At 43.2% G+C, this 144179-nt stretch overlaps 3 protein-coding genes and 1 pseudogene across 20 annotated transcripts in view; 2 read left to right on the top strand and 2 right to left on the bottom strand.

Moving 5' to 3' along the window:
- Nucleotides 1-16899: 16899 nt before the first annotated feature.
- On the bottom strand, nucleotides 16900-21534 carry LOC115107035 (E3 ubiquitin-protein ligase Hakai-like; annotated as a pseudogene).
- A 6472-nt stretch (nucleotides 21535-28006) lies between these two features.
- Nucleotides 28007-45644, top strand: LOC115107033 (serine/threonine-protein phosphatase 6 regulatory subunit 2-like). Of its 8 annotated transcripts, none has more exons than XM_029630382.2 (23): nucleotides 28007-28317; nucleotides 31782-31945; nucleotides 33528-33782; nucleotides 38581-38767; nucleotides 38856-38993; nucleotides 39129-39194; nucleotides 39306-39532; nucleotides 39853-39979; nucleotides 40279-40431; nucleotides 40630-40872; nucleotides 41442-41506; nucleotides 41643-41758; nucleotides 41886-41971; nucleotides 42115-42195; nucleotides 42272-42369; nucleotides 42524-42581; nucleotides 42677-42804; nucleotides 42927-43111; nucleotides 43227-43371; nucleotides 43571-43653; nucleotides 43783-43975; nucleotides 44362-44481; nucleotides 44809-45644. In XM_029630382.2, the coding sequence occupies exons 3-23, from the start codon at nucleotides 33556-33558 to the stop codon at nucleotides 44858-44860; spliced, it is 2778 nt and encodes a 925-aa protein (XP_029486242.1). In that variant the 5' UTR covers nucleotides 28007-28317; nucleotides 31782-31945; nucleotides 33528-33555; the 3' UTR covers nucleotides 44861-45644. The 8 variants fall into 8 exon arrangements, with proteins under 8 accessions (XP_029486242.1, XP_029486241.1, XP_029486240.1 ...); XM_029630381.2 differs by having other exon boundaries at nucleotides 43777-43975; XM_065008263.1 differs by having other exon boundaries at nucleotides 28008-28317; nucleotides 42927-43084; nucleotides 43798-43975.
- A 1115-nt stretch (nucleotides 45645-46759) lies between these two features.
- LOC115107031 (myotubularin-related protein 5-like) lies at nucleotides 46760-119620 on the bottom strand. Of its 10 annotated transcripts, none has more exons than XM_029630365.2 (44): nucleotides 119402-119620; nucleotides 88911-88996; nucleotides 86864-87001; nucleotides 86411-86536; nucleotides 86074-86184; nucleotides 85347-85433; nucleotides 82844-82873; nucleotides 81311-81416; nucleotides 77030-77162; nucleotides 76717-76840; nucleotides 75577-75690; nucleotides 72893-72970; nucleotides 72515-72628; nucleotides 72140-72268; nucleotides 71949-72047; nucleotides 69406-69616; nucleotides 68809-68921; nucleotides 68478-68627; nucleotides 68126-68194; nucleotides 67842-68000; nucleotides 67369-67661; nucleotides 66907-67079; nucleotides 66573-66646; nucleotides 64267-64459; nucleotides 64054-64181; nucleotides 63673-63848; nucleotides 62169-62305; nucleotides 61748-61955; nucleotides 61184-61380; nucleotides 59336-59473; nucleotides 57851-57946; nucleotides 57432-57506; nucleotides 55834-56006; nucleotides 55528-55704; nucleotides 55241-55342; nucleotides 54885-55070; nucleotides 51282-51408; nucleotides 50928-51058; nucleotides 50440-50682; nucleotides 50225-50332; nucleotides 49806-50011; nucleotides 49621-49708; nucleotides 49425-49556; nucleotides 46760-49262 (listed from the first exon to the last, which is right to left on the bottom strand). In XM_029630365.2, exons 1-44 carry the CDS (start codon nucleotides 119454-119456, stop codon nucleotides 49164-49166), a joined length of 5892 nt encoding a protein of 1963 aa, XP_029486225.1. In that variant the 5' UTR covers nucleotides 119457-119620; the 3' UTR covers nucleotides 46760-49163. The 10 variants fall into 10 exon arrangements, with proteins under 10 accessions (XP_029486225.1, XP_029486226.1, XP_029486227.1 ...); XM_029630366.2 differs by having other exon boundaries at nucleotides 67381-67661; XM_029630367.2 differs by having other exon boundaries at nucleotides 76732-76840.
- A 13026-nt stretch (nucleotides 119621-132646) lies between these two features.
- Nucleotides 132647-144179, top strand: part of LOC115107030 (protein ADM2-like) — a 17619-nt gene continuing 6086 nt past the window's right edge. The window contains exons 1-2 of one of the 2 annotated variants that reach the window (XM_029630364.2): nucleotides 132647-132730; nucleotides 133057-133309. In XM_029630364.2, coding sequence (XP_029486224.1) covers nucleotides 133212-133309 — 98 coding nt within the window. In that variant the 5' untranslated portion in view covers nucleotides 132647-132730; nucleotides 133057-133211. The other variant, XM_065008261.1, reaches the window with a different exon arrangement.

The raw sequence follows: 144179 nt of genomic DNA, 5'->3' as shown, positions 1-144179 counted from the left end.
TTTCATTCATTCAGATCTAGGATGTGTTATTTTAGTGTTCCCTTTATTTTTTTGAGCAGTGTATATCACATCCTATAAGAGGAAGTGATGGAGACAGTGACAGTAGATCTCAGACTGTCTTCGGACATAAATTCAGTCCATATTATGTGCGTTATCAGGTCATTCATTTGGAGATGAAGACTGCTGGACATTTTTATTGAGCACATTAGTCATATGGATATTCCCCTCAGTTAAACAACCTTGGAGTTTAAGGACAGTTTGTTCGGGGACATTTCATGTAACTGGCAGCAGGAGTTGTAATTCCAAAGAAATGGAATTGAAGAAGTGAAACTGGATCAATTGTAGTCTACTATTTTTTTTATTCCTAAAGTAAATGGAATATAAGGATCTGATAAACCTAAAAGAGAAAAGTGGCTACTATAGGTAGTTTACATCCAATCCTACAGGAAATGGATGATTTGAAGTGTGTGTTCCTAGAGTCATTGGAATATCATTCCAGTGTTTATCAATAACGTACAGCAACATTTGCAACAAAGTGTAAGCTGTTTGTAAATTCTATCACACAGTACTGTAGTACAGCGTCCATAGCCAAACTTAATTTAGCCAACAAAAATGTCTCAATAGAATGAAACAAAACACATTTAGCATATTTAAAGAACTGGTTTAGATTCATAAATAGGCTACATTAATACTAACAATAAAATACAATAATGATTAAAAACCATAATTAAAACAATTTTGGACTGACCAATGTAGATATTTTCAAATACAAGCAACTTAAAAGTGACCTATCACAACATTTCCATTTGAAATCTTTTGGACTTCAGAGCAACCTTGAGGGTATCATATTTGAGTCAGAAAAGGATGTTCATATGATAGGTAAGATATACAAAACCTTGAAGAGAGCATATCCAACTGACAATCTCAGTTGTCAGTTGTCAGCTAGAAGGCCTGTATCGCCACAGCTGCCGAACCTGCTGCTGGTAAACGCCCTTCACTCCTCAGTTGAAGTCGGAAGTTTACATTCACCTTAGCCAAATATATTTAAACTCAGTTTTTCACAATTCCTGACATTTAATCCTCGTAAAAAATTCCCTGTTTTAGGTGAGTTAGGATCACCACTTTATTTTGAGAATGTGAAATGTCAGAATAATAGCTGTCACGACTTCGGTTCGCCGGCCTACTACCCATCACCGATCTATGTTTCCTTTTCCGTTTGTTTTGTCTTTGGTTCATTCACACCTGGTTCTCATTTGCTTTCAATTCTGTGCGTATATTTACCCGTGTTTCCCCGCTTAGGTTTGTGCGGGATTATTTTTCTTGTTGCTTGTGGAGGCATTCCTCAGTGTATTTCTCGTGTGGTTATTATAGTAAGGTGCGTTGTGTTTTTGCGCCTTACGGGAGTACAGTTAGTTCCCTTTGCCATGGGCGTTGTTTTTGGGTATTGTACTGTACCGTGTTTTTGGACATGCCCTGATTAAACTATACGCTTCACTGACATCTCTGCTCTCCTGCGTTTGACTCCTCACCTACCTTCAGTGCATAAATGCAACAATAGTAGAGAATGATTTATTTCAGCTTTCATTTCTTTCATCACATTCCCAATGTGTCAGAAGTTTACATACACTCAATTAGTATTTGGTAGCATTGCCTTTAAATTGTCAAACGTTTCGCCTTCCACAAGCTTCCCACAATAAATTGGGTGAATTTTGGCCCATTCCTCCTGGCAGAGCTGGTGTAACCGAGTCAGGATTGTAGGCCTCCTTGCTCGCACACACTTTTTCAGTTCTGCCCACAAATTTTCTATAGGATTGAGGTCAGGGCTTTGTGATGGCCACTCAAATACCTTGACTTTGTTGTCCTTAAGCCATTTTGTCACAACTTTGAAAATATGCTTGGGGTCATTGTCCATTTGGAAGACCCATTTACGACCAAGCTTTAACTTCCTGACTGATGTCTTGAGATGTTGCTTCAATATATCCACATAATTTTCTACCTCATGATGCTATCTATTTTGTGAAGTGCACCAGTCCCTCCTGCAGCAAAGCACCCCCACAAGATGATGCTGCCACCCCGTGCTTCACGGTTGGGATGGTGTTCTTCGGCTTGCAAGCCTCCCCCTTTTTCCTCCTAACATAACGATGGTCATTATGGCCAAACTGTTCTATTTTTGTTTCATGAGACCAGAGGACATTTCTCCAAAAAGTACGATCTTTGTCCCCATGTGCAGTTGCAAACCATAGTCTGGCTTTTTTATGGCGGTTTTGGAGCAGTGGCTTCTTCCTAGCTGAGCGGCCTTTCAGGCTATGTCGATATAGGACTTGTTTTACTGTGGATATAGATACTTTTGTATCTGTTTCCTCCAGCATCTTCACAAGGTCCATTGCTGTTGTTCTGGGATTGATTTGCACTTTTCGCACCAAAGTAAATTAATCTCTAGGAGTCTCCTTCCTGAGCGATACGACGGCTGTGTGGTCCCATTGTGTTTATACTTGCGTACTATTGTTTGTACAGATGAATGTGGTACCTTCAGGCGTTTGGAAATTGCTTCCAAGGATGAACCAGACTTGTGGAGGTCTACAATTGTTTTTCTGAGGTCTAGGCTTATTTCTTTTGATTTTCCCATGATGTCAAGCAAAGAGGCAGTGAGTTGGAAGGTAAGGCCTTGAAATACAATGCAATCTAAGTGTCATATTATCTATCACATGATCTCAGTATATAAACAGCTTTTCTGAAAGGCCACAGAGTCTGCAACACCCCTAAGCAAGGGGCACCACCAAGCAAGTTGCACCATGAAGACCAAGGAGCTCTCCAGACAGTTCAGGGACAAAGTTGTGGAGAAGTACAGATTGGGGTTGGCTTCTAAAAAATATCAGAAACTTTGAACATCCCACAGACCACCATTAATTCTATTATTAAAAAATTGAAAGAATATGGCACCACAACAAACCTGACAAGAGAGGGCCGTCCACCAAAACTCACGGACCAGGCAAGGAGGGCATTAATCAGAGAGGCAACAGAGACCAAAGATAACCCTGAAGGAGCTGCAAAGCTCCACAGCGGAGACTGGAGTATCTGTCCATGTTACCACTTTAATAAGCCGTACACTCCACAGATCTGGGCTTTACGGAAGAGAGGCAAGCAAAAAGTCATTGCTTGAAGAAAAAAATAAGCAAACACGTTTGGTGTTCGCCAATGGGCATGTGGAAGACTCCCCAAACATATGGGGAAGGTACTCTGGTCAGATGAGACAAAAGGTGAGCTTTTTGTCCATCAAGGAAAACGCTGTGTCTGGCGCAAACCCAACACCTCTCATCACCCTGAGAACACCATTTGTTTTTCATCGGCAGGGACTGGGAAACTGGTCAGAATTGAAGGAATGATGGAAGGCACTAAATACAGGGAAATTCTAGAGGGAAACCTGTTTCAGTCTTCCAAAGATTTGAGACTGGGACGGAGGTTCACCTTCCAGCAGGACAATGGCCCTAAACATATTGCTAAAGCAATACTTGAGTGGTTTAAGGGGAAACATTTCAATGTCTTGGAAAGGCCTAGTCAAAGCCCAGACCTCAATCCAATTGAGAATCTGTGGTATGACTTAAAGATTGCTGTACACCAGCGGAACTCATCCAACTTGAAGGAGCTGGAGCAGTTTTGCTAGATGTGCCAAGCTTATAGAGACATACCCCAAGAGACTTGCAGCTGTAATTGCTGAAATAGGTGGCTCTACAAAGCATTGACTTTGGGGGGGGGTAAACAGTTATGCATGCTCAAGTTTTCATTTTTTTTGTCTTATTTTTTTGTTTGTTTCACAATAAAAAATGTGTTGCATCTTCAAATTGGTAGGCATTTTGTGTAAATCAAATGAAACAAACCCATCAAAAATCTATTTTAATTCCAGGTTGCAAGGGGGGAAAAAATGGGAAAATGCCAAGGGGTGAATACATTCGCAAGCCACTGTACCTTCATATTTACTGTCACAACCGGCCGGGGGAGTGGGCTGCGTTTCTGCCTTACTCCCTCCGTCACTCCTTCACTAACCTCACACCATTTCAGTGTGTTCTAGGGTATCAGCCGGCCCTGGCACCCAGGCACCAGAGTCAGATCGAGGCTCCTGCAGTGGACGATTGGTTCCCACGTCTTGAGGAGGTATGGAACACAGCGCACACCCATCTCCAGTCCGTCGTCCTCCGGCAGAAGGCGCAGGCCGATCGTCACCTAAGTGTGGCCCCAGTCTTTCACCCCGGTGACAGTGTCTGGTTTTCCATGAAAGACCTGCCCTGACGGAAGCTGAGCCATTCAAAGTCCTGAGGAGACTCAATGAAATGACGTACAGATTACAGCGCCCCGTCAATTACCTTATCTCACTCTCATTTCATGTACAGTGCCTTGCGAAAGTATTTGGCCCCCTTGAACTTTGCGACCTTTTGCCACATTTCAGGCTTCAAACATAAAGATATAAAACTGTATTTTTTTGTGAAGAATCAACAACAAATGGGACACAATCATGAAGTGGAACAACATTTATTGGATATTTCAAACTTTTTTAACAAATCAAACTGAAAAATTGGGCGTGCAAAATTATTCAGCCCCTTTACTTTCAGTGCAGCAAACTCTCTCCAGAAGTTCAGTGAGGATCTCTGAATGATCCAATGTTGACCTAAATGACTAATGATGATAAATACAATACACCTGTGTGTAATCAAGTCTCTGTATAAATGCACCTGCACTGTGATAGTCTCAGAGGTCCGTTAAAAGCGCAGAGAGCATCATGAAGAACAAGGAACACACCAGGCAGGTCCGAGATACTGCTGTGAAGAAGTTTAAAGCCGGATTTGGATACAAAAAGATTTCCCAAGCTTTAAACATCCCAAGGAGCACTGTGCAAGCGATAATATTGAAATGGAAGGAGTATCAGACCACTGCAAATCTACCAAGACCTGGCCGTCCCTCTAAACTTTCAGCTCATACAAGGAGAAGACTGATCAGAGATGCAGCCAAGAGGCCCATGATCACTCTGGATGAACTTCAGAGATCTACAGCTGAGGTGGGAGACATAGGACAACAATCAGTCGTATATTGCACAAATCTGGCCTTTATGGAAGAGTGGCAAGAAGAAAGCCATTTCTTAAAGATATCCATAAAAAGTGTTGTTTAAAGTTTGCCACAAGCCACCTGGGAGACACACCAAACATGTGGAAGAAGGTGCTCTGGTCAGATGAAACCAAAATTGAACTTTTTGGCAACAATGCAAAACGTTATGTTTGGCGTAAAAGCAACACAGCTCATCACCCTGAACACACCATCCCCACTGTCAAACATGGTGGTGGCAGCATCATGGTTTGGGCCTGCTTTTCTTCAGCAGGGACAGGGAAGATGGTTAAAATTGATGGGAAGATGGATGGAGCCAAATACAGGACCATTCTGGAAGAAAACCTGATGGAGTCTGCAAAAGACCTGAGACTGGGACGGTGATTTGTCTTCCAACAAGACAATGATCCAAAACATAAAGCAAAATCTACAATGGAATGGTTCAAAAATAAACATATCCAGGTGTTAGAATGGCCAAGTCAAAGTCCAGACCTGAATCCAATCGAGAATCTGTGGAAAGAACTGAAAACTGCTGTTCACAAATGCTCTCCATCCAACCTCACTGAGCTCGAGCTGTTTTGCAAGGAGGAATGGGAAAAAATGTCAGTCTCTCGATGTGCAAAACTGATAGAGACATACCCCAAGCGACTTACAGCTGTAATCGCAGCAAAAGGTGGCGCTACAAAGTATTAACTTAAGGGGGCTGAATAATGTTGCACGCCCAATTTTTCAGTTTTTGATTTGTTAAAAAAGTTTGAAATATCCAATAAATGTCGTTCCACTTCATGATTGTGTCCCACTTGTTGTTGATTCTTCACAAAAAAATACAGTTTTATATATTTATGTTTGAAGCCTGAAATGTGGCAAAAGGTCGCAAAGTTCAAGGGGGCCGAATACTTTCGCAAGGCACTGTATCTCTCTTCTGGCCGGTGGCAGCTGGTCCTACTACTCCTCTCTACACTTGTGACACCATGCTTTCAGGGAACGCTGTAAAGTCAAAAACGTATGGGTGAGGCTAGAAAGTTGGCTGTCAGAAATATTCCCATGTAAATTTACCTTTAATCAGTCTGTCTGCATATTTCAAGACATGGCATATGGGGGTTGTGAGATACACAAACGTCTGGACGATTCTCCTCTCATCACTCATCTTGAAAAAACGTATACAAAAAACCTGGAAATCAATCAATCCAATTTACAAAATGGAAAAAATGTAATGTAATGTAACGATGTGTGCTGAGTCAAAACTATGAAATAACACATATGGAATCATGTAGTAACCAAGAAAAGTGTTAAAAAAATTAAAATATATTTTAGATTATTCAAAGTAGCCATCTATGCCTTGTTGACAGCTTTGCACAATCTGCAGAGCTGGGAAGGTTGTATCCCCATATATACACTGCTCAAAAAAATAAAGGGAACGCTAAAATAACACATCCTAGATCTGAATGAATGAAATATTCTTATTAAATACTTTTTTCTTTACATAGTTGAATGTGCTGACAACAAAATCACACAAAAATTATCAATGGAAATCAAATGTGTGACGTAGAAGTCCGTCACTGGCCGCGGGCAGCATTTGGTTCTTTAACGCACACACATATTCATCACTCCTCCCTGCGCCATTATACCATAAGTTAACAATGTGGGTCGACACACAAATTAACTTCTGTCTTGGTGCATGCATTTCACACTTGTCAATGTTCATATTTGAGAGATACAATAATTATTATACTTATCAATGTTGTGGATGAGCGCATTGTTTGTTTGTTCTGTTCCTCTCTCTCCATCTCTGTAGCTTCCGGGTATGCTGGAAAAGGACCCGAGCTAAGGGAATTGGGTTGGCTTTATAGTGCCTGTCCCAAATGGCTCATTAATGCATATGGGCATATTGAAAGATATTGTCAGTAGTGATGTAATGTTGTAAATGTTATGTTGTGATATTGTTTAAAACCGTGTTGCAATGTATATCCTTTAGTATGTTTAGTTCATGGAATATGTAGGTTTGTATTGTTAATTTATTAATTAATTAGGGTTAATTGTTCTGAGGGGAGGGACTAGCCCTACAAAAGGAGCCTCTCTTTCAGTTATGGAGAGAGGCATTTTGGATTGAGCTGTGGATGGGGCAGCATTGTTTTTAAGCTGTCCCATAAGGTAGACGTTGATGGCAGTACTGTTGTTTTTTGTTCCGGAATCACTAAATAAACACCTTTGCACAGAATAACTTTTGCGGCTCCGCCATCTTTTTATTTTGATAGAGGTTAGGTTATCCAGTTTAGCCTTCTGGCCTACTCTACGTGACAAAATGTATTAACCCATGGAGGTCTGGATTTGGAGTCACTCAAAATTAAAGTGGAAAACCACACTACAGGCCGATCCAACTTTGATGTAATGTCCTTAAAACAAGTCAAAATGAGGCTCAGTAGTGTGTGTGGCCTCCACGTGCCTGTATGACCTCCCTACAACGCCTGGGCATGCTCCTGATGAGGTGGCGGATGGTCTCCTGAGGGATCTCCTCCCAGACGTGGACTAAAGCATCCGCCAACTCCTGGACAGTCTGTGGTGTAACGTGGCGTTGGTGGATGGAGCGAGACATGATGTCCCAGATGTGCTCAATTGGATTCAGGTCTGGGGAACGGGCGGGCCAGTCCATAGCATCAATGCCTTCCTCTTGCAGGAACTGCTGACACACTCCAGCCACATGAGGTCTAGCATTGCCTTGCATTAGGAGGAACCCAGGGCCAACCGCAACAGCATATGGTCTCACAAGGGGTCTGAGGATCTCATCTCGGTACCTAATGGCAGTCAGGCTACCTCTGGCGAGCACATGGAGGGCTGTGCGGCCCCCCAAAGAAATGCCACCCCACACAATGACTGACCCACCGCCAAACCGGTCATGCTGGAGGATGTTGCAGGCAGCAGAACGTTCTCCACGGCGTCTCCAGACTCTGTCACGTCTATCACGTGCTCAGTGTGAACCTGCTTTCATCTGTGAAGAGCACAGGGCGCCAGTGGCGAATTTGCCAATCTTGGTGTTCTCTGGCAAATGCCAAACGTCCTGCACGGTGTTGGGCTGTAAGCACAACCCCCACCTGTGGACGTCGGGACCTCCTACCACCCTCATTGAGTCTGTTTCTGACCGTTTGAGCAGACACATGCACATTTGTGGCCTGCTGGAGGTCATTTTGCAGGGCTCTGGCAGTGCTCCTCCTGCTCCTCCTTGCACAAAGGAGGAGGTAGCGGTCCTGCTGCTGGGTTGTTGCCCTCCTGCGGTCTCCTCCACGTCTCCTGATGTACTGGCCTGTCTCCTGGTAGCGCCTCCATGATCTGGACTCTATGTTGACAGACACAGCAAACCTTCTTGCCACAGCTCGCATTGATGTGCCATCCTGGATGAGCTGCACTACCTGAGCCACTTGTGTGGGTTGTAGACTCCGTCTCATGCTACCACTAGAGTGAAAGCACCGCCAGCATTCAAGAGTGACCAAAACATCAGCCAGGAAGCATAGGAACTGAGAAGTGGTCTGTGGTCACCACCTGCAAAATCACTCCTTTATTGGGGGTGTCTTGCTAACTGCCTATAATTTCAACCTGTTGTCTATTCCATTTGCACAACAGCATGTGGAATTTATTGTCAATCAGTGTTGCTTCCTGAGTGGACAGTTTGACTTCACAGAAGTGTGATTGACTTGGAGTTAAGTGTTCCCTTTTTTTCTTCTTTTTTTTGAGCAGTGTATATAAACTCAGCAAAAAAAGAAACTGTCAACTGCGTTTATTTTTTAGCAAACTTAACATGTGTAAATATTTGTATGAACATAACAAGATTCAACAAATGAGACATAAACTGAACAAGTTCCACAGACATGTGACTAACAGAAATGGAATAATGTGTCCCTGAACAAAGGGGGGGGTCAAAATCAAAAGTAACAGTCAGTATCTGGTGTGGCCACCAGCTGCATTAAGTGCTGCAGTGCATCTCCTCATGGACTGCACCAGATTTGCCAGTTCTTGCTGTGAGATGTTACCCCACGCTTTCACTAAGGCACCTGCAAGTTCCCGGACATTTCTGGGGGTAATGGCCCTAGCCCTCACCCTCCGATCCAACAGGTCCCAGATGTGCTCAATGGGATTGAGATCCGGGCTCTTCGCTGGCCATGGCAGAACACTGACATTCCTGTCTTGCAGGAAATCACGCACAGAATGAGCAGTATGGCTGGTGGCATTGTCATGCTGGAGGGTCATGTCAGGATCAGCCTGCAGGAAGGGTACCACATGAGGGAGGAGGATGTCTTCCCTGTAACGCACAGTGTTGAGATTGCCTGCAATGACAACAAGCTCAGTCCGATGATTCTGTGGCACAACGCCCCAGACCATGACGGACCCTCCACCTCCAAATCGATCCCACTCCTGAGTACAGGCCTAGGTGGAGCACTCATTCCTTCGACGATAAACGCGAATCCGACCATCACCTCGGTGAGACAAAACCGTGACTCGTCAGTGGAGCACTTTTTGCTGGACTGAGAGCTTGTTGGCTTGTTGTAAGGCAGATCCTCACCAGACATCACCGGCAACAACGTCGCCTATGGGCACGAACCCACCGTCGCTTGACTGTCTGGTCAAGCGACGGTGGGTTCGTGCCCATAGGCGAAGTTGTTGCCGGTGATGTCTGGTGAGGATCTGCCTTACAACAAGCCAACAAGCTCTCAGTCCAGCCTCTCTCAGCCTATTGCGGACAGTCTGAGCACTGATGGAGAGATTGTGCATTCCTGGTGTAACTCGGGCAGTTGCTGCAATCCTGTACCTGTCCCGCAGGTGGGATGCTCGGATGTACCAATCCTGTGCAGGTGTTGTTACATGTGGTCTGCCACTGCGAGGACGATCAGCTGTCCGTTATGTCACCCTGTAGCGCTGTCATAGGCATCTCACAGTACGGACATTGCAATTTATTGCTCTGGTCACATCTGCAGTCCTCATGCTTCCTTGCAGCATGCCTGAGGCACGTTCCCTTAGATGAGCAGGGACCCTGGGCATCTTTCTTTTGGTGTTTTTCAGAGTCAGTAGAAAGGCCTCTTTAGTGTCCTAAGTTTTCATAACTGTGACCTTAATTACCTGTAAGCTGTGACCTTAATTGCCTGTAAGCATAACTGCGACCGTACTTCTGTAAGCTGTTAGTGTCTTAACGACCGTTCCACAGGTGCATGTTCATTAATTGTTTATGGTTCATTGAACAAGCATGGGAAACAGTTTTTAAAGTTATTTGGATTTTTACTAATTATCGTTGAAAGACAAGGTCCTGAAAAAGGGACTTTCTTTTTTTGCTGAGTTTATATAACATTCTATTGGTTGCAAGAATTTTGCATAATAATTTAAATTTAAAAAAATTTAAATTTTGAATCCCGCATCGTTTTGTGTATCAGTTCATGTGCCATGGAATCGATAAGTCGAAAATCTCTTCCCAACAATTGTGCAATCTATATGCCACAGCTGTCCATTTTTTGGTCCTTAAATGAAACTGTTATCTATTTTTATTTATCACAATTTTATTTATCCAATTATGGTCTTTAATGCAGTGTCGACAGACAAGTTCCTTATCTCTCCCCATTTTCACTTGCCTCTTCCATTTGTGCGGTAATGCTACAATTGGTTGTAATTTTGGGTAGAGCAGACATTTCAATTTTTGTTAGCTAGCACGAATGAAATAACTCCATCAGTCCTATTTATTATATAATTTTAAAATATTATACTTTAAAAAAAAATGTTATCAAAAGTAATGTTTTTTTATGAGCTGCATGTACTTTGATGATGAGATGAAGATGTCCATGTTCTTCCGCACTTCATTACACCATGCTACTGGAGAAACAGACAGATCATTCATAGGACATGCATACGTTAAGGCAGGAACCTCAAGCATAACGTATTACTTCACAATATGTAGCGTTAATGACACATTAGGGAATTGTGTGTACACAAAGGTCTTTCGGTCACACTATGTTCAGACTCCATTCTTTGCCATTCAGGTGACAGACTGAAGGGTCTGGAAAGGTCAGAGCTCATAGTTTGTTGCCCCGAAGCAATTGAATGTAATTAGAGGCATATAGATAGATCTTAATGGTTAATAATGACAAGTAATAATCAAAGACTAATGTGCTCACGTAGTGAGTAATGATTGGACTGGCTTGTAAACCCAAGATCTCATAAAGGATAGGCTAAATATGCACGACATGCTTGACATGATGATTGATATGATGATGTGCTGATATTGCACTGCTAATACCTGTATACTTGCATTTAGTATGCTTTCTTCAAAACGGAATAAAAATACAAATGCAACATGCAACAATTTCAAATATTTTGCTGAGTTAAATTAATTAATTATCTATGGATTTCACATGACTAGGCAGGGGCGCAGCAATGGGTGAGCCTGGGAGGCCATAGGTCCACCCACTTGGGAGCCAGGCAAACCAACTGGGGAGCCAGGCCCATCCAATCAGACAATCAGAATGAGTTTTTCCCAACGAAAGGGCTTTATTATGGACAGAATTACTCCTCTGTGGATTGCGGTTGTGAAGCCGGTTGGATGTACTGCCAAATTAAACAAAAGGATGTTGATGGCGGCTTATGGTAGAGAAATTAACATTCAATTCTCTAGCAACAGCTCTGGTGGACATTCCTGCAGTCAGCATGCCAATATCTCAGCACCCCCACAGTTGATGTTTTGAAAGATCTGCAAAGTCTGGATCCCTACAAATCAGCTGGGCTAGACAATCTGGACCCTCTCTTTCTAAAAATTATCTGCCCGAAATGGTTGCAACCCCAATTACTAGCGTATTCAACCTCTCTTTCGTATCGTCTGAGATACGACCAGCTCGCTGCCGCGGTCACACTCTAGACCCAAACTGTTATAGACCTACAGTGGGGCAAAAAAAGTATTTAGTCAGCCACAAATTGTGCAAGTTCTCCCACTTAAAAAGATGAGAGAGGCCTGTAATTTTCATCATATGTACACTTCAACTATGACAGACAAAATCACATTGTAGGATTTTTAATGAATTTATTTGCAAATTATGGTGGAACATACGTATTTGGTCAATAACAAAAGTTTATCTCAATACTTTGTTATATACCCTTTGTTGGCAATGACAGAGGTCAAACGTTTTCTGTAAGTCTTCACAACGTTTTCACACACTGTTGCTGGTATTTTGGCCCATTCCTCCATGCAGATCTCCTCTAGATCAGTGATGTTTTGGGGCTGTTGCTGGGCATCACGGACTTTCAACTCCCTCCAAAGATTTTCTATGGGGTTGAGATCTGGAGATTGGCTAGGCCACTCCAGGACCTTGAAATGCTTCTTACGAAGGCACTCCTTCGTTTCCCGGGCGGTGTGTTTGGGATCATTGTCATGCTGAAAGACCCAGCCACGTTTCATCTTCAATGCCCTTGCTGATGGAAGGAGGTTTTCACTCAAAATCTCATGATACATGGCCCCATTCTTTCCTTTACACAGATCAGTCGTCCTGGTCCCTTTGCAGAAAAACAGCTCCAAAGCATAATATTTCCACCCCCATGTAGGTATGGTGTTCTTTGGATGCAACTCAGCATTCTTTGTCGTCCAAACACGACGAGTTGAGTTTTTACCAAAAAGTTATATTTTGGTTTCATCTGACCATATGACATTCTCCCAATCTTCTTCTGGATCATCCAAATGCTCTCTAGCAAACTTCAGAAGGGCCTGGACATGTACTGGCTTAAGCAGGGGGACACGTCTGGCACTGCAGGATTTGAGTCCCTGGCGGCGTAGTGTGTTACTGATGGTAGGCTTTGTTACTTTGGTCCCAGCTCTCTGCAGGTCATTCACTAGGTCCCCCCGTGTAGTTCTAGGATTTTTGCCCACCGTTCTTGTGATTATTTTGACTCCACGGGGTGAGATCTTGCGTGGAGCCCCAGATCGAGGGAGATTATCAGTGGTCTTGTATTTACTAATAATTGCTCCCACAGTTGATTTCTTCAAACAAGCTGCTTACCTATTGCAGATTCAGTCTTCCCAGCCTGGTGCAGGTCTACAATTTTGTTTCTGGTGTCCTTTGACAGCTCTTTGGTCTTGGCCATAGTGGAGTTTGGATTGTGACTGATTTGAGGTTGTCGACAGGTGTCTTTTATACTGATAACAAGTTCAAACAGGTGCCATTAATACAGGTAACGAGTGGAGGACAGAGGAGCCTCTTAAAGAAGAAGTTACAGGTCTGTGAGAGCCAGAAATCTTGCTTGTTTGTAGGTGACCAAATACTTATTTTCCACCATAATTTGGTGGAAAAGTTCATTAAAAATCCTACAATGTGATTTTCTGGATTTTTTTTCTAATTTTGTCTGGCATAGTTGAAGTGTACCTATGATGAAAATGACAGGCCTCTCATCTTTTTAAGTGGGAGAACTTGCACAATTGGTGGCTGACTAAATATTTTTTTGCCCCACTGTATATCCATCCTGCCCTGCCTTTCTAAAATCTTCTAAATCAAAGTTAATAAACAGTTACCATATCGAATCCCATCGTACCAACTACTTATAAAATAGAGTGCAGTGTGTCAAATTGGAGGGCCTGTTGTCTGGACCTTTGGCAGGCTCTATGGGGGTACCACAGGGTTCAATTCTTGGGCTGACTCTTTTCTATGTATATATCAATGATGTCGCTCTTGCTGCTGGTGATTCTCTGATCCACCTCTACGAAGACGACACCATTCTGTAAACATCTGGCCGTTCTTTGGACACTGTGCTAACAAACCTCCAAACGAGCTTCAACGAGATACAACACTCCTTCCATGGCCTCCAACTGCTTTTAAATGCTAGTAAAACTAAGTGCATGCTCTTCAACCGATTGCTGCCCGCACCCTTCCACCCAACTAGCATCACTACTCTGGATATTTCTGACCTAGAATATGTGGACAACTACAAATACCTAGGTGTCTGGTTAGACTGTAAGCATCTCCAATCCAAAATTAAATATAGAATTGGCTCCCTATCGCAACAAAGCCTCCTTTACTCATGCCGCCAGACATACCCTTGTAAAACTGACTATCCTACCGATCCTTGACTTTGGCGATGTCATTTACAAAATCGCCCCCAACACTCTACTCAGTAAACTGGATGTAGTCTATCACAGTGCCATCCGTTTTATCACCAAAGCCCATATACTACCCACCACTGTGACCCGTATGCTCTTGTTGGCTGGCCCTCAATACATGTGCGTCGCCAAAACCACTGGCTCCAGATGATCAAATAAGTCTTTGCTAGGTAAAGCCCCACTTTATCTCAGCTCACTCACTGGTCACCATAGCAACACCCATCCGTAGCACACGCTCCAGCAGGTATATTGCACTGGTCATCCCCAAAGCCAACACTTACTTTGGCCACCTTTCCCTCCAGTTCTCTGCTGCCAATGACTGGAACGAATTGCAAAAATCTATGAAGCTGGAGTGTTGTATCTCCCTCTATAACTTTAAGCATCAGCTGTCAGAGCAGCTTACCGATCACTGTAGCTGTACACAGCCAATCTGTAAATAGCACACCTGACTACCTCATCCCCATATTATTACTTACCCTCTTGCTCTTTTGCACCCCAGTATCTCTACTTGCACATCACTCCAGTATTAATGCTAAATTGTAATTATTTTTGCCTCTATGGCCTATTTATTGATTATCTCCCTACTCTTCTACATTTGCACACACTGTACATAGATCTTTCTATTTTTATTTTATTTTGTGTTATTGACTGTACATTTGTTTATGTGTAACTCTGTGTTGTTGTTTTTGTCGCACTGCTTTGCTTTATCTTGGCCAGGTCGAAGTTGTAAATGAGAACTTGTTCTCAACTGGCCTACCTGGTTAAATAAAACTTGAGACATATGTGGCATTGTGTTGTGTGACAAAACTGCACATTTTGGAGTGGTCTTTTACTGTCCCCAGCACAAGGTACACCTATGTAATGATCGAGCTGTTTCATCAGCTTCTTGATATGCCACACCTGTCAGGTGGATGGATTATCTTCGTAAAGGAGAAATGCTCTCTAACAGGGATTCAAACAAATTTGTGCACAACATTTTTGAGAAATAAGCTTTTATTTCAACTCATTAAACACGCAACCAACACATTACATGTTGCGTCTATATTTTTGTTCAGTGTAAATACCAGACACACGTAGTTTTACTACTCTTGATAAATCCAATCCTGTATAATCAACATGTTTACTCAGTTATAACTTTGATGGCGTTCTCAGTGGAAAGGTACAAATAAATACAATGCACTTCAGGTAGCCTGGTGGTAAGGAGCAGTGACTGTGACTAAAAGGTGACCAGTGACTAAAAGGTTGTAGGATGAATCCCCGAGCTGACAAGGTAAAATCCCTAATTGCTCCAGGGTCGCTGTCAATAATGGCTGATCCCCTGGCTGTGGCCCCACTCTCAGTGGGAGAAGAATAGGCAAAAGATCTATTTCACACCTGTGCAGGTTACCCACTTGTACATACAGTGAAACAGGACTATATAAGCACCCCCTAATTATTAACTTTGAATGAACAAAAGTGTCTGTCTCTGAATGAAGTCATCAGCAGGTGTCCAACATTAATTGGAAGTTCTATCCTCTTGCTGGGGATGAGCTTGATAACAGGGTCTATTCTCCTGCGAACCGAGTCATGGAATTTCGTGAGGGAAGATCTGACAGAGCTCATTATTTTAGCAAAAATAAGGTTCCGAAATGAAATATTGTCCAAGGTCAAGTTTACTTGATGTAAACAAGTATGCTATAATGGTCGACTTGAAACCCAAAACCTGTTACTTTTTTTCATTTAGCAGACACTCTAATCCAGAGCGATTTACAGTAGTGAGTGCATACATTTTCATTTTAGTCCCCCATGGGAATCGAAACCACAACTCTGGTGTTGCAAGCACCATGTTCTACCAACAGAGCCACACTGTTATAGGCTGATTCCAGATGTTTATTAATAATGTGAAGACCAATTAGTGGGAAGTATGAGTTAACATGGGAGAGCATTCCTGTGGAACACTTGACACCTTGTAGAGTCCATGCCCTGACAAATTGAGGCTGTTCTGAAGGCAAGGGGGGGGGGGGTGGAACTCAATATCAGGAAGATGTTCCTAATGTTTTGTACACTCAGTGTATACTTCTGTGTAGCAAAGCCATTTTTTATGGACATACAATAAAGTTGCTTATTTTCAAATAGCCTCAACAATCCCTAGTATCAACAAAGCAAATACTCCACAGCAAAACACTACTAGCTAGATATCATTTTTGTAGCAGAATACTCCCCTGACGCATTTGCTAGGGAGGGTGACAAATAGCACACTGCAACACCCAGGCAGGATAACACAGTTGATAAGTCACAAATGTTAGTAAAATACTTTTTAATAAAGTAATCTTGGGGTTTTGTCCTTGACATAATTACAGTGCCACCCCTCTCAAAATGTATTTTTCTCCCAGCAGCTATCTTCTCTTTTATCACGTTTTGTTCAATCATGTTACATGACCTGGATTTCTACTTTTATTTTAAGCTCTTTCCAGAAAGGAGAAAAAAGCTATTAAGCAATTGTCTGAAGGACGGTGTTGTACCATCTGACATAAAAAGGGGGACAGTTTGATGAAAAAGCTTTAAATAAAAAGGTTAAAATCCAGGTCATGTGATTAACCAAAACACAGAGCTCCCTCCACAAACAATGTCAAATGTTAGATCATACACTGCCCCCTACTGAAATGGATGAAACAGTTTCCACAACTAATAATATTGAAAAATAATGAGATTTAACACTTTGTTAGAAAATATTTATTGAGACGTCATCAAACAAAAATTTTCAAGATACAACAATGTCCATTGGAGACAAATACAGGAGCGATTCAAATGTATCGTTGCTCATTTGACAGTCCAAAAGGTTCATATCAATAAAAGTGAACAGCTACATACATACATACATTCACTATAGACTAGTCTCTTTAAAGTGTTTCCATAGAAACATGACAGTCATACAGAACCCAGAGACTCATGTTCACATTATTCAAACCAGTGGAGAGGAAAAGGGACAAGTCAAACAATGCCTCTGACTTTGTGGGGAGTTGAGAGTTTACTGATAATAAGGGCGGTAGCGGGACTGATCGGGGTGATGGGGTCCAGGCATCTGGCCCTGAGGTGGGGGGCCCTGCATCCTTGGAGGATGAGGCCCTCTAGGGGCAGGCCACATCCCAGGGCTCAGACCCCCTTGCTGGTTAAAAGGGGGACTGAGTGTGCCCTGGTCCTCGGGGAATTGCTGCATGGAGTTAGGGTTGTAGTGGTGGGGAGGGGGCGTTGACTGGAGGACCACCGTGTTGAGGTGGGGGCCTGGAGGAGGGTGGTTCATGTAGGTGGGCATCTGACCCATGATGTGTCCTGGCGGGGGGTAATGGGGGTGCGTTGGACATAGGCGGGGGGAGGGCCGGCCTGGTTGTACACCATGTGGGGTGTCCCAGAGCCCTGGGGCGGGTGCTGCATGGGGTGGTTGATGGGTGGAGGGGGAGGAGGTGGAGGGCCGTAGTGCTGTTGCGGTGGTGCCATCATGTGGTGGGGATGGGACACTACAGGCTGACCAGGGTAGTCCCCAGGATGGTGGTGTGGGGGTGGAGCAGGGCCCGGGCCAGGAGGGAGAGGGTCACGGGAGGAAGAGGTGGAGGAAGAAGTGGAGTCATCCTGGATTGGCACGGTGATGAGGTTGCTGCGTGCGCGTGTAGTTACTGTGGCAATGCGGAAGGTCTCCTGGGAAAGAGGAGGTGCATCATGGGAAGCCGGTAGTGGCTGACCGTAGGGGTCATGACCCCCGTGTTGGAGAGGGGGCGGGAGGTGCCCTTGGGTCTTGGGCAGGTGAGGCGGGGGCACGCGGAAGCGGTCAGGAACCTCTGTGGATGGGGGAAGGTGCAGGGCATCCTGGCGGCTTGCCAAAGCCTTGGCTGCCCTCATGTGGCGGTGGTTGATGTGGGCTTGCAGGTCACGCTGGGAAAGGTAGGTGCGCTTGCAGCCCTTCACAATGCTGCACATGTAGAGGGAGCCCCGCAGACACTGTTCGATGCGCTGGACCGGGTCTGTGCAGCTGAAGAGCTGCATACTAAACACAAAAGGTTGAGTTAGTAAGTGCAGTCAGCAACCACACATACAGAAAGTATATTTTAGATATTTAACTAGGCAAATCAGTTATGAACATTTTTTTTTACAATGACAGCAGCCTGGACTCGAACCAGGGTCTGTAGTGACGCCTCTAGCACTGAGATGCAGTGCCTTACAACGCTGCCCCACTCGGGAGCCCTTGGACAGTTGAATACACTAGTGCAGCGATTCTCAACTGGTGGGACGTTTTCAATGGGTCGCGAGTAGTAATGGGGAAACATTTCCAGCCAATTGTGTAGAAAATAGGTTCATTAAGAAGCTTTGTTCAACAGTGTACACTAGTGGCGCATAATGGTCAAAATAATTTACAACAGCCAAATTGGTATAGATGACATCACACATGCCTTCACACTTTATCTTCTCCCGAAACCAATCAGGTGGTTGTTCGACAAAACGAAGCACCGGACGTCATTGATCATGTGCTTCTGATAATGTGATACAAGCCTCGGCCCACTGTTTCGAAGCAAACTGCTTAGCGATTTTGATGCATGCCCCGGGGCTCCGGTATCAAACATAACGTCACTAGACATGGCTGTGAGTTTTTTTTTTATTACTTAAACAACTACAACCAGTAAGAACATGTGTAGAAATTATAATGAACATTGTACTGCCATCCTGTTAGAAGGTTACAGATTATTTTATTACAATGGTTAAGATGCATTTTCATTGTGTTCCATGGTGTTATTCGCCCCCTAGTGGAGCTTTCTGGTACTTAGAAAGACTACGCAAACAGGAAGTAGAGAATTCGTTCTGCACGCATAGAAGCAGCTAAAAACAATGCTACGGTGCAGGTCTTTCAGTGTAGTTATTTCTTGTCACGCTTCAGCCTTAGAAAATATTTGTTTGTAAGTTCGATTCAAGCATTTAGCTAGTGATGATAATCTTGTTATTGATAGAGTTGCTTACATATCAATGTTGGTTGCATTTACTCACACAAATTGCAGTGCCTTTCATGTATGTCGTTAGCTGTATTACTTTGCTTGTGCGTCATGCAAACTAATTGTAAAGTATACAATACTGTAGTTTTGTTACTGTTTCTAGTGTAATTTGCTTTGTTATTCTACATAGATGGTTGTACATTATTAGATTAATGAAAGGAGTTAGCCAATTACCATATGAGTAACAATTAGCTATATGGTTTGGCATCATGCCAGATGCATGGTACCTTAGCACGTGCTTTGTATTTATGCAACTTCAAATGTATAATGTACAGCTACAGTATATCGGTGTGAATTGAATACTAAAGTATATTCTTTTCTGTATTTTGCAGTTTCACAACATAAACGTTTTCAATATATTAATTCAAGAAAAGTCACCCCTTGGGAGTTTTATTGAGGACTTAGTTGTTAGCTATCTGTCTAGTTTTGCATGGGAACGCAACTCAAGGGCAGAATAAACATACTTAAAAAATATATATATAATTTAATCTCTTTACCATTTTTGTTCAATCAAAGTATTTTTTATATAGCTATTAGCAGAGCTATTTAGCAGATCTGGTTGATGTTGTGGTCTCAAACAAGTGAGCTTATTAACATTCTTCATCAAGAATATGGGATTTAAAAAAAAATATTTGACAATGAAAAGGTGGGAATGTTTTTCTCTTGTCATATAATTGCTCCCTTTACTATCAATATAGCATTCAAAATATTTTTACAGATTGCATTAGGGATATTTTTTGTTTCACAATGCACATATTGACTGAGACAAGCTGGTTTAATTTGGGTCGAGGCAAAACCAGTTGAGAACCCCTGCACTAGTTTGTAGGTTAAAAAAATAAATAATAATGTCAAGAGCTTACCCTGGGCACATCTTGTCTCCCTTCTTCTCGTGGAGCAACGCACACTCATAACAGAATACATGTTTGCATGGAATCTGGTGAGTTAATACAGATAATAACATTATAAGCTGCTGCACTCATACCCTCTAACTATAAAAGAAATAATTAAGAGACACAACACACTATGTAAAACATGCTCGAAGAGACATACCATGCGTCCATAGATCCTTATGGGCAGACCACACTTGTCACAAAAGTGTGCTGGAATGTCATCCTTTTCACCTATCAAATTCAACTGTGGGGAAAAGACCAAGAGGTCTATGACACAGTAATGATGTAGGTGGAATGCATTCCTGCACCCCCCCACAATAGAAATTGAAACACTACCTTAAAGTCCCAAAACATTTGCTGGGGGAACTTCCGTTGACTTGCAAACACATCCCCAGCCTTGGTACCACAGTCGAACCTCTCCTCTTGCTTGAAGCTAAAACTCTCTAGAAACACAGATATGTTGCCTTACAGTAGTCCCATATGAAAGCTTGCTTCTATGACCTAGCAACAGGTTTCCGTATCCCAATCCTAGCCCCTGGAAATTAAAACAACGAGATGAGAAAGCACTTGTGGCTGGCTAACCTTCATCCCCGGCCTGGGGGTTGGAGGGCTGCCTGCCCATGGGTCTTTGTGTCCGGGGAGCAGGTTTGCTCCTGATGGTTGGTTTGGAGATGAGTTTGATGGGGATGCGTCTGCGGACATCAGGGCCCCCAAGACTCCCCGAGCCGTCCGTGCCTTGCAGGTCATTGTCTGTGGGGGAACGATGGGTCATTCAAAATGTCAGTGACCAGAGTCAGTCATCTGCTACCAAGCGAACATTTACATGATACTTCCTACTAGCATTGACACTATAACCACGATAAATAGTTTAGCGAAGCGCTAGTGTTTCATTTTTGCCAACGCTAACATTGTCTGGAGTTTCAGAAGTTGATGGGAGAATGCAAACCTTAGCTAGCACATAGTCTAAGCTACAAACATAACATTATTTATTCTGAATATGTTGTCAAGGTTAGAGTACTGTCCTGACAATTTAAGTTATTAGCTTAGCACTGGAAGATCAACTCCAACCGCCACTTTATTCTAAAAGTATAGCTAGCTACTACTGTAACAACACAGATCTGTGGACGTTAAAGCTAGCAATATATTAGCTCTCTAGCTAGCAGTGGGCTGGCAACGAGAGGTTGCTACAAGGCCGCAATTTTTGTACTTTAAACACTCCACTCATAATACTTGTAAAGTATAATTGAATATGAATACGTTTGAAAATTAAATCTATTTCGCTGTGTATCAAGTTAAATCTACTGATACACAAATAAAACTAAAATACAGCTGAACCTGGAGTCATTTGTCGCTTACCAATTTGGTCCATAATTCACCGCAATGCAGTATGGGAAAGTATAATAAAAGGGGAGGAGTTGAGTTCAACCACTGAGGGGATGTCACCAGCACCAAAGTCACAAACCCCGCCCATATCTACAATTGACCTTTTTAAAATCTTAATCCTAACCCTAACGTCAACCCTAACCACACTGCTAACATTATGCCTAACCTCAAATGAAGACCAAAAAGCATATTTTTGTATTTTTTAAAATTAATTATTTTTTATTAACAACAAATCAATACAGGAAGTACATGTGGAAACACAAGTATATTTAAATAATATACAAAGGACAATTGGGCTAAGGGGAACAATATCACATTGCACAAGGACCTTAAGGGACATACATACACTTATAATTCCAACAGGTTTTTGTTTAGTATAGTAATTAATTGTCTTAAAATACAGTTCAATTTATTTTTGTAAGGTAAGGAATGTGGTGTTTTGTTTGTAAACTTACATTTGTGACTATGAAATTTGGCCAAAAGAATAATGAAATGAATTACATAAAATTGTTTCATCTTATTTCTATCATAGGTAAAGAATCCAAGCAGTACATCTATCCACAATAGTGTGAAATCTTCATAAATGTGTTCAATTATAAATCTACTGATGTCTTGCCACAGATTCCTTACATGAATACATTGCCAAAAAAAGATGCAACACCGTTTCTGGGTGGTCATTACAAAAGGTACAATTTGAGTTGATGTTTTCCTTAAACCTCTTCATATAGTTGTTGGCAGGATAATATTTATGAATAATTTTAAAGGAAACTTCATTAATTTTGTTAACAAGTAGGAATGTGTGTGGCAACATCCAAACTTTTTTCCTACAAATATTATCAATAAATCTGTTCCAATAAGGCATGACATAATGTATAGATACAACATCCTGCTGAAACAAGGTTCGTATTGCTCTGTTGTTGAATGGACCAAAAGATTTAAAAAATCTTTCATACTGATGAGTCAACAGGGTCAATGGAAGGTAGGCTCTGAGGGTCAGGTCTTGACGCGTTCCTGAATAATAAAGAAACACCTGGGGGAATGGCATCTAAAACAATTGCAAAATCTTTAGGTGTTACAGTGACCTTGTAAAGCGATAAGAATTCCTTATAACTAAGAAAAAACATCCTCTGCATTTACCAGTTGGCTCACCCATAGGATATTATTTCGGGAACCAATATTCTAAAAACAAAGAAGCATTTGTATACAATATGTCGCGATTATTCCATATATAATATCTGTGTGGAGAAAAATTATGCTTATAAATTAAGGACCATGACAAGAAAACCTGCTGATGAAAAGCAGACAGTTTCAGTACAACTTTATCACTATTATAATTGCAAACCATCACATTCCGAGTGTAGAATATTACCACCAAAGGTATTTTTCATTGTAGTGACCAGATCCATGGGAAAGCCAAATATCTTTGCCCCACTGTGACCTCCAGAAGTTGGCATCAGCCCGAAATTGAGTGAGATTCTTGAAAAAATCACAAATCTGTTCGAAATTGTTTAGAAACTAAAAAATAAGGCCTTGTGCTTCACATTGTTTCGTAACCCCCTAGCATTAAGATAAACTATAGACAAAGACAAAACAACAAAGATTATAGAACAGTATAAACTGTAGGATGAGTCAAAAACGTATGAGCAGTGAACGTAAGCGACAAGGAACCGAGATCTGCACCATTTAAGTAAATGTAAAGTGAAAATAGCTTATTCCATAACTCTGAGCTAGATGTTATCCGACTTTTGAAATTCAACTTATCAGAAAATTATGTTCAAGACCAAACCAAGGGTTCTCTGTAGTAAGAGAGACTAAAAACCACCCGTAGTGTAATCAGGAACTATTCTGAGAAATAAGATACAAAATAATCATTTAAATAAAAAAAATAAAAAATCATTTTAATCGCCCCTTGCCCTGCAAGTGTAAACTCGTCCGACGTCATAAAACGTCATCAGAAGTGTCCGCTTAATTTGAGTGCTGAGGGGAGAGGGTGTGTCTTTTACGTGTTTGGAATGAGGCCAAACTCATGTGCAGAAATAACGGTCGTCACGCGTCAAATTGTGCATGTTGCCAAATCAAAGGCACTCCTTCAATATTAAGTCATTTTTGACAAAAAATTCAAACGTGTCTGTTTTTGACTTTGTCTAGGTTGTAGTCATAGCATCTTCTGCTCCTAAAGACATTGGCTCAAATGTGGGTTATGCCTTTAGATTTTGAGAAAATTAACAACTAAGGAAGAATTTTTCACTTCTCTCATTGACTTCTCAAACCAACAAACCCCGGTCTGGTCTGCTTTGTCTTCTTATAGCAAGCGTTCACGAAAGTCTCGCGATGTTGTACCTCTAGGTTTAAAAACTCTGTGGTTGAACGCAGCGTATTCTTCTTCATGTGTTTTTTTCCGGCAGACTAGACGCTTCGTTGTGTATTGCTGCTTTTCACAGTTCGGAAAGTGAATTGCACATTTGTTCACAAAAAAGGGATATGGGGAAAAAGGAATTTGCACCACCATCTAACCAGATACTGTATATACTCATTTTTGGTGTCCCGAGTGGTGCAGCAGTCCAAGGCACTGCATCTCAGTTTCAGAGGCTGTCACTACAGTCCCTGGTTCGAATCCAGACTGTATCACATCCGGTCGTGATTGGTAGTCCCATAGGGCGGTATACAATTGGCCCAGCGTCGTCTGGGTTTGGCCGGGGTAGGCCGTCATTGTAAATAAGAATTTGTTCTTAACTGACTTGCCTAGTTAAATAAAAAAATAAAACAAATACTTGGCCTAGACTTGGCGCTCCGGTACCGCTTGCCTTGTGGTAGCAGAGAGAACAGATGTTGGTTTGGGTTTGAACCTCACGCTCTTCTTTCAGCCCCACATTTCATCCCAGCTCAAGGCAGCATCAAACAAATATAATAAAATATACAAATATAACAAAGTAAATTATATATTTATCATACATAATAATTGTGTTGCAAATGAAATGCATTGTGTTTGTGCAGAAAAACGTATGCTTGAACATTGTATTAGATCTGTAGCAATACATGAAAAATAAAAGCTATTCCATGGACAGTGCAGATGATGCATGGTCATTTCTGTGTTCAACTGGTAATTAGTGGTAAATCAATTGATTATCTTTTGATGGAATTAACAAAGACCTCTAGTCCACTCTAGTGAAAAAATGCCTTATCAGAGGAGCAGGCCATGACCATTAGGTCCACTATCCTAGACAGTAATGTCGCAGACAGGAGATGTCATATATACTTGTGATTTATTTACATTAACATGCAGCTCATTGTCAACAATCCACTTAAGCCCCAACCTGGTCCCAATGTATTGAAAACTGTAGCAGACAGACATAAAATTCCCCATGTATGCATCCAGGAGCTGGTGAATAAAAAATGTAAAAATCAACTCTTTATCCCAATCATAATGTAATAATGGAAATGATATTGTTTGATAAATCGACAGTCTCAACGGGGAACAGCAAAGATTTATAGTTTATTCCTCGTCTCTCTCTGAAGTCTTTGCGCCAAGAAAGGTTGACGGACCAAGATTCAAAGGTCAGATTAGGAAGGAAGAGGTGGTGTTTGCTCAGTTTTGTCTAGGACAGTGTACATTGCACTCATCATTACATCTGGTTGGCAAGGATGTAATGCATGGTTTGTGTCTGGAGTGTATGGTCGATGAAAAGGTGGAGCGTGTGTTGTTATATTGTTGTAATTATGTTGAAGAGAGGGAAAGATTGAAGTGTAGAGTCATTGAGGTTGGACAGGTTTGGATGGATTTGGAAGGAATGGGGAAGGGTCTGTTAGAAGTTAGTAGGGCTCTTTTAAATGTTCTTAATAGTACAGTTAGGTAGGTGGATTTATGTTTATCGGTTTGCTTCCTTTATACATGCAGAGCTAATGTAAACTGTGATTGACCACACACTCCAGCACAGTAGGTAGCAGCATCCACCTTAAAGTTTGTGGTTTGGAAGCGGGTGGTTTGAGTAAAAAAAGAAGATCATGATGACAGACCTTTTTATACAGTTTCTTGACTGTGTCCAGCTCGCTAATACTCACAGAAATTCAAGCTAGACTGTCAGGGAGTATACACTAAAGTATATACTAGTATATACTAAAATTACTCAATATACACTGAACAAAAATATAAACGCAACATTTAATTTGTTGGACCCATGTTTCATGAGCTGAAATAAAAGATCCCAGAAATGTTCCATATGTACAAAAAGCAGACAAATGTTCCATATGCACAGGGTTGTCAAATTTTATGCACAAAATGTGTTTACATTCCTGTTAGTGAGCATCTCTCCTTTGCCAAGACAATCCATCCACCTGAGGTGTGGCATATTAAGAAGCTGATTAAACAGCATTAATTACACAGGTGCACCTTGTGCTGGGGACAATAAAAGGCCATTCTGAAATGTTAAGTTTTGTCACACAACACAATGCCACAGATGTCTCAAGTTTTGAGTGAGCATGCAATTGGTATGCTGACTGCAGGAATGTCCACCAGAGCTGTTGCCAGAGAATGTAATGTATCTACCATAAGCTGCCTCAAACTGGTTTTAGAGAATTTGGTAGTATGTCCAACTGGCTTCATAACTACAGACCACCTGTATTGCGTCGTGTGGGCGAGCGGTTTGCTGATGTCAACATTGTGAACAGAGTGCCTCATGGTGGCGGTGGAGTTATGCTATGGGCAGGCATAAGCATGATAATGCACAGCCCCATGTAGCAAGGATCTGTACATAAGCTGAAAATGTCCCAGTTCTTCCATGGCCTGCATACTCACCAGACATGTCACCCATTGAGCATGTTTGTGATGCTCTGGACTGACTGTGTACCACAGGCACAGCGTGTTCCAGTTCCCGCCAATATCCACAACTTCGCACAGCCATTGAAGAACCTTGAATATGTGGACATCTATAAGTACCTAGGTGTCTGGCTAGACTGCAAACTCTCCTTCCAGACTCACATCAAACATCTCCAATCGAAAATCAAATCAAGAGTCGGCTTTCTATTCCGCAACAAAGCCTCCTTCACTCACGCCGCCAAGCTTACCCTAGTAAAACTGACTATCCTACCGATCCTCGACTTTGGCGATGTCATCTACAAAATGGCTTCCAACACTCTACTCAGCAAACTGGATGCAGTCTATCACAGTGCCATCCGTTTTGTCACCAAAGCACCTTATACCACCCACCACTGCGACTTGTATGCTCTAGTCGGCTGGCCCTCGCTACATATTCGTCGCCAGACCCACTGGCTCCAGGTCATCTACAAGTCCATGCTAGGTAAAGCTCCGCCTTATCTCAGTTCACTGGTCACGATGGCAACACCCATCCGTAGCACGCGCTCCAGCAGGTGTATCTCACTGATCATCCCTAAAGCCAACACCTCATTTGGCCGCCTTTCGTTCCAGTACTCTGCTGCCTGTGACTGGAACGAACTGCAAAAATCGCTGAAGTTGGAGACTTTTATCTCCCTCACCAACTTCAAACATCAGCTATCCGAGCAGCTAACCGATCGCTGCAGCTGTACATAGTCTATTGGTAAATAGCCCACCCATTTTCACCTACCTCATTCCCATACTGTTTTTATACTGTTTTTTTAATTTTTAATTTATTTACTTTTCTGCTCTTTTGCACACCAATATCTCTACCTGTACATGACCATCTGATCATTTATCACTCCAGTGTTAATCTGCAAAATTGTATTATTCGCCTACCTCCTCATGCCTTTTGCACACATTGTATATAGACTGCCCATTTTTTTCTACTGTGTTATTGACTTGTTAATTGTTTACTCCATGTGTAACTCTGTGTTGTCTGTTCACACTGCTATGCTTTATCTTGGCCAGGTCGCAGTTGCAAATGAGAACTTGTTCTCAACTAGCCTACCTGGTTAAATAAAGGTGAAATAAAATAAAAATAAAATAAGAAAATTATGGGACCACATTCCACAAGCCATAATCAACAGCCTGATCAACTTTATGCGAAGGAAATGTGTTGCGCTGCATGAGGCAAATGGTGGTCACACCAGATGCTGACTGGTTTTCTAATTCACGCCCCTACCTTTTAAAAAGTTATCTGTGACCAACAGGTGCATATCTCTATTCCCAGTCATGTGAAATCCAATTAATTAATTAAAATAGATTGATTTGCTTATATGAATTGTAACTCAGTAACATCTTTGAAATTGTTGCATGTTGTGTTTATATATTTGATCAGTATACTTTAAAATGACTAAAACAAAATCGAAACTGTGTCGAAATGATAATGGGCCTATTTTATACAGTTTATTGAATGTGTCCTGCTCCCTAATAATCACGGAAATTAAAGATAAACAGGGTGTATCGAAAATTAGAAAAACGGTGGATAGAGGACTATATTTTGCAAATGTAGATGGTGAGGTACAGTAACATAACCAATTGTCAGTGAGGCCCCGGGGCAAAATGATTTTGACACCCAGGCCATAGAAGAAGTCAATGTGCACTCCCCTGCGCGCCTCCGTGAGAATATTCGCCATTTTGTTTCGAAAATATGACCGAGTTTTTCCTGCTTTAGCTTGTAACAGGCTAGCTTTTGAATTTATGTACTGTAGAGGGCATACATAGATATTACGCGTAATAATATTGAATATACAAGGTACACATGTGAGACCTGTCCGTTGCCACGTCGCAAGAGATTAATATCCGTGTCACCAGGTTGACAGATACTTTGCTCATACTGCTCGTCAGCCTGAACCATCAAAACAAATCACATTTGGCTAGCTCGCTAACTAACGTTAGCCATACAGACGAGTGGATTGCAAACTGAACAACACGGTAAGTTTATCGACCAACGTTGGCTAGCTAAAGCTGGTGAGTTATTTGTGCTTGGCGACTTAAAATACCTGGTTAAGCTATCAGTACCTAGTTAACTGAAGAGGGTTAGCTAGCTTTTGCCAATTTAGCCAGCTAAAGTTATGCTAATGTTAACGTTAGCTGATAGTTATCGGACTCGGAGAGACACTAACGCCGACACCCAGCCCTTTAACCACCTGGCGACAAAGTTGAGGATAATTTGCTCAAGTCCTTGTGCTAAAGCTAGCTAAATTGAATGCTAACGATAAGTTAGCTAACTACCTGGATAGCTAGCGGCTCAGGATTCTCTCCGCCTTTGACTGTCGAATCCATCTGGTTTAGCCAATCTACTTTGCTAACTGAATTAGGTTGCTTGCTAATGTGTCCTAACTAACGTTAATACTAGCTGACGTTAGCTGCTGCTGTTCAGACATTCGACGTTAGCAAGACCAAAAAGAGAAGTTCGTTCAAGATCATGTCTTGGTTGCAAGAAATGCTAACTATCTAACATGTTACTTCTTGCATTCGTGAAGATAAACTTGTTGCGGAAAATTCCACACAGTTGTAAAATTATAGTTGTCTAGAAACAAATCGACGGTCTTGGAATTTCTATCCATTGAACAAACAAACTCAACCCCGTTTCCAACTGCAGGTCACGGGTTTGGCACTGGCAGCTTTAGCTTATAAATAATCAATGTCAAATCTCCAAGTAGTGAATAGAAGTAGCCAGCAAGTACTACTGTAGTGACTTGTGAAGTAAACAGAAATGTGAGCTTCCAACACTCAGCAGTTGATGTGCATTTCTTGCCAAGGCCACCAACATATCATTTTACAGAACACATGTCCCTGCATTGTCAGACAAGGAGTGATAGTAGACCCTAAAGGGTTATTCATCTTGCAACTGTTTTTTCAAAGACATTATCGACACGGAAAAGTAGAATTGGTGGAGTGTTGAAGTGAATTAAATAATGTAAAAATGTTTACATGAGAAAATACTACAAATAATATACACTGACAACTGTAGCAATGATACATGTCCATTGGAGAGTGGGGGCAGGATAAGTATACTGCCTGCATCTAAGTAATGGAAACGGGAGAAAAGGCTGTGGCTGAGGTCCTTGATAGGCCTACAGACAAAACAAAATGGTCATGTTTGTAATAAAGCAATTATTCAAAACCAACCACATCTTGAATCCTAGGTATAAGGTGGCAACAAGAAAGAGCATCTTAAATGAGGCTCCCTGTTGCTACTTTTGTTAGCAACTCATGGAGAAGCACACCTGCAGGTGCTTAGCAGTGCAGCCAACTGAGACTGATAAGCGCCTAATTAGGAAATGGGAGAGCCTGGCTATGTCCCAATTATCTTCGATAGCCTCCTTTCCCTATCAACTCTCCTTCATAACCACCGATTGTAGTAGACTTTATAAGTTTCCACCATTTTGCTTTTGCATATCTAATCAGTGGTCACGAAGGTGAGGAAACAAGGAAAGGAAGCCATCTAAGATTTGTGACAGCCTGCCCTCTGTTTGCTCTGTCTATGCTGCGTTCATGTAATATCAGAGTTATCAGAAATTCCTAGTTCCGACTGGGAAGTTTCACTTAAACGACCCTCCAATTTTGAATTACAAGTGGGGGAAACTCTGAGAAAATTGTTGACGTTATTGACAACTACAACCTTTTAAAGAATCTAGATTGACCATATTGTCAATGTTAAGGAAGCTAGAAAACTTGTATTATTACCAACGTTAGCTAGCTTATCAAGCTAACTGAAATCTTGTTGGTTGACGAATTGTTCCGATCAAAAAGCACATGAATGAAACGGTCGTATATCCGACATCACAACTAGGAAATAGGAATGTGAAGAGCGTGTGAACGAACGCTGCATTACTATGCTGCCCCATAAGCCACTTGCTTTGCTTAATGACAGGCTACTGTTGGGTCATAGCATCCAGTTGATTGCTCTTCAACCATTGTTCTTTTCATCATTTACTCTATTAGCCAGTGGACTGTTTTGCTGAGGATGCCCCTGGTGACTTCTATTTTAGATGAGAAGTCAAGTTTGAGCTTTTTCCTGTGTAGCATCCACAGGGGAGCACTCTAGGGGTTATTGTTGCACTAGTGTGCTCTTTGTAAATGTATGCCAGATGGACTCTCCAGCACTTGCAGGATTGTCCAAATAAGAGGAAAGAGTAGGAGACACTTTGATTTTCTTTTTCAGACCCATTGTTGTGTGGGCGGCCAGTCGGTGTAATATTGCACCGGCCAGCACATTTGTCTTTTGTTGACTAAGCAAGTTGGTTTGATTTGGTCCCTTCCAACATATCTGAATAATGGTCTTGATAGGCTAGTTAGTGTGTTTATCATAGCAACCATGGCCAACAGATTTTTCAAACTATTCTAATTTCCTGTCTATAGTTGTGGTTGCCTAGACCTATAGCTAGGTTGTTCAGTGTGAAATGCTGACGTCAAGAACAGTGAAGTAGCTAGAGCTAACCACAACCTTTTCACATTAGTGACGTATGAGTGAGGGTCCAGGAAAGGGTAGTGTGCACTAGATGCATTTACTTTTGCATATTTTTTAAAGCATACAGATAATATTATTAATTGTAGTAGTTAGGCAGCTAACCCTGCTCGTCAGCCCAGTGTTCATACATTAGACTTCAGACAAAGTACTCATGAATTTGACTGTAATTGGTAGCCTGTGCAAGCCTATAATCCATTTCAAAATGCTTATCTAATTTCATAAAGCATTTGGATAGGCCTAACAAGACTCAAAGCATGCATCTGGGATTTTGTTTAAGATTTTCCAGCCAGCATCTCTTAGTTGATGGTGTGCCTGTATTTCTGTGTGAGCCTCTCCATTGTTGGCTTAAATGCCATTCACTACTGTCTTCAAGTAATTAAGTTAGCTGAAGTTCTTTTATTGTTAGTGTTCTTGACGACACAACAATAAGCGTTGCACATTTCACCGTTGTTAGGCTAAGTTGTATTGATATATAACGTTAGACTAGGCCTAGTTCTCTTCTTTTTTTTATAAGCCACAAGGCAAGTCGGGGCAGGCCGTTGGCACATCAGTTCATTGACTCATTCATAACTGAAAGCTAAGAATTCTATAGAAGCACGTTGACTTAGGTTTCGGCTGCCCAAAGCTAAGATTTCTAAAGTCAAACCCCGCTACAGCTTTCTCACTAGCAATCTACTAACTAGAAGGCTAGGTCATGATCTTATAACTAATGGCAGCCAGACAAACGTCTTTCTTGAAAAGCTCTGTTTAGAATCCTCCTTGTGATGTCGAGTAGTCTGAGTAAATCTGATGCAACACATGCATCTTGCTTAAAGATGACTATGCAAATACTGCTGTTGACTAATAATAGATGCCTTTGAGATCTGATGCAAGGTCCTATATGAATTGAATTATAATTTATTGTAACCCCCTTCTCTCTCAGGTTATGGTGAGCCTTTCAGTGTGTTGTGTACTAAGGATGCCTGTGTTCTAAGAGGAGACCCATGCTGATAAATGCCAGGTCTCGCCACGCTCTCTGCCGTCTGCACAAACACAAATGCCTGCCTGAGGGAGATCTGATTAAAGATACCCACATTTCTTCTACTGGTAAGCACATCTGAAATTATATATGTAATGGGTTTGTTGTTCATGTGTGGACAGAGCCAGTGACCATGTTGATGTTTTTAGATGTTCCTGCCTCATTGTTTTCATCCGTTTCTTTGTGTATTTCCCCGGTTACCCTCCCCACCGCATGAACCTCAGCTCTTTTAATCTCCCTTTTCTTCCTCTAAAATAAAAATATATTTTTTGATTTATTTTCATCTCAAAGTGACTCAAAAGCAAAAAACAAACAAACAAGCAAGCAATATCATCATGAGTAGGCTAGCTATAGTTGTCTAGATCAACCAATACATACATCATCATGAGTAGCCTAGCTATAGTTGTCTAGATCAACCAATACATACATCATCATGAGTAGCCTAGCTATAGTTGTCTTGGTCAACCAATACATACATCATCATGAGTAGCCTAGCTATAGTTGTCTTGGTCAACCAATACATACATCATCATGAGTAGCCTAGCTATAGTTGGCTAGGTCAACCAATACATACATCATCATGAGTAGCCTAGCTATAGTTGGCTAGGTCAACCAATACATCACCATGAGTAGCCTAGCTATAGTTGTCTTGGTCAACCAATACATACATCATCATGAGTAGCCTAGCTATAGTTGTCTTGGTCAACCAATACATACATCATCATGAGTAGCCTAGCTATAGTTGGCTAGGTCAACCAATACATCACTGTGAGTAGCCTAGCTATAGTTGGCTAGGTCAACCAATACATCACCGTGAGTAGCCTAGCTATAGTTGGCTAGGTCAAACAATACATCACCATGAGTAGCCTAGCTATAGTTGTCTAGATCAACCAATACATACATCATCATGAGTAGCCTAGCTATAGTTGTCTTGGTCAACCAATACATACATCATCATGAGTAGCCTAGCTATAGTTGTCTTGGTCAACCAATACATACATCATCATGAGTAGCCTAGCTATAGTTGGCTAGGTCAACCAATACATCACCGTGAGTAGCCTAGCTATAGTTGGCTAGGTCAAACAATACATCACCATGAGTAGCCTAGCTATAGTTGGCTAGGTCAACCAATACATACATCATCACGAGTAGCCTAGCAATAGTTGGCTCAGTCAACTAATACATACATCATCATGAGTAGCCTAGCTATAGTTGGCTCGGTCAACCAATACATCACCGTGAGTAGCCTAGCTATAGTTGGCTAGGTCAACCAATACATCACCATGAGTGGCCTAGCAATAGTTGGCTAGGTCAATTAATACATCACCATGAGTAGCCTAGCTTTAGTTGGCTAGGTCAACCAATAGAGGCCAAGTTTTTGAGTGTATGCATTCTTTAAAAATGGAGAGGGACAGTTCATTGCTTGCTCAGAAGAAGGTAGTCAGGGAGATGAAGTGTCTGGTGATGATCTTGTAGAGGGCTACATAACCACCAGAAATATGCAGCAAAACTCGATGTTCAAAAAACGAAACGGCTGATAATTATAATAAAACGAAAACCCTTATATAAAGGAGCTCTCTGCTTAGGCTGCTACTAGGGCGCCATGCCATCATTGTATCCCTCTCTCTCCGACTCTCTCCTTCCTTCTAGGGCTGTGTCCCCTGTCCAAGCAGCCACCATGTTCTGGAAGTTTGACCTGCACACCACGTCCCACATCGACCAGCTGCTGGACCGGGAGGACGTGACGTTGCGGGAGCTCATGGAGGAGGATGATGTCCTGCAGGAGTGCAAGGCCCAGAACCGCCGGCTGCTGCTCTTCCTCTCCCAGGATCACTGCATGACAGAGCTGGTCAACCTCATCACCACAGAGCCCCCTGCTGACCTAGAGGAGAAGAGCCGCTTTAAGTAAGAAAGGGTCACCCGAGGGGGAAGAGGGATGGGCTGAATGTGGCTGCTCAACACACGTGTATACTATGTCATTATTGTAAGAAAATTTGTGCTTCACAAAATATACTTTTAATGAAATATTTAAATACACCCTATGCTTAAGCCATCACGGACTGACCTTTCCTCTAAAGACCAGTTGTGCAAAATGAAAGGGGCTTGTCCGTAACATACTCTGACATGGCCTGGGTTCTATGCTCAGTGGATAAGTACCAACTGCCAAGTTTCAACCTAAGACCAGCATGCATACACTCTATTACATTCTTTGTTTTCCTGTGATTCTCAATGTCTAACACACTGAGATCCCTGTCTAGAGTGAAAGAGCTTGTGGCTGTGGGGTCTTTGCCTTGTCACCGAGAGGTTGGGAGTTCAAATCCAGTTATGTCTGTGGAGTTGGTTGAATGGCAGCTGTGATGATTAGAGGTAAAAGGGGCTGGAGCACCATGGCCACTTGATATTGAAATACAGATTTTGCCTAGAAAAACAAAAGCCTTGTTCACGTTGGCAGTTTGAAGTGACTCAAATCATATTTTATTTTTTTGCATATCTGTTTCGAATCTGTTCTTTTTCTCTTGCAGTGTGAATGTCCATAAAGCACATGGAATCAGATATTTCAAGCCACATTTCAAACCACGGCTACAAATCCGACTCATGGCCATGCAACTTGTCTGAACAGTCAAATCTGATTTATTTACCCTCAAGTGGTTTTTACTGTTATTTGGCATATCTTGTTGCTTGCTAGCTACTCCGCTACCACCTGTTCTTGTCAAAAATATAACTAGCTTGTTAATTGTTTAGAAATGAGTGAATGTGCTAGAAAGCTAGCTAGTTGAGTGCCGTGGCTTGCTACAAAGGACTCATTTTGGAAGTTGTATCATGTTATCTTTGAGGCTTTAAAATTGTTATTTTAAGATTTCTAACATTCAAAGCATCTGGGACACGTCCATGGCCGATGTTGTGATCACCTTAGCTTGCTACATAACTTTGAGTAATAGGACGCACGAGCACCATCACCAATCAATCTACACCACTGTGCACACACCCATCGTTATTAACTAGTGAGCTAATTACTGCTGTCTGAGCACACACAACCGATTTGGTCACTTCTAACGTTTGAACAGTCAGTATTCCAAAACGGATTCCAGCATTAAGGTCTGCAGGGCCCACTTTTTGGGGAAATAATCACTGCTATGAAGGTGGGGGTAGGGGGGGGTTTATCCCATCTGCTCATCACTCCCTTCCAACACCACTGTCCTCCAACCATTTGTGTCAGCACCTCCCCAATAACATGAATAAAACCAGCAAAGTTAGATTTGAACCCATAACCATCAGTGTGGGAGGAAAGGTTCTTACCCCAGAGCCACAACACCTTCACAGTTCATACATGCCTCTGCATATGATTGATATTGAGAATTGTGGAAGCACAAACAAACACAACCAGTTAGCTTGGAACCCACAACCATCAGTTTGAGGCAAGGTTCTTACTCCAGAGCCACTGAGTACTTCACTATATATGCTCTCTTCACACAGTTGAGGTTGAGTAGAACAAACAAGCACAGCAAGCTAGATTCAAACCTTTGACCCAATGCTTGAGGCAATGGTCTTACCTCATACTCTCCCAAAAATACACAGTTCTCTTCAAATATTTGATGTTGAGAATTGTTTAAACAAAAACACAGATTTGAACCCACAAGTTTAGATGTGAGGCCAGGTTGTTACCTCACCCACTGTCTCCTATATGGCAAATATATAAGTTGGGATTAAATAACATTGCGGGTTATATAATAGGCATTGTGGCTTTTAGAGGCAATATCGATTGAGCAGACATATTCAATTATTGCATCTCAGTGCAAGAGGCGTCACTACAGTCTCTGGTTTGAATCCAGGCTGCATCCGGCTATGATTGGGAGTCCCATAGGGCGGCTCACAATTGGCCCAGCGTCATCCAGGTTTGGTTGGGGTAGGCCGTCATTGTAAATAAGAATTTGTTCTCAACTGACTTGCCCAGTTAAATAAAGGCTAAATACACTGCTCAAAAAAATAAAGGGAACACTTAAACAACACAATGTAACTCCAAGTCAATCACACTTCTGTGAAATCAAACTGTCCACTTAGGAAGCAACACTGATTGACAAATTTCACATGCTGTTGTGCAAATGGAATAGACAACAGGTGGAAATTATAGACAATAAGTAAGACACCCAATAAGAGTGGTTCTGCAGGTGGTGACCACAGACCACTTCTCAGTTCCTATGCTTCCTGGCTGATGTTTTGGTCACTTTTGAATGCTGGTGGTGCTTTCACTCTAGTGGTAGCATGAGATGGAGTCTACAACCCACACAAGTGGCTCAGGTAGTGCAGCTAATCCAGGATGGCACATCAATGCGAGCTGTGGCAAGAAGGTTTGCTGTGTCTGTCAGCGTAGTGTCCAGAGCATGGAGGCACTACCAGGAGACAGGCCAGTACATCAGGAGATGTGGAGGAGGCCGTAGGAGGGCAACAACCCAGCAGCAGGACCGCTACCTCCGCCTTTGTGCAAGGAGGAGCAGGAGGAGCACTGCCAGAACCCTGCAAAATGACCTCCAGCAGGCCACAAATGTGCATGTGTCTGCTCAAAGACTCCATGAGGGTGGTATGAGGGCCCGACGTCCACAGGTGGGGGTTGTGCTTACAGCCCAACACCGTGCAGGACGTTTGGCATTTGCCAGAGAACACCAAGATTGGCAAATTCGCCACTGGCGCCCTGTGCTCTTCACAGATGAAAGCAGGTTCACACTGAACACGTGACAGGGTCTGGAGACGCCGTGGAGAACGTTCTGCTGCCTGCAACATCCTCCAGCATGACCGGTTTGGCGGTGGGTCAGTCATGGTGTGGGGTGGCATTTCTTTGGGGGGCCGCACAGCCCTCCATGTGCTCGCCAGAGGTAGCCTGACTGCCATTAGGTACCGAGATGAGATCCTCAGACCCCTTGTGAGACCATATGCTGTTGCGGTTGGCCCTGGGTTCCTCCTAATGCAAGGCAATGCTAGACCTCATGTGGCTGGAGTGGGAAGGCATTGATGCTATGGACTGGCCCGCCCGTTCCCCAGACCTGAATCCAATTGAGCACATCTGGGACATCATGTCTCGCTCCATCTACCAGCGCCACGTTGCACCACAGACTGTCCAGGAGTTGTCGGATGCTTTAGTCCAGGTCTGGGAGGAGATCCCTCAGGAGACCATCCGCCACCTCATCAGGAGCATGCCCAAGCGTTGTAGGGAGGTCATACAGGCACGTGCCACACACACTACTGAGCCTCATTTTGACTTGTTTTAAGGACATTACATCAAAGTTGGCCAAACGTCCTGCGCTGTGTTTGGCTGTAAGCACAACCCCCACCTGTGGACATCTGGCCCTCATACCACCCTCATGGAGTCTGTTTCTGACCGTTTGAGCAGACACATGCACATTTGTGGCCTGCTGGAGGTCATTTTGCAGGGCTCTGGCAGTGCTCCTCCTTGCACAAAGGCGGAGGTAGCGGTCCTGCTGCTGGGTTGTTGCCCTCCTACGGCCTCCTCCACATCTCCTGATGTACTGGCCTGTCTCCTGGTAGCGCCTCCATGCTCTGGACACTACGCTGACAGACACCGCAAACCTTCTTGCCACAGCTCGCATTGATGTCCCATCCTGGATGAGCTGCACTACCTGAGCCACTTGTGTGGGTTGTAGACTCTGTCTCATGTTACCACTAGAGTGAAAGCACCGCCAGCATTCAAAAGTGACCAAAACATCAGCCAGGAAGCATAGGAACTGAGAAGTGGTCTGTGGTCACCACCTGCAGAACCACTCCTTTATTGGGGGTGTCTTACTAATTGCCTATAATTTCTACCTGTTGTCTATTCCATTTGCACAACAGCATGTGAAATTTATTGTCAATCAGTGTTGCTTCCTGAGTGGACAGTGTGATATCACAGAAGTGTGATTGACTTGGAGTTACATTGTGTTGTTTAAGTGTTCCCTTTATTTTTTTGAGCAGTGTATATTTTTTATACTGTGAATGGGATCTCTGCAAAAACGGGAACATTGCCTTTAAAAGCCACAATGCCTATAACTCGTAATTTGATTGAATCCTGAATTTAGTGGGAGCCAAGATATGTTTATGAAGGCTTTTAAGGTTGAAGACTGATAATTTACAGTAGAAACACTGTTTTGAACTCACAATGTCATGAACTGGGAACAGAACTACCAGTGCCATGGTAGATGCCTCTAAATTAGTTCATGTTTTTAGGTTGATCCTTCTAATGTAACAGAAGAGTACAATAGGTGGCGTTGGGTTTGAAACATGCCCAGAGATCCTATTACATTACTATTCTAATTCCTAATTGTATGCATGCCCTCTTGTGGACAACATCTTGCCCGCTAAAGTAGCTGACAAGACACAAAGAACACCAAATAGGCCCTGTTTCCCAAAAGCATCTTAATGCCGGAGTTAGGATAGGATGCTATGGTTCTAACGAAGAACTTAGCCTTAAGATACTTTTGGGAAACTGGGCCCTGGTCATGATTGGGTCTGTTAGCATAGCATACACAATGTGGTCTTCAGTATACTCGGTCAAATAAACATGAATTCAGAATTGATGAGATGAGCATTGTCAGAATATTTCCAAACATCGTAAAAGTTATATTTCAAGAATTAATACAGACTGTACACCTCCCTCCCACACAGCCATTCCTTTGACTGTTTATCCCCCTATCATCCTGTTGTCCCCTCGCTACAGGTTCCCTAACATCGCCTGTGAGCTCTTGACATCAGATGTGTCCCTCATCAACGACAAGTTGGGCGGGGACGAGTCACTCCTGGAGACTCTCTACCACTTCCTGGAGCAGGAACCGCCCCTCAACCCGCTACTAGCCAGCTTCTTCAGCAAGACCATCGGCAACCTCATCGCTAGGAAAACAGAACAGGTAACCACAATGCCCAAGCAGTTATAAAGGTGGATATAGAAAGTGTAAGGACCTACCTGGAGCTCACCAAATGTCTCTCTTGTGCCAGGTAATTTCCTTCCTGAGGAAAAAGGATGGCTTCATCGGCCTGGTGCTGAAACACATCGACGCCTCCGCCATGATGGACCTGCTGCTTCGCCTCATCAGCTGTGTGGAGCCTGCCCCCTTGAGACAGGAGGTCCTCAATGTAAGCTGCCACTGTCTGCCAGCCGTTCCTGTTCTCATAAATGTTGTTCAATTATAAATATAATTTCTTATTGACCTGGATGTCTTGTATTTCTCTCATTCATTCCCTGTCATTATTTTTCTTTCCTTATCTCAGTGGCTGAGCGAAGAGAAGCTTATTCAGAGACTCACAGAGCTCATCCACACAGGCAAAGATGAGGAAGTGAGTCATAGACCTTAAACTGATATTTCAGAATTCTCCTGGACAAGGCACGGCAGTTGATATTAATTATCTGGTCAGAAGTATGAATCCTTTTTTATTTATTTTTTCCAGAGACAATCAAATGCGTCCCAGACGCTTTGTGACATCATCCGCCTTAGTCGAGACCAGGCCAATCAGATGCAGGAGAACGTCGAGGCAGACCCCTTATTGGCTGTTCTAGAGTCACAGGAGAGCGTAGCTGGGCTCCTTAAGACCATGTTTGAGGGGGAGAGGAGTGAGGCCTCCATTGTTAACGGAACTCAAGTGCTACTTACCTTACTGGAGACCAGGAGGTCCGGGTGAGTGGAACAACTGTTCCCTCTCCTCAAATAAACTCTCTCTCCCTCATATCTCTTTCCATTGCCTTGTCCAGAAACAACCTCTAGCCACTTGTGGAGATCTTAAAAGGATATGATAATACATCCACCTTGCCTTCTGATAGGCTGTCTGGATTTATCACCACATTGCTTACACCTGACTAATCCTCTCAGATCTCCCAAATGCTTAAGGCAGGGGTAGGGGCTAGAGGTTGTTTCTGGACAGGGACCATCTCTCCAGCTATTTTAGAATGTGAACATATTTTTCCTTATCCCTCCCTTGTTCTCTCTTTCTGTCCCAGGTTGGAGGGGCTGATGGATCTCTATTCTCAGGGATATGAAAGGTCTTACACTGTCAACAGCAGTATTCTACATGCCATTGAGCCCCATCTAAAGGACTTCCAGCAGCTTCTCCTGAACCCCCCCAAGGTAAGGATATACAGTAAGGCCGTATGGCTGATCAATTTACAGTGGTCTGTGGGTACTAAGAAAGAAAGACTTAGTCATGAAACATACAAATAATACTTTTTGTTAAAATGTTCTTATTTGATTATGTTGGAGGCCAACAGACTGCAGTAGAATTCAAACCATACTTTTATAAATAAGCTGTTCAGGGTGTTTACCTCAGCTCCAACCATTAACACACAATTGAATCAACTTGTTCAACACAGTTCTTCCTGTATACATTGGACTGTTGAGTAATTGAATTGAACATGGTGTGTGTGTAGAAAAGTGCAATACTGACGACCGTTGGCCTTCTGGAGGAGCCGCTGGGGAACGCCCGCCTTCACGTGGCCCGGCTAGTGGCCGCCCTGCTGCAGACCAGCGCCCCCAGTGTCTGTCAGGAGCTCTGCAAGCTCACCACAATGGACCAGCTACTGGTGTGTCTGCACCGCCGGGTTTCATCAACTTGTCATTCTCTTACTCTTTCGCATTCATTCATTTGTTCACGCTCTGGCACTTTCTTTTCTTTTATTCACTTCCTCTCCTTTCTGTTGTTCACACTCACATTCTTGCTCTCTCTTGTTCTGTCACCCACCATCGGTCACCACGGTTCTCTCGTTCTTTGCTCTCCACAGGACCTGTTCTTCAAGTACTCATGGAATAACTTCTTGCACTTCCAAGTGGAGCTGTGTGTGGCGTCCATCCTGAACCACTCTGTCCCAGAGGAGCGGCCCATCCCTGGCCTCCAGAACCACGAGGAAGAGAAGCCCCCAGCAGGTCCAGAGAACCAGGGGGAGGCAGTAGGTGAGGCTGGGGCGCCAGCCAAGGCCAGCGACCCGGTGGAGGAGACCACCCTTCACAACACCCTGGTGGCACATGTAGGTGGCTTGGTAGCTCTGCATTTATCTGTCTATGTGCAGTAATAGTCTAGTGTAAAACATAACATTTAATTTTCTTATGAGCCCTTCCCTACAATGTAAAATCAATCAATGTGCAGAGGTAGAGTCTATGATAAAGGAGGATAAAGTGACTAGGTATCAAGATAGATGAGTCCAAAAAAGAACAGAGTAGCAGCAGCATATAATGTGTGAATGTCATTGAAGTGTGTATATATAGTCTAGAGCAGGGGTGTTCAACTCCCACCATACGAGGTCCAGAGCCTGCTGGTTTTCTGTTCTACCTGATTATTAATTGCACCCAATCAGTTCCCACTTAGAGGGAAACAATGAAAAAGCACAGTGGAACTGGTCCAGAGTTGAGTTTGAGGGGTCTAGTGAGTGTGCGTAGTCAGTGCAGATAGTTTGGGTACCATTAATTGACTATTTAGCAGTCTTATGGCTTGGGGGTAGAAGCCGTCTCGGAGCCTGTTGGTCCGAGAGCGTTATACATTATTATTCTGTTTTTATGTTGTCTCTGAATTGATTTTTTTCTTCTATTTCCTCCCCAGCTCTTCCAGAAGTGTCGGTTGGTACAGAGGATCCTGGATGCCTGGGAGGAGAACGATCAAATACAGTAAGACATGTCAGACACTCAAATCCGGGGAACTGCTTTTAGTATTGTCCAGTATTGTTTCACTGCAATGGTGGTATCTAGCATGATAGTAGTGTCTGTTAGAGGTCATTAACCGGTGTGTGGTTTTGTCTCTCAGGGCGGAGGGCGGTGCTAGGAGAGGTAACATGGGTCACCTGACCAGGATTGCCAACATGGTGGTACAGAACCTAGAGAAAGGACCAGTCCAGTCCCAGATCAGTGACCTCATCAAAGGTATGTGTGTTTTGATGAGCTGCCAGATTACCACTTCTGTATTCATAAAAGAATAGCAAAGAATGTTCCACTGCCGGTTACTGTGCCTGGGTGAGTGCTCAGTTAGAACTGGACTGTGATATTGCAGAGTTGCCAGAGGACTGCAAAGGACGCTGGGAGAGCTTTGTGGATGAGACCCTGAGAGAGACCAACAGGAGAAACACAGTGGAACTGGTATCAACCATTCAGTCACCATCTGTCTCTCTCCAACACACAGACACCCTTTTTTTTCTTGCTCAATCACACAAGCATTCCCTTCTACACATTCTGTCTGTCATTTCCTCACTCTAATTCTCTGTCTGTCCTGTGTGTCCCAGGTGAGCACCCATAACCTGCACTCCTCCAGTGAAGATGATGATATGGAGGGTCCCTTCCCCAACGATCTGTCACTCCAACAGGTAGGAAGCCACAGCACCATGACGACACATTTGTCTGCCCATGAGGAAAGATCATTATTTAATGTTCCCCCCCCAGGCTTTCTCAGACTATCAGATCCAGCAGATGACTGCCAACTTTGTGGATCAGTTTGGGTTCAACGATGAGGAGTTCAGTGAGCATGATGAAAACATCAAGTGAGTTTAGTCATCCGTTCCACTATTCCTTCTCCAATAACCAGAAATCAGCTTTGAAAGAGACTGTACAGCAGTTTGCTATGACAAAGACCTCTGGGGGGGCTAACAGCTGCTGTTTGCATTAAACGCTATTTTGTTTCCTTCCTTTCCTAAGTGCCACATTTGACCGGATTGCAGAAATAAACTTCAATCTAGATGCTGATGATAATAGTGTAAGTTGTTGTTCATTGTACAGCTTCATTGTGTGTGTGTGTGTAGTGAAAGTTAATTGTTTACATGCGTTTCCCTCTCCCTGTGTTGAATACAGGCCAACGCTACTGCCTTTGAGGCCTGCTGTAAAGAGAGGATACGTCAGTTTGACGATGCTGAAGAGGAGGAGGACATTTGGGAGGAGAAGGAGATTAACTATGCAACACAAGTCAAATCCAGAACACGGTTGGTAAAAATTCAAGATCCAAAAACAAAGTAGGGGATGTTATGCCAATGTGCAGCTCTCGCCCTCGATTTCTCTTTTTCTCATCAAACCGCTCTTCTTTCTCTCCGTGTGTGTGTGTCAGGTTTGGGGTGTCCCACACCTCAGAGAGCAGCTCCAGAAGCAGTCTGGAGAACGGGGGTCGGGAGCGGGACCGCGGGTCGGGCTCAGACGAGGACGAGGACTCCAGACAGAGTGCCTCAGATCCAGGCAGCCTGAAGGAGAGCAAGGACAACACTCCCAGTACGCCTGGCAGTCAATCAGCTATTTGTAAACTATGCTTATTACCCATATTTACTCAATCAATTAGACAGTCATCATGAATGGTTTCCACTTTGCGAAAACCATTGTACACTTTTTCCTCTTACCATGTTATCATGTGAAGGTCCAAGCTGGACAGCGAGTTTCGGGGAAGCTGGGGGTAACTCGTCCTCTCCGGGTCCTGCAGGCTGGGATTCCCCAGGGGGGAGTGGAGGAGACAAACAAGAGGCAGGTTGGGCCAACTTCACAGAGTTCCAACCTTTCAGCAGGTGGGAACCAAACACTCTCCATACAATTTTATATACATTTGATGTTAGTGTCTAGAATATTGTAACTTGTCAATTTATCAAACTGTTTTTAGTAAGACCTTTTTTAAATCACCAACATAAGACCTTGTTGTTTACTTCATTGTGTTACATACCAAGTGGTGTGTTCTCTGTACCTGAAGCCTACCTCCTCTCCCTGCAGCCCAGAGGTTGGCCCCAGATGTAGCTCTCCCGTAGGCAGCAGTGACGCAGACAAACAAGTCAAACCGGGTCCGGACAAGAGTGGTGAGTGTGGGATGAAGGGAGGTTTCAGCCACCTGACATTTGGCTTACCCTTGTGGAGACGGTCATTATTGCATTTGAGAACAATAAAACGTTTTACAAGGCTTTCATTACTTAACACACAAGCCAAAGTGATTGTGTGTCCAGGTGCGAGCCCCTCTCCCGGTGGTGAGTGGCCGGTGGGTGAAGGTAGGAAGGCTCCCCTCGTAGCCTCAGATAGCAGCTCCTCCGGGGGCTCCGACAGCGAGGAGGACGACAAGACTGCCGCCGCCGCCGCAACGGAAACCACCAGCTCGGGCGCCAACAAGAAAGCAGAAGTCAAAAGGTTGGTTTAACATGAGGTACAGACTCGTCATACTCACACAGTCAATGCTAAATCATTTTCTGTAGAAGTCCACTCAAGCCTTTAGTACCCATGTAAATAAACATCTATATTTGAAACATAACTACCACATTGAAGTAATTATACACTGGACTTGAACTGAAATGACTGAATCCAGAGTTTGGAAATCCAGGGAGCTTCCCATGAGCTATGATTGTGCTTTACTGAAGAGGAAGAATCACTAGCATTTTAAATATGAGTTCAAGTGGTTAAACTACCAAAATACAGTTCAACTCAAAACACTCTTCACATGTTTATTTTCTATACACACACTTCTGTTGATCACTGACTAACAAGCAAAAAAAACTAACTTTTTCTCTGTGCTACAGTGAGAACCCCATTCCTCTGGAAAAACTGTCCCTCACAGATGCCCCCAAGTCCCCCCCAAAGGCACAGCTTGCAGCAGACACACCGCCAGCCTCGACCCCCACCCATCAGACAGACAACAAGTGGGTGCCAGCTCGTGTGTGTACAAATAATGCATGCTTGCACGTAGAGATCCCAGGCAGATCAGGGCTAAAAATATTCTAGCAACCCGGTTTCCTTTTCCTAACAGCCAGAGCCAAGCCACACATCTGGACGTTGAACAATAGCATTGCTAGTTGCCAGCGTTGTGAGCCTGTAGAAGTATTTACTGTGAACTCTAGCCTGCCAGAGAAGGAGGAGAGGTGGTCTGCAATGTTGGATTATGTTATCACCCTCTCACTTTGTCTTCATCTTCCTCACTTTCTTAAATCGCTTATCTCTATACCCTCTCTTCCCCCCCCACCCTCCAGAGAGGATCCACCCCAGTGCCCAGAGATGCCAGCAGTCAACGGGCCTGTCTGAGGGGGAGACAGTCCTAAACCCCAGACTGGTGTGACAGACTGTGCCATTTCCAGGGAGACCACCCTCTCCCAAATAACCTCACTGCAACCTACAGTGTTTTAATGAATCACGCTGCCATGTTATTGGACCTGGACACTGCCAATCAGCACCAATAATGAGGCGGGACGTGTAAAAGCAACCAATAGGCAGAACAGTGTAGAGGAAATTGTCTTCAAAGCCTTTTCTGATGTTGCTCATAAGTACGTGTGGTTTTAATGTAGCAGTGATCTTTTAAACAACCGAAATCCGAAAGGAGTATAAAGTTTTTCTGAAGGATTTGTTCTCACTCTTTTCACAAACGGTTGGACCTGAGAGGTAAGGAGCGGATAGCACAGGTTAACTTAACAAAATGATGCCTCAACAATAAATACCTTTCTGAAATATTTTTCTCCTTGAGCTTAAAAGGCACTTATGCAGCCATTTTTACTGTACATTATAGGACAATGTTATGTTCTACCCTCAGCTCTGTTGGCTATCTTGTCTGTCTCTCAGATCAAGGTTGTTTACCAAACCTGCTCTTTTTTTTTGTCATGGAAAAACATCTTTATTCTTGTACCTCACTAGTTCTCTGAATGTTTTAAAGTGTCCAAGGAAAAGGAACACAGTTCTATAATCTTCTGCTCATGTGCAATAATGACAATTAGCCATTTTATATAAATCAACTTTTAGTGTTGTCGAAAGGAAGACTCATTCGGTATAGTTATGGGCCAACTAATTTGGATATAAACTAAACTCGAGGTTTTGATTTGTCTTGTGTTATTGCATGTATAACCGGTTCTCCGTTGACCTAGCTCGTGAGCTGAGACCTGATTGTAATTGACATCCCCCCCTTAAAATCAACCAATATTCAAATATCTACATTTTAAAGTAATTTTACAAGCAATCTTGAGATTACCGTGTGTTAATGTTCCTAAACACTTACAGGGCAGGAACTGCCTTTGCACCAGATAGGGGTGAAGGTCAGCGTTGGGTTCTGCTAAATACTTAATCTCTCTAGTGCAGGGGTTCTCCGGGCAGAGCAAAATTCATTAAGTGGTACATCAACCAGTGTATTTAGTCATTTGACACCTAGCAAGTTGTGTGGTTGACCACATGAATAGCAAAGTACTTAAATGGAGATTCACTGATCCAACAATTGGATGGATGACAACCATAGTGCTTTCACCCATCCAATCACCTTCAGGCAGAGAGGAAGGGGAGGATGCATTGGTGTTTCCCTCATTTTGGGACTGTGACCAGAATGGAGGTGTGTCTTGATGCCAAGTTGTTTCAATCTAAATATATAAAAGTGTGAGCGTAGAACAGATTATGCTTTGTGTTACCAAGTTAATGTCTTGGCTTGTGAAAGCATCAGCTTTCCTTACACCCTGTCATCTCCATCACTTTACATTTTGTGAACATCTTTAATAGCATGTTATCTTGCCTTGGTTAAGTTTAGGGTTGAACGGTAGATTCTGACCTGACAGCATTTTCTTCAAAAAAAGTGCATGTTCTTACTTGGCCAGTCTGATTTGTGTCTGTCTCCTGCCAAGTCTAACAGTGGCTTCAGGAAGGCTATATAAAGAGTTCAGAATGGTGTTCCTTGCCCATAGCACTGACCATTAACCACTCCAGGGTGAGGCAGCTCTGGACAACCATCACCTGCATGGAAACATAATTAGATCCGTCATATCTATTTAACCATCACATCCACCTTCATACTGGTGCTGTGTCTAACATAACCAGGGAATGAGGTTGGTTTTACCTGGCTGGTGCTGAACTCATGTAGCTCTAAAATTGAGAGCTTCATAAATCATCAGAGACATTAACAGTTGTTACAATCTTGGACTAAATAAGAACTTGCGACAGAAAAAAAAGGACAAACCCACATTGTTTTTGTTTTAATTCTAAAAAATATATTACATGATTGACAGACCCAGCTCAGAAGGAAACTTCAAATTAGAGAAAAAAAATTTAAACAAATAAATAAGGTTATATTGTACTGATCTGATTGTTGTGGATATAATCTAACCAAATCAGGAGAGATTAGTAGACTGTAGAAAATGGGATGAGCTGGCCTTTAAGTGTGTGTTGAGGTGGGTGGGTGACATGTTAAACACCCCACCTGTGCAGGTAAGCAACTTAATGAGATTCCGTAACTCCATTCCAGAAAACCCACCTTAACTAGGGAGGCTAGTTCTTGCTCATGGAAGGACAATGTAAAAAAAAAAAAAGAAAGACATTGAGGGTTTACTTATACAACACATTTTCCAAAAAGTAGTAGCATTAGTCACGTAAACACAGAAATAAACAAATGGCACATTGGATTCCTAATTTTAAAAATAAGTGGTGCTTTTCTTACCGAGGAGACAAAGTTAAATAAATTACTACCATAAACGTTACATACAAATCTGAGTAGTATATACAAAAGGAGTTAGACACAAATCTACAATTCAAATTTTATGTTCAACATGACAGCAGTATAACCATATTTTACACGGCAATGTGTGTGCGTCTGTTTTCATAACTTGGGGGCTCAAAATGAGGGCTAACCGATACTGCTCTGTAGCATAAAAAAAACTAACAATTGACTTAATTGCAATCTCACAAATTCCAGCTAAACATATTTTCTCTACAAGGCTCTAACAGACATTGACTCCTATGTACAGGCTTAAGAATAGAATGTAACAGGCTCTAGCTAAAAACACTGGTTTAGACAGAAGAGCAGCGGCGAGAAAGTTGGGACTCGCTGAAGTATTTCTGTTCACGTAGATGCAGTTGTTCAGAAGCCAAGCTGTGACTCACAGATCACCAAACAAAGGCTGAGTAGGTGCACAGAGAGTGATATCTTATCCTCGGACACATGCTTTTGAGACTTTCAATGCTATTAATTGGCTGCGTAATTATAGTTGGGGATTTGAATTATTCTAAGTGCCTTGAACACCTAACGCTCCTCTCTGGTTAAGAACTATATTACCGGAAAACAAAATAGGTTGTTTAGAGCACATTCCAATCCAACTGTCTAATACTTGTCACATGTTAAAATCCACTGGCACTTGTATAACTGAAATACCATTTGTCCAACATTAAACCTGACCATAGCAACAGAGGGGGGGGGGGTCGTATCCAGGAAGTCTCATGTTAGTCAGATCCAGTCTCAGCACTGTGCCATGTAGTAAACAGACTAGTCATCCATCCCATAATCCCTCTGCTCTGCCCACAGGCCCCATCCACCTTTTTGTTTTATCATTTTGTGCATAAATTAATCTTCACAAAAATATATCCCTCCTGTTCCTTCAGCATCCCTTAACATTCAACTGTAATAGTGGTTTTTATTTGTTTTTGATAAGAAATATAGAGGGAGAAGTACAGCCCATAGCTTCTTGTGTAAACACTAATATTGTTCTGCAGACAGACTCCCTGTCCGCCATTCTCCTGGTTTGATCACGAGGGCTAATAACAGCATATCAACTGCTCTGGGTGTGATAACTAGGAGGACTGATCTCTCACTGACCCAAAAATGTAACAGATCAGCTGTAAAAAATAGAAATTCTTCATAAACCGTCGAGAGGGCTCCCTTGGTGGTGTGTCTGGGGAATAAGAGACATCTTAGAGGGGATCTGTGAGTGTCCAACTCCTCACGGGTAAGACTCGGCTACATCAGGCAGTGACAGGGAAACGGGAGGCTTCAACGTCAGCTAGCAGGTGACCATGACGACTGTCCTGCATCAGTTGGGGCCAATTCTGTGTTCTGTTAAATAATTCACTTCCTGTTTTCATGGTCAACAGGACATGGCTGGGCTGGATAATTTAGTTCATCATTACTTCCTCCCTGGTGTGTGGAGGAATGGGAGTTGTAGTCTCTGGGGAGATTCTGGCTACATCTGCATGCTGGAACATGCTGGAGGCCTCAGATTACTGAGAAACTGTCCATCTTCAAGCTCACACAACAAACTACATCATGCTTGTTTCATTTTGCATAGACATCCAGCGCAAAGAGTGGTTGTACTACCAAGGTGACAGGCTGCAGCCAGCAACACGGTGAGACAAAAGCGAGTGGTCATTCGGAGACTTCTTACTTTCATTTCGGTTTTCTTAAAATGTTTTATAACAAAAACACTGAAACGTGACATCAGTTCAACGGCGCTCAACTGTGGAAAGGACTCGGTCTCAATCCCGCCTCCTTCTGGAGAGGAACTCCTGTGATTGGCCAGCAGAGATATCCATCGGGTGCCTCTGCATTGCTCATTGGTTCCTGGTTGGATAGTTCCTGTTATGGTGGAGCCTAGGCATCAGAGAGGCAGCTCTGAATACTGTCCATCCACAGCTGTGCGTTGGGGCTGTCCTGCGCACAGAAGTTATACACTCGTTTGGTCGTCTTGAGCTGCCGTAGAAAGAGAACGAGAGAGGTTAAGACTGTTTGACCGTTATGTTACCGTGTAGATTTCCTTTTTACATTTGAGTCATTTAGCAAACACATTCGCTGATCATAACATGTCACAATACACACATAAAAAACATCACCCTGAGGGCTCTGGTAACTCACATCGAAGAAGGCTTTCTCCTCTATGTTTTTGGGCGCTCCCATGGTGGGCGTGCCTGGAATGACGGACTCCACCTCCGCCAGCTCAATCACCCCCTTACACTCCTTGTCCTGCCTGGTCTCATAGTATCTCAGCTAGACAGAGAGAAATCATTATCATCACCATCAGTCCATCATCAGTCCACCTCCTTCCTCTTACCTGATGTTTGGTCTTGTCCAGCACAAACCAGCGGGGTTTCCATGGCTTCAGCAATGCACCTTTCTTAAACAGGATGCCCTCAAAACTCCTGGGAGTCAAAGGTAGAAGGAACCCAGTCAGCCACTTTTGTAACACACTGAGGGGTAATGTGTTGCTGGGGCAGTGATAAGAGTGGGGGTACAGACCTGTTCTCACTCTCCGTGCTCTGGAACTGGCTGTATAAGGTGCTGGTGCTGGGGCGCCCAGCCACAGGGGTGGAGGTGGTGCTGGTCTCACGGTCCATGGCCAGGTTAATGGAGGAGCCCACTCCACTCTCCGGAAGGTACACCCCCTGAGACCGCCGCTGGTGACTCAGATTGGACGACATCAGCAAGGAGCTGTTGAAAGACGGCTGAAAGAGCGAGAGAACGGAGGATGAGCAAGAAAACACGGGGCTAATATATTCAATAAAACACATAGTTGCCACAAGAGGTCAGTAGAACACATTACTATAAATCTACAAGAAGTTATCTTCAAAAAGTCTAAGTGTAAGTTTGTTAGAAGGATGGCATCCTAATAGCCAGTGAAACCCTAGGTTAGCTTCTGGTTGTCAAGCGTTTCTCACCCTGTTCTCCAGCTTGGCCTCGGCCCGTTGGTTGGCCTTGATCTTGTCCCAGGTGTCCTTCCATTTCTCTGGTGGCAGCCCCAACTCTGCCTCCAGACTCTGCAGGTCCTAGGACAGTCAGATTCGTGCATAAGAATTTATACAACAAGTTAGGGTTATACAGGGACTACTGCAGTATACTGATGGTACGTAATGTGTAAGTAATCGCCACTAACCTGCAGCAGTTTGGTGATGGCGTCGGGTACCACTCTGCTGCGGCTGTCGTAGCAGGGCCAGACGATGCGTCGCTGGGACTTGGGGGTGGTGGTGTCTGGTTTGTCAGGTACCTCCTCAGCCAGCCTCTCCTGCCGGCCCCTCTGCACCAGCTCCCAGTCGTAAGACGGGCCCTCAGACAGCGTCTCCTCTGTGTAGAAGTCCCACACCTTCAGGTTGGAGATGAAGCTGTACGGCCGCAACACCTGGGGAAAAGAAAATAGTAAAAACACAGAGGGATTTAGCTAGTAAATGACCACATGGATTTATTTTTGTTACCACAAAAAGTGCATGTAATAACTACAAGATCGTCTAGTACATCTTAAGTCTAAGATCGTAAAACTAAACCTCCACTTGATTAGAAAATTGATCAAATCCACTTTAATTTTCAGTAAACTTCCCCACCAGGGGGCAGTCTAACGCAACCAAGTAGAGTTCCAGGCTCACTCACCTCCTCATCCTCTGGTGAGAACATGTAGTTGAAGAACATAGGTGTTTTCTTGTTGAGCCGGTCGATGTAATCCCACACTGACTTACACACCTGCGGGTTCTTCCTCTCCCCCTTCTCCTCGTACAGAACCCCTTAACACAAACGGAAGGTTCATCAACTCACTGATCACACTCAACTGGCATACAAGTTACACTTAAACACCCAAAAGTGTACAGAAATAACCTACTTATAAGAATTCAGATAGTATCTATGGGGTCTGGAGTTTCTCCTAACCATGTAACCTAAATCTAGAGAAAGGCCATCTGATAAGGGGAAAACTCGAGCCCTTATCTGTAGAACGGAGAAAAGGCTCACCGAGCTCAATGCGTTCGTAGTCCGAGTCGAGCAGGAAGGTTCTGAAGCGGTTGGACACGTAGTGGTAGGCCAGGAACTTCAGGTAGTACTGACTGAACTCAAACTCCATGGGGAACTGCAGGTGGATCTGCAGGGGGGACAGGATTTAAGGTAACACGTCAGTTGCCCTTCCTCTGTTTACTGCTTCCTGATCGTCAAACATTCACGGGCCTTTTCTCAACTGGATTTGCTCAACTCCTGTGTCCTCTTTCACCTCCTTTTGAACTTTTTCTAAGGTAATCGAGGAGAGGCGGCGAGGAGAAGGAAAACGAGCTTAGACTCTCCTCTCCCGCGTCAACAGGCGAATGTGATAAATGACGTGATAAAACAAAATGTAGCTAGTTGTGCAAGAAATTTTATAGATAAAAGTAGCATATTGTTTTTAAACGTGTATATGCTTTTCTCCTACGAAAAAACAAAAGCTGATTCAAATGGGGTGTGGCAGATTTCAAAACTCTTCCACGAAGAACTCCGATAGGATACATACAGTACATTTGGAAAGTATTCATACCCCTTAACTTTTTCCAGATGTTACGTTACAGCCTTATTCTAAAATGTATTAAATTGTTTTTCTCAATCTACCCACTATACCCCATAATGATGAAGTAAAAACTGTTTAGACATTTTTGCAAAAGTATTACACATTTTACACTGAAATACCACATTAAACAAGTATTCAAACCCTTTACTTCATTGAAGCACCTTTGGCAGCGATTACAGCCTCGATTCTTCTTGGCTATGATGCTACAAGCTTGGCACACCTGTATTTGGGAAGTTTCTCCCATTCTTCACTGCTGATCCTCTCAAGCTCTGTCAGGTTGGATGGGGAGCGTTGCTGCACATCTATTTTCAGGTCTCTCCAGAGATGTTCGATCGGGTTCAAGTCTGGGCTCTGCCTGAGCGACTCAAGGACATTCAGAAACTTGTCCCAAAGCCACTCCTGCGTGTCTTGGCTGTGAGTTTTGGGTTGTTGTCCTGTTGGAAGGTGAACCTTCACCACAGTCTGAGGTCCTGAGCGCTCTAGAGCAGGTTTTCAACAAGGATCTCTGTACTATGCTCTGTTCATCTTTCCCTCTATCCTGACTAGTCTCACAGTCCCTGCCACTAAAAACCATCTGCCACCACCATGCTTCACCGTAGGGATGGTGCCAGGTTTCCTCAAAAAAGAGTTCCATCTTGGTTTCATCAGACCAAAGAATCTTGTTTCATGGTCTGAGAGTCTTTAGGTGCCTTTTGGCAAACTCCAAGATGGCTGTCATGTGCCTTTTACTGAGGAGTGGCTTCCATCTGGCTACTCTACCATAAAGGTCTGCTTGGTGGAGTGCTGCAGAAATGGTTGTCCTTCTGGAAGATTCTCCCATCTGAGGAATTCTGGAGCTCTGTCAGAGTGACTATTGGGTTCTTGGTCACCTCCCTGACCAAGGCCCTTCTCCCCCGATTGCTGGGCGGCAAGCTCTAAGCTCCAAGCTCTCCGGGCGGCAAGCTCAAACTTCTTCCATTTAAGAATGACGGAGACCACTGTGTTCTTGGGGTCCTTCAATGCTGCAGACATTTTTTGGTACCTCAGATCTGTGCCTCGACACAATCCTGTCTCAGAACTCCACGGACAATTCTTTCGAACTCATGGCTTGGTTTTTGCTCTGACATGCACTGTTAACTGTGGGACCTTATATAGACAGGTGTATGCCTTTCCAAATCATGTCCAATCAATTGAATTTACCACAGGTGGACTCAAATCAAGTAATATTTTTTTGCCCCCCTCCTTCTCTCAAAATTTGATCTCGTCTCATCACTGCAACTCCCCAATAGGCTCAGGAGAGGCAAAGGTGGAGTCATGCGTCCTCTGAAACCCGGCTAACCGTGCTCCTTAACTTTTTATGGCTGCATTGAGTAGCTTGGATGAAAAGGTGCCCATATCAAACAGCCTGCTCCTCAGTCATTAAATAAAATAATTTTGGGACAATTTTAGTCTAACGTAACAAAATGCGAAAGCACTGGATAACTATCCTCGATGAAAGGTGGCTTTCGAGGAGGGGAGGAAATTCTTCCATTTGCCTACCCTTCAAAATTGACACGCTCCTGGACCACTTAGGACAGACTTTCACCCAAATGAGAAACGGCCAGTCAGCAGACTCTGCACTCTCTCAAACAAATGTTTGGATGAATGGGAAAGGAGGAAGACATGTTAAAACCTTTAAATAATCTGTTCTAGCACATCCATAAAACAGGATGGTCGGACATAGCGTACTCATCTGATTACATTCAGGAAATATTTGATCCAGGTTAATAGTTCTTGGCTGAGCTTTGTAACAGTTATTTAAAGACAGTCTAGGCAGAGAGAGACAAACGAAGAAAAAAACAATCATTTTATTTCACCTAATTTTAACATTGTTATAAAGAGCACATGTTCAACTTAAAATAAAATATTTAAATCCCCATCGAGGTTAACTAAAATTACTATAGTGAATTCATCCAGGGGAAATGGAAGATTGTTGTATGAAACAGGGAGGGTCAACTATGCTTCACCAATAAGTTGTTTAAACATTTCTAGCCCGTCTTTGTATGGTGTTATGCTCAACCCACTCAGTTACCACCAAACAATGTACAAATAGAGTAGAACCAGCCCACCAGCTTTACTCTACCATTTGATTATTAGATGGTTCTTTTGAATGAAAAAAAAGATACATGAATAGTTTCCCCATATTAAAACGAGAGTTCACGTGACAGGGTTGACCTTAAAATGAGGAACGGGGCTTTTTTCCCCTTCCTTCTCCTTAAAATTAATCACATTAAATAATTAATCCTCTTCAGAAATGACTATCAAAGCAACAAAATAACTAGTGTTTTTACAATGTTGTTGTTGGGATTGAGTGGGTTAAAAATCTTCCTACAAGTCAGAGGACACAAAATGTATTCATTTTTCCCCATTCGGTCTATATTCAAGGGCACTTCAATTAATATAATATGATTTTAAAATTCAATATTTGTGTACAATTTCTACAAAACATCAAAGGGACGCAAAAAGCACTCATTATGGGAACGACCCAGATACACTGAGTGTACAAAATATTAAGAACACCTGCTCTGTCCATGAATGACCAGGTGAAAGCTACGATCCCTTATTGGTGTCACCTGTTAAATTGAGGATGTTCTGAGGGCAAAAGGGCGAGCAACTCAATATTAGGAAGGTATTCCTAATGTTTGTACACAATGTATGTCCCTGTATGTGTAATAATAACACTACTGACAGTAACAGGGGGTTAAATAGAGTAAGCCAGTGTGAGGCTGGGATCATAAATACAGACAGGACTATTGAAACCCTCTGCCAGAAACGCATCATACATGCGAGTCCACGTCACTGGCCGGGGAAAATAAGAAAGAAATGCACTGTCACACTCAGGTAAACACACGCACGTTTACTCAGACATGCCTATACAGATAAATAGCAGAATCCAGATGATGTGGGTAAAGTAGCTGATATGTAAACACCCAGTGACACGGTTAGACAAACACACACACACACACACACTTTACTGTCACACCTGCACACTCACACGTACATACCTGGTGCACGCAGTCGAGAAACTGCAGGAATACAGGAGTGAAGCCGCTGCTCTGGCTGGCCAGGGTCTGGGCGCCGCGATGACTGAACCTGTGGCCAAACGACAGCCACTCCTTCTCCACCAGCAGGCGGAAGCCATCGAAGGTCCGGTAGTATGGGTCTGACAGAAGCTGGACCAGAGACACCACCTAGAGACAGAATCGGTGCGACAGTCAGACAGGATGACTGTAATTTATAGGTTACCTAAACAGCGGAGTGAAGAGACAGACCGTTAGCACAGGCAGAGACAGGGTTGAGACCTACATTAGCTGTGAGAGGTGTGTGTAAGCAGTACGTTTATGGAGTACGTGTGTTGTACCTGAGTAGTGACGTCCCAGCCATCCTCCAGGCTGACCATGACTGACGAGCCCGTGTCTAACAATTCTACCACCAGGACAGACACCTGCAGAACTCTGTGGAGCTGGACACACACACGTCATGACAAAACCACTTAAATCATACACACATGAACTTATGCAGTCAGGATAAACATACAAAAACAAAATGCATTCGTAGGTCTCCCTCTTGCACAATACATACACTTTTACAGTTGCACATGCTAACACACACACACACACACACACACTGTATGAATGAGAGCATTACCAGGCACATCCATTCGGACTCCTCCAGGCAGCGGTGGAAGGTCATGCTGGGTTCAGAGGTGGCTGAGCTGGGAACACAGGCCTTAATCAGCTTCTTAAAGCTGTTCTTCACCTGACGCACATCACACACCTCGATGGGCACCACCTCCCACTGCTGGAACGAGTCCTGCTTACCACCCTGATGATATGGGACAAACCGGGGTCAAGGTTCAATGACACCAACACCTCCAAAGACTTGAGATATTTAGTCTTTATCAATATTCAAATCAGTAGACAGTCCAGTGTAGTATTGTGTATTGGCAGTTACCTTGAGCTGTGTCTTGTCTCCGATGATGTAGAGGTAGGCCCTCTGCTGTCTGAGGAAGAGGGCCTCGCTGGGGCCCCCGTTGGGCTGGGGAGACTCCTTACTGGACAGCCTGTTCCCCACTTCTGGGTTGTAGGCACTCAGACGCCCACTACCCCGGATACTGCCCCACTTCCCTAGAGCACACACATACAGGTAGAGGTTTTAGAGGGGGTCATCACACACACACACAGGGAGAGGTTTTAGAGTGAGTCATCACACATACACAGGTATAGGTTTTAGCGGGGGTCATCCCACACACACATACAGGTAGAGGTTTTAGAGGGGGTCATCACACACACACACAGGGAGAGGTTTTAGAGGGGGTCATCACACACACACACAGGGAGAGGTTTTAGAGGGGGTCATCACACACACACACAGGGAGAGGTTTTAGAGTGAGTCATCACACACACACACATACAGGTAGAGGTTTTAGAGGGGGTTAACACACACACAGGGAGAGGTTTTAGAGGGGGTTAACACACACACATACAGGTAGAGGTTTTAGAGGGGGTCATCACACACACACACAGGGAGAGGTTTTAGAGTGAGTCATCACACACACACACATACAGGTAGAGGTTTTAGAGGGGGTTAACACACACACAGGGAGAGGTTTTAGAGGGGTTAACACACACACATACAGGTAGAGGTTTTAGAGGGGGTCATCACACACACACACAGGGAGAGGTTTTAGAGTGAGTCATCACACACACACACACACACACACAGGTATAGGATTTAGCGGGGGTCATCCCACACACACATACAGGTATAGGTTTTAGAAGGGGTCATCACACACACAGGTTATCAGACACATACATGTAGAGGTTTTAGAGGGGGTTATCAGACACATACATGTAGAGGTTTTAGAGGGGGTTATCAGACACATACAGGTAGAGGTTTTAGAGGGGGTTATCACACACATACATGTAGAGGTTTTAGAGGGGGTTATCACATATAGGTAGAGGTTTTAGAGGGGGTTATCACATGCATACAGTGTGCATTCTCAAATCCTCCCTCCAAGTTTGACATTATCAACACACACAAGCCATTTATGCAGTGACACATACAGTCATTGTACTTTATACCACTAGACTAACTGAAAGCCATGCTGATAAAATATAAATAATTGAACTACTATAGTAAGATAGCCTATTTAGCTAAATAGATCAATGTGTGAAAATGATGCTCCAAACCTAACAACACTGGAAAAACACGAGTCATCAGACCAACTCACAGCACACAGTAGTAATCAAACACAGAACAGAAACATGGACAAACAGGACGATCTGCAGCAGTGTGTGTAGAGTCGACGGCCCACTAGAAAAGCATGCAAACAGATGCCTAGAAAGAAGAAGAGAATCTCGCCAACAAAGAGATTGGACAACAAAAGGTTAGTCCTGAGAGAGCGAGAGAGAGAGAGACACACAAGGACATCACAGGGAAAGAGGGACCGACAGGCAGGGGCACCAGCCAACGCAGACAGACTGACTGACGTCACTGTTAAGAGGCCTGATTGGTTAGATTGGGGAGCTAGGGGTCGGTGCATACTGTACCTCCAGGGGGGTTTCTGGCCTTGCCTGAAACTCTGGGCTGAGAGAGGGAGATGACCCTCGCCCTTTGACCCAGAGCTGAGGTCAAATGACACAGAGATGATGCCCGTTAACCAACACCATAGACCATAGGAGATATGGTTTCACACAGCTATACATACACACATGCCCAAATATGGATAAGCTATGGAGAGGAGTTATTATTCAGGTAACATAACCACCATTCCTCTTTGGGTTAAAACACACTCGCATGTCAATTCGTTCCAGTGACTGTTTCTTGGCATGTAATTGTAGGGCAAGCCACAATACAATCCCAAACCAAACCTAGAAATAAGACATTCCTTGCAAAGGAGGTTTCAATTAACTAATTGACGCAAGTAACACAACCACATACAAACACTGTAAAAAAAACACAATCTCACCTCCTCGGCTGAAGGTTCCAGGTACATCCTCCTTGCCTCCCATCACCTGTTTCATCAGAGCTCCGATCTTAGGCTGCCTCAGCTTATCTGACGAGTCTGGAGATAGACACAAGCTAAGAGTCACAAACTCTGGCTTATGAGAGAGTGTGTACGTGTTTCAGGGTTTCCGTTAGGAAAATGTGGCGCTGGACATTTGATCGACAGCATAATTCAACGAACATTTGAGAAATGTACCAGACCTATATAATTTTGATTATGATAAGGCACTTAACAGAACATGCAACTCAAGGATGCAACGGCTCGTGTCCTTCCGAAAATCCGAAGTGCACTTGATGTTAGAATAACAGTCCACATTCACTTTTCCTGAGCTAACAAGACGAATAAGGAACAAGAAAATCACTAGCCTATGTCAATCTACTGTTCGCCATTGTAGAACATTTGACCTATTCTATTTGTCAGCTTGTCGTTCTGTGCGAGAAAGAAATGGCCTATTCCAGACAGACTGGGACAATTGTGGGACGATAGATCCCAAATTCATCCAACCAGTACATCAAAATTAAAAGCAGTGAGGCTCATGCACAAATCAGAATGTTTAGCTTAATGTTGATAAACGATTATTCACATTATAAGCGCAGCAATGCGCACACGGCAGTTATAGGCTACACGCTAATGTTAGTTCCATAATGCAATTAGTGGGAAAACACAAAAATATCCATTAGAAACGTAGAAAGATGGGAGATCTAAAGATGCAACGACTAGCATGGATTGCTAATATGATTAGGATTGTGTTTTTGGTTACTGGACAAATGAAAGAAAGTTGATTTGAAAACCAATAGAAAATTAGGCTACTTGTTTCATTGGCATTGGGAAGTCTTTACAAAAGAAATGCCTCCACGTTTACAGGAACAGATTTTGGCTCAGCTACATTGAAGCAAGGTAAGACATGCCTCATAATATGAAGTTAAACATTAAAGTTTCACTCAATTAAGTGTATGTTTTCAGAATACCATCTCCAGCTCACATTCTCAAGTGGTGTGTGACCTTCTGAATCATGCCTTCAGTTGCCTAAGCACTTGAAATAAAAATAGTAGCACTTTAATGCTGGCTATCAAAACAGTTAACACGTAATTGCATTTAAAATTGTGTGCGATGATTGGGCTTATAAAAGCTCTGGCGCTGTTTAACACATTCCAAAAAAAGAAGAAGCTCTGTATCTGTATGTGCATGTGATAAATAAACATAACGACTAAAGAAAATAAACATAAATTCCATGAAATTATGCAAATTAACCTATAGACCGATAAGCACGACAGGTCAAATGCATTTCCATTGACTGGTATTTCCAGCAACGATTAGGCTAAATAGCATTATTTTGAAATGGGATTATGTCTGGTGCCAATTTATCGTCTTCTCGTACATTTTTGGGGGACAAAAGCCGGCTATTACTGGCTAACGGGAACCTTGATGTGTACGTGTGTGTCCTACCTGAGGTGCTCATGTGAGTGGAGGTGAAGCCGCCGAGCGTGTTCCTGCCACTGGGCTCACAGTAGGAGGGCATGGAGCTGATGATCGCCTGCATGTACTTCTCCTGCTCCAGGCTGGTTGAGTCGGCCTGGGAGGGGCCTGGGGAAGGGTCACCACTGGTTTATGCAGCTTTGCATGCTGGGTATAAAATGCTGAAGACTAAAAAATGCTGCTCAAGCTATAAGGGACATGAGCTGTGCATTTCAATGTATCTAAAGTGTTTGTCTATTTGCTCATTGTTTCTGATGAGTTGAGACTTATACTACCACATTAAATAGCTAGTCAGAAGTTTACATACACCTTAGCCAAATACATTTAAACACAGTTTCACAATTCCTGACATTTAATCCATGTAAAAATTCCCTGTCTTAGGTCAGTTAGTATCACCACTTTATTTTAAGAATGGGAAATGTCAGAATAATAGTAGAGAGAATGATTTATTTCAGCTTGTAAGGTTTGTAAGCCTCCTTGCTCGCACATGCTTTTTCAGTTCTGCCCACAAATTTTCTATAGGATTGAGGTCAGGCCTTTGTGATGGCCTTGACTTCAAGGTCCTTAAGCCATTTTGCCACAACTTTGGAAGTATGCTTTTGGTCATTGTCCATTTGGAAGATCCATTTGCGACCAAGCTTTAACTTCCTGACTGATGTCTTGAGATGTTGCTTCAATATATCCACATAATTTTCCTCCCTCATGATGCCATCTATTTTGTGAAGTGCACCAGTCCCTCCTGCAACAAAGCACCCCAACAACTGCCAACCCTGTGCTTCACGGTTGGGATGAGGTTCTTCGGTTTGAAAGCCTCCCCCTTTTTCCTCCAAACATAACGATGATCATTATGGCCAAACAGTTCTATTTTTGTTTCATCAGACCAAAGACATTTCTCCAAAAAGTACAATCTTTGTCCCCATGTGCAGTTACATACCGTTATCGGGCTTTTTTTATGGTGGTTTTGGAGCAGTGGCTTCTTCCTTGCCAAGCGGCCTTTCAGGTTACGTCAATATAGCGTATTACTGTGGATATATACCGGTTTCCTCCAGCATCTTCACAAGGTCCATTGCTGCTGTTCAGGGATTGATTTGCACTTTTCGCACCAAAGTACGTTCATCTCTAGCAGACAGAACGCATCTCCTTCCTGAGCGGTATGACGGCTGTGTGGTCCCATGGTGTTTATACTTGCGTACTATTGTTTGTACAGATGAATGTGGTACCTTCAGGTGTTTGGAAATTGCTCCCAAGGATGAACCAGACTTGTGGAGGTCTACAATCATTTTTCTGAGGTCTTGGCTGATTTCTTTTGATTTTCCCATGTCGTCAAGCAGAGGCACTGAGTTTGAAGGTAGGCCTTGAAATACATCCACAGGTACACCTCCAATTGACTCAAATGATGTAAATTAGCCTATCAGAAGCTTCAAAAGCCATGAAATCATGTTCTGGAATTTTCCAAGCTGTTTAAAGGCACAGTCAACTTGGTGTATGTAAACTTCTGACCCACTGGAATTGTGATACAGTGAATTATAAGTTAAATATCTGTAAACAATTGTATAATAAAAATAATAATAAAAACGTGTCATGTATAAAGTAAATTTCCTAACAGACTTGCCAAAACTATAGTTTATTAACAAGAAATTTATGGAATGGTTGAAAAACAAGTTTAATTAACTCCAACCTAAATGTATGTAAACTTCCAACTTCAACTGTAGCTGGCTTTGGAGTTGTTTGGCGTGTTTTTTATTCCTAAACAAAGCCAAACATCCCCAGTCATTCCCTTAAAGACACCATCTAACTCATTTTTAGAGTGTGTCGTACCGGCACTGGTGGCATTGGGGGACTTGAAGAAGCCCACCACTCCCTTAGCATGGAGGCCTGCAGAGCGCAGCAGCACAGCCTTGGTACGAGAGTTCCTCCAGCACACCACAGGGAAACGGTTCTGTCTGTAACAGCGGGAGATGCGCTGGATTGTGGAGTCTGGGATGCTCTGTGGCACGATCAACAGGCCGGGGTAACTGGTAACACACACACACACACACAGATAGAGAGAGCAGAGGGAGTCAGGATCGAGATGACATTCTGTTCATGTCACCTCAGAATGTCATGACCACAAGATAATGTCATGTGTTTAAATATAGTTTGTTCATATCAAGTTGCATCAAAGTAAAACGACAATGTTGATCTATATAAATGTCAAGATCAAACGTGTACATTCAACCAGAATCCAAAACTTGGAGACTAAACTCAGGAAGTTACTTGAAACATGGTCCATATACGGTTTGACCATAAACCTACCACATGCAATTGAGATTCCCTATAAACAATTTGACGGTGAACCCGTCGTAAAAACATGTTCTATCTGCGGTTGGACCGTGAACTTACCTCCTGCAGACGGTGTACATGCGGTTGACGGTGGAGATGCGGAAGGGCTCGTTCTTGGAGCGCGTCAGGCTGTTACTGAGCGTGCCCAGTCCTAGCCGCTGGTAGTCACGGCAACAGGCGCGCTCCACCACGTTGCTCATGGTCTGTCTGTCCGAGGAGCGAATGGTGGAAGACAGGGTGAGGGAGCCCTGGTCCAACTCCTCTGAGACTGTAGCAGACACACAGACAGTCAGAGACAGTGTACACTGGTCTACTACATCAGGTCAAACACTGTAAAGAACATTCAACATTTTAATTGCTGAAAGTTAAACAGCAACTCAAGACTTTTACATAAAACATGTATTTATGTCAATGGGAGTGTGTGGATCTTAAGTCAAAATACCGCCCTAAACCTTGACGTTGCTACAACACCATGTCCTACCGGAGAGCTCATCCTCGTCCAGCTCTGACTGCAGGCTGCTCCTGTTCTCCCAGGTGGGAGGTGAGTACTTCTTCCGGGTCACATACTGTCGACCGATCGTCCTCTTGGCGCTCTTCACCAAGTTTTTGGAAAGTGTTCTTTGGAAGGGTGGAGGGAGAAAAGGGAAGAGGATGAGTAGAGGGAAAAGAGAGATGTATAAGAGTTCAAAACAGTTAACTTCAGTTAAAGCTAAACTTTATGACTTCTACTTCCTGGGTCACATTCATTTGGGCACACCATAGCAAAACACTTTGCAACAGAAAATGAAAACAAGAGTTTCTTATTGAACAAGTTTAGATCGCACCTCCCTGTTTTGGCCTGTTTGCTTCCATTTCATTTCAAGTGAATACAACCCTGGTTAGAAATGTAAAACTTACAAATGCACTGACTAGGTACTTAGAAGTTTAATTAACCAGTCCATTAAATCCAAGGCACATCCCTAATGCAGACTCGACGGTAGTCTGTATGCAGAATTAAAGCTAATGAATGCATTAAAAGAGTTCTAGTTGAGCCTGCTCACTGCTGCAGGGGGGGTTGGGCCCGCATGGTCGTGAGGTTAATATCAGTGAATGAAGGGAGTCTTTTAGTGGTGTGACGACTCGGGGAGGAGATGGAAACACCAGGGACAAACACGGAGAAGCTGTCAATGTTTCCACTGCTGCTTTACTCAACAGATAGAAGCCAGCTCTCTGTGAGAGATTGTGCTCTTTTCATACCCCAGATGAGAAGGGGAAAAAATGAGTGACGGGGGAGAGAGGGGGGATGATAAAGCAAAAGGGAACTCTAGGGGTCTACTGGCAGTAACAGTGGACAGAATAGAGTGTAGGATGTGAAGCTGCATTCCTCTGTACTGACCCTGCCTGGAATAAGTCTGTGTGCAGCCAGCATAACTAAACAGTCTGAATGCTATATGGACCATTTGTGGTTACACAAGGATTCACACTCACTGAAGCACTTACACTCGCAAGCAGAAGGTCTATGAATCCGGTTTAATGAATAAATCACACCAAACACTGACTTTAAATCAGAGACCGTCAGATAAAAACACCCACGTTTTGGATATATTCTAAACTGTCAGCATGGCTATGAAATGTAGGGCAATAATGTGGGCTACTATATCTCCAGAGGCTGCTGCTTGGGGCAGGCCTGATATTCAGCTCACATTACAGTGCAGGGGTGTCATTTGTGACCCACATCCTTTAGTGAATAAGCACTTTTTAATTGGATGTTCTGTACTTGACCTGGAGGATGTGAGAGGTGTGAAACGTCTTACAGATTTACACTCTCTCATTACTAATAATCTGCTGACTGACGATAAAACTGGAACGGTACTGACGTTTTATACAACGCTGATGTGTGTTGAAATGTGTTTGGCATGTGTATGCTCTTCCTGTTTCCTTTTAGTGTTGTTTTGGGTTCTTGTGGTTGACGTGTGTGTGTGGGTGTTCTATTGGTCTCGCCTTACTTTATTGACTGGTTCTTGTCCTTGGTCTTGTGTTCGACCAACGGCTTGCCACTCTGACCCACGGTGAAGGCGAAGGTTCCCTGGACGTGCTGTGGGTAGCGGAGCTTGTGCATGTGCTTCCGGAACACCTCGGCCAGGTCCGACGCCACCTCCTCATCAAACGCTATCTTCAGCAGCTACAGGAGGAGGAGGGCGATATTAGGGGGAGTGTCAGAAAAACACAAATGAATGAGTGTTCTGTCAAATTTTAAATGGAGAGCGTTTCAGTGCAGAATGAGAGTGGGGAGGGGGGGGTAGCAGGGTTGAGAAGGCCTAGGAGCCTAGTGTTTAGGCAGTAGGGTGATGGATACGAGGGTGACAGGACGGAGGGTAGATGTGTACCTGGAAAGTGCAGGAGCGTAGCTGCAGACCCTCCTGTATGAACTGGTCCATGGACAGACTGACAGAGATCCTCTTCTCCTTAGTCAGGGAGGCGATGGGGAACGACCGAGTCACCACCTGCTCACCCACTGCACAGCAACAACACTCAGGGTTAGAGAAAGTGTGTGTGTGTATTACTGCTAACATGTGTGTGCATGTTTGTGACCCTCCTACCCAGCGGGTCGTTAGGCGTGCCCTTGAAGATGAGGCGATAGGTGGTGAGGAAGATGGCCCCCTCGGCAGGGAGGAGGGGTGGACCCCCCAAGGCCCCCGTGGCCTCCTCCCGGCCGTCTGAGATCAGGTGCACCCGCATGCCGTCCATCACCAGCTCCTCCCCCGCCAGAAGAATGGGCCTCAGAAGCTTGGGCTGCAGTACGGAGAGAGGGAGGAGTGAAGGAAAGAAGAGGAAAGGGGGAAGAGATCGGGGACAAGAAGAGAGAGGGCGGTCAGAGGAAGAGAAGGAAGAGGTAGATGTGGGGTAAAGAAACGAGAAGAGTTGATAATTGATGGGAGAAAAGTAAGCAGATTGAGTAGCGGGACATGGTAGGTAAGGATGAGGGGGAAAGAGAGAGACAGTAGAAGAGCTGTTAGTGCTCTATGTCCAACAGAATTCAAATGTATAAGCCACATTGGTGGTTCTATACTTTAGAGCAAATTCACAACAAATGGCACACGCCAATCCAGATGCATGTTGAAGCACAAATGTATCACACGACAGACAGTTGAAAACATCAAAAAATTTGATTGCAATTTTAATTTAATTTTTTTGAATTTGACCCCTTTCTCTCCCCAATTTCGTGGTATCGAATTGTTTTTAGTAGCTACTATCTTGTCTCATCGCTACAACTCCAGTACGGGCTCGGGAGAGACGAAGGTTGAAAGTCACAACCCAACCAAGCCGCACTGCTTCTTAACACAGCGCGCATCCAACCTGGAAGCCTTGGTTAGCGCGCACTGCGACTAGAGCCGCTAGAGTCGCTGGTGCGCGATGAGACAAGGATATCCCTACCGGCCAAGCCCTCCCTAACCCGGACGACACTAGGCCAATTGTGGACCTCACGGACCTCCCGGTCGCGGCCGGTTACGACAGAGCCTGGGCGCGAACCCAGGATCTCTGGTGGCACAGCTGGCGCTGCGCCACCCGGGAGGTCCTCAATTTGTTAATGTTACATAACAAACGGTTTGCCTAAATCTCAATTGGCTGGTGGGATCTTGGCAAAGACAACCCTGATGCTCAACAAGTAAAACAAGCAGAAGGGAAAATACAGCGACGTTTATGTGGTTATTTTTATAAAGTTGGATATGAAACCATTCAAATCTCTTAAGACTGGTATCATATAATGGCAATTTCCCTTAGAAAGAGGTAACATGTTTATAATCATTTGTATATTTTCTCAAATTGTTCTCACAAAACCATCTAACAGCATTCTTGGATGTATAGAGAGGTATTCAAAGTATGAAGAGTGGCAGGTCTAGTTTCTGTTAAAGACCTATAGACCATTTGGCTCAGGGCATTGACATTATTTCCTTTCCCCAGCGACCCTGGAGAGGCCTACGCTGGGCCAACGACACCAAACAGAGCAGCTCAACTCATAAATTAATTTAGGCACTCGTTTTGTAACCCATTTCATAATCTGTTGTGCAACAGCTAATACCCTGGGTCCAGCTCATTGGGAGAGGATTTAACTGGAACTCATATGTTATGAACGCTCACTCAGGGAAAAAAATCTAGAGCATTCTGGGAGGTGGGATCAGGTCAAATGTGATGCGCTCTCCGAGTTATTATAAGATGGGATAAACACAGAAAACTCACAAAAGGTGAGATCCAATTGGACTGATATCTGATACAGGGCACCCCTGAGCTCTTGGTTGATGCATATGCTAGGACCCTGCTTAGTTGCCATTAACACAACAGACATGCCAATGATGCCGTGCTAAGCTACCATCCCTCTCCAACTGCTGACAGAAAACTCCACCGAGCAAACAGAGCAAACTGCACCCTTCTGTCTGAAGGCACAAGTCAGTGACACCGGCTGTAGTCAACCAGGTCACTGAGAACTACAACCTCCAGCATGCACTGCTCAGGCTGTTGTCATCTACCGGGTTCATGTTCAATAGGCACCAACTGGAGAAAATGTAATGAAACAGAAAATCCACATTCTTGTTCGTATTGGACAAAGTCAGGTAGTACCTCCTCCGTTTCAAAACATTTTCGACCATTTAGATCCAACTGAAAGAGACCCCGGCTACTGAGAGGAGGAGGGAAACTACATCAACCCAGCATGCACTGCTCAGACGTATTAATGTGAGTCACACATGGTGCTGTCGCTGGGACAGACGTACCTGCCGTGGGCGTGGCACTGTGACACTGAGCTGCAAGGATTGGTGGAGAGGGGGTTGGGCGGGGCTGGCCTGGGCGGGGCTGGCCTGCACTCTGCGTGGCTTTTGTCCAGCGTAATGTAAAATAAGGAATTGGTTACCTTTTGGATCGGTGGCAGTCGCTTACTCTCCCTGTGGACTGCATCCAGCGTCTCAATGTGCATCTGAACGATGTCTGTGGAACAACAGGAGAGGGAGAGAGAAACTGATTAAAACTCTCTCCTAATACACAATTTGAACTCTTGAGAAAACCTGGGTCATATTCATTACGGAACACAGTAGCAAAACTAAAACAAGTATTTCTTATTGGAAAAGTTCAGGGAATCCCTCCCCGGCAGTCCTTTTTCTTCCATTAAGTGCCTAATGAATACAACCCTGATCTGTCAAGGAAAGTTTACAACATGAGCACCAAACACACAAAATGGAGATTCCTACCTGGTATCATGGTGTGTAGTGCCTTGAGGTGCTCGTTGGTAACCCCACTCTCGTTACACACTTTGTCTACGAAGCGGTTGATAAATCGCACCACAGAGTTGGCCACGTCAGAGCTCTCAGCGTCCTCAAAGCCGCTCTCTGTGTCGTAGCTCTCCGCCATGCTGCCAGCAATGCTAAACAAAAACAACAAAGGCATCTTAGGAACGACCAATATGAGCTTGAACTTCACTGTTAAAGTATTTTCCCTAGGCATACGTTTGTTGCTGGTTCCACTGTAAGATGTTACAAAGCTGCCCACTGTATGATAAGCTGTTTTTAACATGTCTGTTAGTGAGAAAGCTGTTGGGTATGTTTTTCTGTCTGTGTGTACACGTGTGTGTGCCTCGTTGTTGTGTGTGTGTAGTGTGTGTGTGTGTGTGTGTGTGTGTTGTGTGTGTGTGTGTGTGCACGTGCGTCCCCCACCTGTTGGTGTACCTGTTGGTGACGTAGCTGTTGCTAACACTCTCCACATCCCCTATCCCGGACCTGTTGAGCAGGCGGTTCTTGCTGGTGTCCAGGGGCAGCAGCAGGTAGGACATGCGGTTGGCGTAGTGGATGGCCTGGCTGAACACCGTGCTCTCCTCTTTCTGCACGCGCTCACTCTGCTGCTCCTTGCTGAGCGTGGGCCACAGCCTGCTCTGCTCTGACGCCAACTCCAGAGCGCCCAGCAGCTCCTGACCTCCCGCTGCTGGACCAGACTCCTGCTGACCACGAGACTGGGAGGTGGAAGGGGAAAGGTCAGATGGGGTCAATGTATGGATGTACTCCAAGGACAAAGTACCATTATCAAGGAAAACGCCTCGGTTGTGTTTTTACTGCTGTGTTTAATACTAATATACAGGAGCGTTAGCTTAAAAAGGTTCTGCTTGTTGTGTAATTGTAGGGTCCGTTCTTACAGCGATGGACTGCTCCCCCCCGTCTGCCTCCAGATACAGGGCTCTGATGTGGTTCTGGACATCACTGTAGAACATGGCCTCCCAGAACTGCATGTTAGTCCACACCATGTGCTCCTGCACACAGCTGTAGGCAAACTGGGTGATGCCCGCGCCTAGTTTCTGCCAGACACAAACACACAAGGCCACACAGAAGCTTTAGAAACAGACCACTTTAAAGCTATGATAAAGGACAATGATTTGTTTCTTTTGTGTTGAATAGGGATTGTTTGTTTTTTGTGACTTACCCTGCAGAAGGCCGTGACCAGGGGAAGGAGGATGGCTGCAATACCGTGTTCATCCATGTGGGAGCAGTCCTGAGTAGGAGAAGAGGTCAACATCACCATACTCTCTCAATGTCAGCCATGCAAACACACCACCGATTAGGCTCCATTATTCAGTGTGTGATCTTATGAAAATATAAAGGCCTCCATTGCAGGTAGCATGGTACTGTTTTGAAAAAGTCCCAAAGAGTTAAAGTTATTTCTTTAGGAACTCCTTCAATACAGCCGTTCTATGCACTGAACCAGACTGTGTGCTGCGGTCTACAATAGAACTTTGTGTAGAAGAGGATAATTTTTTTGTGGCTTTGGCATGTACCTGTAAGGTGCAGTTCATCATGCGGACGATGTAGTCAAACTGCTGGTCGTCCAGCACAGCTCGGTTCTGCAGGACGTGCTGGTTGAGCTCCTGGGTCAGACACACCCTGGCCGCCCGGCCCTTCAGCGCACGCAGTACCGCTGGCATCAGCTGGGGGGGGGGCAGCAGACACAGGACATCATTAGGAGATGGAAGAAAAAAATGTTTTTCTTTTTTTTTAATCACTAGACTATCATGTAGGTCAAACTTCTAAACTAGCTATAAATTGTTAACACCTTTGTCATTCCAAAATGGCCGAGCACTGAGATGCTATTGTGTCCTTGTCTCTCACCTTCTTGGCCTCCAGCATCTTGTTGTCAAATATGTAGGTAATGCAGTTCCTGACCACCTCCAGCCTGCGAGCGCTGTTAGCCAGGACATGACCATGCCTGTCCACAATGTCTCCTGGAGGAACACCACGACTCAGCGGTTATTACATCACACTCATCAGTCTACACGGAATCCAGCTCAATTAAACCAACACAGAGATAGATGTGTCACACAGAGGTGGTCCGAACACAGTGGCCTTTCTGGTGGACCCGACACACTGAAGCTACACTGAATCCAGCTCAGTTAAACCCATGCTGAGAGATGGGTCACACAGAGGTTGTCCTAACTAACACAGTGGCCTGTCTAGAGGCCTGTCTGTGTCTGGATCAGCCTCTTTACATCAGACATCAAGCCAATCCATCAGACACAATCTCATGTTGGCATCTCTGCTAAATTCTGACCCACAACCCAATAGGAATGTCTGCATCAGTCTTTCAACCATTCATTCACTGCACTATTTAATCCCACCATCTCATGCCTATGCTGCTGCACCCCCCAGCCCACACTATCCCCAGCAACCCCCTCCACTCAGTCTTTCCCACCAGCTTGGCACACTCACCCAGTGGGGGTCCGGAGGGCACCATGCCTTTGAGCTCGGCCTTGACCACGGGCGGGGCGGTCTGGAGCTTGGCGGCGGCATGGTCGATGAAGAGCTGGACCGTAACGTCATCCAGCAGAGGGAACATAGCCAAGTTCTTGGGGTCATTGTGACCAGGGCTCTCAGCTGGCCGCTGCACCTTATGCATGGCCACGGCAGGGTACGGGTTCTCCTGATGGGGGAGAATAAAACGTGAGCGACCATAAAGTTGTAGGGGGAGAAAGGGCAAAGAAAAGAGGTAAGTGGTCTCCTGTTATTTTAGATACTGCATTACATAGATGGAGGATCTTAATTTGACCTATATTGTCACAGCAATAGGATTTGAACACTTAGTCCATAATGTTACTTGATCGGTGGTTAGGCTATTAGCTGGCCAAAAGTAGGCTTACATTAAGTGCAATAGGACAATTGCATGTCAGCATGGCCAGAAAATATTTTAGGTATCTCAGATTGTTCATAGAAACTTTATTGGGAGGATGGGTGGTTGATACTCTTCGTACATTGTAACACAAACCATTTTGAGAAAATCCTGAAAGTGAACATTTCAAGGCCCTTTTTAGACCTGTACATGCCTCCCCTGTAAGACCCAATGATCTGTACATGATACAGACATACCTCTTAGTGTCATTAAACTTCCTTATAGTGTTCTTGAAAATATGGAGTAATGATACCTTCTGAAATACAATTTTACACATTAATTTATTCAACATTTTTAGACATCGTTTTAAACAATATAACAAGCAATGTTACCTCCCAAAAATGTGGGCACTTAACAAATGTCAGGTCTGCTGAGCGCAAACTTGAACGCTGTGAAAATTCTGTGCAACTTCTAGTGCAAGTTTACTGTGAACACAGAGGCTGTACTTGGTTTAAAATACAGTTAACAGTGGCCATGAAGGCTACTGTGGCTATTTGATCATAATATAGGTCTACCAGAGTGGCCTACCATCAAAAACAATGGAGGAAATGCATCCCATAACAATTTAACATGGAAATAGCTGTTCTATCATTCAGCCAACAGTAGCAGCTAATGTGTGGTATTCAACATAGACATTCATTCCATGAGACTAAAAAAATCCAAATATGTAGGGATTGCCATTAACCTGTTTATGCACTTGTCCTTCAGACAACAAGGTGACTGAAAATGTTGTGTTTGATATAAAATGTATTATTATTCCCATACCATAATAACACAGAATCAGACAAATTATGCTACCCTCTGCCTATTGGCTACTTAGCTTATTCAAGCCCGTCTCAAAACACTACACTGCCCATTTAAGACAGAAAAAAAGCTCTTTATCTGACTTGCTTTCAAAGATGTCTACAACTGCACACATTTTGTGCTCTTGCAGGAAGCAACCACTCCACCATTGCTGACTATAAATGTGCTATAACTGGGCTAATAACTCACTTAATAGCCAAGAATACAAACAAATGTACACACCTGGACACATGCAAAACAAGTGCATCTACTCACTACCACTCATGCTGTAAACACAGTCCAGTTAAAAGGGAATGGCACAGATCCATATATGGCAATGATCTATTTGCATACAGGGATACTGCAGCTCGGTTATGGCGCACCAGTCTGTGTAAAGTATGGGACTGACTTGTTGATAGTGTTAACTAAAGGGGAAAACTAGAAAGTTGAGTGAAGTTCAATCTCGTGCTTCTCTGTGCGAGCTGATATCTCTTCTGTGTGGCAGCCCCGGGGGAGCTGTGCACACGCAGAGCATAGAGGGAACATTGCCTACAAGTACATCACATTTCCAGTGTGGGCTCTCTGCTACTTTTAAAGTTATGATACATTTTATGAGCACCACCAACACAATGAATGGGAAAATGAATTCAAAGGGAATTCCCTCTGCTGGTGATTTGCTGAATGTGCAATCCGACATGAGGCTGTGATTGATTAATGACCCATTATGTCAATTGCTATGTATAAAATGGATAATTTCTTCAAAAGTAGCAGAGACCCCACACTGGAAACCTTGTGTTTTAAGAGTATAGTTCCAAACAATGTCTTAAAACAAACAAAATCAAAAAGGGTACTTTTGAGATATGAATAGTAGTTCTAATGTTGAATAAATTAATGTACTTAAAAATAAAATAATTGAATCAAGACATACCCCATATTTTAAAACACACTATAAGAATATAATGACACCAAGATGTTGTCTGTATCACGTACAGTTCACGGATCATAGGGTCTTATTGGAGGCATGTACAGTATAGGTCTAAAAAGGGCCTAAAATTGATACTTTCATCATGATTTTTTTTTTTTTACCTATCTGTGATACCAAAAATATTCTCGGGCCATGCTGCCGTTAAATCGGCCAATACTGTTAAAATAACCACGTTAATGTGAGTTTTCAGGGAATTTTACACAAATCACAAAGCTCATCAGCATAAATTCTAAGCAACAAAAGGGTGATCAAATTAAGATCCTACATCAATAAATAAAATCAATAAACATGTTTTTCATTTTTTTATGCACAACATACGTTTTTGAAGAGCTGCTCAGCCAGCTCCTTGATATGGTTCATGACTTTGTGCGGGCTGCACTCCTCCTGGCGAATACGCTCCACCTGATTGGCTATCAGCTGTAGACACAGGAAAAGACAAACAGGAAGTTAGAATGCTTTTTCCTTCACATCTTTACCACTGATTGGGGAGGTGTGTGGGGGGTACTCACATCATCGAACAGGTCTGTGGGTCTGTAAGGCGGCCCTCTCTCCGATATGAACCCAGCGAATGCCATACCATCCAGAACCTTCATCAGGAAGTCATCCTCAGTCAGAGCCCTCTGGCCCAGGAATGCAGCCTGGAGGAACACACACACACACACACTCGTCAGGCCGGAGATTCTTGGGATCCACTCTTCCTTTCTAAGTGTTACACTCAAAACAGTTTGCAGGTCTGTTTAGAGGAAAAAGTTTTTGTCCTCCAGGCACACATTCAAGTGATGTATTCCATTGTGTTCATAAAGACCGTAGTTAGTTCCAGGCTTGTATGAACACAATATATCACCTTAGGAATAAAGTTCTGAGAGATAGAAGGTGATGTGTACCTTATGGAAGCGGATGACTGGTTCAGGGTGGATCCGGATGATGTGCAAACACCAGCGATAGCCATGGAACAGCTGGCCGAACAGCCACAGAAACACCGCCCGGATCTCCTTATCCTGCAACACACAGACAGGGAATTATAACATACTGAGGGGTAAGTATGGGACAGCTGGACAGTAAGCCTGAGAAAGCTCAGAAATCCGGAGACCTTGCTGCAGCATTGCCCCAAACAAAGGGACAGAGACTTTCTCACATTTACATTTGAGCCATTTAGCAGATGCTCTTATCCAGAGCAACTTACAGTAGTGAGTGCAATTGTATTCCTTCTTTTTCCACACACACACACACCTTCCACCGAGGATAGAAGGGCTCAACATTACCTGGATCTTGAGTGTGGAGGGTTGTGTGGAGGAAGGGGGGAAGGCATGGTCAGCCATCTCCAGCTCTGGGTCCAACACCTACAAACAAGATGGCAGGAGTCATATTACAACAACATGGACAGAAATATCATCTAACAGTCTTCTCATTACATCTGTTCAGTTCATCAATATTATTCAGTACATAAATCCTACAGCAGCTGCTGCTACATTTTGGCATTCGGACACCGCTTCATTGGGTATCATAAATTACAATACGCTGTCAGAAGCTTTTAGGAAGATGAGAATTCTTGGAAGCCTCGCTCATAAATGAGACCGATGTTGCTTCAGACTAAGCAGCAAACACCCATTAACTAAATTAGCTGCAGAATCTCCTATTCACAGTCCTATTTGTGTTTGGGGATGGTGAGGTGAATTAATTCAGCTAATCGTGAAGACAGCAGCAGAGTACCTAGATAAGCCCACACCCAACGGTTGCTGCCCAACTATCTCTAGAAGCATCACTGCAACAACCTTCACCCACCGCACTCCACCAACCCCCACATAACTTTTCCAGATGATTAAACAAATTAACTATCCCTCCAGTTGCAAAAGCTATCGCTTTTCACGCACTGCAATTATCCTCTTTGTGCTGGTCTGGGTGAAGGTCACTTAGGCCTATTATGTGAGCCGGCTGGGGGGCTGAGGCTTGGACAGCGCTGCAGAGACTGACAGTGCAGGCAGACAAATGCAGGGCGGAATGGACCCCATGATCACACACAATGTGCTTCACTGGTTATGGAAGGAAGCATGTGTGCATACACATCACATGCACATAGTGTTTTATTGACTCAGGACACAGAGGACTAGCACTTCCAGTGAAATTGTCCCTGCATTACAGGGCTCTGGTCTCATTCCAGCCACGCAGGGTCACCGGGCCAGCACTACAAGTCTCTATGGCCCACACAGGTTAGGACAGAGGGAGACAGGGGGAAGAAAAGAAAGGAGGACAGAACAGAGGGAAGTGGGAGAGGCCTGTATATTGTATTGTAGAATGGTCAGGTCCCATCACAGGACTGGTTGTTCTGAGATGGAACAATTTTACAGTCTCTATTACTTACCAGAGCAGGTATTAGCTGGTACATAGCTCTTTCCACTGTGTTGTTTTTCAAACATCTAGGAATGTTTAAACATGGTAATGAAGGACAAGGGGGAAGTATACTGGTTGAGGAGCAGCTCCTTTTCAATGTACCTCTGACCGAGAGGACACAGTAACAGCCTAACCCTGTCTCATTCCCTTTTCTTGCTTTCCCTCTCTCCCCCCTTTCCCTCCTCATTTGTCCCTCCCTCCTCCTCTCCTGTTCAGTCTAGCCGTAACAGATTGGCTAGTAACCGCACAGATTGAGTATGGCTCATGTTTCATGCCCTCCAGCCAATAGAGATCATAGAGACCAGCCTGAGATAAAGCCCATTGGCCTCAGACAGACAGCCTTGGAGAGTTAAAAGCATGAACACTGTATACTGTCACATGTACTAAAATATAATTTACCACGGACATGTGTCAAAAAACAACCAAAAATGTTTTTCTATAACAGTTAAGAAAAGTGCCAAAAAGCTAATGAAGTACGCATTTTGAGCAGTTCCGAGCAATGCCGGTCTGGCAATATTCTGAGCAATCTACGCAAGTTCATATCAAATGTTCCTTCATATTAAAACATACAACTTGACTCTTATCCTGATAAAGAAATGAGGGGAGGAAGACATTTTTATCAAGGGAATAATATGTTCCCAAATATTTCTCATGTGGGACAGCATGTCAGATTCTATAATTCATCTTCTCCCTCTGGTCCAACTCTGATAACACAAACAGTTTGGGCTGTGGGAATCAATGCCAATGTCATACAGGCAAACAAATAAACCCTCTTTTGGCTCCAAATTGTAGTATCATTTCATTCATCATTGAAGATGGGAATATCCATTCTTTCATAATTATTTATTGGACTACTGTATATTACAGTAAACTCTGCACATGCCAACTCACACCAATTGTGAAACTAAAAACAGACATATCCTCATGAACAGTTCATGACTGCATTGTTTTTAGTTGTGTCTCATGGGTAATTTTAATATTGTAAAATATATTGTTTTATAGGGGTGTGTAATGGTAGTTCCGATACCTTACAATTAGAATTTAAGATTGTGGTAAATTACTTTGTGATCACAAACCCGATTGCTTACAATATCAACCAGAATCATTCAATAAATAAAATCTGCCACCATGTGTTTGTTGTAGCTAATGATGGGAAAGCAATGGCATGGCTCTCCTCCACATAGAAACAAAAGCATAAAACCAGCCATAGACACCAATGATAGGCAGGCACAATCAGATTAGTTTTACATAACATGGATCTTATCTGAACAAGAGGAATTTCCAGATTGTGCTGGCAGTGAGAAGCTCGATTACAATAAGGAACTTGATCTTATTTAGAAAAGGAGTTGGTTCAGAAGTAGTAAATCAACATCTCAATGTGATGCTGTGCTTAAACCACTATAGCTGTACATGGTTCAGGGTAATACATAGTGGGAGTCCCTGTGTTGGGTTAACGTGCTGTACTGGTATTGGTGTCGGATGTAGCTGTATGACGTGAAGGTGTAGAAGTCTGAAGGGTGTTGCGGTGAGGTGTGAGTGTTGTCATCACGGTGGTTACCATGGAGAGGGCAGTCTGGGTCTGCTGCAGGAGGGGGTCGGGGAGCAGAGAGATGTGGACACACTCCGGGATGGTCACCGTGCCTCCGTCCAGGTCAGCGATGATCACATCCAACTGTAGAACAACACACACAGACGGCTCAGTCAGTGCGATATCTTTGATTGATCTTGTAAGAGATCACTGTACTGCATACTGTACATGATGCTAAGTGTGCTGATTGAGAACAGTAGTGACTGACAGAGCCACAGACACACACACAAACGCTTCTGTCAACAGCTGTTCATTACAGAACTTTACCTACTGCAGCAGTGAAATTGACCTTTTAACAGGCAGTTGGGTTGCCAAGGCGATAACCTCTCACCCCCTTACACTCAATCAATCTATGAGAGCCATGTGACTGTATACTATATTAAACAGACAGGCAGTCCGTTGTTAAAAGTCATTACATAACAAAGCATGGCGAGGGACCACATGTAGTTTAACGCACCCTAATCTACACCTCCGAAACATGACACTATAATGACTGTCTTTTCATAGTCCTAAATCCCAATCTGAAATGTATTTAGTGCCTAGCCCACTACTGCTATTTTACCTGCCTTCACTCTAAAATGTACCTTGTTTTTATTGAATATCCTTTTGTATTATTCTTTCCTCAGAGCTTTGAGATAACTAATGAAAAGCGATATACAATATAAATATATTATTTGTATTATTCATCTTAACCATTAGTTTGTCCTTAATAACAAAAGGAAACTTTCAAAGTCATCCAACATTCCACTGGATATAGAATGAAGATATTTAAGTTACATGTAATGTATATTGCTAATGTACCTTGGCATGGTTTACAAAGACCGTTGTGTTAGTACTGAGAGGTGTTTAAGCTAAAATAGGTTTCAGATGGCTAAAACACAGCAGGTCTGGGTTGTTGAGTGAGATGAATTATAGATAAGGAAAGAAGGCCAGAGAACTGACAATATCCAATAATCAAGATCGTACCACAGGCTGTCAAAGTATGGGGAGGCAACACAGAATTAAGATGGTCTGGCATCAGATAGGCTTTACAAATGCATACCACTGACGGAATATATAAACATGATCTAGAAAATAAACCAAAAAGAAGTATTGTAGATTGGAACATACGGTCATGCTACCCACCAGTTCCTGGGTCTCGGAACGGAAGAAAGAATTGACCCCGATGATGAAAGGCGTGGGCGTGCTCAGCACCTCCAGGAGTTTGCCCGGCAGGATGGGGACGTAAGTAAAACTGGCGGGAGGGAAAACAAGAGGAAATCAGATTTATCAGGAATCAGATTAGGAGATGATATGATAAGTGAGGAAATCACCCAAACTAACATACCAATATCTTGTTAATCTTGTTAATCAAATCCCTGTAAATTCACAATATTAAAAAGACATCTATGAACCTATTTTACAACGAAAAACACACACACACCTGTATTTGAGGGGGAACATGATGGCCAGTAGTGCTCTGCAGGCGTCTGTTAGTCTCTGGTAGCTGCTGGACAGGAACAGGATTTTGTGTTCCGTCAGAGCAGCACAGAACAGATACAGGACGTTCACTATACCTGAGAGCAACAACATAACAGAGGTACAGTATTCACTTTACTTGCAGGGAAAGACCAACTGCGTGGATTGTAAAGATCAAATGTATCTTCAAACAAAATGATCAAACATGCAGGCATTAAGACTGATATCTACAACCAATACCCCAAAATGACAAAGCATACACAGGTTCTTAGAATTATTTTGCAAATGTATAACAAAAACGAAATACCTTATTTACATAAGTATTCAGACCCTTTGCTATGAGACTCAAAATTGAGCTCAGGTGCATACAGTTTCCATTAATCATCCTTGAGATGTTTCAATAACTTAGAGTCCACCTGTGGTAAATTCAATTGATTGGACATGATTTGGAAAGGCACATACCTGCCTATAATGTTCCACAGTTGACAGTGCATGTCAGAGCAAAAACAAGGCATGAGGTTGAAGGAATTGTTCGTAGAGCTCCGAGACAGGATTGTGTTGAGGCACATATCTGGGGAAGGGTACGAAAAAAGGTCTGCAGCATTAAAGGTCCCCAAAAACAGTGGCCGCCATCATTCTTAAATGGAAGAAGTTTGGAACCACAGACTCTTCCTAGAGCCTGGCCAAACTGAGCAATCGGGGGAGAAGGGCCTTGGTCACTGCCCGAGCTCTAGAGTTCCTCTGTGGAGATGGGAGAATCTTCCAGAAGGACAACCATCTCTGTAGCACTCCACCAATCAGGGCTTTATGATTGAGTGGCCAGACGTAAGCTACTCCTCAGGAAAAGGCACATGACAGCCCACTTGGAGTTTGCCAAAAGGCACCTAAATGACGCTCAGACCATGAAAAACAAGATTCTCTCGTCTTATGAAACCATGATTGAACTCTTTGGCCTGAATGCCAAGTGTCACACCTGGCACCATCCCTACGGTGAAGCATGGTGGCAGCATCATGCTGTGGGGATGTTTTTCAGTGACAGGGACTGATAGACTAGTCAGGATTGAGGGAAAGATGAACAGAGCAAAGTACAGAGAGATCCTTGATGAAGTCCCGAGTGCTCTGAAACAGGTTCTCAGACTGGGGGGGGTGGCGAAGACAGGTCAACGACCCTAAGCACACGGCCAAGACAACACAGGAGTGGCCCAGCCAGCGCCGGACTTGAACCCGAACGAACATCTCAGGAGAGACCTGAAAATAGATGTGCAGTAATGCTCCCCATCCAACCTGACAGAGCTTGATAGGATCTGCAGAGAAGAACGGAAGAAACTCCCCAAATACATGTGTGCCAAGCTTGTAGCGTCATACCCAAGACGACTTGAGGCTGTAATCGCTGCCAAAGTTGCTTCAAAAAAGTACTGAGTAATGGGTCTGAATACTTGCGTAAATGTAATATTTCAAAACCTTTTATTGCTTTGTCATTATGGGGGTACTGTGGGGTATTGTGTGTGGAATGATGGGGGGGGGGGGGAACACAATTTAATACATTTTTGAATAAGGCTGTAATGTAACAAAATGTGGAACAAGTCAAGGGTTCTGAATACTATCCGAATGCAGTGTACACACAGACAACTGTTAAAAAGTTTGGGGTGACTTAGAAATACCCTTGTTTTCTAAGAGTGTCTAGTGTGTGAAACAGATGCCTCACAAGTCCTCAACTGGCAGCTAGATTAAATAGTATCTGCAAAACACAGTCTTAACGTCAAAAGTGAAGCGGTGACTCCGGGATGCTGGCCATCTAGGCAGAGTTACAAAGAAAAAGCCATTTCTCAAACTGGCCAATAATAAAAGACTAACATGGGCAAAAGAACAGACACTGGACAGAGGAACTCTGTCTAGATGGCCAGCATCCCGGAGTTGCCTCTTCACTGTTGACGTTGAGACTGGTGTTTTGCGGGTACTATTTAATGAAGCTGCCAGTTGAGGACTTGTGAGGCGTCTGTTTCCCAAACTAGGCACTGCAATATGCTTGTCCTCTTGCTCAGTTGTGCACCGGGGCCTCCCACTCCTCTTTCTATTCTGGTTAGAGCCAGAATAAAAGGGAGTAGTACACAGCGTTGTACGAGATCTTCAGTTTCTGACGAGTTTCAGAAGAAACGTTCTTTGTTTCTGGCTATTTTGAGCCTGTAATTGAACCCACACATGCCGATGCTCCAGATACTCAACTAGTCTAAAGAAGGCCAGTTTTATTGCTTCTTTAAATCAGAACCATTTTCAGCTGTGCTAACATAATTACAAAAGGGTTTTCTAATGATCAATTAGCCTTTTAATATGATAAACTTGGATTAGCTAACAACATACCATTGGAACACAGGAGTGGTGGTTGCTGATAATGGGCTTCTGTACGCCTATGTAGATATTCCTTTCTTTTTTATCTGGCGTTTCCAGCTACAATAATCATTTACAACAATGTCTACACTGTATTTCTGATCAATGATGTTATTTTAAATGGACAAAAAAATGCTTTTCTTTAAAAAAAACAAGGACATTTCTAAGTGACCCCAAACTTTTGAACGGTAGAGTAAACTCAGCAAAAAAAGAAACGTCCCTTTTTCAGAACCCTGTCTTTCGAAGATCATTCGTAAAAATCCAAATAACTTCACAGATCTTCATTGTAAAGGGTTTAAACACTGTTTCCCATGCTTGTTCAATGAACCATAAACAATTAATGAACATGCACCTGTGGAACGGTCGTTAAGACACTAACATCTTACAGACGGTAGGCAATTAAGGTCAGTTATGAAAACTTAGGACACTAAAAAGGCCTTTCTACTGACTCTGAAAAACACCAAAAGATAAATGCCCAGGGTCCCTGCTCATCTGCATGAACATGCCTTTGGCATGCTGCAAGGATGCACGAGGACTGCAGATGTGGCCAGGGCAATAAATTGCAATGTCCGTACTGTGAGACACCGAAGACAGCGCTACAGGGAGACAGGATTGACAGCTGATAGTCCTCGCAGTGGCAGACCACGTGTAACAACACCTGCACAGAATCTGTACATCCAAACATCCCACCGGGACAGGTACAGGATTGCAACAACTGCCGAGTTACACCAGGAACGCACAATCCCTCCATCAGTGCTCAGACTGTCCACAATAGGCTGAGAGAGGCTGGACTGAGGGCTTGTAGGCTTATTAAAAGGCAGGTCCACAGACATCACCGGCAACAACGTCACCTATGGGCACAAACCCACCGTCGCTTGACCAAACAGGACTTTAAAAAGTGCTCTTCACTGACGAGTCGCAGTTTGTCTCACCAGGGGTGATGGTCGGATTCGCGTTTATCGTTGAAGGAATGAGCGTTACACAGAGGCCTGTACTCTGGAGCGGGATCAATTTGGAGGTGGAGGGTCCGTCATGGTCTGGGTCGGTGTGTCACAGCATCATCGGACTGAGCTTGTTGTCATTGCAGGCAATCTCAACTCTGTGCGTTACAGGGAAGACATCCTCCTACTTCATGTGGTACCCTTCCTGCAAACTCATCTGACATGACCCTCCAGCATGACAATGCCACCAGCCATACTGCTTGTTCTGTGTGTGATTTCCTGCAAGACAGGAATGTCAGTGTTCTGTCATGGACAGCGAAGAGGCTGGATCTCAATCCCATTGAGCACATCTGGGACCTGTTGGATCGGAGGGTGAGGGCCAATCCTCCCAGAAATGTCCGGGAACTTGCAGGTGCCTTGCTGGAAGAGTGGGGTAACATCTTACAGCAAGAACTGGCAAATCTGGTGCAGTCCATGAGGAGATGCACAGCAGTACTTAGTCAGTAGCTGGTGTGGCCACCAGCTGCATTGTTACTTTTGATTTTTACCACCCCCCCTTTGTTCAGGGACACATTATTCCATTTCTGTTAGTCACATGTCTGTGGAACTTGTTCAGTTGATGTCTCAGTTGTTGAATCTTATGTTCATACAAATATAAACACGTTAAGTTTGCTGAAAATAAATGCAGTTGACAGTGAGGACATTTATTTTTTTGCTGAGTTTACACACACACACACACACGCCTTTTCCCGCAACTCATCAAATATAGGCCTGTGATTTGCGTTCATTAAGCAATTGAACAATTGGTGAAGGTCTTTAAATCAAAGGAATATTGGACTCTGATTGGTCCATATCACTGACATCACATAAGGTGCCCCATCGGTCCTGGGCTGAATAAACTGCATTGTGATTTGCCGTACCAAGCTGTCTAAAGAGATGGGCTACGCTGCTGCCGCTGACAGGGAGGGAGTCGTTGATGGGAGTCTGGATGACCTGTCGATCGCCCGCACCCAATGTTATAGTCCTCTAGAGAGAGAAAGAAAGAGAGGGTCGCATGGAAAAAGAGAACAGATAGTGTGAACGCTCTCTCGGAAAAATGGGGATTAGCAACTACAGCACAATCACAGAGATTCGGAGTGTATTGAGGAGAAATCACAGATATGAATCACAGGGGTTTAGCAGGTACATTAGAACTCCACAGTAACCAGCCATTCAGAGCTGAACAGGAGAGAACTGACCTATGCTGAACTGAGAAACCCAGAGCAATGGGCCTTACCACAGATTCAAATCAGCCCACCATATTAAATGGGCCTTTATGGGAGTCAAATACCAATGACATTCCAGATTATCCATAGAGGGACATTTCCATTGCGTTTTGGAAAGGGCAGAGTTCAAACATCTGAATGATTTCGGGGGGGGGGGTCTTAACATTTGAAATGTCTTATTGGTTTAGTGTTACTGGATAGTTCTTACGGCCATGTGACACAGAGGGAAGGAAAGTGACAGAATGATTTAGATTGTAACATTCATGAAACATCTTAGTCATGTAAACTTCACATTGTAGCACATACATTACATTTATAGCTTAAGAGAGTTGTACTAGTTGTTGTAAAATATAAGTTGCCATCATTTGTAAGTGTGATATTTATGTTGCATGCAATGTCAATGACTGTTCTGGATTTTAAGTATTTGCAAGACTGAAAAAGCATGTTAGGCGATATGAGTTAAGGCACAATTTGCACAGCATGATAGGTACCGTGGGTCTTGGCTGCAAATGAAGACCGATTGCAAAGAGTTGCATACAGGACAGGTAGCACAAGGTCAAAGAAGGCATCCAATACATCACATAGAAACACAATCACAGCAGCCTCGAGGACAGACATCACATAGTAATACAACAGAATACACAGAAACAACTGGAACTACCTACAGAGGCTGTATATCACATTTGACAAGTAGGAATGCAAATTATTTTAAGTACTGAAATTCTTCAAAAATACATTTTCACTATAAAATAGGGAATTTATTTAAAAACAGACATTTTCAACTAAACTCCAGAAGCAGGAATCTACTGTAGCCAAATCTTCATTTAAAAGTACTTAAAATACAAGGCCCAAGTATATATCTGGGAACGAAAAGGTTGGCGTTAGCTCATGCGCTCTACAGCAGCAGCAGCAATGGGAACGCAATGATCCAACTGTTGAACACCATTTCACCGTCACTCGTCTGATCAACAACCAATTAGATATCCTTGAATTTTTCCAGGCTACCAATAACAGATCCTAAAAAGATCAGCCATTGGGTAACAGACTGGGCCTTATCAAAGTGATTTGATTGGTTTTCCCTTGAGAGAGAGGTAGGTGAGATACATAGACATAGGAGGATCCAGACAGAATTAGGGAAAGCTAGGAGCTGATTGGTTGAAAGGAGAATAAAGTTGTCAGGCGGCGTACCAAGCTCTCTTCTCTCTCCTCCTGGCACGGCTACACAAGTCAAGCACCCCAAACACACACACACACAGAGAGAGAGAAATACACCATAGGAGAACACACGGATTAGAGACTACAGGGTCCAAACAAAAACATGACAAAACAATGACAAAACATTAACATGACAAATATACACAGATGGTAACAGCAACATTAACATAAGGCACAGAGTCAAACCAGCTGTCAACTTTGGGGAAATAAAATGGAAGCAGCCACAGCTCAGTTCAGCCACATTTAATATCTGACATTGTAGCTTAGGGCTGGGCGATAAATCAATATCAAGAGGTAATTACTTCTCTCAATAACCATATAAAAACGTTTACATTCATTTTTGTTGATGTCGATATATGGAATAATTAGGTACAGCAGTCTATTTCACCTCTGTGACGCAGCAGGAACGTGCGGAGAAGTGACAATGTGCACGTGGAGAGGTATACGCCCACAAAAAAACACTTCGCACCTCGAGTGATGGAGTAGCCACTACTAACCACGAGAAATTTGTGACGTAGGCGAAAACAGTGGCAGTGATAGCCATGGAGAAGGACCAGCTTCCAATGAAGAAATTATTGATAAAAAGGGTTAAACTGTTTCAGTGATTTGGAAGTGGTTTGGCTTTTTGAAGTCCGACAAACAGCAGAGCAATGTTCGGTGAAAATTGTGCCGTAGACAGGTGGCTACGAAGTCTGGTAATAAGACAAACCTTTTTCAACATCTTAAACAAAATCACTCTTTGGAACATGCAGGAAGTTTGAGTTTGCGCCACGGTATTGATAAACGCCCCTCAAGCACCAGCCAAATCTAGGGATGTTTGCCCGAAGCAGTAAACACTGACAGCATTTATGCCATACATGCAAACATCAACATCAAGGAAGGTTTCAAGAAGCTTATCAATTTAATTGACACCAGGTACATGCTCCCTAGCAGCAAACATAGAACGATTTTCCAAATGTAACCTTTATTTAACTAGGCAAGTCAGTTAAGAACAACTTCTTATTTACAATGACGGCCTATCGGGGAACAGAGGGTTAACTGCCTTGTTCAGGGATAGAACGACAGATTTTTACCTTGTCAGCTCGGGGATTCGATCTAGCAACCTTTCGGTTACTGGCCCAACGCTCTAACCACGGTGTGTTCAGGCATTCTTGAGTTTGAAGCAGATATGCACCTTTTAAACGTTATTTGATTAATAACGTGATAATTATCGCTTTCGAATGAAAAAATATCGATATTGTGATCATTTATTTGCCATATCGCCCAGCCCTATCGTAGCTACAAACATCCGATGGGTAAATTAGTCAGATGATGTGTTTATGACCTTGGGGTGAAATAACAGAGGACTGAAATGTTATACTTGTGTAACATTGTCATTTTTCAGTAAAGTTACTTTAAAAGGGGAAATCTGCTTAGTTAATGTTTTACAGTTAATATTTCAGGAAATCAAATAAGTTATTTATGGAGATTGGCCCATTGACAGAACGTCCTTGGGCTGGTAACCAGGAGACATTGTGGAGACTAGACACAGTCATTTACAATGATCTATTAAATCCCTCATACAGACGAGCAGACGTGCGTGCACACACAAACGTTCAGGCAGGTTCCATATCAGACTCATATATATTCCACTGTACAGTAACTGGGCTAAAGGTTGCTGCTCTGTATGTCAGGAGTGCGTATCTGACAGTTGAGATAATTGCCAGTTGCAGTAGTAAGGTGGGTGTGTTGCAATGTATGTTGGGATGACAGTGGTTGACGTGGCATGACTGGGGAGAGTCCTAGCAAGTCTAGAACTGAGTCTAATAAAAAGTTAGACATTTGATAGTATCAAACCTGCTATTACACCGTAACAAACACCTAGCATTGCTCTTCAAGTACTGTTTTAATATAGAACGATCTGTGCTATAGTATCCAATGCCTGAAGATCTCGGAGTGTGTGTAAGTTAAGGGTGTTTGTTTTTGTTTGCAAGATATGTGTGTGTGTGTGTGTGTGTGAATACTGATTAGTCCCATCTCTCATTCAGACCACTGCACTGCCTGCTATAAGGCCATCTGGTGTCCCATATGGTCACCCTCAGAGAACCAGTGTTTATGTACGGTGTGTGTTCCTCACCAAGTGAAAAGTCTATGCACTTCTACAACAGATCAATAATGGCAAACACATCAGATCGATCCACGACAAACAACGGCACACAGAATCAAAACAATTCTTTGACTTTAAAAAGGTCTCAAAAATGATTGAAATTATTGACAGGTTAATGTAGCATGGAATACGCAGCATCGTTAGGCCACAAATTCCACAAAAGCAGACTAGAGCAAACTGCAAACCACTGAGTGAATATTAAATCAGCATGGTTTGAGATGATTACAGGAAATACAAAACAGACTTTTTAGAATCATCATGTTTATCTAAATAGATAAAATCACAATGAGGCAAGCGGATTTGTAAGAAGCTGCCGGAAGGTGATGTTACCTGGTCCTGAAAGCAGCCCAGTAGCCAGTCACAGGCTAAGGCCTGAGGAACCGAAAGATTTAAACTACATACTGGGGACTCATTTATCTGTAACACACAGGAGGAACCAATGTACAGCGGGGTTCAATGGCATGTTACACAAGGGAACAAAATGTACAGAAATGTACGTATAGGCCCAATATACTAGTAGTGCACGATTTAGTATACTAGTTTACTGTATGTTACACTACTTCATGCTGTAGCGTCATTGAATTAGTTTGAGACAAACAGTACATTTAAATTGTGCACATAGGGTGAATACAAGAGCTAAGAAAATATTCCTATACATTGTGTGTAGCAGTGGAGGCTGCTAAGGGGAGGAGGCTCATAATGCCTGGAACGGAGCGATTGGAATGGCATCAAGGTGCCATTAAGGTCCATTAAGGATTAAGGTGCCACCAACCTCCTATGGTGTGTAGGTTACTATGCTGGCCATCTCCTCTTTGCTGAGGACCCGGCATTGACTCGGCAATGAGGGTTAGCATAGCACACCCGCTAATGCTAAGCTACAATGCAAACAGGTTGGTTAAAGTAATGTGCTAGCAGTCTGCATTGGCCAACATGCTAAGCTAATATGCTAGCAGGTTGGATGGGGCTAACAAGCTAATAGGCTAGCTGGTTGGGAGGGTTGCACAGCCCAGGAGAATACGTAAAAGTCGGTATGCATGCTGAAAAGAGGTGTGTTTACCTGAGAACCACCAGCGACGGGGATGACGCAGGTGAGGAGGTTTCCGATCACCGTTTCCAAGGGAACGCTGAGGCTATCCACGTGCACGGCGTAGATGAGTCCCAAACAGTTCTGGACAGGGGAGGCACCCAGTCAAAAGACAAGCACACACTTTCCTTGACTTGTAGTGAAATAACAAATGGGGTTTGTGGGTGAAGAACACTACCTAAAGCAAAATACAGCCAAATCAAGCCTAGAGTTGTCTCAATCACTCGTTGTTGTAACAAGAAACATAGATGAGAAGTGCAATGGGAGTATCTGACAGGGACGTGCAGTATTGTTTTGAGGTGCGTTGTACCCTGAAGACCTCTGTGTGGTCCAGACGGGACACCAGCACCAGGCTCTTGGGGGCAAAGACCTGGGCCGGCTGGACCAGCCCTGGGACTTCGTCCTCATCCACCTCACTGGCCTCAGCTTTCGGTAGCTACACACACAAAATTAGACAGAATATCATACAGTGTACAGAACGTAGCCTACTTTGTGCAAATGTTCTATAGACGTACCATTAAAGACGTAACGTCATATCACAGATGTCACATACAGCTTGGAACTTTTATAAACCGTTACCTGTTTCTAATATGATCAGATTCTCTCATTTCCACAACTTTGTTGCCAGCGTAAAATGTTGGCACATTGTTGCTACACAGTACAGCTGTAACGATACCGTTACTGGTTCATAATGACATTGGCTCAGTGTGTGAGGAGAAGTGTGGCGAGGGGGGCCTCTTCTCTTTCTCCTCCAGTCTCTCACCTGAGGGTTGTCCAGGCCCTCCCAGAACGTGAAACAGGCACAGTAGTGACGCTCTGAGTTGATGTCGGTCAGAACCGACACGAAGAACGACGGACGTTCCCTCTCTGGAACTAACTGCCATCCGTTGGGCTGACAGAACTGAGAGAGGGAGAAAGAGGAGGGGGGAGAGGGCGAGTGACAGAAAATGGGTCAAAGGGTGCAGGGGTCGAGAAACAAGGGAAGAAGGAGGGAAACGGGAATGAGGTGAAAAGGATAGGAGAGGGAGAGATGGATGACAGGAGAGGAATATACAGTATTAGTGGGCCGAATCCCAGTGTGGTATGTCACATGTCCCTACTCTGCATCTCTCTGTCACTCACCTCTGATCTCTAGCCTATCATTTGGTTATTTTCCACCGCTAGGCTATATCAAGTTAAGAAAACTTTCCACGTGTCAGAAATGATTAACCTTACACCCTTATTTTGGATCGGGATGAGAAATAGGCTAGAAGCAAACCAAGGAATAACCATTGTTCTGTAGGCATTCATCTTGTAATATATAATGAATGAAATACAAAACAGACATGCCATTGAACCCCGTTGTACATATATAATGAACACTTAGGAATTCTTCAATATTGATTCTGGCAAAACACATTAGACAATAATGAGGTAAACAATACTGGAATAAGGGTTATTTGGGAGACATTAAATACACATCAACAGTAAATTATTCTGGGTTATGTTGATCCCTTCATGATGCAGCCTTTCTTCAGGTACGGATGATGTACAGTTAAAGTCGGAAGTTTACATACACTTAGGTTGGAGTCATTAAAACTAGTTTTTCAACCATTCCTCAAATTTTTTGTTAACACACTATAGTTTTGGCATGTCGGTTAGGACGTCTACTTTGTGCATGAAAAGTAATTTTTCCAACAATTGTTTCCAGACTGATTATTTCACTGTATCACAATTCCAGTGGGTCAGAAGATTACATACACTAAGGTGACTGTGCCTTTAAACAGCTTGGAAAGCTCCAGAAAATGTCATGGCTTTAGAAGCTTCTGATGGGCTAATTGGACATAATTTGAGTCAATTGGAGGTGTACCTGTGGATTTATTTCAAGGCCTACCTTCAAACTCAGTGCCTCTTTGCTTGACATCATGGGAAAAATCCAAAGAAATCAGCCAAGACCTCAGACTTTTTTTGTTGTTGACCTACACAAGTCTGGTTCATCCTTGGGAGCAATTTCCATAATGACCATCATTATGTTTGGAGGAAAAGTGGGGAGGCTTGCAAGCCAAAGGACACCGTCCCAGCTGTGAAGCATGGGGGTGGCAGCATCATGTTATGGGGGTGCTTTGCTGCAGGACAGACAGGTGCACTTCACAAAATAGATGGCTTCATGAGGTAGGAAAATGATGTGGATATATTGAAGCAACATCTCAAGAAGTTAAAGCTTGGTCGCAAATGGGTCTTGCAAATGGACAATGACCCCAAGCATATTTCCAAAGTTGTGGCAAAATGGCTTAAGGACAACATAGTCAAGGTATTGGAGTGGCCATCACAAAGCACTGACCTCAATCCCATAGAAAATATGTGGGCAGAACTGAAAAAGCGTTTGCGAGCAAGGAGGCTTACAAACCTGACTCAGTCACACCAGCTCTGTCAGGAGGAATGGGCCAAAATTCTTGTGAGAACTTATTGTGGGAAGCTTGTGGAAGGCTAACCGAAACGGTTGACCCAAGGTAAACAATTTAAAGGCAATGCTACCAAATACTAATTGAGTGTATGTACACTTCTGACACACTGGAAATGTGATGAAATAAATAAAAGCATTCTCACTACTATTATTCTGACATTTCACATTCTTAAAATAAAGTGGTGATCCTAACTGACTTAAGACAGGGAATTGTTACTAGGATTAAATGTCTGGAATTGTGGAAAAAATGTGTTTAAATGTATTTGGCTAAGGTGAATGTAAACTTCCGACTTCAACTGTATGTAACTGGGGTAAATATGTAGGCTATTGTGCGTTCGTTTGTGTGTGAGCTATGTTTGTTACATACCAGTTCGATGCCTTGTGGAAAGGGATTGTCCTCCCAGTCTTTCTCAGGAAAGCGCTGGAGAATGTGACCTTGGCCCTCACTGCCCCCTGGAGAAAGAGAGAGGGTGACAAAGGTCAGGTCGGAACGCTTGATCAGAGAGCCGAGTTATCGGTCAGGGCCTAGTCCATTACTGTAGGGCTGGGGATTGCCAGGGACCTCACCATACGATATTATTACAATACTTAGGTGCCGATTATATATGTATTGCAATTTGATACTATGATTTTATGTTCCAAACATATCTCACTATATTGCTGCACGGACACGAGAGAGCATGAGAAAATTAGCCTAACTGACCTAAAACAGGGAATTTTTACTAGGATTAAAATGTCAGCAATTGTGAAAAACTGAGTTTAAATGTATTTGGCTGAGGTGTATGTAAACTTCCAACCAACTGTATATATGTGACCAATAAAATATGATTTTGTACTGAGGAAAGCCGTATTGCATGCTCAAGAATGTGCTGGTTCTCATACCGCTGCTGCCATTTCAATGGTATTTGAGAACATGAACACTCCTAGCTCCATTTGAACAACTGACTCAAGAAATCAGCTCAACTGCGTCTGCAGCAGACGTGATACCCTCGGTCATGGTATTGAAGCACCTGCTCAATAAAACTGCCGACACAGACCATGGGGTTAAAACTTACAAAAGTACTCGAGGCTGTGAACAAGTGATCCGGTGGCATTCTCTCTGAGCCTCTTTACTGTGTCGCCACCATGCTCGATGCTAGGTACAAGGACCGCTACTTCGATGCAGACAAGAAACAGGGTTTACGTGAAATGCTACATACACAGCTGGACAAGATGGAAACGGACACAGTGACAGCGGGCACAGAGGAAGAGAGGCCTCCCAAGTGGGGCAGGGGTCTAAGGCATTGCATTGCATCGCAATGTCGCTAGTCGTGCACTAGCGACTCCTGTGGCGGGCCGGGCGCAGTGCATGCTGACATGGTCACCAGGTGTACGGTGTTTCCTCTGACACATTGGTGCGGCTGGCTTCCGGGTTGGATGCGCGCTGTGTTAAGAAGCAGTGCGGCTTGGTTGGGTTTCGGAGAACGCATGGCTCTCAACCTTCGCCTCTCCCGAGTCCGTGCGGGAGTTGTAGCGATGAGACAAGACAGTAACGACTAACAATTGGATACCACGAAATTGGGGAGAAAAAGGGGGTAAAACATAAAAAATAATGAAAATTCTGAACAAATGAAAACTAAACAGCAAGTAAGTTAAAGAAACATTTTGATTATGTTTTACTGGTAATGGGAACATACTTAAATGCCAACAAAATAACTTTTGGTCAGTGTGGTCAGGCTAGTTTTTCCTAGCCACCGTGCTTCTACACCTGCATTGCTTGCTGTTTGGGGTTTTAGGCTGGGTTTCTGTACAGCACTTTGAGATATCAGCTGATGTACGAAGGGCTATATAAATACATTTGATTTGATTTTGATTTGTAGTGTGGTGTGTGTAACCTTTATTTAACTAGGCAAGTCAGTTAAGAACAAATTCTTATTTACAATGACGGCCCACCCAGGACGATGCTGGGCCAATTGTGCACCGCCCTATGGGCCTCCCAATCATGGCCAGATGTGTTCCAGCCTGGGTTCAAACCAGGGACTGTAGTGATGCCTCTTGCACTGAGATGCAGTGCCTTAAAACACACACGCAGTGGTCTAACTATTTAACTGTACTAGAATGCTTAAAAGGCAGCTAAAATGTTCAATATCGGTTATCGGCATCATTTTCTTTGGCAAGGAAAATATTGGATATCAGTATCGTCAAAAATGTAATAAAATCAGTGCATCCCAAGTATTTACACTTAGCAGACGCTCCTACCCATATATTTTCGGATTTCTTTCTGTACTGGTACCCCCATGGGAATCGAACCCACAACCCTGACGTTGCAAGCGCCATGCTCTACCAACTGAGCCACACAGGTCTGTACATATACCTCCTATCTACACAAATTACTCATCATACAAAATACAATTCCAAGACTAACCACTTCCTCCAATTACCTGGCTCCATCTGCACCTTTGTTTAAGAAACTCAATATCTTGTCATTTATGTGACATCGATGTACGCCAATTATGCACTTTCATCACCAAAAACTCATTCCTCCCAGACAATTTACAGACACCCTTCAATGGATTCTGCCAGGTTAATTCTGAAATCCATCTATATAGCAAGACACACTGCGATAACCTTCACCCTCCCAACTGCCACACCTTGCATAGAGAATTGGCTATCAGATACAGAGGTACCATACACTGGAATTCTTATTTTCACATTGCAGAAACCTCCTGAAGCAAAGACTGGGGGTCAGCTTGATGAACCAAACTACGTTTTGTGATTGCTGATCGGTTCATTTGTACATTTATGATTAGTGGGTTTTGTTATCAGTTTTTACAAACCTTTCTTATTTTTGTACTTATGTATTGTATATAGTTTGTGGTGTGGTTTTTACAGTATATAAGGCCCTTGGGCTTCCAACCACACCTACACAGTTTATATTAGTTTTTATCTGTCTAGTTTTTTTTATATCACTTATCGTTTTGGGTGCAAATAAATTAAACCTAAAAGTAATATGTAACTGTATCAATCCCCCCCCCCCCAATCTTACTGTCAGTCTGTCAAAGAAAAGCTCAATGCCACAAACTGTTACATCATGACACAGTTATTGTTGACACAGTGGTTTAGGTACCTCCAGACTAAGGGCTCAGACACGCCAATAGCGTTTGCTGGCTGAGAGTACTTCACCTCTGAATGTAATTTGCAAATTGAGTGTGCACAAATTTGACATGTACTGTAGAGTCGCATGAAAAATGTCAGCAGACAGACATCTAAAACAGGTGGTCCCTATAACAAAAGCTCGATCAGCAGACGGATGCTGGATCCACATTCGTGTAACGTGTGCGAGCCTTAAACCTGGCCTTGAGGGATCATGACCCAGAAGGGACTGGCCTTGTTCCAGGCTGCCTCACTAATAAGCAAACACTTTCTTGGCACAACGCTCTTGCGATTCCTCCCAAACACAGTACGATTTCTCTTCAGAATTCAGCTAAGACATTAGTGCTGCTCATCTTAGCAGAATGAAAGCCTTCTTATGTAACCGCTACAAATCACTCTGTTAACCATCGTTTGAGCTTCTCTGTCCAGACAGTCGCCTTCACACAGAATTCACTTTGTTGTGTCACAGCATGAGACAAGTCACTGAAAGAGACATTATTCCCAAAGTAAAGGAGGAAGAGAGAGTTTGTGGTTGAATGCTGCATCTGTATGAAAAAATAATAAAAGCCTCAGGCTCTTTATCACGGGGAACAAAACCAGGAGCCCGGTAAGCCCAGTCACAATACAACCAACTAGGGCAGGCAGGCAACTCCCAAAACCAAACACAAATGGGAAAGAAATAGCCTACTCATCCTCTCTTCTGCACTCTCTCCTTCCCCCCATCTCTTCTCTTACTCCATCTCACCTGTGCTACCATCCCCGTCTCGCTCTCCCTTTCTCTCGCTCTCGTGAGAAGATGGGAGTCATGAGACAGTGGGTTGCATTCAGTAGACCAGCTGTCCTTCATTCCTGACCACTTTACAAAAAACATTCTGGTATCAAAATCCCATGATGACCAGTCAAACACAGAGCTGCAGGAATGCAGGCAGCCAGCCAGCCTTTCATATTACATGTACTCTGTCATTCTTTTAAAACACCACTCAAGTTCTGTCTAAACAGAGGTCAGGGACAGGGAAGGAATTTACATTTTCAACTTTCTTATCGCACTGCTGTTTATTAATTTAGACCTACTTCGTGCTACATTAAGTGATGTGCAGGCAACATAGAAGGGAGGGGGGATGGCTAGTAGTAGATTATCAATAGTACCTAAATTATCCATACTGCAATACCACTTACAATGCATATCCAATACATTCCTTTATTTGATGTAGTATGCTAGCGTGGATATTGGAACGTATTGTTTCAGTGGCAGCCAGGTGGTGGTGAAGAGTGTTTTCTACATGTACTCAGATGACCTCCTCAGTGGTGGACTGTAAACTGACTGTTCATAAAAAACTTCCTTAAGGTTTGGCTCTGTGAGCTTCAGCACGTAGCACAGGTAGGTAGGTGTGTGTGTCTTTACTTCACAGAACATAGCCCTCATGCATTTTGTGTTTAAGTGTGAGTAAGTGCACGTAGTATATGTTGAATGGGTTAATATGTGCAATAAGAGCTTGCGTGACCAACAAATCGGTCGAAGGTAGAATATTTGACAGTAACTGTCTGTTGCTACATGCACGTGGCCTGGCCAGTGTTTACACATCTGTGTTTGCAATGCAATTAGTCTAGGGCTGGGCAATACGGCCTAAAAATCATATCTTTATTTTTTTCAAACATATGGGTGATTCACAATATACACCAAGTGTACAAAACATTAATAACACCTTTCCTCCCCTTCATCTACACTGATCAAAGTGGATTTAACAAGAGACATCAATAAGGGATCATAGCTTTCACCTGGATTCACCTGGTCAGTCTCATGGAAAGAGCAGGTGTTCATAAGGTTTGGTAAACTCTGTATATAGAGGCCTCCCACAGTCTATGGCACTGCATCACTACAGACCCGGGTTTGATCCCAGGCTGTCTCAGAGCCAGCCATGACCTGGAGACCCATGAGGCGGCTCACAATTGGCCCTGCGTCGTCTGGGTTAGGGGAAGGTTTGGCCGGCCAGGATTTCCTTCTTCCATCGCACTGTAGCAACTCCTTGTGGCGGGCCGGGTGCCTGCAAGCTGACTCTGGTCGCCAGCTGGCCTTCCGCAACAACAAATAACTCGCAAATAATGTAATCATTTGATCAAAATTGTTTAAGACATCTTTTTGCAATAATCACTGATCTGTCATTCAAGTCTATGAAAATGCTCTTGTTACTAATTTAACCAAAACCATGCATAACTAATAATGATCAACATTTTGTAGTAGACATTATAGAAAATGTGGTCTCAAATAATCTCTCAACACAAGCCCAAGTGTCAGTGAGTAGCCAGCTTATCTTTATATTTAAAGTCTTGCCAACTTGGATCCATTTGCTAGCTAACAAAGGTAAAACAGTTGATTTGTTATGAACACACCCGTCCGTCCGTCTCCAACTGTTTGAATAGCATACTAGCCTGTCCACTTTGTTCAGACGTTGAAATAAAGTGGCCTACCTTATTTCTCAGAATGAGAACGAGTTGCCAATTCCTTATATAATAGTTTTATAATAGTTTTTTATCCGACAGATTTTCACCTTGTCAGCTCGGGGGATCCAATCTTGCAACCTTACAGTTAACTAGTCCAACGCTATAACCACCTGCCTCTCTCGTTGCACTCCACTGCCTGTTACGAGAATGCAGTAGAAACCAAGGTAAGTTGCTAGCTAGCATTAATCTTATCTTGTAGTAAAAATAAATCAATCATAATCACTAGTTATAACTACACATGGTTGATGATATTACTAGTTTATCTTGCGTGTCCTGCGTTGCATATAATCAATGCAAAGCTGGGGGATGATTTAACAAAAGCACATTTGCGAAAAAAGCAGAATCGTTGGACGACTGTACCTAACCATAAACACCAATGCCTTTCTTAAAATCAATACACAGAAGTATATATTTTTAAACCTGAATATTTAGCTAAAAGAAATCCAGGTTAGCAGGCAATATTAACCATCGTGAAATTGTGTCACTTCTCTTGCGTTCATTGCATGCAGATTCAGGGTATATGCAACAGTTTGGGCAGCCTGGCTCATTGCTAACTAATTTGCCAGAATTGTACAACATAATTATGACCTAACATTGAAGGTTGTACAATGTAACAAGAATATTTAGACTTAGGGATGCCACCCATTAGATAAAATACCGAACAGTTCCGTATTTCACTGAAATAATAAACGTTTTGTTTTCGAAATGATAGTTTCCGGATTCGACCATATTAATGACCAAAGGCTCGTATTTCTGTGTGTTATGTTATAATTAAGTCTATGATTTGATAGAGCAGTCTGACTGAGCGATGGTAGGCAGCAGCAGGCTCGTAAGCATTCGTTCAAACAGCACTTTCGTGCGTTTGGCCAGCAGCTCTTCGCAAGCACAGCGCTGTTTATGACTTCAAGCCTAATGGCTGGTGTAACCAATGTGAAATGGCTAGCTAGTTAGCGGGGTGCGCACTAATAGCGTTTCAAACGTCACTCGCTCTGAAACTTGGAGGAGTTATTCCCCTTGCTCTGAAAGGCTTTTGTGGAGCGATGGGGGAAAGCTGCTTCGAGGGTGGCTGTTGTCGTTGTGTTCCTGGTTTGAGCCCAGGTAGGGGCGAGGAGAGGGACGGAAGCTATACTATTACACTGGCAATACTAAAGTGCCTATAAGAACATCCAATAGTCAAAGGTATATGAAATACAAATGGTAGAGAGAGAAATAGTCCTATAAATACTTTATTAACTACAACCTAAAACCTTTTTTGGTCCTCCAATAATCGGTGTTGAAAAATCATAAAATCGGCCAACCTTTATTAGATAGCAATAAAAACGTTACCAAAGAGGCACAGAATAAGTTAGAGAAAAACAAAAATAAATGGAGGAACTTATTCAAGAAAGATCCAGTGTAATAGATTACAAAAATAAAGCGAACTGGATGGGGAATATGGGGAAAAAATGCACCAAATTATTTTTCAATCTTCAATAAATGTATTAAAACTTGTTACAAATGGAGTCACGCAAAAAAAGGAAGTAAAGTACTTTAAGAATATGTTTTTAAGAATATGTTTTCATTTCAGGCTCCTCCATCTCCACTAACTGACACTAATTGTATGGATGTTTTCCCTAATAATAATGTAAAATTAACATCTGTACAGAAAGACTCATGTGAAGGCCAAATTACAGAGGAGGAACTGCTTGATGCAATTGGGGCATTTAAGGATGGGAAAACTCCAGGGCTGGATGGCATACCAGTGGAAGTATACATAACCTTTTTTGATATGCTCAAAGGACCATTATTGGCATGTTTTAACCACTCCTATATAAAATGGTAGATTATCAGACACGCAACAAGGTCTGATATCATTATTACTGAAACAGGACCCAAGTGGTATATATAAAGATCCAGCCCATTTAAAAAAATTGGAGACCTCCTACACTTCAGTGTTGTGATGCAAAAATCCTAGCAAAATGCTTGGCGCATAGAATTTAAAAGTATTGTCAGATATTATTCATCCTAATCTAAGTTTTTTACATGGAATGATACATTGGAGATAATAAGACAAGTACTGTGAAATATCGGGGAGATCAGGCCTGGTTTTCATAGTTGATTTTGAAAAGGCTTTTGATAAAGTACAACTGAAGTTTATATATAAATTTGGGGAATCTCTTATAAAATGGGTTAAAGTTATGGTTAGTAACCCTAGGTGTAAAATAGTAAATAATGGCTACATCTCAGAAGGTTTTAAACTCTCTAGAGGAGTAAAACAAGGTTGCCCACTATCGGCATATCCATTTATTATTGCCATCTAAATGTTAGCCTTTAAGATTAGATCAAACAAGGGATTAGAAATCCGTGGCTTAAAAACTAAGATGTCATTGTACGCTGATGATTCAAGTTCTTTTAAAACCACAATTCTCTCCACGGCCTCAGAGGATCTAGATAATTTTGCTATTCTCTCTGGATTAAAACCCCCCCAAAAACACACATTTTACATGACCACGTAGTTTACCAATTAAATGGTCTGACGGAGATGTGGACATACTCAGTATACAAATCCCAAAAGAAATGAACTCACTTCAATACATTTTTATAGAAAGTTAACAAAAAATAGATTAGATCTTGCTACCATGGAAAGGACTATACCTGTCTATTTGTGGAAAAATCACCCTGATTAACTCTTTAGTCATATCACAGTTTACCTATTTACTTATGGTTTTGCCTACACATAGTGACCTGCTTTTTAAATTATATGAACATAAAATATTCTATTTTATTTGGAACGGCAAGCCAGATAAAATTAAAAGGGCCTATTTATATAACGAATATGAATTCGGAGGGCAGAAATGATTAAATATTAAAGCATTAGACCTCTCACTAAACGCATCAGTCATACAAAAGTTATACTTAAATCCAAACTGGTTCTCTAGTAAATTGTTACGAATGTCTCATCCTATGTTCAAGAAGGGCCTTTTTCCCTTTATTCAGATTACACCTAATCACTTTCGGTTGTTTGAAAAGGAAATAATCTCCAAAATATATTTATTTTTTTAAACAAGCCTTAGAAAGTTGTTTGCAATTTCAGTTTAATCCATCTGAAAAGACATATCAAATAATACAACAAATATTGTGGTTAAATTCAAATATACTAATTGATAAAAAATAAAAAAATTGAGGAAATGTTTAAGGTATAATTTTTGTGAATGATATCATAAATAGGACTGGTGGAATTGTCACACATGCAGCTAACACAGACATTTGGAAATGTCTGCTCTACCCAAAATTACAACCAATTAATTGCAGCATTACCGCAAAAATGGAAGAGGCAAGTAGAAGGGGAAAAAAGTAAGAACTTGTATGTTGGCCCTGTATTAAAGAGCATAAATGGTTAAAGAAAAGTGTGATAAATAAAAACATTTACCAATTTCAATTAAGGACCAAAAAACTGACAGCTGTGCCATATAAATTGCAAAATAGTTGGGAAGAGATTTGCGATGTACCCATTCCATGGCACATGGTTTACGAATTGATACGCAAAACCACGCCGGATGCAAAACTTAGAATTTTTCAATTTAAATTTCTATACAAAATTCTTGCAACTAATTGAATGTTATATATATGGGTATACAATCTTCCCAGCTCTGCAGATTCTGCTGTAAGAAGGCAGTCATTAGATCATTTATTTTGGTATTGTCCATATGTAGCTCGTTTTTGGTCACAGGTCCAGGAATGGCTGAAGTATTGCAACATTTGCCTAGAACTAACGCTGCAGATAGCAATACTGGGTGATTTGAAAAGCCATAGTCAATCAATCAATAATATAATAATTATTTAAGTAAAAATGTGTATTTTTAATGTACAATCTGTAGAAGCTATGAGAATAGAAAGCTTCAATTCGTTTGTGAAGCATCATAGCACAGTTGAAAAATATATGGCAAATAGAAATCCAAAATGGATGATGTTGAGAGATAGATGGGAGAGGTTGAATGGAGCTGAAGGGTTGGACTAATAGCAAGATAAAACATGTAAATCATACGGGGTCTGTAAAATGTATATAGGTTCAGAACTTTTGTGAAATAGCACAGTTACAAATAGAAATCAAACTGGATGGACATCAGAAATAGAGGAAGGACTAAAAACAACTATTGTAAAATAGACTGTCTGTAAAATGTGTATAAGATGTATAAATTGAAGGTAAAAGCCGAAGTGTTTATTAGTTTACTCCAATTGGGGGATCGGTGGTAGGGTTTGCGGGGAATAATAAAGGTATATTATTTGTTTAAGTATGTATGTCTGTATAGGTATGTGTATGTATGTATGCATGTCTGTATAGGTATGTAAGTATGTATGTATGTATGTATGTATGTATGTATGTATGTATGTATGTATGTGTGTATGGATATATTTATCTACAAAAAAATATATGGGGGATTGGAAATAATGCAGACAATTACATTGATGGAACCAATATTCTTTCCGCAATATTCCAATTTGTAAGTCGCTCTGGATAAGAGCGTCTGCTAAATTACTTAAATGTAAATGTAAATTAAGCTGATACACCCCTTAAATAAAAAAAAATAATTTAAAAAGTGTCTCAATGTGTTTGTGTCCATATGACCGATTCTGTTTGACAAAACCTCAAATGCAAACAGTAAGTGGAGGATCACAAATGCAAATAGCCTTGTTGTCAGAGGATCTTTCATCTTTGTTGTTGTGAGTGGCATGGGGAGGGGCTTGGTGTGTAAATGGGAAGGCGCAGTCACAGCAGAAGGAGTGGAGACAGGACCAAAAAGACAACGTGAACAAGCAGACATTAGCGTTTATAAAAATGAGGGGGAAAAAAATACTTGATCTTGCGATACAGACATTTGCAATATCACGCTTAAAACAAACTAATGCATTTATATATTGCCCAGCGCAACATGAGTCAATTGTAATGTGGTACGTAGGCAGAATTTTGATGGTGCTGCTTTTTGACTGCAACACCAATGTTACACTAATGCAGACATCCTGATGTTATACTAGGGAAATTGTGTTTACATAGCTAGGGCTTCCTGGCCCAAAGTCAGAGCACATCCACTGAGGCCACGGCCCAGTGAGTCCCAGGAGCAGGGCTGTTTTTGGCCCAGTGAGTCCCAGGAGCCGGGCTGTTTTTGGCCCAGTGAGTCCCAGGAGCCGGGCTGTTTTTGGCCCAGTGAGTCCCAGGAGCCGGGCTGTTTTTGGCCCAGTGAGTCCCAGGAGCCGGGCTGTTTTTGGCCCAGTGAGTCCCAGGAGCAGGGCTGTTTTTGGCCCAGTGAGTCCCAGGAGCAGGGCTGTTTTTGGCCCAGTGAGTCCCAGGAGCAGGGCTGTTTTTTGGCCCAGTGAGTCTCAGGAGCAGGGCTGTTTTTTGGCCCAGTGAGTCCCAGGAGCAGGGCTGTTTTTTGGCCCAGTGAGTCCCAGGAGCAGGGCTGTTTTTTGGCCCAGTGAGTCCCAGGAGCAGGGCTGTTTTTTGGCCCAGTGAGTCCCAGGAGCAGGGCTGTTTTTTGGCCCAGTGAGTCCCAGGAGCAGGGCTGTTTTTTGGCCCAGTGAGTCCCAGGAGCAGGGCTGTTTTTTGGCCCAGTGAGTCCCAGGAGCAGGGCTGTTTTTTGGCCCAGTGAGTCCCAGGAGCAGGGCTGTTTTTGGCCCAGTGAGTCCCAGGAGCAGGGCTGTTTTTGGCCCAGTGAGTCCCAGGAGCAGGGCTGTTTTTTGGCCCAGTGAGTCCCAGGAGCAGGGCTGTTTTTGGCCCAGTGAGTCCCAGGAGCAGGGCTGTTTTTGGCCCAGTGAGTCCCAGGAGCAGGGCTGTTTTTGCCCCAGTGAGTCCCAGGAGCAGGGCTGTTTTTGGCCCAGTGAGTCCCAGGAGCAGGGCTGTTTTTGGCCCAGTGAGTTCCAGGAGCAGGGCTGTTTTTGGTAAAACACCAGGGTAAATCTTCAGTGGAACTAGAGTCACTGGGCCCAGTAGTAACATTTACCCTCCATACAAACCCCCTTAACTGTTATAAATAAATTCAATGATAACACCACAAAAAACTTACAGTAACCTAAAATTACCTTTAATAATGTTTCACAAAAGACGACAGTTACCATAACAGATCCAGTCAGGTACACACCCTGGCAGACTGATTCCTCTGCCACTAGGTTGAGCTATGTTATCAGCCTTGGGCAGTGATTGGTGTGGATATAGTAAAATGTTAAATCAAAATTGTATTTGTCACATGCTTCGTAAACAACAGGTGTAGACTAACAGTGAAATGATTACTTAGGGGCCCTTCCCAACAATGCAGAGAAACAAGAGAAATAGTAGAAAAATAGTAACTGAAGGAATAAAGCCACAATCTGCAATATTAAAGCTGATCTACACCCCCATTAAAAAAAAATTTTTAACACTGAATAAATACACAATGAGTAACGTTAATGGCTAACGCTAATTGGCTATATAGTGGAGATAAGAGGACATCCTGCATCTGGTAAAGGTGATATCACCAAGCAGAGCTGAGGGAAGGAGTCTGCCTTAATTAAGGCACGGACACAACGCTAGTGTTTGCCGGCTGAGAGTACTTAGCACCTCTGAACAAAGTTGAGGCTGTAATTTGCAAAACGGACAAAAACGGCGGCAGTCAGAAGCCCAGATGGGTGGTCCCTAAAACACAGTGTAGTCAGCAAGCAAACAAATAGCAGTCAAACAGCACACCATAATTCTGTGCAATGTGTTTTTTTAAGCGATTTTCAGGCTGCTAGCAGAATGTCACTTAGTAGCTAGCTGGCTACAGCAGGTCCCTGTGTTTAGGCTACTGAGGTGCTAGCTAGCTAGCCAACCTGACATGCTGTATGGCTAAGATAAATATCATCAGCTAGCTAACTTCATTTTAGCTTGTTATCTTGATGTATTTATCATAGTAAATTAAAAACACATGCTCCAAATGCATGTGTAGATAACAGGCATGGAGGAGGGTGAACAGATTTGCCTCTCCAGCTGTCAGAAAGGGAGAGAGTAGTCTACTAGCTAGTTAGAGGTCATTTTAGGGGAGGACAGTCATTTCCCCTAGAGGGGGAGTTACAACATGCTGCTGAGGGGAGAATGGAGCAAATGGAATGGCAAACACCTGCAAACTATGCGTTTGATGTAATTGATAACATTACACCTATTCCGGTCCAGGCATTACCACGAGACCGTCCTCTCCAATTAAGGTGCCACCAACCTCCTGTGATAGCAACTTAATAGTCAGGGCTGTCAGCCATAGGCCCACAGTATGATGGCATTAGTGGCATTATGGGCATGTGCAATGCGCCCTTGTCATTGTACATCTGAAGCAGAGAATAGCTAAACTCACACATTGTTTGCATATTGTTAAGCTGACTATATGTTCACAATTTAAAATGGACTGGGGCTCCACCAAAATTCTCCTGCCAACAGTGTCTGGTGGAAAATGCACTGTTAGTCAGTAGCACACATTCCTACACCCGAGTCATCCTACCCATCCCGCCCAGTGTCTCTCTCCTCCTCCTTTCCATCATACCCTCCATCTTCTGCTTTCCCTCCCCCACTCTCCCTCTGTCTATCAGAGACTCCTAACAAACAGAGGAGAGCTCAGATCCATGTGATGAATTGTCAGCGGCTGTGAGCTCAGTCAGTCATCTGGAAGGGATACTCAAGCAGACTTTCCTTGACTCCCTGAGTACTGATGGGGGAATAATTAAGTCTCATTCCGGTTCCAACATTCCCAGGATCCATTCCAGGATTCTTGATTTCCAAGATATTTAGGTTGCCGAGTCAGCAAAACAGAACAGGCTCTTAGGATTTCCTTTAATAAATGGCATGGAGGACAACACACACAAGGGAGTTTAGGGATGCTTATAGTGTTTCAGAGGTATTGCTAATGGATCTCCTCTCTGCTGCTGGTTCTGTCTCTGTTGGATATCACCGCTTTTAAACACTTTACAAGTCAAGTCACTGGCTCCTTCACTTCTACAAAAAAAAATTTTTAAATAAAAAATAAAACAGGCCTTTTCACTTTAGTATTGCATAGAGAATCATGGAAGAGCATGTATGCACACACCCACTGGAAAACAAGGGGAAGCACTAGAATACTAGAACAACAAAAACAAACCACTGCTCAAATAAACATGGTTGTCATAACAATAGTCTCTGTGTACTGGACAACAGAACCTAGAAGCCTGCAATGTAATGAAGATTACCATGACAATATAAACGACCATTCAAAAGTTTGGGGTCACTTAAAAATGTCCTTGTTGTTGAAAGAAAAGCACATTTTTTGTCCATTAAAATAAACAATAAAATAACATCAAATTGATCAGAAATACAGTGTGGACATTGTTAATGTTGTAAATGACTATTGTAGCTGAAAACGGCTGATTTTTAATGGAATATCTACATAGGCGTACAGAGACCCATTATCAGCAACCACCACTCCTGTGTTCCAGTGGCACATTGTGTTAGCTAATCAAAGTTTATCATTTTAAAAAGGCTAATTGATCATTAGAAAACCCTTTGGCAATTATGTTAGCACAGCTGAATACTGTTGTTCTGATTAAAGAAGCAATACAACTGGCCTTCTTTAGACTAATTGTGTATCTGGAGAATCAGCATTTGTGGGTTCGATTACAGGCTCAAAATGGCCAGAAACAAAGAATGTTTCCTCTGAAACTCGTCAGTCTATTCTTGTTCTGAGAAATGAAGGCTATTCCCATGAGAAATTGCCAAGAAACTGAAGATCTCGTACAACGCTGTGTACTACTCCCTTCACAGAACAGCGTAAACTGGCTCCAACCAGAATAGAAAGAGTGTAGATATTAACAAAAATGGCGGCAGTCAGATGCCCAGATGGGTGGTCCCTGAAACACAGTGTAGTCAGCAAGCGAACAAATGGCAGACAAACAGCACACCATAATTCGGTGCAACGTACATAACCAGGAAACAGAATAGGCAGGCAACTGTCTGCAAGTTTAAAACATTCAAAGGGGACCTGGTCCTTGGAAAGGTCTGTGCTACAGAGGTGTACTAAGCTTGGCCAGCACAGGGTGACACCGGGTACTAGAGCAACTCATGACCCACCGGTCCGCTCTGGCTGGCACACCCCATGGCTATGGGGAATGCACCCAGCAACCGTATGACCAGCTGGCATCAGGATGGGCAAGACCGAATGGGCACTGGGTTGGCATCCAGTCACTATACAGGTCAAACAGACTCAATGACATGGTCAGATAAATGATTAAACATTACCGTTTGCCTTAGTGACAATCAGCAGTTGAAACAAAATGTTCTGGTAAAAAGTTGCGGCATGAGGCTGAAGGACTGTAACCGCTCTCAAATTCATAGACAGAGAAACGGATGCAAGGACTGACCATCTGATATCAAAATTATAGTTACAACCATGTTGATGCTATATAGTGTTTTACTTTGTTTACAAACATTGGCATAAAACAAGCTTATATTTGGGGTTCTGATCGGGTACAACAGTTTAACTTAGCTTATGAGGCTTTTATAAGTTAAATTCTTCAAGAATCAATGGGACATAATATATCATTCATTTATTAATCAAAAAATGGATGCAGCAACTGCAGATTACCCCCTTTACAGTGGCTGTTGCTATTGGTTTTGGCATTCACCTATGATTTTGCAACTGTTATTCTCAAAACCTACATTTTTGGTGAGCGGTGGCACAAGCTGGAGCCCTTGCATAATCCTTAGTTAATTCTCCCTGTAGGTGAAAGTTGAGCCATTTAGAGTATGTTTGATGGGAAAAGAACAGGCCCTAGGCCTCAGGCCCTGGAGGTACTATCAACATTTACAGTAGAGGGTGTTACCTGCAAACAAAAACAAAAATATTATGATATGATATGAAATATGAATCATAGCTACAGTTCTGGAGAGGCAGTTAGCAGCGGCATGTCAAAATTAAAGTTAGGCCTATACCTGGTGAACTTTTAACACACAGCTATTTGCATGAGTGAGGTTTGCAGGCCATTGATCAGTAGGTCCCCCCCTGCGAGAGGCCCAGTGACACACTAAGTGTGACACGGTGGAGGTGGAGTGAAACTATGAGCAGGTGATGCTTATTTTGGTCAATTGTCACAAGGTGAGAAAGTTAGCGGATGTTAAGTGTTGACCGGGTGGTTCTGCTCTTCCAGAGAAGAGGAAATGTCTCACACAGTATGGTAGTGCTTCCCCTAGCATCACAAGGTAGAAGTAGCCACTAGACAGTATTGTAGTGCTTCCCCTAGCATCACAAGGTAGAAGTAGCCACTAGACAGTACTGTAGTGCTTCCCCTAGCATCACAAGGTAGAAGTAGCCACTAGACAGTACTGTAGTGCTTCCCCTAGCATCACAAGGTAGAAGTAGCCACTAGACAGTATTGTAGTGCTTCCCCTAGCATCACAAGGTAGAAGTAGCCACTAGACAGTACTGTAGTGCTTCCCCTAGCATCACAAGGTAGAAGCAGCCACTAGACAGTACTGTAGTGCTTCCCCTAGCATCACAAGGTAGAAGTAGCCACTAGACAGTACTGTAGTGCTTCCCCTAGCATCACAAGGTAGAAGTAGCCACTAGACAGTATTGTAGTGCTTCCCCTAGCATCACAAGGTAGAAGTAGCCACTAGACAGTATTGTAATGCTTCCCCTAGCATCACAAGGTAGAAGTAGCCACTAGACAATACTGTAGTGCTTCCCCTAGCATCACAAGGTAGAAGTAGCCACTAGACAGTATTGTAGTGCTTCCCCTAGCATCACAAGGTAGAAGTAGCCACTAGACAGTATTGTAGTGCTTCCCCTAGCATCACAAGGTAGAAGTAGCCACTAGACAGTATTGTAGTGCTTCCCCTAGCATCACAAGGTAGAAGTAGCCACTAGACAGTATTCTAGTGCTTCCCCTAGCATCAGGTAGAAGTAGCCACTAGACAACTGACGTGTTGGTAGCAGCCCTGACCATAGTTCTAAGTTCTTTAGACCTCACCCTTATAGAGACCATAGTAACCAGAGTTCTCAATCATGGTCCTAACTCCAGGAGACCCACAGGGACTGTGCAGGATTTTGTTCCAGCATTGCACTGACACACCTGATTCCACTAATCATAAAAGCCCAGTTGATTCATTTAATCAGGTCAGTTACAGGCGGGAACTCTCAAAACTGGGCTCTTGGGCCTAAATTAGATACGGTGAGAGACCCTGATTGTCTTGGCTCAGGCACAACTATGGGAGCTTATCAACAGTGAAACCTCAACCTCAGCAGAGTGAGTCCGGGCCAACGTGGACAGTCAGGTAGACTAGACTTTAGTTGTCTCCTGGGTGACGAAGTAACAGAGTCTGATGTAAGAGAAGGGTTTCCTTGCAGAGCATTCAGACTGGAGCGTGACTGGAATGTGAACTGAGCCGGGCAGCGTGAGGGAATGTCAGACACACTACTATCAGCAGGACCTGCTGTTGGGTAAAAACTACTGGAGGTGGAGAAAGTGAGGAAGGGAGTGGGGGAGATACAGTGGGGAGAATAAGTATTTGATACACTGCCGATTTTGCAGGTTTTCCTACTTACAAAGCATGTAGAGGTCTGTAATTTTGTATCATAGGTACACTTCAACTGAGAGACGGAATCTAAAACAAAAATCCAGAAAATCACATTGTATGATTTTTTATGATGAGTTGGGGGGGGGCTAGGACTGAGTTTGGGAAACCCTGCCTTAAAATGACCATAGAGCCAGTGACTGAAACAGAGTGATCTTTTTATGTTTTATTTACCTAGGCAAGTCAGTTAAGAACAATCTCTTATTTAAAATGACGGCCTAGGAACGAGGCAGGACGACAGATTTTTACCTTGTCAGCTCGGGGGATCCAATCTTGCAACCTTAGTTAACTAGTCCAATGCTCTAACACCTGATTACATTGCACTCCACGAGGAGACTGCCTGTTACGCGAATGCAGTAAGCCAAGGCAAGTTGCTAGCTAGCATTAAACTTATCTTATAAAAAACAATCAATCATCAATGCCTTTCTTAAAATCAATACACAATTATATATTTTTAAACCTGCATATTTAGCTAAAAGAAATCCAGGTTAGCAAGCAATATTAACCAGGTGAAATTGTGTCACTTCTCTTGCGTTCATTGCACGCAGAGTCAGGGTATATGCTTGCCTACGGAGCTGTGAGGGGAACGGCACCTCACTACCTCCAGGCTCTGATCAGGCCCTACACCCAAACAAGGGCACTGCGTTCATCCACCTCTGGCCTGCTCGCCTCCCTACCACTGAGGAAGTACAGTTCCCGCTCAGCCCAGTCAAAACTGTTCGCTGCTCTGGCCCCCCAATGGTGGAACAAACTCCCTCACGACGCCAGGACAGCGGAGTCAATCACCACCTTCCGGAGACACCTGAAACCCCACCTCTTTAAGGAATACCTAGGATAGGATAAAGTAATCCTTCTCCCCCTCCCCCCCCCCCCCTTAAAAGACCTAGATGCACTATTGTAAAGTGGCTGTTCCACTGGATGTCATAAGGTGAAAGCACCAATTTGTAAGTCGCTCTGGATAAGAGCGTCTGCTAAATGACTTAAATGTAAATGTAATGCAACAGTTTGGGCCGCCTGGCTCTTTGCGAACTTATTTGCCCGAATTTTACGTAATTATGTCATAACATTGAAGGTTGTGCAATGTAACAGGAATATTTAGACTCATGGATACCACCCGTTAGATAAAATACGTAACGGAATAAATGTTTTGTTTTCGAGGTGATAGTTTCCAGATTTGACCTAAGGCTCGTATTTCTGTGTGTTTATTATAGTTATGTCTATGATTTGATATTTGATAGAGCAGTCTGACTGAGGGGTGGTAGGCAGCAGCAGGCTCGTAATAGTTAAAGGTATATGGTTTAGAGAAATAGTTGACGCGTTATAATTCCTTTAATAACTTGCTGCTGAACTTGAAAGGGGTTCCTTCGTTATTTTACCGTTCATGTCTTCCATAGAGAATGTCTTGATCTACTTCAAATAAGGTCTGTGTTTCGTGCTTACACCACCTCGGCATTTTGATACCCGTGTAAATCTCACTAGAATAAGGTAATGTTTGTCAAAATATTTTCATAAATCCACTCTACAAAAAAAATGATCTTCGCTTATATTTAGCCAATATTGATCAGAGCTACCTTGTCCTATGGATATCTACACAGTTATAAAAAAGCCAAGCCTACACGAAACAGACCTTATTTTAAGTGAATCTAAAAAATATTCTATGCAATAAATGAATGAAGGAACCGCTTTTCAGATTTTGCTAGAAGGTGTCATGGGAATTATGACTCGCACTTTGGTAGTCAATTCTTACCATGTCCATTATTAAAATAGGATTTCCTGGATATATTCACAGGTAACTTAAACTATTTTTATTCAAACAGTTGAGAGTAATTTGTCTCCTAAGCAGACTCTTCAGTGTCATTGTCACTTAAGAGCTGTGTGTGTTTTACAGATGGCAGAGAAAAGCAGTGGGACTATTACATGGAATTGGCACCAGGGAAAGCAAGGTGTCTTATTTGTGATAAAGATGTAAGCATGGTGTCAGCAACGGCTAAATCAAAAAATACCACCAACCTGTGGAATCACCTTAAAAACACCCATCCAAAAGCTCATATGTATTATATTAAGTTAAAATAAAAGTGTTCGTTGTTCATTCAGTATTGTTGCAATTGTCATTATTTAAAAATGTGTGTATATATACACATTTTAAAAATAGGCCAATTAATCAGTATCGGCTTTTTTGTCCCCCAATAATCGGTATCGGCGTTGAAAAATCATAATCAGTCGACCTCTAGGCCAAACCCAGCCAATTGTGAGCCGCCCTATGGTACTCACAATCACGGCCGGTTGTGATACAGCCTGGAGTCAAACCTGAGATGCAGTGCCTTAGACTGCTGCGCCACTCGGAAGCCCATCTTGGAGGATGGGCAGTTGGAATAGTGACTGGCTGTAGACTGAAAATTATCATATGGTCTTGGATGGACAGTCAAGGGTATTACTGCACCATAGGAGCTAGGAACATAACCATTTCGCTACACCCACAATAACATCTACAAAATGTGTGTGACCAATTAGATTTGAAGGCAGGCTGATAACAGCCCTGTGTGTGTGTTGTGTTCTTGGCATCAGAACAGACCACAACCACAGCTTCTCGCTTTAGTCTCTAAACCACCATGACGTGACAGCTGGTTACCATGGTTACTGCACCTCACAGGATAAATTACCAGACGGTGTGTGTGTCTGCATGGTGACGAGGGGAGCTGCTCTGGGACCTGCCATCACATTACATCACTTATCCTTAGCACATAGATCATTATCTTGATCTAATCTTCATAGTTCCAACATGATCAAGTATGTTTCTACCTGATAAAAAAAAGACGTCAGGACACCAACAAGGTTAGCGTGCCATGGTTACTGCACTGTGCGGCTCTGCATTTTTCAGGCTCCTGAGGCCAAACCACACATGGCCGGAAAAGTGGATCCATTACAGGCCTGATGCACAACGCACTCTTTCTTCCTCGCACACAGTATACAGGCCATAAACCTACTCAACACGCATAACACAAAATTATATCATTTTCAGGTCCATCACCACACCCACTCTGACACAGTCCTCTCTCTTTAACGTGTGAGCCAGCCAGCCAGCGGTGTAATATGAATGAGAGTGCGGGTGAGTCACTCTCTCTGATTAAAAGCAGCAGTGCAGGCCCAGACCCAGGCCTCTACTTTGTTCAGACATTGGGTGGGATGCACAATGTGACTGGTCACTGGAGAGTATGGCAATAAATAAATTAATAGGATCCAAATATCTCTCAATTTTGTCATTTTCTGAATTTGGAAATATGAGACACCAGGGGAAAAACTTCACTATGCAAAGAAAGATAAACCCAATCCATTTAAGTGATCTCCAGTAGCAACCAACACTGGCTTGCAGACAGACCAGAAGGGGGAAACCGCAATCGCCATGGTGACCGTCGCCATGGTGACCGCGAGGGTCATTTTCTTTGTGCAAAAAAAAAAACTCAAACTCACATCCTTCCTGCTAAACTTACACCCCCCCAAACAAAAATGCAGGCTTTCAAGGAGAGGAAATACTCAATTCTGAGAGAGAGGCTATGTCCCAAATGGTACCCTATGTAGGCTACCCGAAATGCACGTCCTGGTCAAAAAGCAGAGAATATGGTACCATTCAGACGAGATGTGACCAACAAGTCTTCGCTTTAACATTTCCCTTTTTGTTTTGCAGCAAAACAGTCAAGGTCACTATTCGCTTCCAAATATGGTCGACTGATAAACATAACTCACTTCCTTTGCGCTCGTCTCAGAGGTCTTCTCCTCCTACTCTACTACTTTCTGGCCATGACCACACACACACACACACACACACACACACACACACACGGGTGAACTTTCCAGTGAATCTTAGCACTGTGAAATTAGTTTGATATTAGAAAAAAAGTCTGACAGCTAAGTGCCTGTTCTGTATCAGACTTCTCCATTTGAGCCCCTGTCTTTTCTACATTACCGGTATGCATATACAGCAGCCTACAGTATCTACCCGCCCTGTCTCACAGCCCTTAGAGCCCTGGTCTAGAAAGAGTGTTTTGGCTTTAACTTATCTTGGACGGGGTCAGGTTAAGGGGTCAAGGAGAACTGATCTTACAACAGTTCATAAGCGTCACATTCCTTGTGGAACATGACACACACATTGCACTACTCACACTCTTGGCCGGGTAGCACACAGTCTGTTATGTTGGCAACTCTAGTTTAGTAGTTTGTCACCTATCACATTCACATCACAGCTGTATGCAGACAGACTAGGGGGAAAGGATCCAAATATCTCCAACTTTAATCAGTGGCACTCTTCAGCATGTTAGCTCAATGCTATGCTCATAGAATAGCCTGCAGTTGAGGCCTGTAGTGGTCAATGACTTCTAGAGCAGGGATCATCAACTAGGCTAGGGCGGTATACCGTACATAGACACCCTATACCGAGGTATTTTGAAAAAGTGACGAGAGGGTTGTTCAATCTCTCTTTGAAGTTTAATACATTTGAATATTTGTTGGTGCGGTCTTGTTTAACAGAGAGACTATGAGGAGAGCTGTTACACAGGGCATTGACCATGGAGATGGACCACAACAGACAGAAGGCCTATGGCTTACTGACCATGCAGTAGTCTCCCAATGATCTCCTCTGAGTGGGACAGGGGTGGGTAGCTCAGGAAATTAAAACAATAGATTTACAGCAATCAAACTTATCAAAACCCTCTCCCTACACTTCACTTAGAGCAAGTAAACTGAGGGATAGTAGATTCACTCACTAGGGCTGGGAATTGCCAGGGACCTCACGATACAATATTATCGCTAAATAGGTGCCAATACGATATGAATTGCAATTCTCACAATTCTGTTGTATTAAGATCTACGATGTGAAGTCGTTTGTGGTGACCAAGGGCACGATATGGCATCCATAACAATATTGCGATATGTAACTATCGATTTTTTCCTCCATCACTATCGCTTCCCCTATGCCGTCTTCCGCTTAACCAGCTCCCCAGGTACTAGTGTCTACCTCCCATGGCCATCCTAGTAGCTATCCCGTCTAAAAGTATCGTCCTAACCCCACACCATCCATCACACCCAAAACTTAGGAGTCTATCTCCAAGGTGTCAAAACGTCACGCTGTTACATTTGCTCTTCAGCTGGCCAACACAGGAAAAAGGCAGTGGATGATATAGCCATAGAGTTTCTAAACTCAGAGGCGCAACAACGCGAGACATCCGGGAACGCTTGCGAAACAGACCAAGCAGACCGGCCGGGATTTGGGAAGTCAATGAGAGAAGTGAAAGACTATTTGTTAGTAGTCAATTGTCTCGAAATCTAAAAGGCACAATCTAGATGAAAAGATTTGGCATGGGTCCCAAGATCCTCTAAAGGTTCTACAGCTGCACCATCGAGAACATCTGACTGGTTGCGTCACCGCCTGGTATGGCGGAGGGTAGTGCAAACGGAGGGTAGTGCAAACGGCCCAGTACATCACTGGGGCCAAGCTTCCTGCCATCCAGGACATATATAATAGGCGGTGTCAGAGGAAAGTCCATAAAATTGTCAGAGACTCCAGTCACGCAAGTCATAGACTGTTTTCTCTGCTACCGCACGACAAGTGGTACCGGAGCGCCAAGTCTACACTCAAGCCACTAGACTGCTGAACAATTAGTCAAATTGACACCGGACAATTTACATTGACACACCCTCCCTTCTGTACACTGCTGCTACTCGCTGTTTGTTATCTATGCGTATTCACTTCACCCCCACCTACATGTACAAATTACCTCAACTAACCTGTACCGGTACCCCCCTGTATATAGCATCGTTATTGTTGTTCTAATCGTGTTACTTTTTATTTTAGTCTACTTGGTAAATATTTTCTTAACTCTTCTTGAACTGCACTGTGGGTTAAGGGCTTGTAAGTTAGCATTTCACGGTAGTCTACACTTGTTGTATTCGGCACATGTGACAAATAAAGTTTGATTTGATTAGATTCAAGCCAATGTCACTTCAGTCTCATTTTCACCTCATTTAACCAGATTCACTTAAAAAGGCACATCTCAATAGGTGGTCCAGGTAAGTTATGACATAGCACAAGTGGTGGGGGTGGGCCTTTCCTCTTTTGTCCCTATACTGTTCCACAATCAAGGCAGGAGGCTGATGACATCACAACTTCCATCAGACCAACTCCTTGAATGCCCTACTCCATGAACTTTTGCTCAAAACATTATTTTACCCTTTACTGTGTGTACATTACTATATTTAGAATTGGGGTATCGCTTTTCAACAGTAAAATAGTTGTGTTTTTTGGTTGTTGTTTTTTTAATCGCTGTAGGATGCCTATCAAAATCACACTTTAATAGAAAAACCACAGAATGTGATGCAAGTCCAACAGGAGACCACTTGAGGTCTGTGAAAAATCTGAGAAATGTAGATTTAGGTGTAATTACACTTTAATTCAAGTGTGCACCTAGCAAGAGGCTGTTCAGCTACGTTTTTGTAACACACATTGGACGGTAGAGTTTGCAAACCAAATACCCACTGGATTGATGAAAATAATCATGATATTTTGACAGTTAAGCCATAGCCTACTTTTTAGTTAACATTTAATTGAGAAGGTTTTTTGGGAAAGCCTTTCCATCTGCCAGAAGACAACAGCTACAGAAAGTGGTACACACCCATACACAGATAGTGGCATTCTCGTTGCCCCTTCAAAAAGTTGCAGGAAATACAAATCACTGATGAATTCTGTTCATGTCTTATGATAAAGTTGGGCAAAATAAATTGTTCAATACATATGGTTAAATTCCGATTTAACACCGGAATTCTATAACAGGCAGTATCAGAGGAAGGCCCTAAAAATTGTCAGACTCCAGCCACCCAAGTCAGACTGTCTAGGCCCAAAAGGCTCCTGAACTGCTTCTACCCCCAAGCCATAAGACTGCTGAACAGTTCATCAAATGGCTACCTAGACTATTTGCATTGACCCCCTTTTTTCTGCACCGACCCTCTTGCACTGGCTCTAAGCACACTCACTGGACTACACACACACACTGCTACTCAGTTTATTATGTGGCCTGATTGCCTAGTCCCTTTTACCCCTACCTACATGTACATATTACATCAGCTACCTGGTACCCTTGCACCAGTACTCCTTGTATATAGCCTCGTTATTGTGATTTCATTGTGTTACAATTTCCTTTTTTTTTTTTTTCGCTAATTGTTCTTTTTAACTCTGCATTGTTGGGAAAGGGCTCTTAAGTAAACATTAGCTGATACCTATTGTATTCGGCGCATGTGACAAATAAAATTAGATTCAGACTCCGCATAGCTGGCTATGTGAAACGTGATCGATAATTAATGTGCCAGAAAACAATCATTTGGCTAATTGGGTTTCAACTCATCGTTACCACTTACATTACATGGGGATGTGCAAATTCACGAGCATCATGCGCTCTCCCTCCCCTGTGTGAAAAAATGTGACTACAACCAAACAATGCACACAAATTGTACTGGGAGGCGAGAGAGAAAACAGACTGCATAGCCCGCTTTGTGACTGACAGGCACCTATCCTATCAAGAGATCACTAGAAGATGATTATCTTTCATTCTAGCAGATGGCTTGATGGACTAGCCAATTGAAACTTAAATGAAAAGTAGCCTACTAATACAAAGGCAACAGTGAACAGGTCGTCCCCCACGAATGATGCAGCGGCCCCCTTTGGGGCAATCATTGTAATTTGGTAAATAACGAATCTCTAAGGCAAGACGCCTTAGAGACAAAGGTCTCTCGAGAGACCTTTGTCTATAGATGCCACATATCAAGTTTGGTGCAGATCGGTCATTAGGTGCCAGAAGAGTAGCAATGTGTTTTTCAAGAAATTCTGGGGACACTGACAATGAAGTGGAAAAAGTAGGTGGCTGAAAATGCGTTTGTAACCGGCTGATTAGCCGCCGGCCGGCGCTAATAGAAAACGCTGCCTAGTAGACAGACAGGTACAGAGACACAGAGAAAAGAGCCACACTTTGAGGAACACAGACATTTGCATATTAACAAACAATCTTCTGGAGTGACCTACAAGGACAGGTGCATACAAAAAACAACCAGGTGGGTGGGGTGAACAACACAGAAATCAAACAGCTTTCCCTGGGAGTGGGGTTGACAACTGTAATAAAAATAAAATAATAATATATATATACATTTTTAAAAACTTCCATTCACCAGAGATAAATAACCATCCAATCAGGATCAACTTTTTCCGGCCCAGGACCAATCAGTATTGCTTCCTGTCCCTTTCAACCAATCAGATGATGTGTGCGGGATTAGGCGAAACACAGTGGGACACCAGATTATAATTCCTTTCTTTGATGGCGATGATGAAGGGGAGGTGGTCTTGATCATAGATAATCTAGTCCCACCGCTGATATACCCTGGGGGGGATTGAAACAATTACTCCTCTAATCCCAGGCTGACTGGGAACAGGATTGCCCCAGTCCTGCCCTGAGGGGGTAACAGCAGGAGGAAAAGGGTGAGGGGGATAAATTCTCGAAATTCCATGGAAGACCATCAAAGCAAAGCAGGGCTGGGAATTGCCAGGGACCTCACGATAGAATATTATCACGATATTTAGGTGCCAATACAATATGTATTGCGATTCTCATGATTGGCTCCCTAATTAAAATGAAGATTGAGTACAAGCCATGAAGGAAAAATACTTGAGTATTGGAGCCTACTACCACAAAAATGATATTTGCAAAACAATAAGATGCATCGTCAAATAATATCCCGATATGTAACTGTATCAATTTTCAGCCCCATCACTAGCTTCTAGAAGTGGGTCACTGAGGGCAGGCTGCAGGGCCCTGGGGCACTCGTCTGCCTCCTGAATAAGGAGCATTCATTACAGCAGACAGACGGCAATGAAATAGCCACACGCACACACAGCCCTGGGCTGGGGCAGGGACATAAACAAAAGTCCCTCACTATAAGAGCAGTAGGCTTACATCCAGGTCAGAGCAGGGAACAGAGTCACATCATGTCTGCAGGGAGAGAAGTATCCGGCGCAAGCCCTGAGAGAGACCAGACCAGCCAGTATTCAGTGTAGCTCCACACGGAGACAAGCAGTGTCTGTTTACAGCCTAACAGACAGGGAGACGGTAACGTTACCATGGCATGACGAGTCCCATGGTAGAAACATTCCGACACACACACACCACACTCACAGCTCTGTCCCCCTTCCAGCAGCACCCCCGTCCCCTATGAAAGACAGATTGTGAGGTCTATTTCTGGAGGTCCTGAGTGGCTGCAGCCTGGCCTGCTCTGGAACCAGGGAGGAAGTGGTAGCCCACAGATCGAGAAGAGAGGAGTGCTGGCAAGCTCTCGCTCTCGCCTTCTCCCTCGCTCGTGTCCTTTTCCGCTGCATTGGTTGTTGTGGTGTTTCAGTCTCACTCTCCAAATGTAAAGCTGATTCAAATTGTCCAGCAAAATGTAGGCATATCTATTAGAGGTCGACCGATTATGATTTTTCAACTCTGATACCGATACCGATTATTGGAGGACCAAAAAGGCAGATACCGATTAAAATCGGCTGATTTTTATTTATTTATTTGTAATAATGACAATTATAATACTGAATGAACACTTATTTTAACTTAATATAATACATCAATAAAATCAATTTAGCCTCAAGTAAATAATGAAACATGTTCAATTTGGTTTAAATAATGCAAAAACAAAGTGTTGGAGAAGAAAGTAAAAGTGCAATATGTGCTATGTAAGAAAGCTAATGTTTCAGTTCCTTGCTCAGAACATGAGAACATATGAAAGCTGGTGGTTCCTTTTAACATGAGTCTTCAATATTCCCAGGTAAGAAGTTTTAGGTTGTACTTATAGGAATTATAGGACTATTTCCCTCTATACCATTTGTATTTCATTAACCTTTGACTATTGGATGTTCTTATAGGCACTTTAGTATTGCCAGTGTAACAGTATAGCTTCCGTCCCTCTCCTCGCTCCTCCCTGGGCTCGAACCAGCAACACAACGACAACAGCCACCCTCGAAGCAGCGTTACCCATGCAGAGCAAAGGGAACAACTACTAGAAGGCTCAGAGTGAGTGACGTTTGAAACACTATTAGCGCGCGCTAACTAGCTAGCCATTTCACTTCGGTTACACCAACCTCATCTCGGGAGTTGATAGGCTTGAAGTCATAAACAGCGCAATGCTTGACGCACAACGAAGAGCTGCTGGCAAAACGCACAAAAGTGCTGTTTGAATTCATGTTTACGCGCCTGCTTCTGCCTACCACCGCTCAGTCAGATACTTAGATACTTGTATGCTCAGTCAGATTATATGCAACGCAGGACACGCTAGATAATATCTAGTAATATCATCAACCATGTGTAGTTAACTAGTGATTATGATTGATTGTTTTTTATAAGATAAGTTTAATGCTAGCTAGCAACTTACCTTGGCTTACTGCATTCGCATAACAGGCAGTCTCCTTGTGGAGTGCAACGAGAGAGAGACAGGTAGTTATTGCGTTGGACTAGTTAACTGTAAGGTTGCAAGATTAAATCCCCCGAGCTGACAATGTGAAAATCTGTTGTTCTGCCCCTGAACGAGGCAGTTAACCCACCATTCCTAGGCAGTCATTGAAAATAAGAATGTGTTCTTAACTTGCCTAGTTAAATAAAGGTATACATTTTTTTATTAAAATACAATTTTTTATTAAAATGGCAAATCGGCGCTCAAAAATACCGATTTCCGATTATGAAAACTTGAAATCGGCCCTAATTAATCGGCCATTCCGATTAATCGGTCGACCTCTAATATCTATGCACCTGACCTAAAGAACCAGTGGGTGAATCTCCTGGCTGTCAATGACAAGAATGCTGCTCACCTATCGCTGATAGGTATTTCGTATTATAATGAATTGGACACAACATTACAGTAGGTGGCATTCTTCATGCTTCTCTATATAGATCTGTTTACCTCTTCTAGCTCTTGTAAAGGGAGCAGAGGCACAGTGCTGAGCTCTGGTCCAGGCTCTCTCACAGTGCCAGAGCTGTCACTCCTGGGTGAAAAACAACTGCTGTGCATTCTGTCTAGTCCCCCACTGCTGCATACACAAACAGTAACACTCCTCCAACTGCCTGGGAGGGAGGTAGAAAAGAAGGGGTCAGAACGGAGAGCAGTGTGTGTTGCGGCTGATCATGAAATGAGGCCCTTGGCTTCTACAAAATTAACGACAACTCCCCACCCACCCACCCACCCCCAGCCCCCTTCTCCCAGTTTTCATAGAACACACACACACACACACAGAGGGACAATCTGGATTCTCGCTCTAAACACGTCTCCCAAGGGTCCGCTCTCCTATTTCCTGTTTGGGCCGGGAGCACCGCGAACGGAGCATTTGATTCGCCACAGTGTTCTCAGCACAAAAGGGGACAGCAGTCAAAACAGAGCTACACAAGAAACCCCAGTCAGGCTGACCACACCCTGGCCACAGACCGGCCATCTTGGCTCCCCATGTGAAGTCTATCTGATCGATGAGAGTTTGGGTTGAGCACAATTATCAGGCAACCTGACACCTTAGTGACTAATGGAGGGTGTGAATGGGAGCTGTAGGCAGTGGTCATCAAGGCAGGGACGTGCCCTACAACCACAACATTGACTGCAAACAGTACAGTAGCAAAAACCAGAGAGGTTTTGTTCCTCTGGATATCCTCTTCAAATAATTCAACTGATTAATGCTTTACATTGTACACTGTCGACTCTAATTCTAAGCGTGGTCACATACAATTAAAGGATGGGTGTATGCAGGTAAAAGCTTTTCTCCATCGCTGAATGTTATGTTGATGATGTAATCACCCAGGAAGCATCTTCTCTAGAAATGTGTGTGTGTGCGCAACAGTCAAAACACAGATGAAGCAACACCTCCACACCTGTGCATTCAGGACATCGCAAGACAGGCAGGCTGCAGCTCTGTCAAAATGTCAGGGAGCACCAAGCTTTCTCTGGCATGTGAGAATGATGTCAGAAGACAATGTCATTACCCCTGGGAGCATGCATCAGCCTAACAGAATAAAGAGTATCAAATTGTAGTATCGATCTGATTACAGAAGAGTGGGTAGCCACTTTAGGTAATGAGTATGGAGTCAGTGTTCAGGAACAGGGGGTAAGACTAAAATAAGCTTGTGTTATTGAAAAGTAAAATGCATACTTTAAAGAATAAAATGTCAGATGCATATGTTGCAGCAAGTGATTTACTATGCATGTATTTATTATGCATTTGGCTGCTGTAAAAGGGTTTCAACTACAAGCAAATCATAATCCCTGAGTCTTGTTTTTTTATTGGGTACGGAGGCCTCGTTTCTCCTTGATCGCCTCAGCGCTTGGGGTTTTTACTGTCTGCTACCCAGATGCTTTACAGGCCTAGTCTGCATTCAGCAGCAAGAACAGCAGGGTAGATACAGGAAGGAGAGACATTCTGCAGTGTGCAACGTCCACATTATAACATCCTGCCGCTGAACCTTGCAGGGATTGTCCCCCTTCAAAACAGACATGCATTCAAATGTATGCAAGAAAATCCAAATGTTCATTGTCCAACCTCAACTTTCCAACCAAGAAATAAGTACACAAGCCAGTTCTTGCTTGATTTTAAACGCTGAGAACTTGTCATGCTACGATGTTTCTGCATGCTCCATCTAAATAAGTCATAAACAGAATCCATTCTATAAATAAAAGACGTTACAAGTTTCCAACTAGCTGAATATATTCATCGGATAAGGCGGCTTTAATATTTCATGGTGAACAGGCCATTATACCGCACAGATCTAGGACACCGCACAAACCGGGGGGAGCGTCAGATAGCGGTCCCAAACGCTCAGCGTCCGAAACACAACAGGAAGAAAACTGAGCATCTACTGAGCTCGGTTCGGGCCGCTCTGGTTCAAGTGGCTTGGGGAGGGGCAAAGCCATCTAGGTTAGTCCACAAACAAAAACAGACAAAGAAAACAACAATACTTCCATTTCTAAAACATACGTTAGTTGTTCACAAGAATAGTACGCTTTTATCAAGCAAATATTTGCTTTGCTTCTCAGAATGACCAGTTAGTCCTTATAATTTCGACCTCATCATGTAAAATCTCGACACGATTGTGTGACGTTTGCTTTACTAGGTAATTCCTGTTAGCTTGGCGAGAGGTGACAGAAAATGGTTTCGCTTTAGTTAAATAACAAGTTGGTTTAATAAACCCATATTGGCTAGAAATCTACTCTAACCAACGCCGCCAAACATGTCGTTAGCTAGCAAGCTAACAAGTATCCTCTATCAAGCTAATTAGCTTGCAAGTTCACTTAAATTATTAGTTAGCTAGATATGGCTATGAAAATTATGCATGACATAAAATAAAATGAACTCTTTCCTCGTGGTTTGAAATGACACCAGACGGCGGGCTAATCTCGAGAGGCCTTTGACATCCGCGATTTGTAGTTCAGTGCCCTGCCGGATAAGACACCCCACAACTGTGGGACGCCGTTTTGTCCCGGCCCGTCCCCGCCTCCCTTTCCTCCGCCTCCCCATGTTTACCAGGGCTGAACCGCGGCTAATACGCCAGTATTAGCTAGCTAGCACTTAAGAAAATAGCTAGCCCAAAACTCACCTCTCTTATCGAGGTCGTAACCGACCACCACGAAGTAGTCGGCGAGCCTGGCCATCTCGGAGTTCACGGAGACAGGCCTTTATTGCGGTATCCTTTCCCTTTACCGTCGATATTCCATTCACATTCTGTTGGCGAAAGACACATCACGGGCGACAGTAGCATCCTTCCTGCTGTATCCTGCCGCCATACCGTCAGTATGTCTTGCGCTGACAGCGGAGTGTGATGATTCTGCGCACTGGGTTACAGGGAGCGGCGCATGGCAAGAATGTCCCACAACGTCCCATTAATGTAGTTGGGTGTTGATCCCTTGTAAAAAACGAAACCACTGTTGCCTAGAAATGCAGCACGTTGTTAGCTAGATGCTGACAATTATCTTACTGAAAACATGCACTACGTGCGGTAGAATGATTATGAACAATTAGTGTATTTAGCATGCATCAATGACATCTTGGCTACAGGGCATGGTACACTTGGGAAACCTTATGTAGTCTATCAATGCACATCAACATATCAAATGGACACGTTGAAACAAGTCTTTGACAGCTCAAATTGACTTTTTACAGTGAAAATGACAAAACTGTATCATAAGCTTTCTGTGCACTCAACATCAATATGTTGGTTATCTAAAATAGAGACCATATCTTCCTCATATCTGTCACAAGTGTTCCCCAGCCCGCATGTCATTGCTGAAATACTCTGGAATCAGAGCATCTGACAGAACTGATCAGAGGACAGCCCACAGGAATGCCTGCTTTCGCAGTGTGTGTGGTCAAAACAGATGGTAGCCCATATAGTTGAAATGTAACGTAGACCTATACAGAAAATAATCGGAATTAAATAGGATTTATACATTTTCAGTTTTACACAGTATGCTTGTATGAGAGAGATAGAGATGAAATAGAACATCACCTCTGTGTGCCGCTGAATAGCCAGTGTGATCCTAACCAAAAGTGTCACTCGCATTGTCTCTTCATGATCGCCAAAACAAAACTAAAGTACCTGTAACATAATACATTCATGCCCTTGTCAAATTCCAGCGTAAAACTGCAGAGCACTTAGTATTATTACATTCAACAATATCACCTTTAAAATACAGCAGTCCCAACACAGAAAAACTCTTGCCTCATAATGAACAAAGAGCAACATTGTCACAACGTTGCAGTGATTTTGCAATACCGTTAGGTGATAGGGAGGTTGAGCGCAGATGACATTTATCCATCCTCTGAAACAGAGGCCCAGTTCCGTGCGGCCTGCTGTCCTTGGCTGCTGACATCGTAACGCCACTGAGAAAATTCCAACTCTTCCTGCACTGTGACCTTTGACCCAAAGTACCTATCACCTCAGGATTAAAAACCAGGCATGGCTCTTAAGCATTTTTGTCTTTTGTTTTTGTTCTGTATAGCCTTCTCTCCTTCTCCCAGAGGATTGGTATCCCCCCTTGACTTAGAATGATAGACTGTCGCTGTGGGTGGTTGGCAAGAAAATGTATGTCAAGAAACACCCCCTATACCTTCCCCCTTCAGTGAGCACAGTGTCAACCCGATAGCATATACTGTAGATAAATCATTGTTGACAATAGAGTGATGCTATTTCCCTATGCCTGTAGTGAGTCAGGTCAAAGGGGATGGTCTATGCTTCTTACAGCTGATGAGACACATGGCCTTGAACTTCACTTGACGAACTGCCAGTAGTCAGGAGGGAGGGAAACACACAAGATCCTTCTCCTTGGCTCTCCTGGTTGAGCACTAGGCTATAAGGTAGCAATATTCACTGCCTTGTTAACTGCAGTAAATAAAAGGTGTTCTAGATACAGAAAGACCTGAGAGAACGACCTAGAGCCTTCTGGCCTTAGTTACAATGGATACACTGATCAAGTTCCCCACAATGCCTTGAGAAAGACCAATCAAATCAAATCAAACCTTATAGTGAAATGCTTACATACAAGCCCTTAACCCACAATGCATTTTAAGAAAAATAAGTGTTAAGTTAAAAATAGACAAGTAAACATTTAAAATTAAAGTAACAAATAATTAAAGAGCAGCAGTAAAATAACAATAGAGAGACTATATACAGGGGTACCAGTACAGAGTCAATGTGCGGGGGCACCGGTTACTTGAGGTAATATGTACATGTAGGTAGAGTTAAAGTGACTATGCATAGATAATAAACAGAGAGTAGCAGCAGCGTAAAAGTGTATGGGGAGGGGCAATGCACATAGTCTGGGTAGCCATTTGATTAGCTGTTAAGGAGTCTAATGGCTTGGGGGTAGAAGTTGTTAGGAAGTCTTTTGGACCTAGACTTGGCGCTCCGGTACCGCTTGCCATGCGGTAGCAGAGAGAACAGTCTATGACTAGGGTGACTGGAGTCTTTGACAAATTTTAGGCCCTTCCTCTGACACCGCCTGGCATAGAGGTCCTGGATGGCAGGAAGCTTGGTCCCAGTGATGTACTGTCAAAGACTCCAGCCACTCTAGTCATAGACTGTTCTCTCTGCTACCACATGGCAATCGGGGGAACTTGATCATTGTAACTAAGGCCAGAAGGCTCTAGGTCGTTCTCTCAGGTCTTTCTGGTGTGTTTGGACCATCATAGTTTGTTGTTGATGTGGACATCAAGGAACTTGAAGCTCTCAACCTGCTCCACTACAGCACCATCGATGAGAATGGGGGCGTGCTCGGACCTCCTTTTCCTGTAGTTCAAACTAATGAAGTCGTCCCTTTCAGCTGTTTCATCTCCATGTCCAGCTCCAGTTCCCCTCTGAAGACGACCCAGCTCAGTGCTGCTGACATTCCTGGTCCTTCTCACCGCTCGTGTGTCTCCCCTGTTAGGCGCATCCATGCCCTGGGTAGACATAGCACAGATAGCAAGATCTCAGACTGGCATGAGTGCATACACTGTTATTATGTAGTGTGTTGATAATATTACAAAGCAAAATGAATAAGTTAATATTGAGTTACACTTGAAAGCGCCATTAGCGTGGGAAAACGGACTTTTAAGCAGAGAGAATTGGCTATAGTATTTGTTCCTGATCTCAGTTCCTACATCGATTACTATTGTCACACAGACAGAGACAGAGAGGGTCAGCTCCTCCTGTCACTGATTCTCTGTAACTCATGACACACAGCTCACTCAGAACACAAAGAGAAGACCTGTCAGGCCGGATACGATGAGTCACCTGACTTCCTTCCAACAAACCAACAGACAGGAAGTGGGTTGAAGGCCTCTTGCAAATCATAGCTCTCGTGGGGAATCCAGTGTTCAATTGCTCATCCTCTGAGATAAAGCAAGCGTGAAAATGTCCTTAATGAGGACAAAAGTAGCGATCAAAAGGTTTCACTTCCCCAAGTGTCTTAGACTGTATTGTATCTGACGATAGAAGTGAAAAGGGGAACTGTTTTATGATGTACTGGTAGTCTGGTAAAGGTAAATATCTGGTCTCTATATACTGCAGTGCTCCCACTGTGGAAGGAAGAGGGGTAGTTCAGGATGTCAATCCAACTGACATCTATAGTGCTGCAATAATACAGAAGGTTTCCTCTCAAGGAGGCAGATACCATCTAAGTATATATAAACACAATAGTAATTGAGCCTATGATGTTTATCTGCCGTGGGCAGGCAGGCAGGGGTCGATAATCCAGAGTGGTGGGGCAAAGGTACAGGACTGAAGGCAGGCTCAGGCAGTGGTCAAGCAGGCGGGCTCAGAGTCGGGACAGGCAAGGGTCAAAACCAGGAGGGCGCGAAAAGAGCGACTGGGGGGAAAAGCAGGAGCTGAGCCAACCCGCTGGTTGACTTGACAAACAAGATGAACTGGCAACAGACAAACACAGGTATAAATACACAGGGGTTAATGGGGAAGATGGGCAACACCTGGAGGGGGTGGAGACAATCACAAGGACAGGTGGAACAGGTCAGGGCGTGACACTCTGAGAAAACAAACCAAATGAAAGTATTGGACAAACTGAGGCCTTAATGAAGAGGTCATTGGACCAGTCTGTGATTGATAGAAGAGGCCCTGATCCAGGCTGCAAGGCCCAGCCTCCTCACTACTTCCCTGGGGTCAGAGATCCACAGAGCGAGCCCCCACGGTACCTAGCCGCCCGGAGCACGCACACACCCGCAGGCAATAGGAAATGTAGCAAAGAGCTTTGTGTACAGTAAACTTTATATTCCTGCTCTGTAACTATTAGTGTTTTCACTCATAACATACAGAGAAGAAGCTTCAGGGCAGGTAGAGATGTCAGAGATGTCTCTCCTGAGCTCTCTGGTGCAAGAACTCTTCCGTTCATTTATTTAAAGTGAATTAAAGGTCACATGAATTTACTGTATCTAAAAAATACTATAAGCACGTTGTATTTTGAAAATCCCTGTTCATTCAAGGAGGTGAAACAGACTTAACCCCTGCCTATGGTCATTGCCAGGTCTGTAAGTAAATGTATTAATGAACCAAGCATGCCTCTGAGAGAATGCATGAAGTAGATTAACTGCAGTAGGTTTAACCTTATTTTATTCTACACTGAGTATACCAAACATTAGGAACACTTTCCTGATATTGAGTTGCCCTTTTATCCTCAGAACAGCCTCAATTTATCCGGGCATGGATTCTACAAGATGTCGAAAGCGTTCCACAGGGATGCTGGCCCATGTTGACTCTAACGCTTCTCACAGTTGTGTCAAATTGGCTGAATGTCCTATGGGTGGTGGACCATTCTTGATAGACACGGGAAACTGTTGAATGTGAAAAACCCAGCAGCGTTGCAGTTCTTGACACAAATCGGTGTGCCTAGCGCCTACTCTCGTACCCATTCGAAAGCGCTTAATTGTTGTGTCCTGCCCATTGACCCGCTGAATGGCACACGCACACAATCCATGTCTCAATTGTCTCAAGGCTTAAATATCCTTCTTTAACCTGTCTCCTCTCCTTCATCTACACTGATTGAAGTGGATTTAACAAGTGACACCAATAAGGGATTATAGGTTTCACCTGGATTCACCTGGTCAGTCTATATCATTGAAAGAGCAGGTGTTCTTAATGTTTTGTAAACTCGCTGTACATAGCCATGATACTATCATCAATCTTTTATTTGTTTGGCTATTTGATACTGTGATCTCCTGTTCTCCTGCCGCCAGTTTTAAAGGGCCCAGTCAGGCGCTGTCAGTTCTGGAAACACCACTATTGTCTGCCTCCACGGTCCCACCGAGCAACAAGCACCCCGTCTGTGCTACCATCTTTCACCACACAGAGGAGTGATCCCTAATTTGCCCATGAAATGGGCACACTGGGCCAAACCTTGACTCACTCAGGCCATCTCCTCCAACCCCCGTCACCTTCGGCCCCTCGCTGGTAACAAGAGCCATGCAAACAGAGAGAGAGATGACTATCCACGCAAACACTCTTGGTTGTGCCCCAATCCCCTACGAACTAGCCATGTAAACACATTTGATGTGGGGAGCCACGGTGCCTGTGAGCACACAGGGGAGACAGGAATGCTCATCCCAGTGGGAAAAACCATGTCTCCAAAATGATTTCTCATGGAGGATTTAATGGTGCCTCGTACTTAGGGTTCAAGGGTCTGCTTGACATTACAAAAAAGTCCTAATTTGATCATGTTTGTTTTCTTGTGTTTTAAAAAATGCTGACGAATTATGTTTATCTTCTAACTGGGACATAATCTGGTCTGTCCCCAGCCCCATTGGAGGTCAAAGCCTTTGTGCTTGGCAAAGCTCCACTGGGCTCAGCTATGTGTGCCTCTGCAGCTGGCCTCAGTAACTGTCCTCCACTGTAGAACATTCGACTGATAGGAGGTTCACTAGGGGGCAGCAATTGTAAGATAACCAGATACAGTGAGGTTTCTGGTACTGTGCAGACACTCACAAACAGTGAACTGCACTGTAACTAAGTGAAACGACAGAAAAAGCAGGAAGTAAATTAACATATGAGTGAATTGATGGGTGAATGAATAGATGCACATGGAATTGTTGGAAGATGGAGTAAAGTAGAAATTAATATTTGAGAAATCATTCTTGAGTTATGATCAAGTTGCTGTGTAAGGAAGAAAAGTAGGTATTGGGTACCCACTGGGAAAACACTGATTGAATCAACAATGTTTCCGCGTCATTTCAATGAAATTACGTTGACCCAACGTGGAATAGACGTTGAATTGATGTCTGCGCCCAGTGGGTTATACTGTATGTTTACCGTATATATGGAAAATTAAGTGCTATATCCGTAGAAAACCTCTTAACAGATCCCTAAAAAAGTTTTCTCAGAAACAGAGGAAAACTTTTGGACTCTGGGGGATTCCATAAATCTTCCTCCAGCCCACAGGTGTTGTTTGTTTGTATGATTAGGCTGTTTTGCAACAAAGCCACCTAATCTCAGAAAAATCAGAACACTTCAGCTCTGTAATTTGTTTATGTGGTGCTTCCTGTTCAGAAACCATAAGGGGACATATCCCCTGACCCCCCTGTGTGCACAACATTAGATAGCTGTCACGTCCTTAGAGATCCTTGTTATTCTCTATGTTTGGTTAGGTCAGGGTGTGATTTGGGTGGGCATTCTATGTTCTCTATTTCTTTGTGTTTTGCAGAGTGTGGTTCCCAATCAACTGTCTTTCATTGTCTCTGATTGGGGATTATACTTAGGCAGCCCTTTTTCCCTCCTTCAGTGTGGGATCTTGTCTTTGTTTGAGTGCATGTAGTTTGCACGACAAAGCTTTTCGTTCGTTGTATTGTTTATTGTTTTTCTTGGTGGAACATTTAAATAAAATAATGTACGCCTACCACGCTGCACCTTGGTCTCCTTCCGACAACAAACGTTACAACAGCACAAATGATTTCTACACAGATTATGGTGTGTAATATGTTCTGTTTCGCCCTGGGGAGCCTCTGTTTATAAGGGCTCCCGTGAAATCACAGTAAAACATTTAGCAATTTCAGAACGTTTACACAACCAATCAGACAGTCTGTGACCACAAAAATGTTACATCGGCTGAGACAAGAAGAGAGAAGGTTGGGCAGTACCACTCTTGAATGGGTTGAGTCCTACTTATTGGGGAGGGAACAAGTGTTTGAGGTAAATGGTTTGCCCTCCGAGGCTACACATAAGCAGTGGCATGCCACAGGAGAGCGTGCTAGGGCCTCTGTTATTCCTACTGTGCATTAATGATATAAAGGATGCTTGCTCATGTCACCTGTTTCTGTATGAAGAGGACTTTGCACTCCTTGTGTCTCACAAAAACTAAACCACACTGGAGAGTATACTGAGTGCAGAGCTCACTAACATCAATGCATAGCTCATAGACAACAAGCTATCTCTGAACCTCGGCAAAACAGAAGCAATTCTGTTGGGGTCTAAATTGAAACTAAGCAAGTCCTCAGGCATCAGGGTACAGCTAGCAGGAGAGGTACTCACAGCCAAAACAGCAGGCAATTACTTAGAATGTACACTAGATGGCAACATGGGAGGGGAGGTATGGCCACTAAGGTACTAGGTAAGAAAGGGCTAGCTAATGCACTCATTTTGACTATGCTAGTGTAACGGGTTAGAACCGTCTACCTATTTTGAATGCACTCTTGTTGGTCTGCCTGTGCCAGGTGTGTGTGATTGTTATTTAAGGGTGTCACCTTTTGTATAAAAACCCTTCCTGTTTGTGTCATTCAGTGGATCCCCTTACTATGTTCTGGTCGGCTTGCCTTGGGAGGGCGGGAATGGTGATGGTGGTTTTTAACAAAGTATGAGAAATAGGACTTATTGTACATGTAGTGTGTTTAGGCACTGGCGTCCATATTCCACCTAGGCTTTTCTCTCTTCCCTGGGCACGCCCTCCGCGACTGTGGCAACACATTATTGTTGTCTGTTTGAGTATGTGAATGGAATGTATAGTATTATTTGTGTGATATTGAAGTCTGTCTTGTAGGACAGTTGTACGGTGCTCCTGGAGCTGAAGATAGTATATGGATATTACGTAGGCCAAGAGATTGTGCCTTTCTTGTGACGATGAAAATAAATTGTTGTTGTCTGATTCCCATGCTCCACTTTTTGATGCAAAGAACCTGTTATGCTTAGTTTAGTCCCAAGGACCTACCTCGCATATTAAAAGGGGGCGTAGTACGACTACAGGAATTAAATATTTTGGTGTATTTCCCCCACGTTACAATAGCACTTCATGGTTCGAAGGCTTAACTAATCTACTAAAAAGCAACCTTCAGATAGCCCAGAACAAGTTGTTAAGCTGGTGTTGAATCTGAGCCCACGTACTCATATTGGTAGGAGCCAGTTTCAGGAGCTCAACTGGCTGCCTGTTGAGTCAAAGGTCACACAGACTAGGCTTACATAGGATCATCCATAGGGCAGCCCCAAGGTATTTGTTTGTCTGACTTCTTTTCCCATGTTAGAGATCCACACAATCATAACACTAAAGCTAGGATAGTGTGTGTGTGTGTGTGTGTGTGTGTGTGTGTGTGTGTGTGTGTGTGTGTGTGTGTGTGTGTGTGTGTGTGTGTGTGTGTGTGTGTGTGTGTGTGTGTGTGTGTGTGTGTGTGTGTGTGTGTGTGTGTGTGTCGGCCTCTGTTAAAACTACTCCCACTCTGTGTAGCTTTTAAAGGAAGGTTACCTGGTTATTTGATAGTGTGCCTCTGTGAGAATGTGACTGTGACTAAATAGCGTTCCTTTGTCTATAGTATGTATACTGTATGTTGTGTTTTTATGACTAAATAACTCATTTGCCTTAAATTTTCACCTCTGTTTTATTTTGTTGCCTGCTACATGCCAAACTTGCCACATGCATTCATGAAAATGAGGACCACAATGGAAATAAGTCTGTTTATCCTCGTTGTTTTAAATTATATATATATATATATAAAGCAGTGTCGCACAATCAAAGGTCCATGTCCTTTGATCGCTTGAACACAACATTGTTTCGACAGGACATCATAGCGCTCTGTCGGTCCATTTCAAAGCCAGAGAGAGTAAAAGTTGGAGGATCTTTTCAAACACAGTGTGTGCTGCATAGAGCACTTACTCACGGGCACTAATTGCCACATTATTGCACAACCAGTAACGCCAGTGCATGATTGAGAGATCAAACCTGGCGGTAACCCCTCTGTTCATCAGTATACTGAGGGCACTGCTTCACAGGCCTGATGTCACATGATGCCTGCTCGTTGTTACATAAATGGTTCAAAATCCTGGTAGAGCTGTCCAGCTTTGATATCCAATACATCCTAACCTCAGTTTGAATCAATCAGTTACCAATTCAGATACATGTAATGCATTGCGGAATCCTTGCGGTTGATATTCATCTCTTGGTTTTGCATGGGTGAAATTATATACTTTTGGACTTTTTTTTCTTCTTTTGTCTCTTAAAAGAAATCTTGATTGGGAACTCACCTTTGGTCAAATTTGAATTGCCATCTCCAGAGTAGGAGATGTCTCATTTATTAGGGTCAGAACATCACAATGCTCTATGTAGCTATAATGTCATGTTTATAACATGCTTATAGATTGGTAATGTATGCTTTAAAATATAATGTACATTTTTACCAAACACTGTAACAGGCTAGACCTGACTGATGCCTATTGAGGCCAAGAAGAAGGTGAGTTGACTTCCTGATTGGTTTACTGTGTCATTGTATAACCCCCCTGGGAAAATAACACCACACCAGAGATTATTATAGATTATAGGGAGTGGATCCTTTAATTTCAGCCCAGGCTGGATTAGGCTGCTAGTGGCTATTACCTGTGTGGGCACTGATACTAATGTTATTATAATGATTATGAGAGACTATTTTAGGACTTCAAAGCCTTCAACACTGCTGGAAGACACACAGTGACAACAGTGGAGGGTGAGAAATTGGGAAATTGACAGAAGTCAGACTATTTGGCGAGTAATGGACATTGCTTATAAACACAATTCATAACAGAGTGGAGGGAGAGAGAATTTCAAAATGTGGAAAACTGTCTGACTGACTTAACAAACTAAATGTATGTGATTCTTCAGGGGTGCTCTGTTTCAGACCTATATTCTCTATATTTACTTTCCCCAGATCTATAGTTTATTAACACAAGCTGAAGCTCAAGGGGGCTCTCCTAAACTGCGAGAGACACTCAACCTTTGGCAACACATTTGGTCTGTTTTCTCTGAAATAATGGTTGCATAACTATGTACAGTTGAAGTCGGAAGTTTACATACACTTAGGTTGGAGTCATTAAAACTCTTTTTTTTCCCTCTTTTTTTTTACCCCTTTTTCTCCCCAATTTCGTGGTATCCAATTGTTGTAGTAGCTACTATCTTGTCTCATCGCTACAACTCCCGTACGGGCTCGGGAGAGACGAAGGTTGAAAGTCATGCGTCCTCCGATACACAACCCAACCAAGCCGCACTGCTTCTTAACACAGTGCACATCCAACCCAGAAGCCAGCCGCACCAATGCGCCGGAGGAAACACCGTGCACCTGGCCACCTTGGTTAGCGCACACTGCGCCCAGCCCGCCACAGGAGTCGCTGGTGCGCGATGAGACAAGGACACCCCTACCGACCAAGCCCTCCCTAACCCGGGCGACGCTAGGCCAATTGTGCGTCGCCCCACGGACCTCCCGGTCGCGGCTGGTTACGACTCTGATGGCACAGCTGGCGCTGGAGTACAGCGCTAAAACTCATTTTTCAAGCACTCCATAAATGTCTTGTTAAAAAACTATAGTTTTGGCAAGTCAGATAGGACTTGTTTTTCAACAATTCTTTACAGACAGATTATTTCACTTAAAATTCACTGTATCACAATTCCAGTGGGTCAGAAGTTTACATACACTAAATTGATTGTGCCTTTAAACAGCTTGGAAAATTCCACAAAATTATGCCACGGCTTGAGAAGCTTCTGATAGGCTAATTGACATCATTTGAGTCAATTGGAGGTGTACCTGTTGATGTATTTCAAGGCCTACCTTAAAATGCATGCCTCTTTGCTTGACATCATGGGAAAATCAAAATAAATCAGCCAAGACCTCAGAGACAAAGATTGGAGACCTCCACAAGTCTGGTTCATCCTTGGGAGCAATTTCCAAACACCTGAAAGTACCACGTTCATCTTTACAAACAATAGTACGCAAGTATTAACACCATCGGACCATGCAGCCCTCATACCGCTCAGGAAGGAGACGTGTTCTGTCTCCTAGAGATGAACATACTTTAGTGCGAAAAGTGCAAATCAATCCCAGAACAACAGCAAAGGACCTTGTGAAGATGCTGGAGGAAACAGGTGCAAAAGTATCTATATCCACAGTTAAACGAGTCCTATATCGACATAACTTGAAAGGCCGCTCAGCAAGGAAGAAGCCACTGCTCAAAAATCACCATGAAAAATCCAGACTGCGGTTTGCAACTGCACATGGGGACAAAGATCGTACTTTTTGGAGAAATGTCCTCCGGTCTGATCAAAATAAAATTGAACTGTTTGGCCATCATGACCATTGTTATGTTTGGAGGAAAAAGGGGGAGGCTTGCAAGCCGAAGAACACCATCCCAACCGTGAAGCACGGGGGTGGCAGCATCCTGGCGTGGGGGTGCTTTACTGCAAGAGGGACTGATGCACTTCACAAAATAGATAGCATCACGAGGAAGGAAAATTATGTGAATATTTTGAAGCAACATCTCCAGACATCAGTCAGGAAGTTAAAGCTTGGTTGCAAATGGGTCTTCCAAATGGACAATGACCCCAAGCATACTTCCAAAGTTGTGGTGAAATGGCTTAAGGACAACAAAGTCAAGGTATTGGAGTGGCCATCACAAAGCCCTGACCTAAATCCAATAGAACATTTGTGGACAGAACTGAAAAAGCGTGTGCGAGCAAGGAGGCTTACAAACCTGACTCAATTACACCAGCTCTGTCAGGCGGAATGGGCCAAAATTCACCCAACTTATTGTGGGAAGCTTGTGGAAGGCTACCCAAAACGTTTGACCCAAGTTAAACAATTTAAAGGCAATGCTACCAAATACTAATTGAGTGTATGTAAATAAAAGCTGAAATAAATCATTCTCTCTACTATTATTCTGACATTTCACATTCTTAAAATAAAGAGGTGATCCTACCTGACCTAAGACAGGGAATTTTTACTAGGATTAAATGTCAGGAATTGTGAAACATTGACTTTAATGTATTTGGCTAAGGTGTATGTTAACTTCTGACTTCAACTGTAACTCTCCTCTGTGTTTTGTGTGGATCAGGTATGTACATTATGACTATGCAGCCTAATTAATAAAACATGTCACAATCAGGATAGAGCACAGGTGTTCATGCTTGCTAAGCTTGGGAGACAATACAGACTCACCCACTTTCCCAACGGATACGGATTGAAATGATGACTCATGTGAGTCCGTTTTAGGATATACGAGTCTAAACATGTGACTGACACATCTACAACGCCGTAGTAAGGTTACTAAACACAAATGACAACATACTCATTGTATACAGGAGGAATATGTCCAAAACAAATTAGCTGCACGTGATCTTTGTAGCCCTGGTGGCATCAAGCTATATGATAGCTGTAACCACTCATTATCATAGGTCACATGGTACTCTTTGTGAGGTCATATTTCCTTATATTTCTGGAAAATGCAGGATAAATAAATGTTTGTGGCATAATCATGAAGCAATCTGTCAAATAGCTATGTATCAATAGCACATTGGGCAGTACTTGGGCAGAACGTGTAGCCACCGGTGTGTGGCCAAAGGTATCTATACTTATCCCTCAGGCTTACTTGGTGTTGAAGGCAAAGATAAGAGAGAAGGGAAAGGGAGGGGGTGCAAAACGCATGTTAGAAGTCTAAGAAAAGTATTTTGAGAATATGCCACCATTTGTTTGTATGGCATATAGTATGGGAAATTGTTAATAAAACAACATTTTGATCAATGGTTGGTTAAGGATTAGCATGGATCTGTCTTAAAATATATCTTAAATATTAATATCTATAACTAACAGAACAAACATTGAACTCGTTTTCTTGGAAGTTCTTGGAAGGTCTTTGACCAGTCAAGCAACATCATCATTTTGGCATATCAGTTGGCATTTGCCACCAAAACCCACAACCTAAATGGCACACCTCAACATGCACACATACACGTCACATAGTAAATGAATAATACATTATCCAACCAATTCACGGAGCCTATCGGGTGCACCGGTGTAGAATGAGTCCCGCCCACTCAATATTTATACGCACAATGTCATCTCGCGCTCAACTTCAGAAGTTGAATTTGAGAACTTCATCTTGACCAACACTTGTTAGATCCGTGGGAAAACACTTCTGAATATTTATTTTCCGAAAATCCTCATATACGTAAGATATTACTAATATTCATAAAATGTACTATTTTATATGAGTTATTATAGTTATAATTTGAAATGCAATATCATCTTTGTGTAAAATATGAAAAAATGCGTGTAGCTGGATATATTTTTTATATATTTTCTTTAGTGCTTGAGGTTTCTTTTTGCATAGCTTTCAATTGGAAACACATAGAGTGGTTCGTACACTTTGTATGCATGATTAGGCTACTGAATAGTGAGTGAATCATTCACTTGCAGGTGTCCCACAGGTACTATTGATCAAATTAGACCATTTATTTACTTTCTTTACTTTTTAAATTTTTCTGTTTATCACAGGATTATTTGACTGTCTCGCGCATTGTTGCCTGGATATCAGTACTAGCCTAAATACCAAAACCTTTGGGAATTTTTCTTCCCCGGAGTTGAACATCGTCCAGGTGGTTTGGGAACACCCTCCTTCCCAAGGGGTGTGTGTGAGAACTCGTCCCGAGATGCGTTCGCTTCTGCCGGTTACTGTGTATTGCATCAGCCTACTCTCCCTCCAGCAGCTCCTGGCTCTCCCGGTCGCAGACCGTCTAGAGAGAAACAGGTAAGAAGAAAGACATTACATTACCTTCCTATATTGAACGTGCTTTCCAGTTCCTTCTCTTTCACTTTCTAAAAGGGATCCTTTCTGGAAGTGATGATAATTGAACAGAAACGTTCTTCTGGAGGGCACATTGGATATATAAAAGCTGATGCTATTTCGATAGGAAATCTGGAGGTCTAATTCAAATATAGGCTATATGTAGTCTTATTTTATTCCACGATTCGGAAAATACAGTGATGGATGAGATGCATTATTATGACATTGGTTATTCTCGAATGTCCAATGACTTTGCCGGTGTTTGGTGAATTGACGCGCGCCTTTTATTAGCCTACTGTTTAAAAAAAAAAAAACACACTGTCAAACCCCAAACCGGTTGAACCACTTATTGAATCATGTCGAGGTTTATGGCATAAAGTACGCTGAAGTTTTTGTTCAGTCAGGGTGTCATATTTTACGCAGGGTGTTGTGTCGGGGAGATTGGCCCTCAAGGTCAGAGCGAGGCAGACGTGATACAGTGAACGTGCGTTCCTGCTCGAATAACCTGGGGGTCTCTGTAGTTATAATTTGACCATGTGGAAAAGTTTGAGGGGAATTCGTGTTTTTAGAATGGATTGAGAGTTCATCCATGCGCGCCTTGCGCAGTCTCTCGTTTGCACTGCTCTCTCCATTGGGCTAGGTCTGTTATGGGATTTAAACACTTGTGTTGGCTTAAAGTTCATGATAGTGTAGGCTAACGAGCGCTATGTTATCCATCATCACTATGTTGAAAAATGCGAACCATGATGAAATTACAAATGTATTCCATTTGCATAATAAAGCGTACTCATCAGAATTTGTGTTCTTATATGATGCAACTGAATTTAGTCCAAAAACTCTAAATGTAACTAATGGGACAGAGGACAATACGACCGTCATTGCATCATATTTTTTCACACTGCGCTATAAACACATATGCTCAGGTTAGGCGCGTTATTAAAGACTGTTCAGTATTTGATTTATATATTACCGATGTAGATAAATGTTACATCCAATCTGTCCGTATTCATGAAAGATTTCCGTACAGTTCGTTATAGGTCCCTAAACGAAAGTGCTAGCTACTTGCGTCAGTGTTCAAAGTCAAGGTTTATTGCGCCAAACCATCTACTTTATCTTATTCACATGTGACTATATTTTGGAATGCAACAGATATATGGTTGTGTGTTTGTCTTACAAATTAAGTTTGGTTTTAGTAATTTGTTCAGACAAATGTATGGTCCTTAAGTTAACTGTTTTTTCCACCTCTGCTATCACATTAGGTCATATTCCTAACACAGCAGTATATATGACCTCATGTGGGACATATGATAGCAGAGGTGGAAAAAACAGTCCTCCTCATGTTGGCATTTGCTGAATTCCCCGCAAATTTCAGGCACTGTAATACTGTAATGAGTGGTATTTTCCCACTCTGCTATTCTTCTATGTATGACATGGTAGTAAAATCCCAAGATTACAGGGAATTGGTCAACAATACCCACACACCCACACACACGTACGCACACGCACGCACGCGTACACGCGCACACGCACACACACACACACGTACGTACACGCGCACGCACACACACACACACACACTGCCCTCCTATTTCATTGGGTGGGCAGACGTGCCTGTTCAAAGTGAAGGAGAAGTGCACTAGTGAAGACTCCAGTCTCTGGTGTGTTTTAGTGCAGTGAGAACTAGAGCAGAGGGTAGAGTCAGTGTCTGCATGCCCTCTTCTGGTGGGAGACTGACAGGAACCAGGACCCTGTCAATGAGAGAAACCAATTAAAACAGATGATTACCTTCACCAAGAGCCATGCCTTTACATGGAAATCTGGGATGTTCAAAGCTGTTAGTCATTTTTGGGGGGCAAATGAAGTAAGGCACTTGGTTGTATCTAGTTGTTCTTCTAATGTGGGTTAGCGCTGTAGGACACACTGACAGGTCCCCAAAAATGTCTATGAGTTGTGTTGTTGGTCTGGTAACTCAGACATGATCAACCAAGGGATCTGGAGAGGATCATTTGTTGAGACTTATTCATATTATTACTAGGTCAGTGACACCACTGTTATCTTGCTTTATACAGTGCCTTTGGAAAGTATTCAGACCCCTTGACTTTTTCCACATTTTGTTAGGTTACAGCCTTATTCTAAAATGTATTAAATATTTTTTTCCCTCATCAATCTACACACAATACCCCATAATGACAAAGCAAAAACAGGTTTTTAGACATTTTTGCAAATGTATAAAAAACGGAAATATTACATTTACATAAGTATTCCTACCCTTTACTGAGTACTTTGTTGAAGCACCTTTGGCAGCGGTTACAGCCTCGAGTCTTCTTGAGTATGAAACTACTAGCTTGGCATGCCTGTATTTGGGGACTTTCTCCCATTCTTCTATGCAGACCCTCTCAAGCTCTGTCAGGTTGGATGAGAAGCATTGCTGCACAGCTACAGTTGAAGTCGGAAGTTTACATCCACTTAGGTTGGAGTCATTAAAACTCATTTTTCAACCACTCCACAAATGTCTTGTTAACAAACTATAGTTTTGGCAAGTCGGTTAGGACATCTACGTTGTGCATGACACAAGTAATTTTTCCAACAATTGTTTACAGACAGATTATTTAACTTATAATTCACTGTATCACAATTCCAGTGGGTCAGAAGTTTACATACACTAAAATGACTGTGCCTTTAAACAGCTTGGAAAACTCCAGAAAATTATGTCATGGCTTTAGAGGTTTCTGATAGGCTAATTGACATAATTTGAGTCATTTGGAGGTGTACCTGTGCTTGATATCATGGGAAAATCAAAAGAAATCAGCCAAGACCTCAGAAAAAACAATTGTAGACCTCCACAAGTCTGGTTCATCCTTGGGAGCAATTTCCAAATGCCTGAAGGTACCACGTTCATCTGAACAAACAATAGTACGCAAGTATAAACACCATAGGACCACGCAGCCATCATACCACTCAGGAAGGAGATGCATTCTGTCTCCTAGCGATGAACATACTTTAGTGCGAAAAGTGCAAATCAGAACAACAGCAATGGACCATGAGAAGATGCTGGAGGAAACAGGTACAAAAGTATCTATATCCACAGTCAAACGAGTCCTATATCGACATAACCTGAATGGCGGCTCAGCAAGGAAGAAGCCACTGCTCAAAAACCACCATAAAAAAGCCAGACTGCGGTTTGCAACTGCACATGGGGACAAAGATCGTACATTTTGGAGAAATGTCCTCTGGTCTGATGAAACAAAAATAGAACTGTTTGGCCATCATGACCAACGTTATGTATGGAGGAAAAAGGGGGAGGCTTGCAAGCCGAAGAACACCATCCCAACCGTGAAGCACGGGGGTGGCAGCATCATGTTATGGGGGTGCTTTGCTGCAGGAGGGACTGGTGCACTTCACAAAATAGATGGCATCATGAGGTAGGAAAACGATGTGGATATTTTGAAGCAACATTTCAAGATATCAGTCAGGAAGTTAAAGCTTGATTGCAAATGGGTCTTCCAAATGGACAATGACCTCAAACACACTTCCAAAAAATTCACCCAACTTATTGTGGGAAGCTTGTGGAAGGCTACCTAAAACGTTTGACCCAAGTTAAACAATTTAAAGGCAATGCTACCAAATACTAATTGAGTGTATGTACATTTCTGACCCACTGGGAATGTGATGAAAGCTGAAATAAATCATTCTCTCTACTATTATTCTGACATTTCACATTCTTAAAATAAAGTGGTGATCCTAACTGACCTAAGTCAGGGAATTTTTACACTGATTAAATGTCAGCAGTTGTGAAAAACTGAGTTTAAATGTATTTGGCTAAGGTGTATGTAAACTTCTGACTCAACCTATATTTTCACGTCTCTCCAGAGATGTTAGAATAGGTTCAAGTCCGGGCTCTGGCTAGGCCACTCAATAACATTCAGAGACTTGTCCTGAAGCAACTCCTGCATTGTCTTGGCTGTCTCCTTAGGGTTGTTGTCCTGTTGGAAGGTGAACCTTCGCCCCAGTCTGAGATCCTTAGCGCTCTGGAGCAGGCTTTCATCAAGGATCTGTACTTTGCTCCGTTCATCTTTTCCTCGATCCTGACTTGTCTCCCAGTCCCTGCCGCTGAAAAACATCCCCACAGCATGATGCTGCCACCACCATGCTTCACCGTAGGGATGGTGCCAGGTTTCCTCCAGGCGTGATGCTTGGCATTCAGGCCAAAAAGTTTTGCTGACATGCATCCATGAATGGACTGGCAAGTCTTTATGACCTATATTTGAGGTTATTGACTTTTGAGTATGTGGGAAAAGAGGGTTGTTTTTACCCTTCGTGGCCTAGATTGGCAGGGCTGAGATGGATGTGCCAGACAACAGTCTCCATATAAGGTGACCCTATTCTGACAGGAGGGCCCCTATGCTGGAGGTTTGGACTTAGCTCAACAACCTCTGTCTACAGGTGTGTGTGTGTGTGCGCGCATGTGTGCCTGTGTGTCTGCTCATAGACAAACACCTGCCGCTGAAATCAAATCGAAGTAAGGGGAAGCATGACTCAAACGCCTCTCTGTTTATTTCAGACAGAGCTCCCGGCAGGGTTGGGCTATTTCTGCTTCCCAGTGGTTGTTATGATTTTAATCTCTCAGAACTAACTTCCCATTTAAAACAGCAGGGGCAGAATTCATGGGTAATGGTGGATGTGATTGTCGTTGCAGCAGTGCTCTCTATCAGTGTATTTGAGTGAACACGTCAAAAACAAACAGTTCATTAAGAGTGAGTCTGTTTGTCTTGTCCAAGCTGTGGCTGTGTGAGGGGTTATCATTCCTAGAAATCCCCTCGGGATGTTCCCTTGGTGATGGAAGGGCGATTCATAATGTCCTCTCTTTTTTCTCACTTTCTCTCTAATTCTGGTTTCTCTCTCTGCCTTCTTCCCTCCTTTTATCTATTTATTTACTCAGTAAATGTCCCACTTTTTCTTCCTTCCATACCAAACGCTCTGTTCTTCCCATCACACATGATGATCCCATCACAGGCCGATAACAATAACACAGGCCTCATCGCTCCTCTCATTCCTCTTTTCAGACTGAGGTGTGATGGGTGCGTTTGCTGTACCAATAAAGTGCTCTATGTCCTGATCATGGACGGCCCGCGGGGCTTTGTGTTTTGACACCCTTGCTCTCGGCCATTCACAATACATACTATACCCTTCATTTTACATACAGTAACAGCTTGAGAGAAAATAGAGGCAAACCACAAGGTAAATATGGCTTTAGAGACGAAGCAGTTTTACGTTGTGGATTTCAGCTGTGGGGTGCAGGGCGCCCCAGAGAGAGGCATGTTACTGGAGCTGATGTGCTGTAATGTGCTTGTTGTCATGATGACCCACTACTTCCACACAGTCTGGGACAGAGGTCAATGATATGACATGTCAGACATCCCAGACAGGATGAACACAGTTTGTGTATTGAGCGTGTGTGGGAGGGTAAAGTATATTCTCTTTAGAAAGAGGGACTGTGTAAGTGTAGACTACTGCTCTGGCTGTGTATATTTGAGTCTGTGTGTATTGTGGTCGTGAATTTGCTCAAGATCCTGACTGGACAGAAAAAAAACAATATTTTTCCCGTCTGTCCATCCTCCTCCTAAATCATTAACTCCCTCTGTCACCCCATATGGGGCAAGTGTCATGGCCAGGACCCCTGCATGCAATTCAGACATCAACACCCATCCATTGTCCAAACACAATATTTACCCCAGAAACAGGCACATTGCATCATCATCCACCTCCCAGAGGACCTACTGTTGCATCCATTAGATGGTGATAGATTATATAACTCTATATACAATAACTTTATTTAGATTTATAGACATGCTTATACAATATCAAAGACGTAACATGAACATTACCTTGACTAATATGGCTCATAAACACTTCAACTATCCAGTTATCTCTTTTATGTACTTAAATACACTTTGCGTGCCTCACAGTCTGATATAACCCTGGCTGGCCCTGTAGATTGCTCTGTGAGAGGCAGTATGTATGGCTCTGAGGTTAGACCTCTGCTTTGAGTACGTTTGGCTGCTCTGATGTGGGCCACACTGTAAACACAGGTCTGGACTGGCAATGTATGGAGATGTAATGTATCTACCATATAAACACTGCCATGACCCTCCCTCCCTCTCACCCACTCTCTCTCTTTCTCCTTCTCTCTCTGTGCTCCATGGGAGTCATTATGACCAGGCCTAAATAAGAGGGGGAACCAGTCTCCCACCAGGCAGCTCAGAATTCCACAGTGGATTAGTGGCTAAGACCTAAATTCCACCGTCCACATCCATAAAGAAAATGCTTCCACTCTGCACTGAAAGCCTGACCATGGCAAAAGGCTTGTGTGCGTGTGTGTGTGTGTGTGTGTGTGCGTGCGTGTGTGCGTACGTACGTGCTTGCGTGCGCAGGCATTGGGGATGTCACGATACCAGTATCGAGATACTATGATACCAGATTTTCCACAGCAAAAAATAAAACACGATATCTGTCTGTCTGTCTGTCTGTCTGTCTGTCTGTCTGTTAGTGTTAAAGAAAGAACACAGGATAAAGGCTGAAGAATGAACACAGATGGAGCTCTGAGGTCTGAGGAGAGGACTAAACTCGTTTCATGTTCTATTGGTGGTTGAGGAAAATGTAGGTGTTATTCTAGCTAAGTACAGTCATTTGTAGTGTGGATGGATGCCTACAGTACCGATGGAGATCAGGCCTCAATCAGGAGTCAGCACTGCAGCTGTGAGTGGCCGCCTCAGTACAATTGGAACGTGGAACTGCAACCACTGTATAGTCTGAAGTCCGTCTCCCAATTCCCAAACCACTCCACACTTAAGTCTGCTGAGGGAACAAGAGAGAATAGTGGATATGTGGCAGTCGTTCTTTCAAGCCGTGGACTTTAGCAACTGTGTACACTTTCACCCAACGCAGTACATGATGAGGAAAGTGCTAAATCAACCCTCAGCACGTACTTATCATCAATACAAGAGGTTATAAAACCACCAACGCATGGAGAACAAGCGGCAGCAATGGTTCATTCACAAATAAATCGCCTTTCGCTTATTTCTGTCTCCTTACTGAGAACACAATCTGTCCTCTGTTAGATGCATGGGGCCTGGCGAGGATTATGTATGAATGTGCCACATTTACTGCTGATTAAGGCAGCCCATGGTAGGCTCCAGCCCCCTGGGTATCAGCATGTATGAAAGGCCTGGTACTGGCCAAGGCTTACCCCTCTCTGAGAGGGCCTTACTGGTGCAGAAGAGGGCATCAGGCTGGGGCTGGTGGAACATCAGCGATTTAAATTTGTATCACAAACCATGTTTGAGAAAATCATGATAAAAGTATCAATTTTAGGCCCTTTTTAGACCTATACTGTACATGCCTCCAATAAGACCCTATGATCCGTGAACTGTACGTGATACAGACAACATCTTGGTGTCATTATATTCTTATAGTGTGTTTTAAAATATGGGGTATGTCTAGATTCTGAAATAAAAATAATCACATTCATTTATTCAACATTCAAATATTAATATCTCCAAACTACTCTTTTTGATTTGGTTTATTTTAAGCCATTTTTTGAACAATATATATAAGTACATTACATTTCCAGGGTGGGCTCTGCTAATTCTGAAGGTGTGATCAATTTTATGAGCACCACCAACACAGTGAATGGGAAAATGGATTCAAAGGGAACTCACTCTGCTGGTGATTTGCTGAATGTGATTGGTTAATGACCTATCATGTCAATTTATATGTATAAAATGGGTCATATCATTAAAAGTACCAGAGAGCCCACTCTGGAAATGTTACGTGTTTGAAGACAGAGTCTAAAAAGGATAGTTTTGAGATTAATATTAATATTTTTTATGTTGAATAAATGATTGTGAAAATGGGTATTTCAGAGAGAACACTATAAGGAGTATAATGACAGGTGTTGTCTGTATTATGTACTGTTCACAGATCAGAGAGTCTTATAGGAGGTATGTATACTAAAAAGAGTATAAAATGGCTAGTTTCATCATGATTTTCCCCCCAAAAATGGCTTGTGATAGAAATGAAAAAAAACTACATGTTAAACACCCTTCCGCCCAATCACGTTTCTATGTGAGAATTGTCAGAACAGTTTGAGACACCTAATTGCTCCTGTAAGTTGCTCTGGATATGACTAAATGACTCAAATGTAAATAACAAATATATTTCCCGCTCCCGCTGGCGTGGAATCACCCTGTTGTGGTGGTTCCACTGGTGGGTCTCAGTTGTGATTCCAGACCTCAGTGGCACAACTTCCGCCGAAGTCGGTCCCTCTCCTTGTACGGGCGGAGTTCGGTGGTCGACGTCACCGGCTTTCTAGCCATCGCAATCCACTTTTAATTTTCCATTTGTTTTGTCTTTGTTTTCTACAAACCTGGTTTCTATTCCCCAATTACATGTACATTATTTAACCCTCTGTTTCCCCCATGTTTGGTGTGCGTGTTTGTTTATTATGTTCATGTTGATTCTATACAGTATGGCTGGTATTTACGAGTGACTGGTATTTTCACACACCTTTTGTATTTGTTTTATACTGGTGCAGTTCGTGGATTAAACTACCTTGTACACTCATCTCTGCTCTCTTGTGCCTGATTCCATGCACCAGTTACCCATAGCCTGACACTCAGTCTAAACTGTGGGATTAATATTAAAGAATAACACCACACTGTAGCACAAAGGAGTTGGGATCAGCTTACCCTTTTATCGAACCCTCAAATCCCCCCTTCCTCCACCCGTTCCCCAAGCTAAGTGACTTTTAGCTTAATGCCCTCCGATGAAAATGGGAATTTTACAGAACAAGTAGGTGGATTTGTTACCAATATATTTTTTAAATAATCTTCCACAGATCAGATGGTGCTGAAAACGAGTGTTGAGTGAGTGAATGTTTCTAAAAATGTGAAGCTCTGATATCTTTGATCCTCTGCCAATCACAAAGACCTCCATTACTGTCCATTTGCAGGATTACTTTCTCAATAGCCAAATTAGACAGGGCTGTCAGATCAGATGTGATCCAGTGAGAGAGTTCTCACGTTGGGCCGGCCTACAGTACATGGTGCTGCTGCCTTCTCCTGGCTGTGGGCTAGAACACGGTGGCCAAAAGGCTTATTGTGGGATCAGAAGAACTGGAAACTGGAGAGGAGCATGTGCACTGGGCACACAGTTACACCTCCGGTCCAAAGTCTTTGGCCAAAACACTCCCCTCAGATCCATCCGATCCCTCTGGCACAGACACATACACATGAGTTCTGGCTGGCCCAAGGGACAAGACAGACAAGTTAACACTTGCTTGTGAAGCCATTATATAAAAGCTAAGGGCATCAGCATCAGGTGAAGGTAAATCGGTCAGGTCAGATGGTGTAACAGAGAAGAGAGGAGGACAAAAGGACATGACACAAACTCCCTAGGTGGGAGGTGAACCCCACAGAAACTCCCTAGGTGGGAGGTGAACCCCACACGAACTCCCTAGGTGGGAGGTGAACCCCACAGAAACTCCCTAGGTGGGAGGTGAACCCCACAGAAACTCCCTAGGTGGGAGGTGAACCCCACAGAAACTCCCTAGGTGGGAGGTGAACCCCACACGAACTCCCTAGGTGGGAGGTGAACCCCACAGAAACTCCCTAGGTGGGAGGTGAACCCCACAGAAACTCCCTAGGTGGGAGGTGAACCCCACAGAAACTCCCTAGGTGGGAGGTGAACCCCACAGAAACTCCCTAGGTGGGAGGTGAACCCCACAGAAACTCCCTAGGTGGGAGGTGAACCCCACAGAAACTCCCTAGGTGGGAGGTGAACCCCACAGAAACTCCCTAGGTGGGAGGTGAACCCCACAGAAACCCAAACACATTTAACCTCCTTTAAACAGCAGATTTGCTCTTTCTTTCTTTTTTCTCCCGCTCCGCCCCCCTCCAGTTACAAATTCTCCAAGAGAATTGTTTTTTTTTAACTACATCACAGGGTCTTTATGGCTGTCTGCCAGCCCAGAATAGCCTGACTAGCGAAGCAGCCATCGTCTACTGCGTTGGGTCGGGCTCGGGGCGGCATGTTGTGTTATGGGAGTTCCATCGCTGAGTGTGCCACAAAGTCCACTACTGCTCCACCAGGGGTGGATGAGGGCATTTGCCACCCAACAGGGGGTTAAAGGGGTATTATAAACACACACAAGCACACACACAAACTACTTGGTCGATGCGGGGGATTGGGACTGACACGTTGTCTTAGGCAGCAGGTAGACTAGCGGTTAGAGTGTTGGGCCACTAACCGAAAGGTCGCTGGTTTAAATACCTGAGTTGACAAGGTGGAAAAACTGTTGATGTGCTCTTGCGCAAGGCACTTAATCCTAATTTGCTCCAGGGGAACCGTACTACTATGGCTGACCCTGTAAAACACAACATTTCTTTTACCTAGGCAGGTCAGTTAAGAACAAATTCTTATTTTCAATGACAGCCTAGGAACAGTGAGTTAACTGCCTTGTTCAGGCACAGAACAACAGATTTGTACCTTGTCAGCTTGGGGATTCGAACTTGCAACCTTTTGATTACTAGTCCAATGCTCTAACCACTAGGCTACCCTGCCGCCCCATGACTATGTAGCTGGGTACAGCACACCCACTGATCACAGGCGTCAATTCAACATCTATTCCATGTTAGTTACACGTAATTTCAAACAACGTTTATTCAACCAGTGTGTGCTCAGTGGGCATTGTTTGGTACTGTCAGTCTACACACCTCATCAGTCCTGTTTTTGTCCAGGGACTCCCAAAGGAAGCTGTTCTGGAGCTGTTTTACCT

Source organism: Oncorhynchus nerka, linkage group LG23 (assembly GCF_034236695.1).
Source record: "Oncorhynchus nerka isolate Pitt River linkage group LG23, Oner_Uvic_2.0, whole genome shotgun sequence".
In the NCBI taxonomy this organism is placed as follows: domain Eukaryota; kingdom Metazoa; phylum Chordata; class Actinopteri; order Salmoniformes; family Salmonidae; genus Oncorhynchus; species Oncorhynchus nerka.
Note: the sequence above shows the minus strand (reverse complement) of the source record. Positions and strands in the feature narration are given on the sequence as shown.

Excerpts from the sequence above, each read along its gene's own strand:
- LOC115107033 (XM_029630376.2), top strand. The coding sequence starts at position 33,556 with ATGTTCTGGAAGTTTGACCTGCACACCACGTCCCACATCGACCAGCTG. Across the intron at positions 38,768-38,855 it reads TCGCTAGGAAAACAGAACAG|GTAATTTCCTTCCTGAGGAA; the intron begins GTAACCACAATG and ends CTCTTGTGCCAG. Across the intron at positions 41,972-42,114 it reads GGAGAAACACAGTGGAACTG|GTGAGCACCCATAACCTGCA; the intron begins GTATCAACCATT and ends TGTGTGTCCCAG.
- LOC115107031 (XM_029630365.2), bottom strand. The coding sequence starts at position 119,456 with ATGGCCAGGCTCGCCGACTACTTCGTGGTGGTCGGTTACGACCTCGAT. Across the intron at positions 66,647-66,906 it reads ACTACACACCATGATACCAG|ACATCGTTCAGATGCACATT; the intron begins GTAGGAATCTCC and ends GTTGTTCCACAG. Across the intron at positions 61,381-61,747 it reads ATGTACACCGTCTGCAGGAG|TTACCCCGGCCTGTTGATCG; the intron begins GTAAGTTCACGG and ends GTGTGTTACCAG.